This window comes from Macaca mulatta, chromosome 6 (assembly GCF_049350105.2).
Source record: "Macaca mulatta isolate MMU2019108-1 chromosome 6, T2T-MMU8v2.0, whole genome shotgun sequence".
In the NCBI taxonomy this organism is placed as follows: domain Eukaryota; kingdom Metazoa; phylum Chordata; class Mammalia; order Primates; family Cercopithecidae; genus Macaca; species Macaca mulatta.
This window is the reverse complement of record NC_133411.1, coordinates 7795676-7939854: the sequence shown is the minus strand read 5'-3', so window position 1 is coordinate 7939854 and position 144179 is coordinate 7795676. Positions and strand designations below refer to the sequence as shown.

General features: G+C 45.0%; 1 protein-coding gene and 1 long non-coding RNA gene across 3 annotated transcripts; one reads left to right on the top strand and one right to left on the bottom strand.

Annotated features, from left to right (window-relative positions):
- Nucleotides 1–73325: 73325 nt before the first annotated feature.
- On the bottom strand, nt 73326–116759 carry TENT4A (terminal nucleotidyltransferase 4A). 2 transcript variants are annotated; one of them, NM_001261299.1, is given in 13 exon segments: nt 73326–75618; nt 77337–77501; nt 79189–79347; nt 79832–80004; nt 80694–80794; nt 81832–81958; nt 83669–83882; nt 86257–86385; nt 87488–87595; nt 90300–90420; nt 91420–91466; nt 92513–92636; nt 115510–115578. In NM_001261299.1, coding segments are annotated over 12 exon segments (1629 nt in total). In that variant the 5' UTR covers nt 92603–92636; nt 115510–115578; the 3' UTR covers nt 73326–75423.
- A 465-nt stretch (nt 116760–117224) lies between these two features.
- Nucleotides 117225–120108, top strand: LOC106998645 (uncharacterized). The gene is made up of 2 exons (XR_003730217.2): nt 117225–118063; nt 119736–120108. It is a non-coding gene; the product is annotated as an uncharacterized LOC106998645 (long non-coding RNA).
- The last annotated feature ends 24071 nt before the right edge of the window (nt 120109–144179 follow it).

Below are 144179 nucleotides of genomic sequence, written 5' to 3'. Positions count from 1 at the left end.
GCAAGAACAGCTCAGGCAGGACCCGCAGGCTCCAAAGTTAGGGCTATACAGGCAGGAGGGTGTGGCCCCAACAGGCAGCCGCACCCCAGTAGGATGGGCATGGTGGGGAGGGCCTGGGGTCAGGAACTGGTTCAGTCTGGGTATGGATATGACCAAGTGGCCAGTGGGAAAAGCTGCTGAAAGCATTCATAGTTGGAACACATGATACTAAGAGCATAGCAATTCCAGGCTCACCGACGAGCAGGCTTGGGGCTGCAGGTCTTCTGCCTGCTCCACTGATTATGTCCAGAGCCTCCAAAGATGGATGCGGGTGCCAGCAGCTCCGAGTTCCACTCTGGGCATCACACTTCAAATGTGGTAAAAACGAATTCACAAGAAAGCCTTGGATCGACGATGCCGACGGAACAAGATATTACTCCTTCGCCTCGCTCTTCCCCAATTTCCTAGAAAAGACAAAGGTAAAACACCTTCAAAATCAGAGCAAATCCATTAGGGGCCTATGACATGAGAAAGAAATTGCTTCAATGATGAGATCTGTGCGTTGTTTGTGACATCAGCCTACGTTAATTACCCTAATAAGAACTTAGTGACTGGAAACAAGGTATTTGGTTTTTTAAAAAATAATAAAACCTAAACCACATAGCATTATTCTAGCAGCTGGATGTCAAGAGGTAAGAAAAATGATATTTAAGACTAGAAAATTGGATCAACACTATCTTGCAGCAAAATATTTAGTGAAACTCTTGCCTTTTATTTCTTGGAGCACAGGTCACACGCCAGAGGCTCTTGTCATTCCGGAGAAGAGCAGAGGTTAGTAGCGTGCGCTGTGAAAGCTCCACTTGGAAAACCATCACAGGAAAGAGATGCATTCAGAAAGGGAAGGCCAGCATGCAGGCAGCAATCTTAAGGAAGAGAGTCCAGACATTCTCCACTCTGCATGGTTGCCGTGGAAAGAACCGGAGTGCTAAGGCATTACTGAGAGGAAAGTGACCCAGCTTACAGCAACTTGTCCATCAGCAAGAAATAAAATTGCTAGGTGTTAAAGCACTGAAACTTTAAGACTGTTACAGCCACTCACATGAATTACACTGACTCAATTTTCTATATAGGTACTAGTCACAGCAAGTAGCAAGTACAATAGGGGGAAAAAAAGATTCCAGTCACAGTAACGAGAGGAACAGAAAGCCTAGACATGCATCTGACAAGAAATGTGCAAGAACTGTATTCAAATACCTGTGAAGGTTCCCAAGTTTCCCAAACTTGGTCTGCATATTCAATGCAATCCTCATCAAAATTACAACAGTATGTTTTTAGAACCTGACACACTGATTCCCACATTCATCCGGTGGAGTAAACAAATGCAAAAAAACTAATAAAATTCTGATTTAAAACACACAATTAAGGGAAATAGGCCAGATATCAAAACATATTGTCTTGTTATAGAAATTAACATAATGTGTTTATGGAGGAAAAGACAAATAAATCAATAGAACAGAACAGAAAATCTAGACATATCACTAAGGTGGCATTTTTAAATTAGTGTAGAAAAATGATTTCCTCCATGTATTCAACGGTTTTCAAGTAAACGGCCATCCATTAAGGAGAAACAAAATTAGATATACCATGGTCAAAAGTAAATTCTCAATGATTCTGAAAGAATGGAATAAAATATCAAAATGACTTCATAATCTTATGATGGGGAAGGATTCTCCCAGCTAGTCATAAAATTCAGAAGTCAAAGGAAACACTACCTGAACATTTAAAACACGCCTGTGACCAAAGAACACCATAAAAAAGGGGAAATTAGAAAAAATGAGAGAAAATATTTGCAACATATACCGTAGGCTAAAGATTGATATTCAGGGTATGTGTTTAAAAATCGCCAACTACTCAAGAAGATGAAAACAACCCAAGAGGGAAATAAGTAACATTACGAACCAGTGAAAAAGAACGAATTCTGATAGTAGGTTCTGATATGTTAAGATTTTGAAGATTGTTAGAAAAACCATGAAGGGCTGTGGAACATGTAAAGTAGAATCGTGTTTACATTTGACAGTTGTGTGTGTGAGTATGTATGGATGTGTTCGCGTGTCTGTGTGTGTGACAGCATGCGTGAGTGTGTGTGAGTGTGCGTGTAAGTGCACGTGAAGGCACAGAAAAGGATCTAGAGAGAAACAGGCAGGATTGTTAATAGTGGCTCCTTCTAGGGAGGAAACTGTGAGGGGTCACTTAAAGGAGAAAATGGCATTTATGGTTTATCCTAAAGTCTACACACACAAAAAAATATTGTTTTTAATTGCATAGAGAATTGTTGCATGCATATGTACATACTTTTAACAGACTTTATTTTTCAGAGCAGTTCTAGGTTTGCAGCACAATTGGGCAGAAGGTACAGAGAGTTCTCATATACCTGTACCCCGCACCCACCCAGCCTCTCCCAGTATCAGCACCTTGCACCAGATCGGTACAGTCGTGACAGCTGGTGGACCCACAGTGATGCATCCTAATCACCCAGATCCATAGTTTACACCAGGATTCACGATTGGAATTATACATGCTGTCGTTTGGACAAGTGCAGAATGACATGGATACACACGATTACAGTATCATACAGTTTCACTGTCCTGAAATTCCTCGGGGCTCTGCCCGTTCATCCCTCCCTCCCCTCAGGTCCTGGCAACCACTGATATCTTTTTTCCAGCTTCATAGTTTTGCCTTTTCCAGAATGTCATGTAGTTGGAATCATACAGTAGGTGGCATATATGTTTATTTTAAAGTCCTTAAAAACACAGAAATATAGCCGGAACTGTATAGGAGCTCAGGAACATCAACTCGCAGGGCCATTGGAAGCTGTTGAGGCTGGAGACGTTCAGGTGAGCTCCATGAAACAGAAAATCTAAAAAGAGCCGGGGCCAGATGACAGCAAGAAAAAGAGCTTTGTTTATGCCGAGAAGTTGCAGCACAGAGTGATACCACCCAGGATGTAAGCCCACGGTGCACAGAATAAAAGGAGAATCAACACTGGGGAGTTAACAGAATTAGTACTTCCTCAGACAAGCTGCATAAAATCACCCAGAATGCAGGAAACATTTCCTATCAGAGGAAAAAGATTTAGATTTATAAGATAAACAGAAAATAGACATAGGATGTCCAATAAATGGAAACTCTGGAATGCCTGAAAACAAAACCAGAATCAATGCAGCTCAAATGTGTTTAACCAACACCTCTCAAGGTATATAGAGGCTAATACATTAACTTTAATCATAAAACTCATTGCTTTTTTTTTTTCATGTACTACAAAGGGAGATTTCTAAACTAATCATATATTACACTGGCGTTAATCTTCAGATTGTAACCCAAAGTGTAAAAATGTATTCATTTTAAAAGAACCTAAGGACTTTTGGAGACACTTTGATTAGGTAAAACAAACTGTTGTCTAATCATCCACAACAAGGTACAGAAACAGTTCTCCACAACTCAGGAAGCCCTGATCCCCTGGGGGATAAGGATGCTGTCAGGACTGCGTTCCTTAGAGGAATGGAAACAGCCGCGAGGCTTAGGTGTCAGAATCACCTACTTCTGGAAGATAGAGGAATATTTGTGGACAAAATGGAATAGAAGAAAACGAAAGAGTCAGTGCAGGAAGGAGACAACTGTGTCCTTGAGGATCTGGCCAGGAAAACAGTTGGGCCACTTGAACAACAGAGAGAACTCCATACAGGAGATTGGTCATCCGTGATGGAGGGGGCGGAGCAGCAAACAGGGAGGGTGAGCAACCTCAGAAAGCCAGGACAAATGGAAGAGGTGCACGTGTCAGCCCTGTGGGAGGGGAAGCGGGAACCACAGCAGGTCTCCCGGAGGGACGCTTGGGTCACGGTGGTGCTGCCGCCGTGCGGGTGGAAAGCATCGGCTGAGCAGAGTCAAGGGAAAGGTTCCCAGGCCCCCCACTCTGGATCCCCCAAGGTCTAAGGCACCCGGAGACGGCTGACTGGGAGCCTTGGACTCGGAGCAGCGTGCACAGGGTGAGGGGCCTGCACAGGAGGGGCGGCCGAGCGGTGGAGTGTGTCCTGCCTCGGGTCCTCCCTCACCCAGGCCTCATGGACCCTGGTCAGGGATCCTCACAGAGGTTTGGTTTGGTTTGCTGGGATTTCTAGGGAAAGCAGCCGGGGCTTCATACCAGCCTGTGGGACGGGGAGCTGTGGGGGAAGAAGAAACTGCTTTGCAGACCCACTTTCAGAGTGACTGACAAAGTCAGAAGCAAGCTGGAGAACCGGCAGAGGTGATAGAGAGGAGCTGCCCAGGCAGGGAACTGGCTGAGCCAGCCACGCTGACGGAAACCTCCAGGGCAGTGACTCTCTGGCCAAGGGACACCTGGGTGACAGATGGAAGCCCCATTAGCTGTGGTCCGAAAAAGGGGTCCTCCAAAAAGCATAATGGAGGCCATTATTGTGCAGTTACGAATGAGAAAGTGGCTGAATTTTCTTCAGTGTGTTGACCTCCTACATGGTAAGTGCTAACAGCATAGTATGTCCTCAACACCAGACTAAGGGAATGAGTCCGTCACCAGGGTGCATTGTTCATCTTTGATTAGTTTCCAGCTCTTACAATTCACAGGTCCTTTTAAATATTAGAACGTATTTGGTGCTACAACTGAAAGCATTGAGCTGCATTTGTAATCACCACACTATTCACCTGGTCCTCCCTTGCTCTGCTGCTAGCGGAGGCAACTGTGAGAGGTTGGACTGTGCACCTCCACGCTGTGAAGTAGCAGCTCTCCTGTTTCAGAAACCACGGGTTCCACCGCCCAGCTCCTGGCTCTGCTCCCACCTAACAGACAGGGGTGGGAGCATCACTGTGGCCATTGCATCGTCGTGTGCAACAGATAGGATGCACAACTTCCCTCCAGAGCCTGGGTCAGTCCTCTTGCCTGTGGCGCCTTCACACCAAGCAGAGCAGTCTGCATTTTATGTCTTGAAACAAACGCAGCTGTGCTTATAGTGGTCACCATCCCCGTGTTAATGACAAGGTTGCAAGGCAGAAGTGGGGCACAGAGGAAAGTCCTGGCCCATTTTCCATCTCCAAGCCCCTTCCCCTTGATCTTACTGGAATCTTCCCAATGCATTCTACATCATGTTTTCCTCAGGCTGAGCTCTCCCCTGTGCAAGAAACAGTCTGAATCCTAATGAGATGTCTAAAAAGAGGCAAACAAGCAGCTCTAAATAATTATCCTGTGCTTTGAGGGACAAAGTGAATAAATGCTAAAACGTCATCTCTTTAGTTCTCAGGTTCTTAAAAACTTTGTAAAAAGCTGCTATTACCCCAGAAACACACTTTGAATGTTTTCCACTGTTTGGAAAAAGCAAAATACTTTAAAAATAGTGTGTGTATGCATATTCTATTTAACTCCATGATTTTTCAAGGAAATTTTGAAAAACAAAAAATTAATGAGGAGGTACTTAGCACCTACTATAGTTTCATGATGAGCAAGAAAATCGCCCAAAAGACTATTAACAAAATGTGCCTCTGGGAAGTCACCCAAGGAATAGTTCTGGTTACTTTATGGCTGTGTATAGTCTATAGAATTCAGGAAACTTAATATTGAGTTAAATCACATTAAACTTTGCTAGTTACACTTTTCTTTATTAAATATACTTCTAAAATGTTGCCATAAATAAATTATTCTAAATTGATGAAATGAAGTAGAATGCTTAGCATTTAAAGAAACCCTAATGGGAATTATTTTTTATATCATACAGTCACCTCCTGATTTGTTTTGTTTAACATGTACTTCTGCAAACATTTGGATTTTATTAAGAAATATCTAACTTTAGGAGAGAATTTTAACTGCATTCTCTAACATTAATTTTTAAAACTACATATAAAAATCACTTCCAGGATGCAAAAACAACTGAAGTTTCTTATGTTCTTTACACTGGAACAGGAGCCCCTACAGTCTTCCTCGCTGATCACGCACCGCTCAACCACCAAGCTGTCGTGGGATGGTGGCGACCTCTAGAGGCCACACTTAGGAATTTTCTGATTTAAAGTTCAACCTCTCCTGGCTCTTGCAAGAATCAGCAGTAAGAGCTTTTCCTCTAGGCTCTTAGAATCGTGAATACACAGAGCTTTTCCTTTCTCTCATGCATTGCTGCTCACAGCCCAGGTACTTCCACCTAAGGCAATCATTTTCTCACACTTTCATGATAAATGCCTCCCTTTTCCTTTCGGTCATTCTTTCCAAAAAATAGAAATTTTTCTATTTATGAGTGAAAATGTTTAAATGACTCTAGTTATGCTCAGAGCCTGTATGAAGGTAACAGAAAGGAAGACATTTGATGTGATTCAGTCAAACAATGCCACCAACTGCTAGCTCTTCATTCTCTCAAGAGGCCCCTTCACAGAAACTCCACAAATTCCATTTCCTAAGCATCAGGATTCCAACTTTTGAAGGGCTATTAAATTGTTAATTGCTTCTTTCAGTAATGCATTAGTTTATTTCTTAGTTATTGCAAATGTGGTAGTTTCTAGCATTTAAATGTTTTGTGTATTAATCAGAATGTGTTATGCTGCAGTAACAAACCAACCCTGAGATCTCACTGACTTTGCATAAAGCTCCATTTGACCCCCCACCCACCCCACCAGTCTCTGTGGTTTAAGCCACTATCTAAGGACTCTCAGCTTTGAGAAGCGACTTGGAGGCCCGGGTGAATTGCTCCTTATGGCTACATTTGGATTGCATGGTTTCCAGGTCACTGCATCAGTGAAGGGAGAACTAAAGGGCCATTCCCCTTTTCTTAAATGCTTTAGAAGTCCAACAGTCATGCTGAGGACCTTGTCCCACTCTCCAGAGCTTGCCAAATGGCCCTGCCTCGCCCCAAGGCTCTGGGAAATGTGGGTCTCACATGGATTTTCACTGAGCAATACATGTCTCTGTCACACAGTATATTTGAAAACTGTTTTAAGTTTGACATTCTTAAGAGAGGAATATAGATCTAACCCAAAATTTCAACCTCGCTTATACCACTCTCCGTCAGAAAATGCAATCTTTGTCAACTGTAAGCTGTCATAGTACCTGAATAAATGCAAAAAGGAAGGGGAAAAAAGCAGCTCCCTTCCAAATTAAATCATAGAAGAAAAGCGTTAGTCAGGCGCACTTCTGAGAGGAAGACATCAGCTAAGTCATTTGGAGCAAGGTGTGACTGGAAAGAACCCACAGTGATAACCTGCCAGGAAGAGCTGCGACAATTCTCCACAGACTGCAAGCCACGCAGCACACTTAGGAATACAGAGGAGCGAAGTTAAACAAAGCTCACAGCCCACTGCTCAGCCCCATTAGCCTCAGTGGAGAAATAGCACCTCCCAGTGATCCTTCCTCTTATCACCTTTTTTTCCCTGTTTTTTTTTGTTTGTTTGTTTGTTTTGTCTTTGGGTTTCTTGTTTGTTTGTTTGTTTTGTCTTTGGGTTGTTTTTTTGTTTGCTTGTTTTGTTTTATTTCTCATATAATCCTGCAGTTCCCACACAGGAAGTTCAGTTCTGGGCTTTATTGCAATGCTTGAGCCCTAATACATTTCTGGGCTTTAAATTGCTTCCAGAAAAACTGACGAGCCACGCCCTTATAGGACCATCCATCACAGATGATTCTTCAAGTAACTTTGGAACAAATCAGTGACTCTAAATAGAGATGCAGCAAAACAGCAAAACAGTCCATGCTGTTGAGATTATTCCACAAGGGGGCCGGCAACATCAGGCAGAAGAGGGAGGGAGGTGATGAGCGAATAAAGAAAACAAGATTTGTGAGGATGACTCAGAGGAAAATTGGCTCTGTCCAGAGCCGCCTGCCATTAAACAGCGATCAAATACAAGTGGAGTGGGGTGAGATGCGAAGTTTTACCTTCTGGTTGTTTACATGAGGCCTGAAACGAGTTCAACTTTCCTTTCCCCTTTCCGCTTCATAGACACGCATGTATGCACACAATCACACGTGCACACACAGACACATGGGGAGATGCAATCACAGGACCTTCCCTGCTTTCTGACAGCATCCAATCCACAGCAAACACGTGCTGCCTCTCACCCTCTCCCAATCACCCAACCAAAGCCCAAATCCTATACCTCCTTCTCCTACTGAGACGCCTCATTGTTCTTCACTGTGTGTGTTCTTTCTTGCCAAAATGAGTAATAAACACAGTTTGTTCACCTTCAGATATCCTCTTGGTGGCCTTCAGCTTGTGGCACTGACACAGAGTCAAGGACAAACACATGAGAAACCACTGGGTTCAGTAAGGAGGTCGCCAGGTGAGGAAGGAAGAAATCAAAGCAGCTCCTGACACTCACAGGGGGGTCAGGTTATTTTTCTCTTGGGCATAAACATTCTCACAGAACAGTCCCCCCGGCAAGCTTACTCCAAGAGCAGGAGTAAGTGAGACAAAGCAAGGCGCTTCATAATTTTGTCTAAGCACAGACAAAAACAAGGTCGCTGTACCACCCATGGAATACCAAACACCCTCCTGATTAGAGTGAGTGACAGCTGCTTCTTACCCCCTGCAGCCTTATCTTCACCGCAGCCTGCCCTCCCTACAGTTGAGACTAAGACACATGGGGAGACACAATTGTAGGATCTTCCCTGCTTTCTCACAGCATCCAATCCACAGCAAACACCTGTTGCCTTACATGCTCTCCCAATCACCCAACAAAGCCCAAATCCTATACCTCCTGCTCCTACTGAGACTCCTCGTTGTTCTTCACCGTGTGTGTTCCTTCTTGCCAAAACGAGTAATAAACCCAGCTTGTTAACCTTTGGATATCCTCTTGGTGGCCTTCAGCTTGTGGCACCGACACAAGCATGAGACCCTCCTAGTTAGAGAAAATTGACAAGAATTTGCAATGTGCTTTCCCTACACACCTCCCAACCCCACTAGAAGATTATACATAAAAACAGAGTGGATGGGGGAAGAAGAGAGTTGGGAGGGAACAAAATGAGCAAGACAGTTTGTTCCTTTTTGCCGTTGCTTCTAAACATCTCATTACTTTGTGTGATGCACAAACACACAAATAATGCACACACAGACACACAAATAGCTCAGGAGGATGGACATGGATTTGGAAATAAAGAACTGATTCTCACCTATGTCTGGAGGTCCCTGAGTGGCAGACTCTACAAACATACCCAGCAATGTCCAGGCGAGCTGAGGACAGCATGGAGGTGAGAAGAGGCGTAACTGGATGGGAGAGCACAGACTCCAATGAAGCCAAATCTGGCACAGCAAGAAACCTGTCCCAGTGTGTCATCGGAGGGCACCACAGAGAGCTGGAAAACGAGCCAGGATCCCAGCCACCCAGAGGCAGCAAAGCAAGTTGAGATTCCCCATTCTCAGAAGCAGCTTTCAGCTCGAGAAGCTGCTGCATCCACTGGGGTTCATCCATGCAAGGGGGCTGTGAGGAGCCACCTGGACCCCTAAAAAACAGGACTATTCCTTGGTACCGCTGGAGCCAAGAAAGGTGCGAGGTTGTTTAAGACTCTGAAAAAGAGCCCCGCAGAGATGACATGTGCTCTGTTAGCCCTGGTGCTCAGGCCATCTTGTGAGCTGACAGCCTCTCTCAGCTTGGCCCCGTGGCAACAGACATGGTCAAACTTTGTAGATGTACAAGAGGCAGAAGGGGAGAGAAAATCCTGTAGGAGAGAAAACTTTGAAAAGCATCTCAATTTAACCCAATGGATGCCAGAAGCGGCCAAGCAATGGACTAGACGTGGCTGGGATACCTGGAGCTCAATAGTAACAACAATGAAAAATTTAAGAAATTAAAAAGGTTCAGTAAACCTATTTGCTTAACATAAAAGAAGGTAGTAAAGGAGGCTCAGAGGACCAAAAACCAGATGAGACGTACAGAAAAAAACAACAGCAAAATGGTAGACAAAAGTACAACCACATCAATGGGTTAAATGCACCAACTAAAAGACAGAGATTGTCAGAAAGACAAGTAAGACCCAATTCAAATACTGTCTATGAGAGATTCAAGTTACATTTAAAGGTGCAAATAGGTTGAAAGTAAAGATAAAAAATTGTATATTGTGAGAACAGTGGCCATAAGACAGCTGGAGACGCTATAGTAATATCAAACAAAATAGATTTTAAGACAAGATAAATTAGTATATTATCCTATAGGCCAAAGAAAAAGAAATTACAGGGGAAACTGGAAATAACTTGAACTAGATGAAAATGAACATAGACGCAAAATTCCTTAACAAAATAGTAAAACCTAATTCAGCAACATATAAAGAGTACTATCCAGTATGACCACTATGACCCGTGAGGTTTATTTCAGGAACACAAGAAGAGTTGAACACCTGAAAATTGATGAATGTAACAAACTATAGTAAGAGAATTTTAAAAAATCACCTGATCATATCAATAGATGCTGAAAAATTGTTTGACAAAATTCAACACCATCCATGATACAAACTCTCAAAACACTTGGAATATAGGGGAGCCTTATCAATCCAATCAGGGAACCTACCAATGCTGACAGCTAGCATGATTCTTAATTATAAACGGCTGAATGCTTTCCCCCCAAGACCAAGAACAAGGCCAGGATGTTGGCTTTCACCGCCTGTATTCAGTATCTTGCTGGAGATTCTGGCCAGTCCAATATGGGGAGAAAAGGAATTACATGCAACCATATTGGAAAGGAAGGAGTAAAATTGTCTTTACACTCAGACAAGATGATCTTTTATGTAGGAAATTCCAAGAAATTTTCAAAACAAAAAAAAAGCTATTAGAATTAATAAGTGATTTTGGCCGGGTGCGGTGGCTCATGCCTGTAATCCCAGCACTTTGGGAGGCCGAGGCAGGTGGATCACGAGGTCAGGAGATCGAGACCATCCTGGCTAACACGATGAAACCTTGTCTCTACTAAAAATACAAAAAATTAGCCAGGCGTGGTGGCGGGCACCTGTAGTCCCAGCTACTTGGGAGGCTGAGGCAGGAGAATGGCATGAACCCGGGAGGCGGAGCTTGCAGTGAGCTGAGATCCGGCCACTGCACTCCAGCCTGGGCGACAGAGCGAGACTACGTCTCAAAAAAAAAAAAAAAAAAAGAATTAATAAGTGATTTTAGCAAGATCACAGGACATAAGAGTATATAAAAATCCATCATATTTATATCTGCTAGTCACAACAATCCAAAATGAAATTAAGAAAACAACTCCATTCAAAATAGCATTGAAAATAATAAAATACTTAGGAATAAATTTAACAAAAGAAGTGGAAGACCTGTACATTGAGAACTACAAAACATTGTGGAGGGAAATTAAACATATAAATAGATGAAGAAATAGATCATATTCATGGTTTAGAAGTCTCAATAGTGTTGTTATAGTAATATTCTCCAAAGTGGTTTATAAATGTGAAGCAATCCCTATTAAAATCCCACCAGGATTTTTTGTAGAACTAGAAAAAAAAGAAAATCATGTTGACCTTGAGTTAGGCAGAGTTTTCTCATATGACACCAAAGCATGACCTATAAAAGAAAAAAGTGATAAATTAGATTTTATCAAAATCAAAAGCATTTACTCTTCAAAATATATCAATAAGAAAATAAAAAGACTTTACTGAATTAAAAAATAGGTGTGAACTTGAGTGGATTTAAAAAAAAATTCACAAACTGGAAGAGAGTATTTGTAAATCACGTAATAAAGGACTTTTACCCAGAAGAGATAAAAAAAATTATAACTCAATTTCTTAAAGCAGTATTTATTAAATGGGCAAAAGATTTGAATAAACATTTTGCCAAAGATAATGCATGCCATTAGTCATTAGGGAAATCAAAACCACAATGACCACTACTATATACTATAAAAGAAAAATAAATCTTGGTACCCCAAAAGCACTAAGCCAAAGGGAGAAGTCAAGCTGGGAACTGCTTAGGGCGAACTTACCTCCCACTGTATTCCTAAAAACGATAGCTGCTAAGATAAAAGAAAAAAAAATGACATGCCTCCCTCACAAGGAATTTCCCTGTGGACAAAGGACAGACGGAACTCAAAGTTGTCCCTCTGCTCACTGAGATAAATGAATATCTGCTTGCCCCATTTGGAAAGGCAAATCAGAAACTCAAAAGAATGCAACTGTATGTCTCTTACCTACCTATGACCTGGAACCACCCCCACCACCCACCATCCCCCACCCTCCTACCCCCGTTTCAAGTTGTCACACTTTTCCAGACAGAACCAATGTACATCTTACACCTATTGATTGATGGCTCATGTCTCCCTAAAATATATAAAACCAAGCTGTGCCCCAATCACCTTGGGCACATGTCACCAGGACCTCCTGAGGCTGTGTCATGGGTGTGTGTCCTTAACTATGGCAAAATAAACTGCCTAAATAGACTGAGACCTGTCTCAGATATTTGGGGTTCACAATACCCACTAGAAAGACTATACTCAAAAAGACTAAAAAGGCTGGGCGCGGTGGCTCACGCCTGTAATCCCAACACTTGGGGAGGCCCAGGTGGGTGGATCACTTGAGGTCAGGAGTTCAAGACCAGCCTGGCCAACATGGTAAAACCCCACCTCTACTAAAAATGCAAAAATCAGTAGTACATGGTGGTACACACCTGTAGTCTCAGCTACTCGGGAGGCTGAGGCAGGAGAATCACTTGAACTTGGGAGACGGAGGTTGCCGTGAACCAAGATAGCACCACTGCACTCCAGCCTGGATGACAGAAGGAGACTCCATCTCAAAAAAAAAAAAAAAAAAAAAAAAAAAAATACCAAGTTCAGGATAAGGAGAACTTAGATCCCTTTTTCTCATGCCTGAGGGGATGTAACATGGGGCAGCCACTTTGAAAAACAATTTGGCAGTTTCTCAAAAGGTTAAACATACACTTACCACATAACCCAGCCATTCCACTCCTAGCTACCCAAGAGAAAGAAAACATATGTCTACAAAAAGAATTTTATAAAAATGTTCATAACAACAACATCCATGACAGCCCCAAAGTGGAAAGCATCCAAATCTCTATTGATAGGAAAATTAGCAAAATGTAGTACATTTGTGCCATGGAGTACTACCCAGCATAAAAGAGGCAAACTACAAATACAGGCAGCATCACGTATGAGCCTCACGGCATTATGCTAAGTGGAAGAAGCCAGCCACCAAACAGTAACATTGCATGATCCTATTTATATGAAAATTTCTAGAAAAGATTAAAAAATATAGACAGAAAGATGAGGCATTGTCTGTGGCTGTCGTGGCCCGTGGGAGCAGGATTGGCTGCAAATGAGTGAGCGGAAGTTTTTGGGGTGATGAAAATGTTCTGAAACTTGACGGTGGTGATAGTTGCACAAGTTTCTATTACTAAATATCATTGTACATTTAAAGTGAATGAATTGTATGGTATGAAAATTATAACTCAATAAAACCATAAAAAAAAGAAGAAGAAGAAATCCTGCAAGCAATGGTAATGTAGTCAATGGGGCATCATAAAAGGTGTTTTAAGCTCATTAGGGGATTCCTTCTTAAACTAATACATTTTACTGCTACATTCTGGTGTCAAAGAAAGGCAGAAGTGTCTGTATCTACGGGTAAATTCACTTCCCACAATGTCCCTGCATCCCAGACAGGCCCCCTTAGAGGAGGCTCCATTCATAGTCTGCTTAGCAGACAGCTTGTATCTACAGCTGCAGCTCCACCACCTAAAGAGATGGGAAGGTGCCTGGGCAGATCCTGTGCCTGACCCTCTATCTAAGATTATGTCAGCCTTATTTGCAAAACTCTTCTCATTAGGTATGAAAATATGTTTTCTTTGCATTGCCATTTGGACTGAAGAGCAGAGCAGCCGTGAAACACAAGATTAGGCATATGTATGGGTTCCCGGTATTGCCAGGTGGGGCATGCCAGTGCTAGCGCAGGGAACAGAGCAGCCTCCCCTGGCCCTCAGCCAAGGCGCCCAGCCAAGGCGCCCAGCCAAGGCGCCCAAGTGCACCTGATGACACTTGCTGATCACAACCACTTTCCTCAAAGAGATTTCAAGGTTTTACACATTAACGTGACAGCCTTCATATGGAAATTGGGCTTTCCAGATACTGGAAGTTAGAAACAGGGGTAGGCAGGTGAGTTTTCACAGTGGACCCCCCTGGGGATGAGAAGGATCTATTTTGCAGCTTTTGCCGATTGCCATGGTGTGAAGACTCTCGCCATGGCCGATTTTAAACGACTGACTTAATATTCACGAGTGTGAAGTAAGGAACAGAGGTCACAGCTGGCTCCAGCACCCCTGCACCTGGGGACAGAGGAGGAACAGGAGAACATGAGGCCCATACGTGACAATGACATACATGACATTAGGTACATACAATGTTTAATCAAGACTTAAAATGTCAGAGTAGAACCATGTCACTTTATTACTTGAACAGCTGAAATAAATTTAAAAGCATTTCAAATTTAACAAGCTGTTAATTACTATTCATATTGTTTTTCTCAATTTGGTTGTACCATCGGCAAATTTTCAGCAAGATCGTTTGCATAGATATGTATTATATATACACACATACATATATACACACATAGCATATATATATACGCACACACCACCCCACACAATACATATACATATGTTAGAGTCAATCCACACACATACACACATGCTAGAGTCTATAATCTTCTAGTTAGTTACAAGAAAATGGCTCATCATGATCCTTAAATAACAGAAAATAGATTCCCCTCCAATAATATGAATCCTCCTATGATTTCCCTGAAAATACTGGAAAATACTAATTAATTATACCTCGATCTCACAGCTTCGAACCTAATTGACAAATTCACCCAAGAGTCAGAACGGGCTGGAAACTGCAGCATTGTCATCAGTGAAGCCGAACGAGAGACAGAGGCTAAGCATTGAAGCCCAAATAGACCTTCGAGTCCTGCTTCCATCACTGTGTCCACCTGCAGAGCAGCTGGGCAGACACCAGCCAACCAGTTTGCTCAAATATGAAAATCTGATTTTATTTCGTGGCCTAAACCTCAGAAGAAGGTGAAAACCCTCTGATATTGGGATGCTAGTCTAAGGACCAACACAGGGCCAACCCACCATGATTGCAACAGATCAGGCCAAAGCATAGGTTCCGAGGGCCTGCAGCCAATTTCTGCTCACGTGTGTTTAGCCTACTAGCAGTAGCTCCCAATTGTGAGGCATACACCACACTAGGCTTTTCCAAAGCTTTATTATTAACCTGGATACAACCTGCCGGACATGTGAATTCCATTCTAGAGATACGAGTGTTCAGAGAGGTTAAGTAGCGTGCCTGAGGTCTCCCAGCTGCTAACAGGAAAATCGGGATTCTTGCTCGTAACTGTCTCACTCCATGGGTAATCTGTGTGCAGGCAAAGTCCTCATGCTTGGCCTGAAGCCAGGCAGGTAGTTGCTGAGATTCCAGGTATATAATCATCAGGCACAAAACCTGGCCAAAAGAGATCAAACAGAAGTCCCCTGGAAATAATCATCATCCGTGGAGCACATTTTCTGTTTGGGGCACATCTCGACGCCTTGCACACCTCATTTCAAGCAGGCCGTCCAATGCCTTCTAAAATACTTATCAACTTCACAGCCAAAAACCCGGGGCCTTAACCAAGGACACCAGCCTTATCTGGCATTGAGCTATTCTGCTTCCTTGCCTTTTGCAGACTGAACCCTGAAGAGGCTCAACACTGATTGCAAGTCTTGTGGCCTAGCCAAAGCTTCTTGCAGTTTCAAGGGTCTTTGGCTTGATCTCATTACCAGACAGAAATTCTGGTGTGAACGGGCTTCCCTCACTCACAATGGACCAGCTGGCCTTGCTGCCAGGAAGTCACCATTTTTCCAAGGATGGTGCTAGGATCCAGGTCCTCAGGAGGAACCATCTACAGATGGCAGGAGAAGACCACGTCTCATCTTGAGCAGAAACACATGAGTCCAGGGCTTGGCTGAAGCCAAGAGCAGGAGTAAACAGGCTGGGACTAACTTGAGGTCTTGCTGATACCCGGAGCCAGTATTCATCAGGTATTAAATTCCCGCCCCACAATACTTGTGGATGCTTATATAGTAAGAAGGAAAACAAACACTGTCCCTGTCTCATTAACGCCAAAACATCTACCTCCCTCTGTCAACGACTTTTTTCTTTTTCTTTTTTTTTTTTTTTTTTTTGAGATAGAGTCTCACTCTGTCACCCAGGATGGAGAGCAGTGGCACAATCTCAGCTCACTGCAACCTCCGCCTCCAGGGGTTCAAGCTATTCTCGTGTCTCAGCCTCCCGAGTAGCTGGGATTACAGGTGTGCACCACCATGCCTGGCTGATTTTTGTATTTTTAGTAGAGACAGGTCAGGCTGGTCTCAAACTCCTGACCTCAGGTGATCCACCCACCTCAGCCTCCCAGAGTGCTGGGATTACAGGTGTGAGCCACCGCGCCCAACCCCTCTATTAGCTTTTAAAAATGGCATTCTGAACAGAATGAAAGGGTCGTCATTTATCTCTGGCTCTAGTTGCTATTGTGCTACCTTTCTCTAGGGATCCAGTTACTGACCCAGGTCCTCATCTAAGTGAGGCTTCTCATCTCCAAGACATAGAGAACTTCAGCAAGGCTGGGCGTGGAGCCCCCTCCTCCACCAGAGGTGCTGTTTCCCAGGATGGCACCTCCACTTCCCCAGGTCCAGGCTCCTCTTGGCAGCCCCCGGCTTGGAGTCCTGGATCTGTGCACATGGTGGTAGGTGCAGACATCAGACCGGCACAAATCATGAACGTACTTTCTGTTCAACTTTCAGGATTGGTCAGTGACTAGCAATGAGAGACAGAGAGAGTCTTCGCAGAAATGACAGGCAGATAAAAGTTTCACAGCTGATACAGAACGTGAAAACTTGAGAACCTCGTCGTTCGGACTAAGACATGGGAGCAAAAGATAAAAACCTAGCCCTATCCTGTAAAAACACTTTTCAAATGCAAAAGATATCTGTAAGCTAGATTTTGAGTTTGAGATTTTCATAAAGCATAGTAAGAAAAACTCCCATCTTAAAATTACCATTGTCAGAGAGAGTTCACAAGGGGCAAGGTGAGCAGCAGCAATTAATAATTTAGCATTCATGTAATATCTGGCATTTGCAAATTGCTTTCCCATCATCTTTTCTTATTGCTGCTCACAAGCACTGCAGGTAGGGAGTCAGCGATAATTATTTCCTATGCTCAGAGAGGTGCTGGGTCAGTAACTGGATCCCTGGAGAAAGATAACATAATGGTAACTAGAGCCCGAGCTAAATGACGACCCTTTCATTCCGTTCAGAATGTGACTTTTAAAAGTTGTTAATACAGGGAGGTAAATGTGTCAGCTGCATTAATAAGAGAGGTGTGGTGTCTGTTTTCCTTCTTACTATGTAAGAGCCAGCTAATCAAAATACACATACAAAAATACCACTGACAGAAAGGGTCCAAAAGAGGTCATACGTTCATTCGTACTTTGGGACATGACTTTTGTTATTTAAAAGCAGACTTTAGAAATTTGTATGTGGGTATTTTCCATTTTGGAGAGACAGACTTTGAGACCACAAACCATAGTCAATATTAACTATGCTTTAACTCTTCTAAGATCAGAGCAAGCACGTCATCAGCCACATAGGGAGTGATCCAATCTTTTCCACTCTTGTGAATATGAGTGGCTAGCCAGTGGGAAGGGACCCTCATCTTTGCTGTATGAGTTGAGCCCCTGCCTTCTGCTGGGCACCATACACAGACATGGACAGCAAGCCCGGCCTGGCCCTGCCTTTGCTAGAGAGAAGGGGCATCCTCATCTGTCTATGCTAAGGCCTGTGGGAAGGGGCGTGATCCTGGGCAACAGAGAAGCATAGTGTGACAGGTCCGGAAAGGTGTTCTGAGAATGTGACATTGAGCTGACGTCTCAGGGTGCGTAGCTGTTAACTGGCAAAGAAGAGAAGAGGGAACACCACGTGCAAAGACCCAGAGGTGGAGGCTGCACAGGTCATTGGAGGGATTAAAATGAGGCCAAGAATCCAGAGCTCAGAGAGTGAAGGCGCGGGAACAGATGGAAACAGAGAGCCAGGGCTGAGAGACAATGGCCACACACAGAGGGCAGCACTCAGAAGCTTGGGCTCCAAGACTGAGCCTGACCTGCCACTTAGCAGCAGCCACCACTGACGAGTCACTTACTACCTCCATGTCCAGCTTCTTCACCCGTAACTGAGGGCCACGAGAGAATCTACCTTACAACATTCTTCAGAACAGTCAATGCTCCATAGAGTGCACATAACACACTCCAAAAGGGGGTCTGTTTTACAGCAGAGACGTAAGAATCTTCTTTTAACCTGTACTGTTCTCATCCTGACATTTTCTTACCTTTAGGCAAGAGTTTCCTACCCTATGTTCTATGGGACACTGTCCTGTAACATATTCTGAGAAAGGGTGCCTTAATTGAGTGTGAGAAACATTGCACATGGCACATTTAAGAATCTGAAAGTCCCATAGTTTAAAACAAAACAAAACTTTTTGTAATCAAGTGTGTGCCCTAACAAGTCAACTATCCCATGCCACTTCCTTTGTGCTGGAGGCGAAGTTGTCACCTGTTCATAATCTATGTGTCTGACTCCAAGAAAGTTCCATGCAGAGAATGTTGAGAGGCATCAGCCAACAATCATTCTAGACTGGCGCATGCATTTGCAGGCCTGCAGCAGAGCAGTTTCGCTGTTGTTATTTAGGAAATAAATTAGCTCCAAGTACCCATTTATGACACAAATGCTCAGGCAGTCCTCATTTCTCAGAGCTTTTGCCCGACCTATAGCTATAATTTTCCATTTATTCAGTGCATGACTTCCAGGGAACAAATCTGTGTTACTTGAACGATAAGACCTTATTAAATGTTATTTCATCTCTCAGTTTCAGGCTCCTCATCTGTAAATCACAGTGTCGGACTAGGCGGTCTAAAAGCCCTTCCAAAACTAGGATTATATGATTCTATGTTAAAATCTTTCCAGGTTGTGCATTTTATGTGCTTAGGTGGCCACTGAGATGGACCCAGTCTCGATATGAGCAGATGGACACACATCCATCACAAATGGAGGACAGATTTCTAGGCCTCCGTGTGCTTCCATTATTCCGTCCCTTTTAGCAGTGCTAAAGATTATTCGCCGAATGCATGATCATGATTACTTTTGTAATTTTCTGTGTGTCTATTTTTAAAAAAGCATTAAGTACAGGAAAAGACAAAACAATGTAAAAACAATAACATACAGGAAAAGTGCCCAAATGCTAACATTTGTTAAATCGTGAATATGTATGCTTCTGGGATTCTTCTTTGTGTTTTTAAATCTTTCGAAATTTAATAATGATAATCTTCAGTGAGTGATAAATTCTCTTAATGGCAATCTCTTCACAACTCTCTGAAGTCATCTTTTATACACGCTTCATCGTTTCCTTAACTGTGTCAAGGCTTAAATTTAGAAATAGAAATACACCCCTGCTTCTTGCCCTGCAAAGTTCATGTTTGGCGATTATCTCATAGACACGGCATTATTTGCATGAGACCAAAATTAAGCTCTCACTAATGGCAGCCAGGAGCTAAAACCACATCCAAACTGTAATTGCATTTCAAAATGACTTCTATGTCCTTACTGTCAGAGTCCTAGGGGGAGTTATTTTCCCATTAACTTTATCTGAAAGGAAAACATTTCATACTATCTCATCTAAATCACCTTGGGAAGGACCACAGCCAATATGCCATTTTATTTTTGTTGAAAATAAACATTTTTGTTGAAAATATTTTTTCATTTTATTGAAATGAAGTATTTTTCCATTTCGTTGAATAATTTTGTTGAAAAGAAATGTATGATACATGATAAAACATCTCCAACTCCATCCAAATTATTATAAATTTTGAATTAAGCCTAGATTTAGACTGATGTTCAATATGTTTACCTGTTTGAGAATAAAGGCTTTGTAGTACTCATTTATATACAAACAAGTGAATCTCTCCTTAGATAATTTTTAAATGTATTATTCGTATAGAATAGAGGAGTCTGATTCCTAACAAATGCTGAACTAACATGATGCCCGGCTTCTTTGGCCAAAATTAAGCTGGCGAACTCTGGAGGTAAAACCCCATGAAATGGAGGTAGGGGGCAATGCTATTTTAAACTCATGGGGAGGTGGATTCAGCCTGGGGCAAGAGCAACCTGGGACGTTATGCAAGGCACTGGGGGAGCTCAGCTTGCAATTTTCACTCATGTTCTTCATTCAGATCATGTCTGCACCCAAAACCGTGGCAACTCTGGCCCCTGGTCCACATGGCCACAGAAGGCACATCAGAGAGGTCCAGATTTTCTGTGCTCATGAAGAGCTGAAAAGATTAAGTAGAGACTGGTCACTTCAGGCGGTAGCTTGTGCATCTTCCCCGGGGCTGGTGAATTCCAATCTCACTGTGTTTCTCCCTAACGCTGCTGCTCCCAGCAGGGTAGTGGGTGAAGCCCCAAGCTGAGGAGTGGTTTTGTAGGGTGGGGACTAACCATGACTGTGTTTTCTGGTGCCAAGTCTCTGCTACAAAGTTCATCCACTCCATCCTTTGAGCTCACTGGGGCTGAGGTGGTGGAGTCAGGCCTTCCTCAATGTGCATGGTTGACAGAGTAGCCAATAACCCAGAAGGCAAGGCACTCTCAGGACAAAAAAAAGAAAAAAGAAAGATTGTTGATGGGCGTAACACTTTAAGAAGAAAAACCTTCAGATTACGGCCTCCATCAAAGCAGAAATATTCAACCAAGAATTCATAATTAGACTAATAAACATCTGAAAACAGATAAGGGGATATATTAGCAATATGAATCCAAAAGAATGCCATAGAAAACAGTCAAACATTTGGTATGAACAAGGTTATAGTTGACTAAAAAATGAAATGAATAGAATAAATATCAAATGGAAGCAGCTGAGGAGCACAATAGCAAACTGGAAGACCAGAGCATTGGAAGAATATCAATCCCAGAAAGAAGAAAAAAAAAATTAAAACTTTTGTAATTGATAAATACAAAAAAAAAAAAAAATGAAAACAACATGGAGGAATGAAATACATGCACTAAATCCAAATAAAAGGAGTTCCAGGAGGAAAAGAGGAAAATTAAAATGGGACTCATAAGTATTTGAAAAAATAAGATATAAATGTTCTAGAATTTTATATAAAATACGATAGTTTACATTGAAAAATCTCATACAGTACCAGAGAGGAGTGATAAGTTAAACACATTTTAATAAAGTTTTAAAATAGAAAATACTTTAAAAAGGAAAAATTGTAAAGCAGCCAGAAGTGAAGAACATATTATATGTAATAGGTCAAGTTCAAGTAACACCAGACTTTTCAATAGCAAGAATGGATGCAAAAATAAAAACTGGATTGGTGTTTGAAAATATTAAATAGCCCAGATTGTTAGATCTAGCCAAAACATCATTAAATAGGATGGTCACCAAACTTACAAGGCCTTAGAGATACTGTCACCCAGAGGCCCACATTGACAAAAGTTTGTAGATGAAGTGCTTAAATTGAAGAAACAGATCCAAGAGATGTTGCAAGTGATGATGGTGGTATGAAATAAAGATAATCAAATATATTGCAAAGTTTGTTGTTATCTTTATTTAGTCATTAGGACAAGGAAGAGATAAATATGCCCAAAATATACAGAATTAATAAGATAGATCTTCACTATCCAATATGGTAGTTACTAGCCTCATGTGGCTATTTACATTTAAATTTGAGTTAATTAAAATTAAATAAAACTCTAAAATGTGTTCCTTTGTCACACTAGCCACATTTTAAGGGTTTAATAGCCCTACATGGCTGCTATATTGAACAGCATAGCTATAGAACATTTCCATCATCACAGAAAGTTCCATTAGCCACCACCCCTAAGATAGAAAATATTAATAGGATGGCAATGTTTGTAGGGAAGATGACACCAGTGAATATGAGGGCACACAAAAGTTCTATCTTATTATCAAAGAAATAAAAAATCACAATTTTTTAAAATGTGGAAAGGTGAGCAAACAAAAATAATAAATTAATATGGTAGAATGGATCCCATTATACGAGTAATTACAGTAAATGTAAATGGGCTAAAGTCATAGTTAAAAGACAAAGATCGAAAGAAGGGTTTACATATTGTATACAAGAGACCCACTTAAAGCATAGGGGCGTTCAAAAGCAGTTTGATGGCATTGGTTCAGCTGTATGAAATTGCCATTTTTGTAGGACAAAAAAGGATGGATATTGCCAATTTTATATGGTTCAATGTTTTAAGAAATAAAAGACATAAATGGTTACCAACAAAAAGAAAGCTAATACAGCTGCATCGATACTAGATAAAAGAGACACTAAGACAATATGAAGAGTTAGGAATAGAGATTATCACTACATTAATTTGGAAAGATTCAGTTTATTGAAACGACAAAAAGAAATTTTGTCAAATGTATGGACCTAAGAAAACACTCACAAAATGTAGCAAAAAGAGTTAAAACTACAGAAAGAAGTTTGATAAATTCACCATCATATTGGATTGCTATGACAATTATTGATACATCAATCAGACAAAAAATTCAGCAAGAATAGTTGAACACCACAATTGACGAGTTTTCCCTAATGGATGGATACAGAGTTCTATATTCAAAAATTAAAGAATGCCCATTTTTGTCAAGGACACATTTATAGCAATGAATTACATTTAATAACTGATCAAGAAGCTCCAGTGTGCATCAAAGAACACCACTTAGGCTAGACAGCTCTATGTTTGCTTAGGCAGAGTCCTATAAACTCAAACACAAAGTCCTTGAGATCAAACCCAACCTCCACCTAAGAGGTGACTCTCCCAGAAACTTCCTTTAAAAGTTCTAAGAATGAAATCACTTCTCCACCAAGGTACCACCTGCTAAGACTCAAGGCTCAATAGAGTGCTATACTCCCGTGAGTTCAATGACTCTCACTTCTATTTACTCACACAAATAAACAGATTGTACTGAGCAGTACAGTGACCAGTTAAAGCCTGATGGAACAGGGTGTGAAATGGGACTTTTCCTGTTATTTAAGAATTTTGGCTAAAGCCACAGAACTTAGGTTGATGAGTGCATTATCATTCTAGAGAGAGAGGCATTGAACACTTTGTCACCCAACTTAATAAAAACATCACAGATGCAGCCCTGCTAATTAGGATCAAGCTCCATCACGCATCTCCAGCGTAAGTAAGAGATGACCTAGAAATGCACAAAGTGTTGCAGAGAACTAGCAGAGAAACTGGCGGCCTAATTTGGAGCAACGTGTCTTTCTTCTCCTCAAACCCACCCTTTAAAAAGTCTGGGAGGCTCCCAGGGAATCACTCTAAGAGGCTGGGACTGCCTGCAAGGTTCCATGGGCTTCCCCCTGGCTGGAGTTTGGCCAGCAGAGCTGCAGAAACTCCCAAGCCCATCTTGCTGTGCCCCCTTTGTAGACCACAGTGAGACAGCTCTCAGGGGAACTTGTCCATCTCAAAAAGGACAGACATCTCGGGTCCTCTTGAAAATTGAAGGATGCTTTAGAATTTCCAGATTCCTCAGGATGAAGCACCCACATGACACGCAATCCTGTTTCTTGGTTGTTTGGACCACACCCTATTGCACTACTTGTCTGCACTGCTATGCACAAAGCTCTGCACTCTCTCACCCATCTGGTCAAGAGCCCCTCCTGGGAAGAGGACAGAGAAAGAAGGAGGACATTGAAACCATCACACATTGGAGGGCTGGGCTATGGCTTCCCACCCAGTATTCTGTTCTCTGTGTAAAGCAGCCCATTCCTTCAACTGGTCCCTCTGCAAAATACTTTCTAATCATTGACTATCCTGGCTTCTCTACTCTGTCTTATTCCCTTTTGCCAGCATCACTGTTCAAGTACATTGCCCTGAAATTGCAATAATTCCACTGCAAAGTGGGACAAATAAGGGAGAATAAACACCATTTCCTTTAAATGTTCTAAAACCCAGGATTTTTACTTACTCACTAATACAGCAAGTCTGAGATTCCTAAGGTCTCACATCATCACAGAATTAGAGACCAAGTAATTTTAGCTGAGCCAGATCTCTTCCCCTCATACATCTGATTTTTTTTCTTTGTTTGATAAGTTGGATAAGTTATGAATATGGGGAAAATGCTGACAAAAGATTAAAAGTACAAATAGCTTTGCATAATTTTCCCCCCATAATATATAACTAAATCACAATAGTAATTAAAGCCTTGGCTTTCTTTTGTTTTTAATCCTTACCAATTTAAATATTTTTCCAGAACAATTTCATTGTCTCCAAAAATAGTCCTTCACAGGACAAAAAAAAATTAGCTAATAAATTCTTGCATAGAAAATTGCTCTGTATCTTATAAATATTTCACAAACATTTGCCAGTTTATTTGTTTTTCTAAATGGTTTCTTATTATTTCTTTGTTTAAAAGGTCCTGAGCCATGAATATATCATGTCCGGGGACTGCAAGATAACAAACTATTTTTTTCTCTAATCACATTGTTCTTTACAATTTGATTTACCTCACTGTATAAATTCATTTTCTTGGCATGAGAACAGCTGTCTCGTGGCTGTTGGGGGCAAAGCTGGAACCCTCAGGCAAACAGCCAGGCTCTCCCGTCTGGCCCGGTGTCACCACCATCCTTTAGGGCCTCTGCCTGAGACAACCCCCCACTGATGCGCAAACAACATCCCAGCCTTGTTTGTATCTGCAGCAGGATTCACAAGAGGGCTGACTCCTAGGAACCTGAGATGACCATTTGCACTGGTGGATCCTCACACAGGGCATGGAGCAGCAGGGATGGGTCCTATGGAGGTGGGACAGGAAGCCTGGGTTCCGGCTCTTCCCAGCCTTGCCCGCCAGCTGGAGCAGCATGTCACCACAGTGGCTTTTGGTTTTCAATCCCCATCCCAGGTCCTTACTGTGACTCGAAGCTCCTGGCCCCTTCTTTCTTTCCCTGTAGGTTCTCTCTGTGTTGTGCAGTTCTCGCAGTTATTTCAGGAAAGTTGAAACCCCTAGCCTCTTAGTGAGCACACACACTCTCAGACCTTCAGCCCTTACGCTGTCACAATTTATAGTTAAGACCTACGTGGACCCGAAAGCTTAATTATCATCTGCGAAGCCCTCTTTGATGCTGTTCCCTCCCACTGGCAATGCTCTTGGAGGCACCCTAACACCTGGTTTTTCTAAAGTAACTCTAAGTTTAGCCACTATGGTGCCCTTCGCTGCAAGGAAGACACGGTCTCTATCACCAAAGAGTTACAATCAAGTTCATACAATAGCGTTTATTTAAAGTGTAACACACTCTGTTTGTGTGTATTAGTTCAATTACACTAGTAGGAAATGTAGCAGCTAGCATTCGTGAGTACTCGGTGTACTCCAAGTGCTTTGTACATATTAATCATATTAAATGCAGTGACTTGTTTTATCCTCACAAAATGCACTGACATTGCTTTCAAGATCTAGTTCATTTCGCAGATGGGAAAAGTTAACTTTCCCTAGGTCCAGCAAGTAAAAGCAGAGACGGGGATTTGGGGCTAGGGAGGCTGGGTCCAGAGCCCATACTCATAACAACACGTTACCCTCTCCAAACTGTACCACCCGCGAGTACAGTTAACAGCTCATTCGGAACAACTAATATTCTCACGTGTTTCAGGAGCGCAAAGGTAGGCGAACTCGCTTCCAACTGAGCAGGGGATTTTAAGATGCGGGATCAGTTACACCAAGACAAGTATGTCAGAAGCAGAGAAATAATTCCCATCTGAGGAGTCTGTGCAAGCACAGAGGAAGCTTCCCAGGTGCCCTTCACCTGGTGCATCCCATTAGCATCCACCCTGACCTTTTTCTCCTCTCTTAGGGGAATCAGAGCTTCCCTAATTTCCAAAACAGGAGCCACTTCACTGTACCTTGCTGTAGCGGCCACACACCATCAAATGGGACTTGTCCCACTCCAACTGTCTTCTTCTCTTCCATCCTAAAAGAAGCTTCTACCCTCTTTCTCTTCTCTTCACTGACAACCTTCCTGAAAATGACGAGTTACATGTTCTCCTGGATTACATAACTAATCAAACAAGGCTTTCATTTGCCTGTGACACAGGTAATGAGAGCAGCTCTTCTTGACATCTAACTGAAACAGAAAAACCCTTTATTTATTTTTTTAACTGTTATTTGAAGTTCAGGGGTGCAAGTGCAGGTTTGTTACATAGGTAAACTGGTGTCATGGGGGTTTGTTGTACAGATTATTTCCTTACCCAGGTATTAAGCCTAGTAGCCATTAGTTATTTGTCCTGATCCTCTCCCTCCTCCCACCCTCCACCCTCTGACAGGCCCCAGTGTGTGTTGTTCCCCCCATGTGTCCATGTGTTCTCATCATTTAGCACCTACTTACAAGTGAGAAGATGCGGTATTTGGTTTTCTGTTCCTGCGTTAGTTTGCTAAGGATAATGGCTTCCAGCTCCAACCATGTCCTTACAAAGGACATAATCTCATTCTTTTTATGGTTGCATAGAATTCCATGTACCACATTTTTTTAATCCAATCTATCAGTGGAAACCAAAATTAAGAGTGTCATATGCTGGTGCCTCAACGATCCACCTGAAGACAGAAAAAAAAAATTAAAGGAAAAGAAAACTGGATCAACATAGAAAGATTGGATCAACATAGAAAGCTTGGGCAGACTTGGATCTGACTCCCTCTCCCTCTCTTCCTTCCCTAGCCTAATACTTAATCCCTCACCAATCTTAGTAGGTTACACACACCAAGAACCCAAAACTCCCAGTTGAAGCCCTCCTTCACCTTCATGCTTTAAAAGGAAAAAACTCGGCCAGGTGCGGTGGCTCAAGCCTGTAATCCCAGCACTTTGGGAGGCCGAGGCGGGCGGATCACGAGGTCAGGAGATCGAGACCATCCTGGCTAACATGGTGAAACCCCGTCTCTACTAAAAAATACAAAAAAAAAAAAAAAAAAACTAGCCGGGCGTGGTGGCGGCGCCTGAGTAGTCCCAGCTACTCAGGAGGCTGAGGCAGGAGAATGGCGTAAACCCGGTAGGCAGAGCTTGCAGTGAGCCGAGATCTGGCCACCGCACTCCAGCCTGGGCAACAGAGCGAGACTCCGTCTCAAAAAAAAAAAAAAAAAAAGGAAAAAACTCCTAAATGCCAGGAGTTGCAGTAATCAAAGGACACTGCCCTGATAGCATACTGTAGCCACACCATTACTTTACAATGGCATAGAGAATCTTTAAGAAATTATGTCCCAAATTTGAGCTATAAGTGTCCAAGAGTTTGAGAATTCCATCATAATTGCAACGAAGTTAGTTACACAGTTTCCATTATTTTAAGGACTACTCAGCTAAATGAGGAAATGTTCCAGCCTGGGGCCACTGAAGATGCCTCTGATGCAAAACGTCTAACGTTTGCAAGTAAAAGTGTTAAATCCCGAGTGATTCCATAGGGTAGCAGTCACCAGTCTTTTTGGAACCGGGGACCAGTTTTGTGGAAGATAATGTAACATGGACTGGGGGCAGGGGTGATGGTTTCGGGACGATTCAAGTGCATTACATTTATTGTGCATTTTATTTATATTATTATATTTAATATATAATAAAATAATTAGACAACTCACCATAATGTAGAATTCAGTGGGAGCCCTGAGCTTGTTTTCCTGCAGCTAGATGGTCCCATCTGGGGGTGATGGGAGGCAGTGACAGATCATCAGGCATTAGATTCTCATAAGGATCGCGCAGCCTAGATCCCTGGCATGCACAGTTCACAACAAGGTTCGAGCTCCTGTGAGAATCCAATGCTGCTGCTGATCTAACAGGAGGCAGAGCTTAGGTGGGAATGTGAGCAATGGGGAGTGGCTGTAAAGATGGATGAAGCTTTGCTTTCTCACTCACCTCTCGCCTCCTGCTGTGTGGCCCACGTTCTAACAGGCCACGGACCATACCAGACCAGTCCTTGGCCTTTGGGGACCCCTGCCATAGGGTACAGGGTGTACTGATGTCGAATCAAATCATCAAACTATGAAAAAGAAAGTCAAAACATGTGCCCCGAACTTCCACTTCTAAGTGGTAGGTCACAGCCAATGCTGCTGATCTCAGGAACTAAAACAAAACAAAAGAATAAAAAATCATTTTCAAAGCATTGGAGAGATGTGGAATCAACGAGGCCTAAATAAACTTTCAGAGAGAAAAGCCAGTAAGAGGGAGATGATGGTTGGTATCTATTTTTCCCTGGAAACATCTTCCTATACTGTTAAATAGGTAGAAGCCCAATGATCAGATTTGGGTCAGGTGGAAGATGCCGCTGGAAGAAGGAAAACCAGAAAAACTTTCAGTGGTGCCGTAGGGCTAGGGTGACAAATCATATCTCAGGCGAGGGCCCTGCAATGCATAGCTGATTTAACCCACAAGACATTTGCTGATTTTTTTTTTTTTTTTTTTTTAGCTGAGTAGTCAGGGGAGTGGAGGCCTTTAAAGAGCTAGGCCAAAAGTTCCTGAAAGGCAAAGTAAAATTTCTGTCAATATTTGTGACTAGTAAACAAAAAGCTTCCCAGGGAAGGGACCTGAAAAGAAATCCAGCACAAGCTGAAAGTGAATTCACACCAGGATCTGCAGTCACTCTTTAGGGGGCACCAGACAAATGTGGGTATCAAAGCTCAGCCACTGGCAAGAGGCTGCTGGTGCTGGAGACAGAAAATAAAGCAAAGACTTTAGTGTTTGTGAAGGACAAAATTTGCGTGTAGGGCATCCAACCCAACCATTCTCTCCATCAAGACCTTTGCCAAATTCTGAAGACGAGGTCAGGAGTGTGAGTGCTGAGCTTAAACTTCTCTAAGGCAAAGCTGAATCACCCACAATCATTCAGAACTCAGCATGCAAAGACTTTCCAAGCTCTCAGATGAAGCCCTGAGAACAGAGGTAGGCTGAGTCTGATCAAAACTACACCAATTCGTAATGGCTGGACCTTGGGAATCAACCTCCTCTGCCTCAGAGAAGAGACACAAAACACTTTCGTATGGACAATAATGTCATTGGAACCTCTACAGTCTTTTATACAAAATATTCAGCTTATAAGAAATTACTAGATCTGTGAAAAGATAAGACCATAGGCTCAATGTGCTTTAATGTTTTTAAAAGCAAACAACAGAATTAGTTCTCAAGTGACCCAAATTCTAGATACTACAGACAATTATTTTAAAGTAATTATGATTAACATATTCAAGAAAATAGAGGAAATGACAGGCAATAAAAATAATGGCAATTTGCAAATAAGAATTAGAATTATTTTTTAAATAAACTATAGAACTAAAATCATAATACCCAAATTAAGAATGCAATGTATAGTTTTAACAGTAGATTGGACATAAAACTGGTGAACTGGAAAGCAATGCAACAGAAAAACACCCAAACTGAATGAAAGAAACTAAAAAGAAAAAAATGATTTTAAGAAATTAAGAGAAATATGGGATATATTCAAAATGTCTAAACAATATATAATTGCATTACCAGGGAGGAGAGAGAATGAGAAGCAATATTCAAAGAGATCATGACTAAAAACATTCCAAACTGATGAAAGACATCAACCCACACATTCAAGAAGTTCAGCAAACTTCAAGCAAGATAAATATAAAGAAAATCACACCTAGATATATCATTGATGTCAGCTTTCTAAAAATCAAGGACAAGAAGAAAATATTAAAATCAGCCAAAGAAATAACATATTCCCTTCAAATGAGAAAAAAAAGAAAAAAAAATTAATAGCTGACTTCTCAAAAGAAATCTTAGAAGCAGAAAACAAGCCGGGCATGGTGGCTCATGCCTGTAATCCCAGCACTTTGAGAGGGCAAGACGGGCAGATCACTTGAGGTCAGGAGTTCAAGACCAGCCTGGCCAACATGATGAAACCCAGTCTTTACTAAAAATACAAAAATTAGCCAGCCATGGTGGCAGACACCTATAATCCCAGCTACTCAGGAGGCTGAGGCAGGAGAATTGCTTGAACCTTGGAGGCGGAGGCTGCAGTGAACCGAGATTGCATCACTGCATTCCAGCCTAGGCGACAGAGCAAGACTCCATCAAAAAAAGGAAAAGGAGGGGGAGGGGCAGGGGGAGGGGGAGGGGAAATCATGGAAAAAGAAAACAATGGGAAATTTGTAACTTTATATGCTTTATTAAAGAAAAAGGAAGAAAATTACAAATAAAGAACAGAGCAGAATTTCAGTAAATTTGTTTTAAATCTTTAAAAATCAACAAGATCAAAAGTTATGTTTTGAAATGATAAATCTCTAGTAAAATAGAACAAGAATAAAATGCAAACTACCTAATAAGAAAGAAAAAATGAACTATAACTACAGATCCTACAAACATTAAGAAGATAGAAGAATATTATGAACAAATTTACTCCATAAAATGTGGCAATCTGGATTACATCAACAAATTCCTCAAATACAATTTACCAATTCTAACAGAAGAATAAATAGAAAATGTGAATAGTCTGGTATACATTAAAGAAATTAAATTATTATATAATTTACAATAATTAATTATTCAGTTTATTCAGTAATTATTAAATTTATTATTAATATTTCCACAAAAAACGCCCAGGCACAGGTGGATTTTTCATTTATATTACACCATTAAAGGACTATAAGGAGAGTAAATACTTCCCAACTTTTATGGATGAATCTCTCTCAGAACGTATACTCAAAAATTATTTTAAAATATTAACATAGTAAGTTCAGTGATATATACAAAAGATACCATATCATGAAGACATAGGGTTTATTTCAGGACTGGAAGAACAGTTTTGCTTTTAAAGGCAATCAGTCTAATTCATCACATCATCAGAAAAAATACTGGGGAAAAATCATGCTTTTATGTTAATGCAAAACATTAGACAGAATTCAACACTCATTCATGATTTTTTATAAAAACTCAAACTAGCAATATGGACAATATATATGGAGATTCTTTGGGGGAAATGGCAAAGATCTATCTCTTGATATCAGTTATCACTGTGAGGGCTTCCATCTTGAAATAATTCGCTAAGCTATACATTTATTATGAGTGGGATTTTTCTGTGTCTATGATTTATTTTACAATAAAAATGTAAATAAAAAAGGAAGAAGTTGAAGAAGTTAGCAAGATAATCTGAATATCATGAATCCCATTAAGAACTTTTTTTTTTTCAAACTGTGATGAGTGTCTGCACCTGTGTTCACAACTGGAAATTCATTATGTCCCACATCATCTTTAAATTTAAGTGAAGCAACACTATGCAGTCTACTCTATTAAAATGACTTATTATCTTTAGATGCTTCATTTACAGGTTGAGTAAGGGAAAATGTGTTATATCCTTCAATTGCATGGCTAGAATGCTGAACAAATAGGATTCCAATATCATAAATTTATTTTTGACCTATCACAATGCAATGATATATTACCTTTAATGTTCTCACAGGCCTTGCAAATTTTTGATAGGGGAGTTTGCAATCATTTGAAGAGACACAAAGGACTGAGGGAGGGAAAGGGTGTGGAGTGTATTTGGGTGTGTATGTATAACGTGATTGTGTTTGTTTCTGGGTGATCTGTGTTATTATGTATGTGAGTGTGTATAATATGCATTTGGTGTGTGTGAGGGATATCTGTGCATATTTGTGTATATCTGTGTGTTGTGTATGTACTATACACTGTGTGTATTATGTATGTGTGGTGTGTGTGTACTATACACTGTGTGTATTATGTATGTGTGGTGTGTGTGTATTGTGTGGCACATGTGGCATTGTGTTTCATCGTATTGTACTGTGTGTATTATGTGGTGTGTTTGTAGCATGTGTATTCTTTGGTGTATATGTGGTAAGTGTCTGTGTTTCACTGTATGTGTGTTATATGAGTATGTGTCTGTGTTGCACTGTGTGTGTTATCTGTGTATGTGTCTGTGTTGCACTGTGTGTGTTATATGAGTATGTGTCTGTGTTGCACTGTGTGTGTTATCTGTGTATGTGTCTGTGTTGCACTGTGTGTGTGTTACATGTGTATGTGTCTGTGTTGCGCTGTATGTGTGTTATATGCGCACTGTGCAGTAAGTGAAAGATGTTTGTGCTTGCATTGTGTGTGTGATATGGTTAGAAGATTACACATTCATTAACAGAGTTATTTTGAAAAACTTGTAATCCATCCAGGAAAGGGCTACCCAGAAGGTTGAGTCTAGAAATCCTACCATGAAGGAATAGAAAGAGCAGGGAAAGATAAACTTGAATAGGAGACAATTTAGAAAATGAAAGCAAGATTTCTTTTTAACTGGCTGAAAATGTCCAAAAAGGAACTCATGAAAAGGGACAAGGCTTCTCCGTGTGGATACAGAAGGCAGAATGGAAGCTTGTTATTTGAAATGCAATTAGACATCTAAAAAAAAAGCAATTTACTCCTTGCTGAGTGGAGAATTTTCGGTCACAGTGGGTAGTATGCAAGTAGAGGTGAAATGCTGAGCTACTGGGGTTGGGCCGGATAACCTCAAGATGCTCTCAACTGCGAAAGGGTTAGAAAGAAGAATAAAGAGAGCACTAGACCATGCCCAGCCCTGCCCATCCCCATGCCCTTGCTGGCAGGTGCTCAACAGAACCATGCTCTTGGGAAGGCACAGTGAGATTATTGGTGGCTGCTCCTTGGATGGTTCCCAATGAACTTAATGCTGAGGGAATCCACTCTAATACCCTCTCCTTGAACTGGAGAGCTATTACTCAGATCAAGATACAGGCAATCTCATAATTAAAACCTAAGTGAAGAGGAAGGATCATAGATCAAGACCATCAGAAGCCAACACCATGGCATACAGCATTGTCCCAATGGGTGGTGATGGAAGTAATAAGAAGTATGGGGAGCAGAAGAAAATTTAGCTCTGCTCTTGCTTCTAACAAGGTTTCCACATATTTCCTGTGTTAAACAAGTAACTGATCTTAGATTATGGAGTCAAGGCCTATCTACTTTTCCCAACACAGCCAGAAGCCCGGAGAAACCTAGAAAATAATATAGTCATTAGCTTTAACTACGGGCTTTCAAAAATTATCTGTAAACACGCATGCTATTTTTTCAAAAGGCAAGATTTGGCCTGAGCAACAATACAATTGAGAGTCTCTGGCATCTCCTTTGTGTATTATGGAATACACATCCATAATCCATGCAATTTTTAGTAGTGGAATCTATCTTCTGCTTCATCCCATTTTACACATCACTTCTGGCTCCATCCCATTCATCTTCCAGGACCCGAGGACTGGGGATGAGACTTGGCAATGCCACAGTTGCTCCTGCCTGGTACAAATTAATTTTTAGGTAATTCAATAGTGGCCAAGCATATCTTTACAACCATCCAGCTCAATTCAATGTGAATGCAATGACCATGCATTCTTCAAATTGCATCAAAAACAAGCAGATATCTTGTAGGTCTATTTCCTGTACAATATTCCTAAATGTTCAAATCTGCATTTTAAAGTTCTGATGAAACAAATTCAAGTTAATATTACTTGCTAAAAATTAGAAATGATCACAAGAATTTCCTAGCAGCTTTAAAATACCCCCAAACTGGAAACAATCCAAATGTGTATCAATGAAGAGAAAGGATAAATCTCCTGTGCAATGGAGTATGACACAGTATCTAGGTCAGTTTAGGCTGCTATAACAGAATATCATAGACCAGGCAGATTATATAACAAATATTTATTTCTCACTGTCAGTTCTGGAGGCTGGGAAGTCCAAGATCAAGGTGCCAGCAGATTCACGTCTGAGGAGGGTTTCTCACCTGGTTTGGAGGTGGCCATCTTCTTGTATCCTCACATGGCAGAGAGAGAGAGAGAGCTCTGATCTCTTCATCCCCTTGTGTGAGTGCACTAATCCCATTCATAAAGGCTCCATTCTCATGACCTCCTGATACTATCACGTGAGGATTTAGGCTTCAAGACATGAATTTGAGAGGAACACAAATATTCAGTCCATAGCACACAGCAATGAAAAAGAATGAACTCCTGATGGCTGCAACAACATGAATTAGTTTCAGTGGCATAGCTAAGTGAAGGAAGCCACACACATCAAGAGCAGATGCTGTGTGATGCCATGTATGTAAAGTTCAAAACCAAGCAAAGCCAATCTATAGTGAGAAGGTGTATTGGTCCACTCTCAGGCTGCTATAAGGACATCCCCAAGACTGGGTAATTTATAAAGGAAAGAGGTTTAATTGACTCACAGGTCTACAGGGCTGAGGAGGCATCAGGAAATTTACAATCATGGTGGAAGGAGAAGCAAATACAACCTTCTTCACATGGCGACAGCAAGGAGAAGTGCCAAGCAAAAGAAGGAAAAGCTTCTTACAAAACCATCAGATGAGCCGGGTGCAGTGGCTCACACCTGTAATCCCAGCACTTTGGGAAGCCAAAGTGGGCGGATCACTTGAGGTCAAGAGTTCAAGACAAGCCTGGCCAACATGGTGAAGCCCCACCTCTACTAAAAGTACAAAAATTAGCCAGGCATCATGACACACACCTGTAGTCCCAGCTACTCGGGAGGCTAAGGCACGACAATCACTTGAACCTGGGAGGCAGAGGTTGCAGTGAGCTGAGATCATGCCACTGCACTCCAGCCTGGGTGACAGAGAGAGACTCCATCTCAAAAAAAAAAAAAAAAGAAAATCATCAGATCTCATGAGAACTTACTCATTATCACAAGAATAGCATGGGGGAACCACCCCCATAATTCAATTACCTCCCACCAGGTCCCTCCCATGACATGTGAGGATTATAGGAAGTATAAGATGGGATTTGGGTGGGGACACAACCAAACCATATCAGAGGGGTCAGGGTAAACATGATTCTGGGGGGCAGGGGATAGTGACGGAAAAGAAGTCCAAAGAGGTGTTCTGAGGTCTGGCAATATTGTGTGTCTTGCTCTAGCTGGCGGTTAGTTACATGGATGCATTTAGTATGTGAAAATTCATGGGGCTGTACATTTGATAAATAGACCCATGGAAACAATCGGTAAATGAGCTCAATAGGAATTTACAAATCTCCTGTAGGAGGATGCTAATGTAACACAGCCTAAATTATAATGCCATTTTGGGGAAGTTTTGTGGTCTCAAATACCGTTAGGAAACCCACAGGCAATGGGAAGACACTTGGCTCAAGGCATTGGAATATCAGAATCATGATCCTTTTTGGGACTAGAAGATCTTGGAAATCATATACACCAAGCCCCTCAGTTTACAGATTTGGAAATGAGGTTCCCAAGCTTCCGTTGTTGCAAATATTGTCTGGAAGACAATGCCTTCAATCAATGGAGCTCAGCTACACGACAAAACCACCCGGAGAGCTTTAAAACATATTGATATCCAGGCTCAGCCCCAGCCTAATTAATTTATAATCTCTGGAAATGAGGGTCCACATCAATACTTCTACCAGCTCCCCAGGTGAGTCTAATGACTGCATCGAATCATTACAGCACCCATATCTTGCTTAAATTTGTTTCGGATTACTCTGCCAGACCCTTTGCAAAGCCTAAAGCAATGGGCCCAGGAGTGGTGAGTTTTGTTCAGCACAGAGGGGATGTGGGAGGAGGAGAAGCCCAAAGAGAGGCTCAGTGAGGGTGAGGGGCCCCACCACCCGCTCCCCCCACCTTGCCTGTAGTTGCCAACACCACCTGCCTCGGAGCCAGGGAGAAATGCTCTTCCGTTCTCTCTACAAGATTTCCTGTCACTTCCTCCCAGCTCACATTCAGTGGTGCCAGTTGCATAACCCAAGGAGCTGTTTTCTTAAAGTTCAAAGTCAAAATGGATCTGGCACAGCAAGAAATTCAGGATAAATTTAGTCAAGATCTCTGTTCTGGCAGCAGAGACATGGCTTTGACTCGGCTGCGCCATGAGTCCCGATGCACAGGCTGGAGGTGCACACCCAGATCTTCAACTGCAGCCACAAATAATGTCAGGTAGCGTCTGGGCCTTTCCTGCCACTCCCAGGAAGTCATTATGCCCCATCTTCAGTTTCCTCTACCTGTAGGAAGAGCTCGACAACAATGCATTTGCCACTCTCACAGGTGTGGACCTCCCAGTGGGATGTGTCCAAGCAGGATCCGGGAGGCAACTGTCAAGTTAGGAAATGAGATTCCTTGGAGGTGGGCAGGCGAACACAAAGTAAGTGCCCACCAGTTACAGAACACTCAGCACTTTATATGCATGCCTTGTTTAAGTCCTTGCACATCACATGTGCAAGCCATTTGCTAATATTTTACCATCTAGAGACTAAAGGCTCAGCCCCACTGAGAAATCTCACAGAAGGTTAGAGAGAGCATCTGGGTTTGGACACAGGTCTTCCGGATTCCAGAGACCATGTGTGTTATTAACGACTCTGCTGCTTTCTAGATTGTCTTTCATTAAAATCGTAAGAGATGGAAAACTAAATAAAATATAGGTCTATTTTGCTCATTCACCCTTTCCTTTTTTCAGCCATATTTCAGTGAGGACCCACCATGTGTGAAGCACTAAATTGTTGGGGTTCATGAGAGCTCATCACACTCACTTTTACCCAGCCAGTTTGGAACTGAGAAAAAGGTGCTGGAGTCATGCGGATAAAGATGGAAGATCCCAGCCATGGTACTGGAAAAGCAGAGTGGGAGAAGACAGCTCAGGTAAGGGAGCAAAGGTGCAGCTCACCCCCTTTTCAGAAACAACTGACCCCCAGATCTGCAAGCCCATCCACTGGGGAAGCACCTGCCCTGTGAAAGTTCTCAGAATCCAAACAGAGTCGCTAATGTTAAGAAAACCCTCACAACTAGAGCCAGGGAAGACACGAAGAGCAGGTTCTAAAACCATATGCCTGACAACAACAACAACAACAACAACAAGAACAAACTCCAGAAAAACTACAACTTTGTTCAAAGACCATTGCAACCTTATGCAAAAAATAATAATAATAATAATAATTCTGCAAGGACATCTGTCCAGCAGCTGCCTGTCCAACCTCAGACTGGTATCACCCTTGCTGTTGATCTTTGTAGCCAAGGGTAATTATCTCAAAAGTAATAATTAAGTAATCCTCCTCATTTTTTTTCCAAAAAACCTTTGCCTTCCTTTATCTCCCTGAATACAGGCATAGTTTACTGCAATGTGCATATTCCCATTGCAATGCCCTCTTCTCAGATCATCATCTTTGCTTTCAGAGAGCCTCTCTCTGTTTCATGTAGGTGGACAACCCTTGCCTCATAGAAGAACAAGCAGATGGAGCAGGGTGCACCTGACCCATGCACCTTTCCTGCAGTTTCATGTCCCTGAGGTATCTAGAATAGGCGAAGCCAGAGATTGAAAGTAAATTAGAGGTTTCCAGGGACTGGGGAGAGGCAGCTGAAGGGGATTATTTAACGAGTTCAGAATTTCCGTTTGGGATGATTAAAAAGTTTTGGAAATACTAATGATGGGTACACAATATTGCGAAGGTACTTATTGTTAATAAATTTGTACACCTAAAAATAATTAAAATGGCAAATTTTATTTTACATGCATCTTCCCACACAAAAAAATAAATTCCAAATAGACTTCTGTTGATACTCCTTCTCCCCTCCAGCAACCATCCTGTCTCCTTTGAAAAGTGTTATTAGCTCTCAACGCCAGAAATTCATTCCTCCCCTCCTCTTTTCTTTTGAACCTACTTCAAGCAGCCTTTCTTCCTGCTGCTGCACCCACCTGGAGGAGGTGATGGGACAGTGTGGCCAGGGCTGCAGAGAGAAGTGGGGCAGTGATGCATGAATACCTCGCTGCTGCCAGAGTGGCAGGAAACATGGGCAGAATCTAGTCAGGGGTGCAGGGGCCAGGAAGGGTTGTTGGTTTTCCAATAAAAGACACGACCGCACGCGTGTGTGCTCCTGGGAAGGATCCAGAGGAGGGGATGAATGAGGCCCTGGGGCGCGAGAAGCAGCTGCAGGTGAGACCAGCACTTCCCCTAAGGGAGGGGAGGGATGAGGCACCACATCCTGCGGCTGGTGCGTTTGGCCCTGGAGCTGCGAGGATTCTATTCTGATTGCTCCTCCTCTCTTTGCAGCAGAGTTATCAGAGCAGAGAGATAGGGTTGTGGCTGCAGAGGTCCAGGGAGAAGGCTGGAAATAGCCATTACTGAGAATAAGTGAGAGGACTGACAATGGAGCAGCAACAAGGAAGGCCCGCCTGAAGATGGTACTCGCAGGTGAAGAATGCCAGTGTTGAAACGCAATCACAGAAATACACAAATAACAAAGTCGAAAATGAAAAATGCCTACTTTGGAGACTTCATTAGTTCCCTAGGGCTGCGTAACAAATTGCCAGTAACTGGGTGGCTTGAAGAACAGATACTTTTTCTATCACCATTCTGGAGACTGGAGTTGGAACTCAAGGTGGCAGCAGGGCTGGTTCCTTTCATGCGTTCTGGGGGACGCTGTGTCCCAGACCTCTCTCCAGCCTCTGGTGGCTGCCAGCAGGGCTTGGCGTCCCTTGACTGGAGACGCATCAATCTCTGCCTCCCTCTTCACATAGGGTTCTCCTCTCTGGGTCTCTGAGTCACTCTCCCCTCACTTGCCTTTTCAAAAGGATGCCAATCACTGGATTAGGGCCCACCCTCATCTTAACTTGATGGCATCTGCAAAGACCCTATTTCTAAAGTCACATTCATAGGCTCCAGGGCTAAGACATCAAAGTATCATTTAGAAGGACACAATTCCATGCATGAGAGGGGTACAGATGATATATCATGAGAGTGCACAGGAGAAAAACATGATTATTCCCAACGAGGGCATCAGAGAAATCTCAGAAGAGTTCTGAAGAGAAGGTGGGATTGGTGGCTGGGCGCGGTGGCTCATGCCTGTAATCCCAACACTTTGGGAGGCTGAGGCAGGCAGATCGCCTGAGGTTGGGAGTTCGAGAAGGTGAGATTGGGACATCTGAGGCTGTCTACAATCTTAGCACATTTTTGACACACAGGTGAGCATCATTCTTTAATGCCCATTAGTGGGCACACAAATAAATAGGAATCTGGGCAGGACAAACTTCCCTGCCTGCCTCAAATCCTCGTTCGTCTCTTACTCTGTGACTGGCAAGTTGCTGAATTTCCCGGTGCCTCAGTGCTTCTATTCATGAAATAGGTATTCATGAATAGGTCCTCATGAAAAGAACATTCTCTCGGGGGGAACTTCATAATGAATCTGCTATCAGTTGTGTGTCTTGGTAACTTAGATACAAGGAGTATGTCAAACACACCAAGCAAAGGGGGTGTCTCCACTTCTTTCTGTCACAGTGGAGAGCTGGCATTCACAACAGTGAAAGGGTGTGTTGAATTTCCAGGTCATTGTGCAGCTCCTAACCATGAAGACGCCTACATTTCTCACGTTATAAACAATCTTCCCTACCAGGACAGTGAGTTGGTAAGAAACCAGGTGCCAAGCTGTCCACCAATCAAAGTGGGCATCTTCATGAGTGTGATGCACTTCTTCGTATCTAAGCCAGGAAGCCCTAAAAGTGAGGATGGAAGGCACACATGGAAGCAAACCCTCAGGGAAGGTTACCAGCTATCAAGGAAATCCTCTTCCTTATGCCTCATTGTAATGACTCATTGCTGAAGATGACATCTGTGCATTACACAAAATGCGCAATTACATTACTGAGGCACACACTGTTCACTGCCTGCCCCAAAAACATTCTTAGGCTGTCTGTGCTACTATAACCAAATACATGATAGCTATAATTTATAAACAGAAATAGAAATGTATTGCTCACAGTTCTGGAGGCTGGGAAGTCCAAGGTCAAGGCACTAGCAGGCTGTGTCTGGTGATGAGAGGAGGGGTGAGCTGGGCTTCCTGGGTCGAGCAGGGGCTCAGAAAGCTGTGAAACTCACTCATTTCCTGCATCAGGACTTCGTTCAGTCCTGGATGAATAATATTGAAGATATATGCTTAAAATATTCCTAACACCCGCATTTGTGCATGTGTTTTCTTCCCCAAGAAAGCTATAAACAGAGAAAATTTTGCTGTAAGTTTCCCTGTGTCCTTTCTCCCTCTCTCCCTTCCTCTTCCCCCTGGAAACTAAAGTAAAAGGAATGTTAATTGCCCTTTTTTCTGTGACCAGTGGACCTTATCTATACTCCTAATTCCAGTTCCTTGTAAACATACTTTGTAAAGTCCTGTGAGATCCCGTCTCCTTTGCCATGCCGCTGCAAGGTCATAAAATAGATAAAACCTAAGTTGCAATTCCGGTTTTCCTCAAGATCTGAAACATGTCATAAATTTGTCTTTGTTTCTCACTCTGGAAACATCTTCTTTAAGGCATATTTCCTGCCTTAAAGAGTTTAAAAGGCATTCATATGATCTAACTCTGGCTACCCGTTCAGGACCCCTTCCACATCATGGAAGCTTTGTACTTTCACTCTGCTCAATAAAGCCTACAGCTTTTTCTCTCTATCGGTCTGTGTCTCTATCACTCGCCGCGGTCAGCCGCCACTCTAATTCTTTGGTGTGGCTAGGAAAGAACCTTAGATGTTACAGTGAGGGCTGCACCATCCGTCGCATCTCCCCATGGCAGCATCCTCACGTGGTGGAAGAGAGAAAATCCACTTTCTCAATCCTTGTATAAGTGCCCTCATCCCATCCATCAGGGATCTGCCTCATGACTTCATCACCTCCTAAAGGCCCCACCTCTTAATACTATTACATTGGCAATTAAATTGTAACATATGAATTTCAGAGGGGACACATTCAAACCATAGCTCATTTCCACCTCCTCCTTTAGCAACTGAACCCCAATGTGGTTCATCCACCAGACAGGGGTCTCTTAATGGCAGAGAAGGTGGGATCATCCCCAGACGAAGCAGAAACAGGTAAGCAATTCTAGCCAAGGAGACATAAGGGAATCTTCTAGGGGGAAGGTCTCTGAAATCATTTTTTCCTCTCCATAAAAGAGCTTGTCAAGAGAGACCCTTCTCCGACCAGCTAATTGTCATTTGCTTCTTTTCCTGTGGTCTGATTTCAGGGAGATCATTGATTTGATTGTCAAGTCACTTCAAGAATAGCAATTTCAGCCTGAAATGCAGAAGTAGAGGAGACATAGCAGAAAGGCATCTGCTCATCTGCAGAAAGACACAGCAGCAAGGCATCCTCAGAGGACCAAGGCTGGGCGGTTCTCCCCATCCTGACCCAGCAAACTCCACTGTGTGTGCATCCATTAGAAAAGCCAGGGCCTATTGGCTGCAGGGTGAATGTTAGAAATAGGCTCTTGCTGTTAAAGTTAAGGCATTTACCTCTTCAGAGGTCTTCTTCAAAACCTCCTGCTATCTTCTTTCCCCAACCACACTGTTTCCCTCTCTCCCATCCCCCCAAAATGGCCTTTCCTTCAGCCGAGGCCTTTGACTCCCCTCCCCCTCATCCCTCCTCTCAACAAGAGATACCCCTGAGGCCACTGTCCTTGGTTGGGAGTGATAAAAAAGGAAAAAAGAAACCTACTATTCCTGTAAAACTTGAGCTAAGAAAAATGACTGAACTGTTAAAAATCACATAACTACCTGATAAGGTGGTCCTAAATTACAAAACATCCAAAACATTGGCATCTGTTCTAATTTACCGGAAACTGGGAGATTATTCATTAAACTTTAAACTAAGCTGTTTCTATGCCTTTTGGAAAGCAAGCATTTACTGCCTGAAATTTAAGATGCTCAACACGTGCATCTCTAGGCCAACCTACATGTGAAAATACAAATTTATGCAAAATTGGGTTGCAATTATTGACTTTGTAGACTGATTCATATTCTAATTTATTTCCCGAGGGTTTGTGATTCCTACAGCAATTAAAAATACAGATTTTATGTACCTGCACAATGAGGCAACATAGCCTATATATAAGCTGATGAACAAGACCATATTAAAATTTCTTATATAGATGAAGCAACATCTTTATTCAAAAAAAAACTATAAATCGCTGATAAGATTATATTTAGGTCTATGTTTAAATGATGGAAATAAAAACTTTCCAGTAACCAATGCTACCAAATCAAATACTTTTATAATTATAAAAGGGAATTTGGCACGATAGTTGAGCTCTTTTCAAGGTGGATTTTTATGCAGATTACAAAATTGTCAGCCCTTCTTTTAATCCCATGAAACACCCATTACCTTCCAGAACATACTGGCTCCCCTGTACTCCCTCCCCACCCCACTCTGGTGAGTGTTTCTGTGTTTCTGTTGTATGTGAGCGCAGGAGTCATAACTACCTGCCAATTTTCAAATCCAGGGGCCCTTTCACACCCACAAGCCCAGTCCTTCTCTCTGAAGCCTTTGTCACTGCTGGGCACCATCCTCCACAAGGGATTCAAGGCTCCTTGCCTTCTCCCTCTCTCATCCTCCCTTTCCTGCATAAGAACAGCTCACCACACCATATTCCCCATAGCCAACTTTGATCTTTTTCTTTCTCCCTGAACATTTCTCCTCCTGTGTGTCCACAGCTTCCACCATTACCAAGCAAGGCTGTAGCTCTGGACCTCTGCCCCAGCTCAGACCATGCTCCTTCTTCCCCTGGGAACACCCGCCCAGCTCTCCCACACTCAGCATAGCCAAAACCATTCATTATGTCCCCAGAAAACTTGAAACTTGTTCTTCCTAGAGATTCCTCACTGTGATTACCGAACCTATCAACTTAATCGGTCTATCATATGTGCAACACACACACACACACCCAAGATAAAGACTTCCCTAAGCAGAGATTGGCAAACGTTTTTCTATAAAAGGCCAGATAGTCCATATGTTAAGCTTTGCAACCACACAGTCTCTCGACATTATATCTTGAAAACAGTATACAAAAAGTAATGAACATAGCTGAGTTCCAGTAACACTTTATAAAAACAGGCAACAGGTCAGATTTGGCCAACGGGCCATAGTTTACTAAGTCATGCCCTAAAATATACCAGTGCTTAACAGTGGTTTATCTGTCAATGTCAGGATTCCAGGTAGTTTTGATCCTCTTCTTTAAAATTGTTCTGTATGTTCCAACTGTGCTCTAATGAACATGTACATAATATTTATAATCAGAAACAGGATTCAAGCTAATGTTGGAAATTAATGGCTGATATCGTGATCAGCTGTACTGATTCAAGTTACTCCTCCATACAGAGAGCCATCCTTGAAAAACCAAAAAACTGTTGCTAAATAGCCAGTAAGTAAACAGTTAATATTTGGCTTGTTTGAAGCTCCAATGGAAAGATTTTTTCTTTCACATCTTTTCTGTAATCAGTGCAGGCACTTGCGTGCACGCGTGCACACACACACACACACAGACACACACACAGTGATTTTCTTGGGGAAGTGGATGAAATTCCTTTTTCCATTACATTTTCCTCAAATGACTTCCTTGTCTCACTGGCAGTATATAAGTCAAAGAAAAATTTTCTATTACTTCTTACAGTACAAACTTAGTGAGAATGGAAAAATGGGCTGAACTGAAATGTTTCTTCTCCTCCCACTTCAGTTTCTTGCACAAAGTGTGATGAAATCCTGCAGACAGGCAGAACTGGGCACACAGTAATACATGAGTTCCGGAGAGTCAGATCCCCACTCCAGCATTCTGCTCACATGTAGACAAAAGGCAATTTACCCTTTCTGTTGGATTTCTTGCTTTCACTTTCAACAAACTGATTCCTGCAATGTCTTGGTTTTCACATAAGAAGTTTACGCAAATCCTTTCCAAAATAATGGGTATTTTCCTTCAGAGAATTAAAATTCCAAAGGGGCTCAGGAGCCAGTTCCTAAGGGCCCCTTGAGGGGCGCCACTCCCTCCTCCTTGCTGCCAACTGTGCATCTGTGTCAGTGCAGAATCTCTCTGAGCCAGATTTCTCTGCTCTGCCAACCTTTCCTGATGGGCTCTGAGCACATCACCTGCAGCAGGTTAGGAAATCCTGAATTTGGCGGAATATCTAGAGCCCACCAACCACATTCAGTGTCACTGAACACTGGCCTGTGCTTTTTTGGACCACCTCATCTTTAATCACAAATGTCTGGTTTATTGCTCTAGATCAAGGTCTCTCAACTTGGGCACCACTGAGTTTCGGGGCCAGAGAAAAATTGTCTTTTATTGGGGGTGGGGGCTGTGCTGTACATTGCAGCGTGTTTAGCAGCATCCCCCAGTTCCACCCTGGCTGCCAGCAGTAGGCCCCCAGTTGTGACAATCAAAAATGTCTTCAGTATTACCAAGTGTTCCCCCACTGAGATCACTAAGTGTGTTGGTCATGCCTACAAACCTGAGGGTATGACAGCTCTTGTATTTAGGAAGTGTATTTCGTAAGGTCTTAGGGAATCAACTGTTTCCCTGGGAGGGGTCAGTACAGCCTGAGCCATCGGCTTCCTTGGGAGTTCACCCAGTGGTAGGTGAGCGCGTGCAGAAACGCTGGGTCATGGTGCACCTGTGAAGATGACCATTCGTCCACCAGAGACTGAACTGGAGTGGCGATGGGGATCTTCACCATCCCTGTCCTCTCACAGTCAACCCCTTGACTCTGATGGTTCAAATTCGTAAGATCCCTGAGGCCAAACCAAGAGTAAACTGTGGTAAATGGGAAACCTGGGGCCAAGGCTGAACTGCTCAGGGTCTGTGAATTGTTTAAGTAGTTGCTAACATTTAAATATTAGAAAAGGTCACTTGAAAATCCAGTCTGGCCACTCTTGCCATGCATTCATACATAGGAACAATGAACTGGAGCTGGGTGGCTGCTGCCCTTCACCTCGGGCATGCCCTTTGCCACAGCCCCCACCCTGCCCTGCAGCCCCCCAAGGCAGGTTCCTCTCCTGCTTCGCTCATTTCCATCGGCTGCCCAGGGACATTGAGGTTGCAGTCCTGGTCTATGGCCTCATTTCACCATTTCTAAACCTGTAATACACATTCTCTTTTGCTCAAATAAGAAAATAAGCAGATTTCCCAGTGGAATTCAAGCTGCAAAAGAAATTTAGAAGAAATATTTGTATTGAGGACATAAAACTACCTTACCCAACTGCCCAACTCCCAAACATGCTCAAAATATAAAATCCAGTTTAATGGTCCAGTGGCCAGGTGAGTGTCCTGCTGAGGCCAGAACGGCAGGGAGGCCAAGAGACCCTGGACATAGATTTACTTGGTGCTGACTGGCGTGTGACCCATGGCATGTCCTCTGTCTGCCCTGAGCTTAGCTTCCTCCTCTATCAAATAAAAGGGCTAGAATATAGGGACCCCAAGGTTTTTTTTTAGATTGAAAAAAAATCCAGTGATTCTCTAAATCATAGATCAACAAGCTTTCCTATGAAGGGCCAAAAGGGAAACATTTGAGGCTTTGCCAGCATCACAACTACTCAGCTCGACTACCAGAGTGAAAAGCAGCCATGAACAATATGCAAATGAACGAGCACGGCCCTGTTCCGAGACTTTATTCGCAAAAGCCAGGGGCCAGCTGGATTTGGAGCTCAGGCCACAGTCTGTGGACCCCTGCTCTAAATTAAAATGTTCACAAATTTACACGTGATGAAATGACATGTCATTTCTTTGTATATCCATAATAATTAAAAAGAAAAAAGAATTTTAAGAGAAAAAATGGCATAAAACCATACACACACTGTATCAATGTTAGTTTCCTGGTTTTGACATTGCAGTGTAGTTATGTAAAATGTAATCATCAGGGAAACTGAGTAAACAGCACAGGGTGCTTTTCCGCAACTTCCTGTGAATTTATATTCATGTACCTCACACACACTCACACATCAACCCAACACACCCACACACACCATGCTCCACCCTCATTCAGCCCTCCCCAGGGAGCCCAACCTCTCCCCCAGTTGAGGGTTGGAGGAGTAGCGGGTTGGGGGTTGCAAAGGGAAAAGGAAGTGTAGGCCATGGGGGACCCCTGGCCTCCCTTAACCCGCTCGCCCCCACCAATCTGGTTTTCTAAGCTGCCCTATCACAAGCCAACTCACTTTCATGCAGCTGATATGTAGGCAAATTGTACATAGATTTCATTCTTTCTAACTTCATTCACACTAAACGCCGCACACACCGAGTGCTTTATTTCATCTTCCTGCCTTTACCACCACAAGTCAGATGCGCCAAGCAGTCATTCTTTGCAACAGAAGGGTTTCCTTGAATAATGTGTCACACCTGTTTCATCTTTCAATTTAATATGTTAACTTAAGAACCCACTTGCAAATTGTCAAAGATAATGCAAATTAAACCAGTATTTGTTAATTTCAAGTTACCTGGGAAGCTTGTTAAAAAGAAAGCTCAGAGCTTTGCCCCCAGACTCTCAGCATCATAATCTTTAGGATCAAAAGAGTGAAACCACGTTTTTAGAAAACATTCCAGGGAATTCTTAGCACTCAGCAGAGGTTGAGCAGCCCAGCCTTAAACCCCAATTCCGATGATTGCACGTCACATCCATTGCGATCCCTCTCTAGCTTCCAGCTGTCCTGGGTCAGCAGATTTGCCCTTTCTCAGCCTGGCTCCCTCCTTCTCTAAAGGGACTGGCAACACTGGTCAGTTCTGCTTCTTAGTTCCTCTGGAACCTTAGCCAGACACAGCCACCAACTTGAGGGCTTCCAGATTCCAGAACAGTTGGAAGGAACAGCCCCAATGTCATCTCCATTCTGTCTCCACATTCCTCTTTTGGAGGAAACCTGGACCTCCCTGCTCACACGCCCCTGGTTCTCCCCACTGCTGCCTCCTCCCCTGAGGCCAGGTAGCCACGGCACAGTTGGCTAGCCTGGGGGAGCATTTCATTCCAGCTCTTTCCCAGGGATAAGCAATTTCTGGCTGCTTCTGACATTCACTCTGCAACTTTGTGCAACACTCTTCACTGCATGGACACGCATGATGTTCTGAGTTCAGACTGTGTATTAATCAGGGTTCTCCAGAGAAACAGAATCAGTAAGATATATAACATATGTGGGAGAGAGAGAGTTTGAGAGAGAGAGAGAGAGATTTTTTACAGGAATTGGCTCACGTGATTATGGGGGCCCAGAAGTCAGACTGTCTGCAATCTACAAGCCAGGGAACCAGGAAAGCTGGTGATGTGATTCAGTCTCTGAGTCCAAAGGCCTGAGAAGTGAGGTAGGGAAAAGGGAGGGAGCCAGGAGGTCTGATACCAGAGGGCAGGAGAAGATGGATGTTCCAGCTCAAGCAGAGAACGAATTCCCCCTTTCTCAGCCTTTTCATTCTACTTGGGCCCTCTGTGAATTGCACAATGCCTGCCCACATGGGGGAGGGGCGTCTTCATTTGGCTACAGATTCCAATGCTAATCGCTTCCAGAAATACCCCTACAGACACATCCAGAATACTGTCTTACCAGCTATCTGGGCATTCTTTGTCCCAGTTAGGTTAACATATAAAATGAACCACTGCGACTGCCTCTTAAAAATCTACACAACTGTCTTTAGAAAATAGCACTTAAACAAACTGTCATATTTTAAACACCAGCTATGAACAGTGTGCTAGACAAGATATATACATATTTCTTAGCTTTGTTTTGTTTTGTTTTGTTTTTGAGACAGTCTCACTCTGTCACCCAGGCTGAAGTACAATGGCGTGATCTCGGCTCACTGCAAACTCTGCCTCCTGGGTTCAAGTGATTCTCCTGCCTCAGCGTCCCAAGTAGCTGGGATTACAGGCACCTGACACCATGGCCGGATAATTTTGTATTTTTAGTAGAGACAGGGTTTCACCATGTTGGTCAGGCTGGTCTCGAACTCCTGACCTCAGGCGATCTACCCACCTCAACCTCCCAAAGTGCTGAGATTACAGGCATGAGCCATGGTGCCCAGCCAAGATCAATATCTTTAAAACCATTAACTTTCCTATACATCTATCTGAAAGAACCAATTAGAAATGCATAGAAAAATCTCATGTGTAATAAAAAACCTATAATAAACCAAGAAAGAAACTTCACAATAAATGTTCAAGATTACAGAGAAAACTATAAAACCTTACTGACAAACACGTTTACAAGACCAGACTATGTTGTGGGAGTTATTGTATTCACAAATGAAAAGATTCAGCAGTGCAAAGATTTTAATGGAACTAGACAAGTTGAGTCTCAGAGTAATATGGAAGAGGAACTGTGTAACAATAGTCAGAACCTATAAAAGAAAAGAATAAAGAGGGATGGTTGTGCACCCTACCAGACTTCCTAAAAGGTACAGAGACGTGCTGATTCAGGAAGGGGTGACACCATCTGTGGAGGAGATAAAGCCTAGAAACTCATTTATTTGTTCATTCAAGAATAAATAACAATTGTTGCCAGGCATGGTGGCTCACGCCCGTAATCCCAGTACTTTGGGAGGCCGAGGCGAGTGGATCACAAGGTCAGGAGATCGAGACCATCTAAATATACAAAAAATTAGCTGGGCGTGGTGGCGGGTGCCCGTAGTCCCAGCTACTCAGGAGGCTGAGGCAGGAGAATGGCGTGAACACAGGAAGCGGAGCTTGCAGTGAGCTGAGATCACGTCACTGCACTCCAGCCTGGGCGACAGAGCGAGATTCTGTCTCAAAAAAAAAAAAAATTGTTAAACTGACCAGCTATGTTTTGGGCATTGGAAGTTTGGCATTGGCAAGTTAAATCCCTACCAGTACAGCATTCACCACAAAATATGTTTCATCTCAATTAAAGTCCTAAATACAAAAAAAAAAAAAAAAAAAAAAATGCCAATAAGGGAAAAAACAAAAAAGAGAATGTTGAGATAGAAAAGACATTCTAAATATGGTATAGGCTGGGTGTGGTGGCTCACGCCTGTAATCCCAGTACTTTGGAGGCCAGGGTGGGTAGATCACTTGAGGTCAGTAGTTTGAGACCAGCCTAACCAACATGGTGAAACCCTGTCTCTATGAAAAATACAAAAAAAATTAGCCAGGCGTGGTGGTGAATGCCTGTAATCCCAGCTACTTGGGAGGCTGAGGCAGGGAAATTGGTTGAACTCGGGAGGTGGCGGTTGCAGTGAGCCTAGATCTTGCCATGGCACTCCAGCCTGGGCAACAAGAGCGAACCTCCATCTGAAAATAAAATAAAATAAAAATAAGTAAAATAATATATAAAGGAGGAGAAGACATCTCAACTTGTCTACTTTGAAATTTAAATAACAAACAAAGTGGGGGGCGGAGCAAGATGGCCGAATAGGAACAGCTCCAGTCGCCAACTCCCAGCGCGAGCGACACAGAAGACCGGTGATTTCTGCATTTTCAACTGAGGTACTGGGTTCATCTCACTGGGGAGTGCCGGACGATGGTGCTGGTCAGCTGCTGCAACCCGACCAGCGAGAGCTGAAGCAGGGCGAGGCATTGCCTCACCTGGGAAGCGCAAGGGGGAAGGGAATCCCTTTTCCTAGCCAGGGGAACTGAGACACACAACACCTGGAAAATCGGGTAACTCCCACCCCAATACTGCGCTTTAAGCAAACAGGCACACCAGGAGATCATATCCCACACCTGGCCGGGAGGGTCCCACACCCACGGAGCCTCCCTCATTGCTAGCACCGGCAAGGCAGCAGCCAGGCTGGGGGAGGGGCGCCCGCCATTGCTGAGGCTTAAGTAGGTAAACAAAGACGCTGGGAAGCTCGAACTGGGAGGAGCTCACAGCAGCTCAAGGAAATCTGCCTGTCTCTGTAGACTCCACCTCTGGGGACAGGGCACAGTAAAATAACAAACGCAGCAGAAAACTCTGCAGACGCAAATGACTCTGTCTGACAGCTTTGAAGAGAGCAGTGGATCTCCCAACACGGAGGCTGAGATCTGAGAAGGGACAGACTCCCTGCTCAAGTGGGTCCCTGACCCCTGAGCAGCCTAACTGGGAGACATCCCCCACTAGGGGCAGTCTGAAACCCCACACCTCACAGGGTGGAGTACACCCCTGAGAGGAAGCTTCCAAAGCAAGAATCAGACAGGTACACTCGCTGTTCAGAAATATTCTATCTTCTGCAGCCTCTGCTGCTGATACCCAGGCAAACAGGGTCTGGAGTGGACCTCAAGCAATCTCCAACAGACCTACAGCTGAGGGTCCTGACTGTTAGAAGGAAAACTATCAAACTCCAGGAAGGACACCTACACCAAAACCCCATCAGTACATCACCATCATCAAAGACCAGAGGCAGATAAAACCACAAAGATGGGGAAAAAGCAGGGCAGAAAAGCTGGAAATTCAAAAAAAAGGAGCGCATCTCCCCCGGCAAAGGAGCGCAGCTCATCGCCAGCAACGGATCAAAGCTGGACGGAGAATGACTTTGACGAGATGAGAGAAGAAGGCTTCAGTCCATCAAATTTCTCAGAGCTAAAGGAGGAATTATGTACCCAGCGCAAAGAAACTAAAAATCTTGAAAAAAAAGTGGAAGAATTGATGGCTAGAGTAATTAATGCAGAGAAGGTCCTAAACGAAATGAAAGAGATGAAAACCATGACACGAGAAATACGTGACAAATGCACAAGCTTCAGTAACCGACTCGATCAACTGGAAGAAAGAGTATCGGCGATTGAGGATCAAATGAATGAAATGAAGCGAGAAGAGAAACCAAAAGAAAAAAGAAGAAAAAGAAATGAACAAAGCCTGCAAGAAGTATGGGATTATGTAAAAAGACCAAATCTACGTCTGATCGGGGTGCCTGAAAGTGAGGGGGAAAATGGAACCAAGTTGGAAAACACTCTTCAGGATATCATCCAGAAGAACTTCCCCAACCTAGTAGGGCAGGCCAACATTCAAATCCAGGAAATACAGAGAACGCCACAAAGATACTCCTCGAGAAGAGCAACTCCAAGACACATAATTGCCAGATTCACCAAAGTTGAAATGAAGGAAAAAATCTTCAGGGCAGCCAGAGAGAAAGGTCGGGTTACCCACAAAGGGAAGCCCATCAGACTAACAGCAGATCTCTCGGCAGAAACTCTACAAGCCAGAAGAGAGTGGGGGCCAATATTCAACATTCTTAAAGAAAAGAATTTTAAACCCAGAATTTCATATCCAGCCAAACTAAGTTTCATAAGTGAAGGAGAAATAAAATCCTTTACAGATAAGCAAATGCTTAGAGATTTTGTCACCACTAGGCCTGCCTTACAAGAGACCCTGAAGGAAGCACTAAACATGGAAAGGAACAACCGGTACCAGCCATTGCAAAAACATGCCAAAATGTAAAGACCATCGAGGCTAGGAAGAAACTGCATCAACTAACGAGCAAAATAACCACTTAATATCATAATGGTAGGATCAAGTTCACACATAACAATCTTAACCTTAAATGTAAATGGACTAAATGCTCCAATTAAAAGACACAGACTGGCAAACTGGATAAAGAGTCAAGACCCATCAGTCTGCTGTATTCAGGAGACCCATCTCACACGCAGAGACATACATAGGCTCAAAATAAAGGGATGGAGGAAGATTTACCAAGCAAATAGAGAACAAAAAAAAGCGGGGGTTGCAATACTAGTCTCTGATAAAACAGACTTTAAACCATCAAAGATCAAAAGAGACAAAGAAGGCCATTACATAATGGTAAAGGGATCAATTCAACAGGAAGAGCTAACTATCCTAAATATATATGCACCCAATACAGGAGCACCCAGATTCATCAAGCAAGTCCTTAGAGACTTACAAAGAGACTTAGACTCCCATACAATAATAATGGGAGACTTCAACACTCCACTGTCAACATTAGACAGATCAACGAGACAGAAAGTTAACAAGGATATCCAGGAATTGAACTCATCTCTGCAGCAAGCAGACCTAATAGACATCTATAGAACTCTCCACCCCAAATCAACAGAATATACATTCTTCTCAGCACCACATCGTACTTACTCCAAAATCGACCACGTAATTGGAAGTAAAGCACTCCTCAGCAAATATACAAGAACAGAAATTATAACAAACTGTCTCTCAGACCACAGTGCAATCAAACTAGAACTCAGGACTAAGAAACTCAATCAAAACCGCTCAACTACATGGAAACTGAACAACCTGCTCCTGAATGACTACTGGGCACATAACGAAATGAAGGCAGAAATAAAGATGTTCTTTGAAACCAATGAGAACAAAGATACAACATACCAGAATCTCTGGGACACATTTAAAGCAGTGTGTAGAGGGAAATTTATAGCACTAAATGCCCACAAGAGAAAGCAGGAAAGATCTAAAATTGACACTCTAACATCGCAATTAAAAGAACTAGAGAAGCAAGAGCAAACACATTCGAAAGATAGCAGAAGGCAAGAAATAACTAAGATCAGAGCAGAACTGAAGGAGATAGAGACACAAAAAACCCTCCAAAAAATCAATGAATCCAGGAGTTGGTTTTTTGAAAAGATCAACAAAATTGACAGACCACTAGCAAGACTAATAAAGAAGAAAAGAGAGAAGAATCAAATCGACGCAATTAAAAATGATAAAGGGGATATCACCACCGACCCCACAGAAATACAAACTACCATCAGAGAATACTATAAACACCTCTACGCAAATAAACTGGAAAATCTAGAAGAAATGGATAATTTCCTGGACACTTACACTCTTCCAAGACTAAACCAGGAAGAAGTTGAATCCCTGAATAGACCAATAGCAGGCTCTGAAATTGAGGCAATAATTAATAGCCTACCAACCAAAAAAAGTCCAGGACCAGATGGATTCACAGCTGAATTCTACCAGAGATACAAGGAGGAGTTGGTACCATTCCTTCTGAAACTATTCCAATCAATAGAAAAAGAGGCAATCCTCCCTAACTCATTTTATGAGGCCAACATCATCCTGATACCAAAGCCTGGCAGAGACACAACAAAAAAAGAGAATTTTAGACCAATATCCCTGATGAACATCGATGCAAAAATCCTCAATAAAGTACTGGCAAACCGGATTCAGCAACACATCAAAAAGCTTATCCACCATGATCAAGTGGGCTTCATCCCTGGGATGCAAGGCTGGTTCAACATTCGCAAATCAATAAACATAATCCAGCATATAAACAGAACCAAAGACAAGAACCACATGATTATCTCAATAGATGCAGAAAAGGCTTTTGACAAAATTCAACAGCCCTTCATGCAAAAAACGCTCAATAAATTCGGTATTGATGGAACGTACCTCAAAATAATAAGAGCTATTTATGACAAACCCACAGCCAATATCATACTGAATGGGCAAAAACTGGAAAAATTCCCTTTGGAAACTGGCACAAGACAGGGATGCCCTCTCTCACCACTCCTATTCAACATAGTGTTGGAAGTTCTGGCTAGGGCAATTAGGCAAGAGAAAGAAATCAAGGGTATTCAGTTAGGAAAAGAAGAAGTCAAATTGTCCCTCTTTGCAGATGACATGATTGTATATTTAGAAAACCCCATTGTCTCAGCCCAAAATCTCCTTAAGCTGATAAGCAACTTCAGCAAAGTCTCAGGATACAAAATTAATGTGCAAAAATCACAAGCATTCTTATACACCAGTAACAGACAAACAGAGAGCCAAATCAGGAATGAACTTCCATTCACAATTGCTTCAAAGAGAATCAAATACCTAGGAATCCAACTTACAAGGGATGTAAAGGACCTCTTCAAGGAGAACTACAAACCACTGCTCAGTGAAATCAAAGAGGACACAAACAAATGGAAGAACATACCATGCTCATGGATAGGAAGAATCAATATCGTGAAAATGGCCATACTGACCAAGGTAATTTATAGATTCAATGCCATCCCCATCAAGCTACCAATGAGTTTCTTCACAGAATTGGAAAAAACTGCTTTAAAGTTCATATGGAACCAAAAAAGAGCCCGCATCTCCAAGACAATCCTAAGTCAAAAGAACAAAGCTGGAGGCATCACGCTACCTGACTTCAAACTATACTACAAGGCTACAGTAACAAAAACAGCATGGTACTGGTACCAAAACAGAGATATAGACCAATGGAACAGAACAGAGTCCTCAGAAATAATACCACACATCTACAGCCATCTGATCTTTGACAAACCTGAGAGAAACAAGAAATGGGGAAAGGATTCCCTATTTAATAAATGGTGTTGGGAAAATTGGCTAGCCATAAGTAGAAAGCTGAAACTGGATCCTTTCCTTACTCCTTATACGAAAATTAATTCAAGATGGATTAGAGACTTAAATGTTAGACCTAATACCATAAAAATCCTAGAGGAAAACCTAGGTAGTACCATTCAGGACATAGGCATGGGCAAAGACTTCATGTCTAAAACACCAAAAGCAACGGCAGCAAAAGCCAAAATTGACAAATGGGATCTCATTAAACTAAAGAGCTTCTGCACAGCAAAAGAAACTACCATCAGAGTGAACAGGCAACCTACAGAATGGGAGAAAATTTTTGCAATCTACTCATCTGACAAAGGGCTAATATCCAGAACCTACAAAGAACTCAAACAAATTTACAAGAAAAAAACAAATAACCCCATCAAAAAGTGGGCAAAGGATATGAACAGACATTTCTCAAAAGAAGACATTCATACAGCCAACAGACACATGAAAAAATGCTCATCATCACTGGCCATCAGAGAAATGCAAATCAAAACCACAATGAGATACCATCTCATACCAATTAGAATGGCGATCATTAAAAAGTCAGGAAACAAGAGGTGCTGGAGAGGATGTGGAGAAATAGGAACACTTTTACACTGTTGGTGGGATTGTAAACTAGTTCAACCATTATGGAAAACAGTATGGCGATTCCTCAAGGATCTAGAACTAGATGTACCATATGACCCAGCCATCCCATTACTGGGTATATACCCAAAGGATTATAAATCTTGCTGCTATAAAGACACATGCACACGTATGTTTATTGCGGCACTATTCACAATAGCAAAGACTTGGAATCAACCCAAATGTCCATCAGTGACAGATTGGATTAAGAAAATGTGGCACATATACACCATGGAATACTATGCAGCCATCAAAAAGGATGAGTTTGTGTCCTTTGTAGGGACATGGATGCAGCTGGAAACCATCATTCTTAGCAAACTATCACAAGAACAGAAAACCAAACACCGCATGTTCTCACTCATAGGTGGGAACTGAACAATGAGATCACTTGGACTCAGGAAGGGGAACATCACACACCGGGGCCTATCATGGGGAAGGGGGAGGGGGAGGGGGGAGGGATTGCATTGGGAGTTATACCTGATGTAAATGACGAGTTGATGGGTGCAGCACACCAACAAGGCACAAGTATACATATGTAACAAACCTGCACGTTATGCACATGTACCCTACAACTTAAAGTATAATAATAATAAATAAATTAAAAAAAAAAAAAAGAAAAGAAAAGGAACTGGGCACATAAAAAAAAAAAACCAAAAAAAAAAACAAAGCTTTAAGACATTGGACTAATCAGAGATAGTATGTGTGATTCCTATCACAGGCAAGAGGCTAATTTCCATAGTAAATAAAGAACAGCAACAAATCCACACGGCAGATGTTCTTTCACCGCACCCAGGACTCCTGTGTTGGTGTAAACAGCTGGTGTCCATCCTATCGGGGCAGGTGTTTGGGCATTTGAAGATCCAATGCCCTCGTGGTTGCCAAATATTTTGGACATTTTCTCTGAACATCAATAAGAATAGACAAATAGACAAAGACACTGAATAGGTAACTCATACTAAATGAAATTCAAATGACTAATAAACATGGAAGACATTTAGGTAATAATTAAGAAAATCAAACCTAAAACTAAATGAGATGCCCTGTCTCAGCCATCAGCATGGCCGGTAAGTATGGTGATGGTGTGAGAAATGTCTATCTGACATTGCCTCCTGGAATGTGGAATGTGCCCAGCCCCTGAATGACTGTTCAGCATGTGTATTACACTCAACATGCATTCCCTTTGTCTTTGTCCCTTTTCTGTTATTTATAACAGAATACCTGAAACTGGGATATTCATAAGAAAATACATTTATTTCTTGCAGTTCTGAAGGCTGAAGCGTTCAAGGTCAAGGAGCCACATCTGGTGAGGAGCCTTCTTGCTGACGAAGAACTCTCTGCAGAGTCCTGAGCTGGCCGAGGAGACCACATGGCGAGGGGCTGGGTGTACAAGTTCAAGTTCTCTTCTTCTTCTTATAACTCCATGATAATCTATTAGTTCATTAACCCATTAATCCATGAATGAATTATTCCAATCACCTCTTAAAGGCCCCACCTCTCAATACTGACACTGGAAACTAAATTTCGACAGGAGTTTGGGAGAGGATGAATATTCAAACCATAGCACCTTTTGACTCATAAATCTCACTTTTGACTCATAAATCGCACAGTGGCTCATGCCTGTAATCACAGCACTTTGGGAGGCTGAGGCAGGAGGACTGTTTGAGGCCAGGAGTTTGAGACCAGCCTGGGCAACATAGCAAGATGCCATCTCTATAAAAAATAAAAAAAGAATAGCCGGGCATGGTGGTGTACGCCTGTGGTCCCAGCTACTGGGGAGGCTGAGGTGGGCGGATCACTTGAGCCCAGGAGGTTGAAGCTGCAGTGAGCTGTGATCATGCCGCTGCAATCCAGTCTAGATGATGACAAATTGAGACCCTGTCTTAAAAAACAAACAAACAAACAGACCAAAAAAAAAAAAAAAAAAAAAAAAAAAAAAACGCCTCACTTCTTTCATCTATCCCAGTGGTTCGGAACAGTCGGGAAGGCCAGTTTTTCCCCCAGGGGATATTTGACACCATGTGGGGACATTTTTGGTCGTGACAAGTAGTGCACACTACTGACATGTAGTGGGTGGAGGCCAGGGATGCTGCTAAATGCTGCTAAGCATTCTACAGCACACAGGACAGCACCCCCCAACACTAAAGAATTATCTGGCCCAATGTGTGGACAGTGTTCAAGGTGGAGACCTGATTCTGAAAAAATCCTCACACGTACACAAGAAGCCACAGCTAAGGATGGTCACTGAAGCATTGTTTGTGGTGGTAGAAAACTGGAAACAATCTAAACATCCATCAGTGATGGAAGAAGGAGGTACAGAAATGGATGCGGGCACACTGTAGAACTCCGTAGCGTTCGGGAGAGAAGGCACACTACCCAGGCTTGGAAAGGTTCAGTAACTACAAACCCAGCCTTCCATGTAATCAAGCATCAGAATGCTTACAATAGAGAAATTATGCCAGTGACTGCCCTCCAGTAGCCCAAAGGGGTGAGCTTCCACCCTAAGGAGGACTCATCACCACTCCTACCACCCTCTGAAATGTTGATGCCCCCTTAAAGGGTCAGAATGGGCATCTTGCCCCCACACACCATGAACTGAGATTTCTAGACACTCTGTTGAATGTAGAGTGACCTTTCTGCAGTTGTAGGCATTGACCACTAGGTCAGCTACGTCCATAGCGGCTCTGCCGCAAGCCACAGGTACCTCAGAGCTGAGAAGAGGACCGCGAGACCAGTTCTGAGGCCCCCTCCAGCTTCCTCAGGCACAGATTCTTAAATTGTAGTCTGGAAAAGACTGTTGATTTAGAGAACAGATGTGACTGTGCTATTGTGCTCTTGCCCATTTTCATTAGCCCCAGCACCTGCAACCACAGTCCCCAGCCAGAATCCTGGGCAACACAGCAAGACGCCATCTGTACAAAAAATTTTTAAAAATAGCCAGGCATGGTGGCACGCATCTGTGGTCCCAGCTACTAAACCAGAGTTCCACAAAATAACCTTCTCTCAGGCCTTGGAGGGGGTGCCTCCAATCTAGCTATTAATGTCTTCATTAAGATCCAAGGGCTTCTGTAACAAAATACCACACTCTGAGTGGCTCGAAACAACAGAAATTTATTCTCTCACAGTTCTGAAGGCCACACGTCCAAAGTCAAAGTGTCAGCAGGGTTGGATCCTTTTGGGGGCTCTAGTGGGAATCTGTTCCAGGCCCCTCCTCCAGCTCTGGTGATTGCTGGCAATGCTTGGTGGTCCTTGGCTTGCAGACATACACATTGCCCCAAATCGCTCCAATCTCTGCCTCCATCTTCACATAGCATTTCCCTCTGTGTTTCTCAGTACAAATTTCCCTTTTCATTAAAGAGGTCAGTTATTGAATTACAGACCACTTTAATCCAATATGACCTCATCTTAACTTGATTATATCTGCAAAGACCCATTTTCAAATAAGGTCGCAGTCACAGATTCTGGGGGTTAGGACTTCAATATCTTTTGAAGGGAATAAATTCAATCCTTAAGAGTCCTTGACCTGCACACCAGCTAAACTGAACTAGGAACCTGGCTAACAGGATGCAACGTTACCAACCTGGTTCCTACCTCACAGACAAGAGGAGCTGCCCCAGCCATACCCAATGGGTTGATGTCAGGTTGACCAGTGTCATTCATATAGGGAGCCCATCAGTCTTAAGAGACAGGGGAAGACCAGCCCTAATGGTAGAATCTCCCTCTTAGCTCCATTCTCTGGGCCCAGAAGGATCCTGAAGAAACTGGAAGAGACACAATCTATGTTCTGTGTCTTAGTCCATTTGGGCTGGTATAACAAAATGCCACAGACTGAATGACTTATCACATAACAGAAATTTATTACTCAGAGTTCTGGAGGCTGGGAAGTTCAAGGTCAAGCTGCAGGCCGATTCAGTGTCTGGTGAGTGCCCATTTCCTGGTTCAGGGATGGGACCTTCCCACTGTGTCCTCATACGGCAAAAGTGGCCAGGAGTCTCTCTCAGGCCTCTTTAAAACACTCATCCCATTCAAGGTCAGGTGCGGTGGCTCACGTCTGTAATCTCAGCACTCTGGGAGGCCAAGACAGGCAGATCACGAGGTCAAGAGATCGAGACCATCCTGGCCAACAGGGTGAAACCCCGTCTCTACTAAAAATAAAAAAATTAGCTGGGTATGATGGCATGTGCCTGTAGTCCCAGCTACTCAGGAGACTGAGGCAGGAGACTCGCTTGAACCTGGGAGGCAGAGATTGCAGTGAGCTGAGATCACATCGCTGCACTCCAGCCTGGCAACAGAGCAAGACTCTGTTTCACAACAAACAAACAAAAACAAAACACTAATCCCATTCATGAGGACTCCACCCTCATGAGCTAATCACCTCCCAAAGGCTGCACTTCCAAACACGCTCATATTGGCGATTAGGTTTCAACATACTAGTTTGGGGAAGACACAAACATTCAGTCTGATCATTCTGTCCCAGCTTGAGACTGCAGCCAACAGGACAGTGTGAGGGCACACTGAGTGGCAGACCTCCATCTAAAAAGATGTCTAGGGAGCTCTAGCAGACACCAGGAACTCCGGGCCCCCAGGTTCCTGATTATCAGCCTGGGGTATTGCTCTGGTTCTTACATCTGAGTAGCCAATCAGAGGATTGGGGCAGGCTTTTAGAACTGCCAACCAGCCCCATCCTCTGAACTCTGTCAGTGAGGCCAGCAACTGCCATTCCAGGCAGGCAGCTGAGCTGAGGAGTGTGAAGCCACTTCAGGGGCAGGGATCTATATAAGTATGGGAAGCTAATTGTCTTGGATGAGGACAAAGTCTTGACAACTTCCAATGGACAGAATCCTTGACAGACTTTCTTAGGTTGCCATGAGGACAGGATTGGCCCCAAAGTTGGGAATCTGACTTAACTCAATCCTGTGGACTGAGCTGTCATCTAAGAAACTAGTTACAAATAAAGGCAACCATCCAGATCTTTCTAATGGAGCCCATTTGATGAGCTGTTGGTACTCCCCTCACCCTACACATGCATGGGAAGACTTCAAATAGTAGCTACTGTGACACCCTTAGGGGTTTGAAGCAGGGATTTAAGACAGGTTCACTGTGTTGGGGCCACCATCATCAGCTCAAAGGCATTTTCCTGCTAGTTACAACATGTGGTCTAAAATAGTATTAAGTTGCTTACGTTCTTCCAAATGGCAGAGTGGAGAAAGGAAGTGAATAAAAATCAACTGCAGACTCTTTCCCTCCAGCATCTTTTAACCCTGTCATGTTCTGAAGGGTCAGTGTCTTCTGACTTTCACGGTTATGGTCCATCTCACGTGAATGGGCACAGGCGAGGAGAAGGCGCACCTGAGCTGCATCTGCACCAGAAAAAGCAGAAGGAGGAAGAGCTCAGGATGAATTTCATCCTTCACACCCCAGTTGGGCCAAATCAGGAGTCTGTGACATGTTTCAGAGCAATTTTCCCAGCTTGTCCATGTACGAATCGTTTTGGCAAACAGCGAGATTTTTACCTCCTCATTTAAAAAAATACTTCCTAATTTAAAAAAGCACCTAAAGAATGGTTTGATGCATTACTTCCCATGATCACCTGAGCAACCCTTGCAGCAATTCTCTCAGCAGAATCCTTGTCCTTCACACTGTGCATTTCATCTGCTCTGTTTCCTGTGGAGGATAAGAATTTTTAATCCAAAGCAGCAGAAAGAGCTTTGTCCAAGTCACAGCCTCAGGAGTAAAATGAAGGGTACCCGGCGATGCCATGGGATGACAGAATACAACTGCCTTTGATCCCAGCATTCTTGCTGTGTGCCCAATTTGTACAATGAGCCAGTCTCTCTCAATAGTAAAGATTAGTGGAAGCGGACAGCTCTGCCAGCTTCCTGGATGCTCTCCTACTGCCTTTTCCTCCAGGGAGGATGTTTCCTCACCTGCCTGCCGGCACCTCCCCACCATCCCACCATCTCTGAAACACACGAGAGCATCGACGCTCACTGTGGTGCCAACAAGCGCTATCACCACAGAGCAGCATGACTGTTAACCGTCTGAACACGGTGCACCACCGAGGCCACCAACGCTGCTGCCCAGAATTCAAAAATATGGACTCAGGGCCTCCAGCCTCCCCGGTTTGTTTTCACATACAAGAAGCTGGGACAGAGGGAGAAGGATGGAGCTGCATCCTCTGAACTCAGTCAAGGAGGCCAGCAACAGCAGGGGAGCTGAACTGAGGAGTGAGGTGTTCCAAGTTGAGGGAGCCCCACCTTAAAGGGGCCGGGGTTCCCTCTAAGTATGAGTATGGGAAACTAATTGTCTTGGATGAAGACAACTCCCAGTGAAAAGAGTCCTGGATTGGGTTTCTTGGGTTGCCATGGGGGATAGATTGGTCCCAAAGCTGGAAATTTGACTTAACACCATCATGCGGATTAACTAACCACCTAAGACACCACATGGCTGCAAATCCAGGCGACCATCTGGATCCTTCTGAACAAGTGTTGTCATAACCCGACACTGGAGAAAATAATCTTGTCCTGTGTAGTTGCACTGGGACAGGCTCTTGGGAGCTTGCGCCCAGATCCCCGGACTCCGCCCCACGTGCTTTTCCCCTGCTGGCTTGCTCTGTATCCTTTTATAGTAATGAACCATGCTGTGAGGATAGCACCGCATGATGAGGGCTGTGAGTTCTCCTGGGAAAATCACCAACACTGGGGGTGGTCTTCAGGACCCTTGACACAAGCCCCAGGGCCAACAACTTCAAAAACATCCACAAACTGAAAGCCACTGTAAAGGAGAAAGTGCCAGGCTCCAGGAGCCTTCCCTACACAGACTCTGGGGTAATTCAAGCTCACTCCCCATGGGGCTTTGGGGCAGACAGACCCCATTCTGCCCTCTGGTGTCCACGGAGTCCCCGATGAGCTGAACACCAAATGCTCGGAGGCCCCAGCCACAGGGATCAGTGTCCATCAGCACCCTGGTCCATCCACGGTGGACGCTCTGACCAACGGGTGGGGTGAGAAGCCTTAAAAGCAGCACACCTCAGGCCAGGGCAGGCCACACCCCCACACCCTGACACAGCCTCAGGACTTGGAACCTCCGCTTTTCCAATACCCAACATGAAGGAAAAGCCCGCCTCTGTCTGCCCGTTCTGTGTTTTCTTTGATTCTGCGTGTCTGTTTGACATCCACAAGGCCAACTGTTGGCCAAAGAGATTCCCTCCTGCTACGAGGCAGCTTGGTGAGCCCCACTGTATTAGTCCTTCATATTGCTGCAAAGAAATACCTGAGACTGGGTAATCCGTAAAGAAAAGAGGTTTCTTTGGCTTGCAGTTCTGCAGGCTGCACAGGAAGCATGGCACCAACATCTGCATCTGGTGAGGCCTTGGGAAGCTTCACTCATGGCAGGAGGCAAAGGGGGAACAGGCACCTCACCTGGCGAAAGAAGGAGCCCGAGAGAGGGAGGAGGTGCCAGGCTCTTTAAACAACCAGAACTTGTGTGAACTCATAGTGGGAGCTCATTACCATGAGGACAGCAGCAACCACTGCAGAGGCATCAGCCTTCACGACCCAAACACCTCCCAGCAGGCCCACCTCCAGCACTGGCGGCCACATTTCAACATATTTGGAGGGGACAAAACATCCCAACCCTATGACACCCCCACCTCCATATCTGACACATCCAGCAGCACTCCCCGTACCCAAGTCACTCCAGGGCCAGGAAGCAGGCAACTAGAGCCCCGCTGCAGCCCGAAGCCCACCGAATGATTGGTGCTGGCGGATGCTAAGCTGCTCGCCTCCCTGCAGAGGACACCCCCCATGCGGGCTGAGGCCTAACCTCTCCCTGGCCCCCACCTCCTGTCTCCTGGCCACCCTGACACGCCGGCTAGAGAAGAGGGCTACTGTGTAATGACGAATCAGAGCAACTTGGGGACCAAGTTGCTGCCTCGTCCCCCAGCACCAATGCGGAGGCCTCGTGGGAAGGGTAGCCATGGAGCCAGCCCAGCCTGGAAGACACAAGGCGAGTCCCACCTGTCCAGCCCGCTGGTACCTCCGCCTGCAGGATGTGAAATCACAGCAAAAAGGAGACAAAGATTACTCTAAAGAGTGGAGAGAGAGAGGGCCCGGCGTGGTGGCTCACGCCTGTAATCCTAGCACTTTGGGGAGGCCAAGGTGAGCAGATCATGAGGTCAGGAGTTCGAGAACAGTCTGGCTGACATGGTGAAACCCTGTCTAAAGATACAAAAAATCAGTCAGGCGTGGTGGTGCACGTCTGTCATCCCAGCCACTCGGGAGGCTGAGGCAGGAGAATCGATTGAACCCGGGAGGCGGGGATGCAGTGAGTCGAGATGGTGTCATTGCAATCCAGCCTGGGCGACAGGGTAAGACTTCTCTCAAAAAAATTAAAAAAAGAGTGGAGAGAGAGAAAAGACAGTTTTGTGTTCTTCTGTGCTGATAAAATAAGAAATATTTATTATCCGCCAATGTAGGTTTTGAGTGTCTACTTATAGGTCATTCACCAAAATTGCTGTTCTCTTAATATAGCCATAAACCTAACAACCAAAATAAGCCAGCTCCTAGGACCCATGGCTGGCTAGTTGGCCACCCACTCCCAACCTCTCCCATGTCCGGGAGGGATCCTCCTTGTCACCAGGCATGGCCCTGGCTTCCCGGCCTCACTCGCTCTACCCCACACAGTGCACTGGTTCCCTGAGGGAGAAGTGGTCTCGGGGTGGGGCTCCTGTAGAGTTCAGTGGCTGTTTTGCCCCCAGGGCTTCCGAGGCAGGTGCCTGGGACATTTCCCTGAGGCCTGCATGGCACCCAGCTGCTCCTCTGCATCTGCCCTGGACTCCAGCCTCCAGGGCCAGTCAGAGCCTCGGTCACCTCCTCAGCCCTTGGCGGTGACAGGGAAATGTCTGCTGGCAGTGAGCCAGGGGCCCTCCAGCAAGTCAGTGCCCAGGCAGCCAGACAGAGAGTGCCAGGGAGGGGAGAGGGAGGGAGGGAGCAGCAGAGGAGCAGGAGGTCCTAAAGGCTGCGGGCTTGGAGGGTAAGGAGAGGCATCGGCGAAGCACCAGGCAGTTTGCAAAGTGTCCTGCGCCAAGGCCTGCATCTGGGCCCCACCGCTCCAGGCAGTAAGTCTCATTCTCCACCCAGGCAGAGGTCACAGAATGCCACTGCCTCAGCTCACAAGCTCATTGAGGAGTGAGATGGAAACTGGACCCAGGACCCTGCATAGGCGGCTCTCTGCTCCTGTTTCCATTCCTGAGGTTTTGAGGCTGAGCCACAGGCAGATTCCAGGGAAGAACAGACCAGTATCCTCAGGGGGCCCAGCCCCTCCACTCATCAAGCTCATGTCCCCCTCCCAGCACATTGGGGATCCTAATGGCAAAGCGGACACCAATCCCCTGCCCACACCAGAATGTGGCCCCAGAACTTGGTGCAAGTTCTGTTGGGTGAGTACAAGTCTGATTTCAGCAATTCTAGCAGCTCCTCTGTGGGAACCGGTAGACTCCCCTGGGGAGCAGAAGGGACCCCAAGATCCCCAAGGTGCAGCATCTGTAGCTTCAACCTCATTGTCACTGTTAAAATTCTACAGGTTTTTCTTTTTTTCAATGGAGTGAAAAATTGCAGCCTCATGTCCCTGGGCCTTTTTTAAACCTGAATAGCTGGGGCTTTAAAAAATATTAATTCACAGTCTACCTTAGCCGGGGCTCGCCTGCTTCATGGAGTGACGTGCTGCCGGCTGCAGCAGGCGGCTGGCAGGGTGGTTTGACCACAGAGAAACTCTGCAAGGCTGAGGCAACAGCGCCCCCTTCTTCTCGAGGGTGAGACTGCGCAGCACAGCCAGAACTCCAAGGGCCTGCACCCAAGCACCAGGCCTGGAAGGCGGGAGGGAGCCCTCAGCCAGACTCCACGTGGAGGGGGTGAGGGGCACAACATGCCCACCCCGGACCCTGGGTCACCGTGCAATGTTCCCTGCTGTGCAGGAGTGGATGGAGGCCTGGCTCACCTGAGAGGCAAGACAGACTCATCAGTAAGTGTCCTATCCAGGAACTTAAGAACTGAAATGAAACAGAACATTGGCAATCACCTGTCTCATTGTGGCTCCAAGTTGCCTTTCTCCTGTGCTGATGAGCTAGGAGGTACTTTTAAAAAATCAAAGAGGGGCCGGGAATGGTGGCTCATGACACTTTGGGAGGCTGAGGAAGGAGGGTCACTTGAGCCCAAGAGTTTGAGACTACCTTGGGCAACATGGCAAAACCCCGTCGCTACAAAAAATAATAATAATAAACTGGGCATGGTGGAACATGCCAGTAGTCCCAGCTACTCTGGAGGCTGAGATGAGAAGATTGCTTGAGCCTATGAGTACGAGGTTGCCATGAGCTGTGATCATACCACTGCACTCCAGACAAAGCAAGCCTATCTTTAAAAGAAAAAAAAAAATCAAAGAAAATCATCCAGGATGGCAACACTTGAGTGACTTATGTTACAATTAAATGAAGGACCTTAGCATTGTATTAAATTCTATTACAGACAGTGCTTGACTTAATGATTTTTCAACTTTATGATGGTGTGGAAACTGCATGTGTTTTGGAGAAACCATACTTAAGAGTACCCATATGACCATTCTGTTTTTATTTCAGTAAACCATACACTATGTGAGATTGTGTACCCACTGATCAACCTCTCTTCATCCCCCTACTCCCAATCCCTCCCAACCCGTAGTAACACCAGTCTACTCTCTATCTTCAGAAGATCCACTTTAACTCCCTCATATGAGAACAGGCAATATTTACCTTTCTGCTTGGCTTGTTTCACTTAACATAATGGCCTCCAGTTCTATCTGTGTTGCAAATGGCTGAAGAGTATTCCACTGTGTATTCATACCACATTTTCTGTATCCATCCATCCACTGATGGCCGCTTAGGTTGATTCCACATCTTGGCTATTGTCAATAGTGCTGCAATAAACATGGAGTGCAGATATCTCTTCAATAATTTTTTCTTTTGGATATATACCCAACAGTGAGATTTCTGGATCACATGGTAGTTCTAGATCAGTAGGGACACTGAAGTTCACAACAGTCTATTGTATATTTCAAAATAGATAGAATAATTCCAATGTTTTTAGCATAAAGAAATATTTAAGGTGATGGATCTCCCAATTACTCTGATTTGACCTGTATACATTATATGAACATATTAAACTATCATATGTACTAAAATATGTACATATATTACATCAATTTTAATATTAATAAAATCGGCTTGTGTTAGATGATTTTGCCCGACTGTATGCTAATATAAGTGCTCTAAGCACATGTAAGATAGACATTCGGTAGGTTAGGTGTATTAAACGCATTTTTGACTTACAATGGGTTTACTAAGACCTAACCATAAGTCAAAGAGCATCTGTAGGTACCTAGATTTCAATTTTCCTTAATAAAGGAAACTTGAGTCTTAACTCTCCTTCCTGCTGCCTTTTTCAAGGTAAAATATTGTTCTTATTCACTAAAGCTCTGCTATTTGCTTGCTACTGACTTTCTTTGGCATAGAAGCACAGAGAAGCATGACTGCCTCTCCACAAGCCAGTGAAACTACATCAAGCAATTTCTACATGCCTGGCAGTGGTGATCCCATAAGGAACAGACATCCACGCTCACAATATATTGAGTAAAGAAGATAAATTTGAAAAGTTAAATAATGACCCAAGAGAAACATGTTCATATAATGAATAGGTAATTAACTGACAGATATGGGAGCCAACACTAGAGAAGAGAAAAGGAGTCCTCGAGGCTCTCCGGGATGCAGAGCCGCACTGCACGTGGAAGGGGTGGCTACCAGAGCAGGTGGACAGAGGTGAAGGAGGAGGGAGTTACCCGGAGGACAGACGGTCCCCATTCACAGAGGACACTCGGAACAACAGGCAGGGGGCTGTCCTGTCCCTGGGGACATACAACGGGAGACAGAAGCCTCAGTGCCTCCCTACATGTAGGCACGACCCCTTCTGTGCCAGACCAGCCTTGGGTCTTTGACCACTTTGAACAAGCTAGAAATTCAGGACACGTAGAGGGGGAGACCAGACAAGAAATGTCCCAGCCGCCCTTTGTTCTGCACCCAAAACAGTGTTAAGCAGCACGTGGACCTTATCCCTGTGGTGTCACCTTTGGCCAGAGGATGTCTCCTTATCAAAGAGTCAAGCACTGTGGATCCCGTCCTGCCATTGCCTTTGAAAAAGAGTTCTGGGGCCCCCACCGGAAGGAGCCATGCTCTGCCCAGTTCTGAAGTCCCGTTCCAGGCAGGATCGTGGCCATCCCTATCCGTGCTTTGGTGCATGTCTCACGTGACAGGTCCTGTCCATGAGTGGTGGTGAAAAAAATTTCGTGAGTGAGGCCACCAGCATTTTAAAAAAATTAAATAGAACACGAAAGACAAGAGTGACTGTAGCAAGGGAGGTCATGACTTGATAAACATGAACAGTTACACAGTGGCAAAGTAAGATGAGCTCCTCTGGCAAGGCAGCCCTGGCCACGTGAACAGCGATGGCTCCCAACCTGGCCACACGGGAGACTCGCCCGGTGCTCAGAGCTCTCCGGTGTGCAGGCTCCCTCCTGACCGTTTAATTCAGTCTCTGGAGGTGAGCCCCGGCATCCATGGCTCCTGGAAGAGGTGGCACCCAGGTCTCAGCACTTCTTTCTTAAAAGCAGGGCCCTGATGTGTGCCTCCACGCGTTGTCCACAAGAAACAGCCATTGTGTACTAGGGGCTGTCCTGGGCCATTGGGGGTACACTGGCCGAAGAGGACTAAAGGATCAATGGTCCCCTGGGCGGGCCGTGGGAGAAACGGGTGCGGCTGGTGAGGTGAGTGGGAGCAGGCCTGGGTGCCGCTCAGGGAGGGAGCTTTTGGGTCCTGGAAGCACAGCCCCGGGTGCAGTTGGTGAGTGTGGCCTACGGGTGGGCACCGAGGGGCTCCTGCAAGGATAGTTCCAGGTCTTTGAATCCAATAGCAAAACAGTGTGGGCTTTTATTTTGTATGTTTTCAGATTTTTTCTTTTTCCATCTCATTTTTCTTCAGTCATTCATTTTTGCCACATTTTACATAACTACTGATACATGACTGACTATTAAAAAATAGTAACAAGCCACTCAGGACAGATCAATAGGGAGGCAAGCATTCCGAGGGCAGAATGTCTCGGAAGACCTCGAATACCAGGTCCAGGGGCCAAGACTTCCACCCGCAGGGGAGCCACAGCCCGCAGCAGGCATCTGTGCACAACCAGTCCAGCCATGCTGCCCTGGGGCTATGGCTGCAGGCTGAGCTGTAAGCTCACCCGATACCTGTCTGTGACAAAGACTTTGGTAACAAAGTGGTGAAACCAGCACCCAGGTGGGGCCAGCGTTCCTAAGGGCACAGGGAAGGGACTCCCCTGAGATCTCCAGCCTGTGCCTTAGCTGGATTAGGACAAATGACCTGAGTGGAGCAGGCTCCCTTCCTGTTTCCTGACGGGCCCTTTCCGCCGTGCACAGCAACCAGGGTGGGAGTTGCAGGGCTCTGGGGGAAGCTCCCGACTCCAGGTATGGGATCCAGGGCTCTGATCAGTCCAGCAGGCATCTATGCAAACCACAGGACACCCTCCTCAACCCCTGCCCAAAAGAGTTGAGAAAATAAAAATGAGAATAAGAGTGGGAAAGAATGGGTGGTTTCCTGGCTTAAAGATGTGTTCCATGGAAAGTGAGGGGTTCCACAGGGCATCCCCCAAAATCTGGGAGAAGGGAAAGGGAGTGGAGCCCAAATTCAAGCAATGAAGCGATGTCCCCTTTTTCCTCCCTACCAGACTGCTTTAACCAGAACCACCCATATGGAGTTTCACATGAGATTGTTTGAAATATGCGTTTCCTGTATATATCAGTTAAAATTGTATTCAGCTGAGAGCCCTGAATATCAGTGGCATAAACAGATGCGGGTGTCTTCTTCATGCAAATGTTATATATGAACATATAAAGAAGGCCCAAAGCCTCACGACTCTGGGTCCTTTCCAGCTTCCTGCTCTGTCAGCCTTACTACACAGCTAGCCGCTTCATGATTACAACATGGCTGCTGTGTCACCAGGCATTGCACTTGAATTCCAGCCAGAATCCAAGGAGGGAAGCAAAGTACTTTATCCCAGAAAAGTTTCATTCCAAAGGAAAGCACTCTGTTGCAACCACCCCTAGCTGCAAGGATGTTATACAAGTTATCTTTTCAGCTGTGCACCCTGCTGTCTAAACAAAGTTGAGCCAGATAAAATACAGGACACCCAGTTAAATTGCCCATGCAATATTGGAACATCCACCAAAAAAGTATTCATTGTCTACTTAAATTCAAATTTAACTTGGAGTTTTGCGTTTTCATTTTCTAAACCTGGCAATCCTGCAAGTAATAAAGGAAAATGGATATTGGGTAAGTAACTAGCAGTATCTACCTACCATGCTGCCCTAAAATAGTAACCAGAGCGTCAAATGACAGCATTTATTAAATGACACTACTTTTTCTTTCAAAATGTTCGAAGCTCCAGAGCAAGAATCTTAAATACCAAATAAGCAACATTATAAATTCAAAGGCAAGAAAAAGGGAAAAGGAAAATAGGAAGCCATGTATTACAATATTTTCCCTTTTTGCCTGTCATTAAAAATGAGTTCTTCCTGCCACTCCCCTTTAAATTGACAGGCTTGGTTCCCTGCGCCGGGCCTACCAGGACTAATCACGAGTCGATGCGGCCCAAATGCTCACATCGGGCCTGGCACGGCTCCAGGTGCTTTATGTGCGTTTACTCGTTTAGTCTGTACAATGGCCCATTGCGAGGCTGAGGAAACTGGAGCACAGGAGTTGAGTGACATGCCCAGGGACACACAGCCAGGAAGCAACAGAAGCGAGACTTGAAGCCAGTGACAGTCCCTGGAGATCCACCCTCCCTTCTGCTCTGTGAACTGCCTGCTCACTGGTCCCCTTCCGGAGAAGGCTGCCTCTCTTATACCCGACTATTGATGACGATGATTTTTCTTTCACATTTGGAGACACTGAGAGGGAAATACCTATTTTCTAGCAGAAATAACTGCCGAGCGGCAAGATTGGAAAGGGAGGCAAAGGCAAGATCCTGGAAAGCTTTTTAAATCAAATTAAAGATTTGGGGTTTGATTTCCCAAAACAGAGAAGCTGTACTGATTATGTTAGCTGCTTTCAGCGGACACTTGAACCAGCAAGGAAAAGCCTGAAGCACAGAGTGAGGCTGTTACTCCCTTCTCCCCTGCCCTGCCAAATCCTTCCAGGGCTCTGCGCACCCCAGCTCCTAACTCCAGCCGTTTGGCCCTAGGCCCGGGCTCTCCGCTGGCAGGATCCTATCAATATTGGCCACAAAAAGTCCAACTGGAAGCCTCCCACGTTTCATGAGCCCACGTAGTTCCACCATAACCATTTCAACACACAGGGCCAGGCTGGTGATGCCGCTGTCCCTGAAAGGCTCCCACAGACGTGAGCCATGGGCACAAGATGCATCTTCAGAACCTGGTGAGACTCAATTATAGCGTAAGCACCAGTGTTCTGCGTAAACTCACAGCAATTTCTCTACACGTCGTCAGACAACCAAAAGGGGCCACAGGCCTTTGCAAAGAGCAGCGGCGTGGGAGCCAGGCCCAGCACGCTCTCGGGGGCCTGGCGGATGTGCCACGTAACCTTTAGAAGCCCTTCCCATCACAGGACTTCAGTTTCTCATTTTTGGGGCTGAGCTGCTCTAGCTGATTCTTAAGATTCCTCCCAACTTGAAAATTCCAACAGTGACATGGCAGGATGTGCGGAGGTCTCCTGTCTGTTGAGGAGACCTGGATTCGGTCACAGCCACCTGCACTCATTACCACAAACCTCGCTCAGGACTTGATGAAATACAAGCAGGAATGACAGGAATCTGCCTCGAGTCACATACCTCTCAACCAAGTGTGAGTGACCCCACAGCACCTATGACGACCTGAGCATTGGCTGAGCTCCAAGCGTTCCATCTCAAGAGGCCTGGGCAGAGGACGCCATATCCACACTGGCAGGAAGGAACCCTGGGCAAGCTCACCCCACAGCCACGTGGCTTCCTAGGAGACAGGACTCGACCTCCCAGTGCGACTGGTCCACACCCCCTTCCTTTACCTAAGAACCCATGAAAAGCCTTGGTTTCTTGCCCTTGCCTGGAACTCACTCCAAGACCTCTGAAGTCCTTAGCTGGCCTTCTCTAGGATCAAGTCATGGGGTAAGCAAATCTCACCATGAATGACACCAGGCGGTTTACCCTTGCAACCCAGGGCTAGCGGGACCCGGCCCTCCCAAGCTACCCCTCCCACACAGGCCCTGGAGACACAGTGCAGGCAACATATTTTGGGGCCATTCTTAAACAACAGGCATAGCCCCCGGCGTGGTGTCTGGGATGTGTGTGTGTTTAACAGGAGCCACCGTCCATTCTAGGCAATTACCTTGGACCAAAGGTAGTCAAAGTCACCTAAGGCTTGGCAAGAATCTCACAAGTTAGACAGCAAGAGGATAATGGCACACACATGACAAGTTCTCAAGGCTTAGGGCATCACAGGTGACCCAGTCACAACGAAACCGTATCTCGATAACAAATGTCGCCACCTCCCCTGCGTACGGTTCATGCCCAGGCCGAGGCATGCTGGGCACAGCATTTACAGAGATCTCTGGGTATCTCACGGGGTAAAGAGGTGGCACTCGAGACCCCGGACAAATCAAAAGGCATGTACAAAAGCTGGTCATGAGGGGGTTACCTGTTACCATGAAATCCAGTCCACGGGGTCCCGAGATGACGTGGTGGGCTTACTGATGTTCACGCAGCGGCCTGGACAGGTTCACTCTGCCCCCAGAAAGCCCTTACCTTCCAGTACTCCCAGCTTCCGAGGAGAGCGGGACCCAAATCTGACACCTCAGATGCCTCTGTGGGGCCTCAGGCTCCCTGGTAACGTGGCTGCTCCAGTGGCTGCTCCTGGAAGCCTCCTAAAGACAGCTCTCCTACAGGCACCAGTGGCTCAGTAGGCAGCATCACCACCCATGGGGAAATCCGGGGCAGGCCGAGAGTGCCCCCCCACAACACCCACCAGTCCCGCCTCCAACAGAGGCTAACTCAGCCACATCTCCCCACTCCAGTGCCCTGTACCTCAGCACTGTCGTGGGCTCCTCCTCCAGATGCCCCTGGCTACAAGCCCTCCAGTTCCCTCGGAGGCCCAGCTCAGCTCCTGCCAGCCCCACGCTGGCCATGGCAGCTCATGCAGACCCTGCACAGGGCTCGGCCCCCTGGAGAGGCTTTCGAGTCCCACCCAGCTGCCTGCCATCTTCCCCACAGCACCACTGGGCAGTGCTGTGAGCAGCTTCTGCACCCTCTCAGGAACCAGGTGCCAAGAGGACAGGGCTACTCTGTTCTTTGGGTGGAAGGAATGTGTTTTACCCACAACACCCACCTTGACAACTGGAAGAACTCTAGAGTTGATAGTTCTACAACATGCACTCAGTTGACAGTTCTACAGCTGCACAGGCTGGGACATGCAGTTCTGTCACTTACTGGCCTAGAAGAATTCTTATACCTTTCCTTATAAATTCTAAATGTCGGCAGCGCATGGTGGCTCACACCTGTAATCCCAGCACTTTGGGAGGCCGAGGTGGGCAGATCACCTGAGGTCAGGAGTTCAAGACCAGCCTGGCCGACATGGTGAAACCCCATCTCTACTAAAAATACAAAAATCAGCCAGGCATGGTGGTGGGTGCCTCTAATCCCAGCTACTCGGCAGGCTGAGGCAGAAGCATCATTTGAACCTGGAAGGCAGAGCCTGCAGTGAGCCGAGATTGCACCACTGTATTCCGGCCTGGGCAACAGAGCGAGACTCCGAGACTCTGTCTCAAATAAATCCCAAACGTCAGTTCTCAAATAAATCCCAAATGTCCGTTGCATTTTAAGCTACACTATGATTGTTTGGTTTGTAATGTCTTGTTTGCAAGTGATGCAATGTTGACCTAAAAGAAATGAAGAAAGTAAAATGTTGCCCCTGGGCAGTCTAAGTACACAATATCACATAGCAGCTTGCCAGAAACTGCATGTAAGAACCATTTAAACAGTTTTACTGAATTTGTTAGCATCAGAATGTGAGGACAGAGAGCACGTTTCTGTTACTGTTATATAGGCCTTGTGCAAAGCCTAGAACCTCCACCCACTTTTTGTTTTTTGTTTTGGAGAAAGGGTCTCACTGTGTCGCCCAGGCTGGAGTGCAGTAGCACGGTCTCGATTGACTGCAATCTCTGCCTCCCGGGTTCAAGCATTTCTCATGCCTCACCCTCCCGAGTAGCTGGGATTACAGCTACTCAGTGAGTCACCATGCCCGGCTAATTTTTGTATTTTCACCTCCTCCTACTTTAATGGACCAGTGACAACATAATCTCCCTGCCGCAACTTGCTTTATAGGACTGGGATCATCTGCCTTCTTTTGAATCTTATTTAGAATAACTGGTTAAAGTATTGCCCTAATTTAGAAATTCAAAACTGAAAATGTGGAAGCCGCTCTTACCCTTGAAAGCATACACTTGAACACAAACACAAAACTGGTTTCCAAAGTTTATTAAAAATCAAAGAATAGAAAAACTTTACATAAAAATATGTCAATTTTAGCTTCCATATTGTTGTCCACACACAAAAAAATCGAAACATGATATCTTTTGTCAAACCTGTAGCACACAACCACAGTGGTAGCCAGGCCAATTCATCTGCTTCACCATGACGGAAATGGAACATGGTACCTGTGTCTATGAATCGAGCTTTAAAATGCACACCCCACGGGACACTCACTGCCGGCCCCGTAGTGGTTTCCTTAATGTGGGTTTACAGTCAATATTGCTAATGCGTAGAGATTAGTACAGGCCTACAGATCAGTTTTTATAAATATTCTTTATCAATAGGTTCACAATTTAAATATTTTAAATATTTTTGATAACTTTCGGTCATCGAGAACTGCAGACACAGTGTGCTACTCTATTCTGGAATGCCTCCTAGAGAACCTGCAGTCGCAGCCGACAGCTCCCAATGACAGAGTGAGCCAGTCCTGCTTCAAAAGGGCAGACCGCAGACATTTTAAAGCTTGTCCTTGCTGGGCGTCCATCACATTCAGAGATCAATCTAGAACTCCCCACTGCTGCACATCCATCAGATGTCATGGTAATAAGTATCTTGTCTCGACATTCTCCACTAGTGGACTTCAAAGACCAACCTACCTGTAGTGTTTAGCAAGACCAGACCCCTGTTTTAACAACAGGAAGTCAGATGGCCTACAAGATGCAACCAACTCCCAGGACAACTGTGGTGCTCCAAAAACTCAGGGTTAGGCAGGATGGATATATTCTTGTTCAAAAAAAGGTAACAAAGACAGTGGTTGTTGTGGCAGAATACACTTGCATAGTATACCTGTATGCTTCCGACGTCGGGCGCCAGCGGTCCCGGCCCCAACGCTGGGCTGTGCTCTCCTGCGACATGATCCATTAAAACACTCCCCACGGCGCACTGGGCAGCTGAAGCACTTCTCCTAGATTTGCTCTTAACAGAACGAATGCATACGCTACAGATTCCTCAATGGAATCAACAGAATTCCTTTCTCCACATTCCTAAAACTGGGTACCACGGTCCGCAATAATAGTCACCAGACCCATCATCACAGGCTATGTCACTAAAACTGACTGAAACATTTTCCAGTTCACATTTTCCTAAAGATTTTATAACGTGACAACCCTTCTCTCCTTAGAAAGTTATACTTCTGGCACTTGAAATGCTGGATTTGTTGTCCAGTTTAAAAGAACTGAAAACCAAAACATTAAAACTCTGTGGTCAGAGCAAGACAACGGCCTGGGGCCCGACAGCAGGGCCACGGGCAGTCCGTCAGGTGGCTCTGGAGCCGAGCCCTCTGGAAAACTGTCAGGGCGACCTGACTCCTTCACTCACTCCGACCAAAAGAAAAGACATCAAAATAAAACCCCAAACCCCTCATCATGGTGTTTGTAACGATGCTCGTCAGACAACCAGCCGACACGATGACCCAACTTAGAAAATGCAGCTCGGGAAAGGACCTAAGCTTGTTTAAAAAAAATTCCCTCCTCCCTTAAATATAACTTATGTGAAAATAGGAAATTAAATAAAAAATATCTGAGTTATTGCACAAATCATAGGTTTTCAATATTTACATAGAAAAACAGTTCTGAAATTTCAAACAAAATGTGAGGGCAGTAAAACAATGACCTCCCAAGCCTATCCATGGAGGAAAGACACACGAACGGGGTTTGATCTCCTCTGCTGCTTTGACAAACAGGAAATGAAAATAGCAAACCGCGAAGGAACAGACACGGCTACCGCAAACCGCAAGCGCATGTTCACGTCCCTGCAGTTCCTGAGCCTGACCTGCCTCAGCACTGAAGGAAGAATCCTGGGAAGGCAGAAAACAACGTCCACGTTTAATAAGGCTTCACAGATGAGCACAACGAGCTGTTCTTGAAGATGGACGCGACCACCACACAAAGAAACATGCAGAGTGATCAGCGGCGGGCGTGCCGTGAGCCCGGCTGACGTGCGGGGTGCTGGTCTCGGTTCCCCTGCCGGTGGCCGAGGCCGCGGGGCAGTCTGCGGAGGGGTGGGGGAGGCCGACGCAGCCAGGAGCCATTATCTGCTGAGGCTCACGGGCAGACTGTCCCGCGTGTGTGTGTGTTTTTTCCTCCTCCATCCGGTGCGGTTATACTGGTGGTGTCCCCTGTTGCCCACAGGGGGCCGCACACCTCCGCTACCCACAGAGCTGTAGCCGCCGCCTTGGGTGTGGCCATGAGAGCCCTTCATGGACAGTTTCATGCCGTTGTGCTGCTGGAGAAAGAGAGAGACAGCAATGTTGGAGCCAGACAACAGGCACAATGCCCACGTCCTCCGGCAGTGACCACACTAAGCGCCGACGTGATGTTACGTAGGGAGGAGGGATGGACACCTGCCCTCTGGGACTTTCCAACTCTTCCATTTGACAGAAAAGTATTCTTCCCATTCCGTGACTGACTGAAGGCAACAACCATATACCAGGATCAAACCACACAAATTCAGCAGAACCTCACTTCTAACTTGTTCTACTTATCCATAGAAATAAGAAGGTCCCTGGCCAGGTGCCAGTGCCTTGCGCCTGTAATTCCAGCACTTTGGGAGGCTGAGGCAGGCAGCTCACTTGAGGTCAGGAGCTCGAGACCAGCCTGACCAACATGGTGAAACCCCGTCTCTACTAAAAATACAAAAATTGGCTGGGTGTGGCGGCACACACCTATAATTCCAGCTACTCGAGAGGCTGAGGCACAAGAATTGCTTGAACCCGGGAGGCGGAGGTTGCAGTGAGCTGAGATCACACCACTGCACTCCAGCCTGGGGGATGGAGTGAGATTCTGTCCCAAAAAAAAAGAAATAAGAAGGTCCCGGTCATGTTCTTCCCCCAACTGTGACCTTCTAGAAACAAGCGAGTCACACGTGCCAGGGCCTGGTACTCTCGCCCTCAGCAGCCTGTCGATCCCGGCATGCAGCAGCCTGGATCGGGCTGCACCCAAAGCACATTCTCTGCACTGCAAGGTCCCGGCCAAGCAGACTGAGAGGAAACACACGCCGGCTTTAGGGAAGTCTCAGAGCAGGACAAACAGCAGGAGGAGGCTGGGAAAGCAAAGCCAAAATGCAACGAAGGAGCTGCTGTGCGAAGTTGTTCTTTCACCCTGAATGTGTCTATGGGGGATGCATAAATCCAAGAGGAAATGTTCTATGACTTAACTCCTAAAAACAACCATCATACAACACAGGGCCAAAGACGCAAGCCTCAAGAATAAAACTTCCTGGCAAAGTAGGATTAGACAAGCAAAGGAGGAGTGGAGTAGAGTAAGAGGTGTGGACACCGATGAAAGTACCGAGCATCCGCACAGCCCAAGGGAACATCATGCATGATAGAGGCTGACCTGGAAGATCCTCGTCATGGCTCTCCCAATCATTCAGGTACTTCAAGAACATAGGAACCTAACGTGACCTGTTTTTTCCGTGCACACAGCTGCACTTGTGAGGAGCCACACGGGCAGGCATGCCAGGATCCTGCTGAGGCCCAGCACACAGCTCTGCCCACCCTGATGCTTGCTCCTACCCCAGGTGGGGATCAGGCAACGTGGGAATGACAGCAGCATACATGGGACATCATGGCAAGATCTGCTCTTGGTTTTATCATTTGCTTCTTAGAAACCGAGGTATTTAGCATATAAATGAATTATATAAATGGGAAAAGAAAAGTCTTCATTTTGAGCCTTATTTCAACTTTTAGTTTTATGCTAATCAGTTCAACAGAGGAATTAAGAGATGTTTGTGGCAACCAATTAAACTGTATCTTACATCTTAAAATAGTTTAACTTTTTAAAGTTTTGTTTGGAAAGACAAGCAAACATGAGGCTGAATGACAAGAAAGCAAATTCCGTTTTCAAATGATCTCTCTGGAATTCTCTTTGGAGGAGAAAACATTCAGCACCACCTCTCACATGGCAGCTTGAACAGGTGAACGCACCAGGAAAGAGCTATACCTTATGATACAGATGAGGGCTCGAGAGCGGGTTGGGGGACGCTGAGGGAATGGCCGGGGAAGACATGTGGTGGACGGCCTTCAAAGACGCAGTTCCTTCTACACCAGCTTGTCTGCAAGGAACAGGAGCAACCCCTAGGGTCGGTGGAGGTATAGTAAACCTGGTCTAGGAAGAAAACGACAGAGACGGCCATGGGTACCAAATCAATCACAGGAAAACCATCCGGCTTCTAAAGCTCAGCACCGCCACAGGGCAGCTCATAAATGGCACAGTTGCATGTGGGCTCCATAAAGCAGTTTGTTTCACTATAACCTAACAATATTGTGCTTTGAATTAGAAATACCTCATATTCTGAAACAGCAATTAGAATATAAAGTATGCCCAATAATCCAAGTCATAAAGTTTAAAACTCATTGAAGATCAAATGACTCAAAACATTAGCATCATCAGAATAACAACTGTCACCCCCGTGATGAATCCACGACTCACACACTGAACTCGGGGTCAGAGACCGAGACTGGCCCGACTGGTGGCCCAAGGGGCCGTGGGACGGCCGGCAGATCCATCCTTGCCTGCTGTCCAGGTCCCGGGCTGCTTCTACGTCAGCATCACCCATTACTGTCAGCAGCAGAAGCACACTAACAAGAACCCCTTTTCTCAGACTTGCAACACTGACCTCGTTGCATCTTGGCATCCCATGCATTTACCCCAACCACCTCTGGAGATCGACTGTGGACAAGAGTCTTCTTAGATAAGAACCTAGAAACCCTCAGCGTCCCTAGACTTCACGCTCGAACCACACAAGCAGCCGCAGAGTGTGGCTCTGGAGCTCAGCAGCCGCACTGGGCTCTCAAGGGCCCCAAGGCTTGTGGGTGGTTAAAACAAACACCTTTGTGACACATGGCCCAGGACGTCAGGGCCAGTGTGATGACCATAAAAAGGCAACCAAGTTTATCTGTGGTATAATTCATTTTAAGAGTGTAAATAATTGCCTCAGAATTTTACATTTATGCAGTAATTAGACACGTTATGGTGTCTGGCTGGGCCATGGCTCTGCTCATCAACTCTGTGGGTCATTACAGAGCCAGCATTCCAGAAGCTCTGCCAGAATCAGGGTGGATCCTGTGAGCATGTCTTCCCCAGAGCAGAGTGCAAAACTCCAAGTAATGAGTCAAGATACTTTTGCATATACCTACATAGTTTTATGCTCAAATTACACCCCACATTTCAGAAAATGGTTTTAAGTCAATTAACATGTTGGGTTTTATACCCATATTCCAGTGATGTATAATCGGAAGTAGATACAAAATTTAGTATTTATAAAATTCTCCTTTAGATTTCTAATTTTATCTAAATTTTAAAAACAGACAGTACATTCTAACAGAAAAAGCCTTAGAAAGTATGCCTAATTTGAAACATGAAAAAAGTCCAATAAGTTCACATTAAAACTTTTAAAAAGTCTCAACACTGAGATTCTGAGAGGAAGTAGGGACAAGTGTCTGGCGCTGCCTGGTGCCCAGCTAAGTGGGTCGCGACTGAGTCGCTCTCTCAAGATGATCCTCGACAGCAGTCTCATGCTGGGGCAGTGAGGAAACTTATAGAAGGCAGTCGACCTGGCCCCCGTGAAAAGCCACGGCAGCACTCGAGAACCACAGTCTCCTCACTGCTGAAACTCTACATGGTGGGCCTCAACACCACAAAAAAGACAGGATTTCCTAGAATAAGACAGCAATGGCCAAAGACTCAAAAAGTTACTCTTCGAATTCAAAGGACCATGAATCTCTAGCGCATATCACAGCTCAGATGCCCTTCCCGGGGCCACCACCAGGAAGGGCACCAGAGGGCCACGTACCTGGCTGTTGGTTGTCATGATCAGTGTTCTGGAAGTGGTGGGCTGAGGTTTGCCACTGGGCATTGGCAAGGCGGTGGGTAAGCCGGCCATGAGAGGAGCTGGCGCTTGCAGACTGAACTGGTAAACACTAGGCGTTGTGCAGGGCGGTGTGTCTGAATCCTTGAACCCGGTACAAAAAACAACAAGGACAGCTGTACCACAAAGGTGCACTACTACTTCCTTCAAGCTATGAAAAGAAACGCCTGCCTCCAGGCTGGCTATGAAAGGTTATTTGAATTAAGTCTAACTTCTGAACGGGCAGCCCAAATCTACCCAGGCTTCCTTCAAGTAATTTCATCAAAACTGAAAAAGAATGTTAAAGGAAATACAGAAGAGATACTTGGATTTAATTTTTTTTTTTAAATCTGTGAAGAGGATTACTGCCCTCGACAGCCGCATGAGCCAGACAGGTTCAGAAGGTTCACAGTGGGGGAAAGGAAGCCTGGTGCCGACATCACAGGGCTGCCCTCCCACCCACTCCACACACATAAAAGGAAACAAAACCTGAGCAAACCTAAGGGGGAGATTTTAAGCTCACAGCTATGGACATTTACCAGAGACACAAACTGTCCAACAGACACACGGAGGAGGGGAGGGCACTCACAACGTCACTCCCAGAAAGTGAAGACACAGATGAGGCTGAGGAGCCTGAAGACAGGAGCTGGGGGCTGGACAGCGACAAAGTCAAGCGCTGGCCGTAGGGAGACTCGGGCTCTCGGTTCTGCGTCTGCTCCCCATTGCATGTGGCTATTCGCTCTTTAATCTTGATCCTGTTGTCTGTGGAGGGAAAAAGTCTTGGTTAATAACTCCTGAGAACTGTGGCGTGGAGCCGCCCCGGCAGCATCAGTCATGGGTTCTGCTGAGCCGGGAACGATGCTAATGTGACTGACAAACCCAACATTAGGTTTTGCTTAATTTTAAAAATTATAGTCAATTAGTTATTGGAAAACATTAAACATGCTTGTAACAACTTGGGTATGCAAATCATCTTCAAATGTGAACTTTCTAAAATCTAAATATAGATCAAGTATTTTTTATGAAAATTTGGCACCCATATAAGGATGTACTGTAAGTACAAATAAATACACACTGGATTTCAAAGACTTAGTACAAAAAATGGCTATAAAATATCTCAATCATTTTTATGTTGATTACATGTTGAAATGTTAATATTTTGACTTCAGTTGAATAAAATCTACCAAAATTATTTCACCTGTTTCTTTTCACATTTGACACGGCCCTAGAAACTTTGAAATTCTATGTGTGGCATGCATTTGAAATTCTATGTGTGGCATTGTTTCTACTGGACAGTGCTGCTCTAGATCTTACTGTGTTTTTAATTAATGCTCATCAGAAAAACTAGCTATCTTCTTAATTTGACCAATTTACCACAAAGGAATAGAGACACTTCTGCATGAACACGCCAGCCAGTGGTTAGGATGAACACAAATGAATTAATCTCTCACCCATCCCCGGCGACGGGTGGGCTTTGCTGCCCCACTTCTCTTTGATCCACCTCCGGTAGTCAATTACCTCCTGAGTTACTTTGATGATTCTTCCTAAAGTACTGCAAAGGGACATTGTTGGAGATCAACAGAGTACAACAGGTATCAGGGAGTTAGAACCCCTCTTGAGCAATTACCTTATACCCCTAACAGATCATCTCACTAGGTGAAGGACAGTAGGAAGGGAGCTAAAATACATTTACAAATATATATGACTTCTAATGATTCAGCTCCAGCACACCCTGGATCGCAGTACATCTACCTACAGAAGACCACTGTGAAAGGCAGCTCCAAGTAGGGGAGCGTGGCCTTCCCACCCTCAATGGTCACACAGTGCTGACATTTCACCTCCCACTGCACAGGCGAGAATGGAGATGGTACTGAGATGAGTGCCCTACACGGGGCCCAGAGCTCCGCCTGAAAACACCAAGCAGACAGCGGCTCAGGAACACACAGAGCTCCAGCACCACCAGCGCCTGCAGCAGCTGCTGAGCCAGGCCTCGAAACCTGTTTATTCCATCATCCACCATGGAACAGATTTATCAAACTGTTTCAAATTCCACTCTTAACGACCACGTTACTCTTCCTTCCCATTCCTATCTCATCTCCCACCCCCTCCAATCCCACCACTACCACCACCACAGCATCATCTGGGTCAGAAGTAAATACATCTGACTACATTTTGGGACTGTAAAAATGGCCCAAAATGTAGAACAAGGGACGAGTGTACATAAGAGAAGATGGTAGGGATTGGGTGATCAGATACATTCACTTAGAAAGTGAATGTTTATGCTTTCAAGGCTGGAGAAAAAGCATCATGTTCCAAAGTTTTGAAAGCTAGAAATCACCTCTCCAAAACAAAAGACCCTGAAGAAAATGTCAAATCTCCAAGAAAGAAATTTTCAACTCTCAACCATGGATGAATCCCATACAGCCATCCCACATTCCTAGAAGGCCTTCCTTCACCAACATATCCAAATTCTACTGAAATACGACAGAACATCCCTTCATAAATTTCATGGAGGTAAATGACACAGGAAAGGGGTAACTACCATCCCACAGGCATGCTGAGCCCAGACACAGACACGCAACCCATTACCTTTCGGCGTCTCTGTTTGGATAGGACCTGGCCAGCGGTGACACGGCATGGCTGAGCACTATGTAGGCATAGTCGAAGACCTGCTTCACCTGCATGGCGCCATAGGAGCTCCGGCCAACATCATTCCCTGCAGCAAAAAGGCTATGTCAGACTCTCCCCACACGCACACCATCGTCCACATTTCAGATCTTGTCATACAAGTGACTCTGAAGCAGGCCCTCACCAGCAAAGCCCAGACAGGCGAACACAATGGGCACGCATGGCAGTCGGCACTAGCAAAGGCCCTGTCAATCACCATACACAGGGCACGGTCTGTGAGTGCCGAGGGGCCTGGTCTGCATCATCATTGCCCACGTGCTCACGGCCCACCTCATGAAGGCAGCTGCCATTCACAGACGGAGCAACAGCTCACAAAAAGCCCGCTCTCCAGGTGGCAGACACACAAGGAAGCCAAAAGCTACCATTGTGCAGACCGGAGCACCGACCCAGTGTGATAGCCGATCTGACAATCAGGAGGCCTCACAAGGCAGTCAGAAGGGCAGCTAGCCCAAAGTGCACCCCAACTCAGTCAACACTAACGGAACCTGCAGGAAGTGAATCCTTTAGAATGGAATGTGAATTCTCATGTGTGAAAAACTGGGACAGCAAATCAAAGAAATCTGTCACAGAAGTCACCAAGGAAGTCAGTCAAGAGGACCTTACTTTTCATCAGAAAAGCACTGTTTCGAATTTTAATCTACATACAACTCATTCTTCACAATCAGGTTAAGTGTAGATTTTTTTTAAAGGACATATATTCTAAGTACCGGAATTTTATCTTTTCTAGGTTTATATTATATATCTCAATGATTATGTGGGTCTTTGTTTTTTTGAGTACATTTCAGTAGACACTTGAAGACAATGGCAATGTCTCCAATGTGACTGATCCAACAGACAAAAAGATGGATGATACACTGCCACACCGTGCTACCAAAAAAACCACTCAAGAGCCTGCATAAATCACGCCATCTACAAGCAACAACAAAACACATCAGCCAATGTGTTTTCCCTGAGATGATCTTTAGGAAATAAAGTCAAAAGCCAAGTGACTAACAGGTTTGCGTTGTGGGATGTGTTCAACAAGATAACAATAATAAACATTAATATCCATATACGAAAAAAGTGGAGAAATACATGTCCAAATAAAGGGATTATGGCATCTACTGTTTTTCTATATTACATACTTCTGGGAAACAAATGATTTAGGATGAATACGGAATACTTCTATAATCAGAAAAAAAAGATTTTCCTTAATTCTGCTTTATTATAGAATGTAAACAGTTGGAAAGACAAAAGTTAATTAGAAGCATTAAATAAGGATTTCTCAAAGTGTCATTAACTGGTTAGTATAAGAGAAACCTGTGGCTGGGCATGGTGGCTCACGCCTGTAATCCCAGCACTCTGGGAGGCCGAGGCAGGTAGATCACAAGGTCAGGAGATCGAGACCATCCTGGCTAACATGGTGAAACCCCATCTCTACTAAAAATACAAAAAATTAGCTGGGAGTGGTGGTGGGTGCCTGTAGTCCCAGCTACTCAGGAGGCTGAGGCAGGAGAATGGCGTGAACCCGGGAGGCGGAGCTTGCAGTGAGCCGAGATCACGCCACTGCACTCCAACCTGGGCGACAGAACGAGACTGTCTCAAAAAAAAAAAAAAAAAAAAAAAAAAAGAGAGAAACCTGCATCAAGAGCAAATGAATTGCCCGAGGCTTTCAGAGCCCCAACATAGCCCCCACACCTCCCCCCCCACCCCCCAAAGCTGGCCTAGCTCCCAGCAGTGGAGGTCGGGGAGCCCTTACCTGGCAGCAGGGGGTCCTCAATGCACAGCATCGACGGTCTGTACCCGCTGGTCATGGCTTTCATGATCTCCTCTTTGGCAATATAGGCACCTCCTTCTTTGATTCTAATACCGGTTTTCAAGTAATTAAAATTTCTCCCATAGAGTTCAAAAAATTCTACAAGAAGCATTCCAAGGTTTTCATCAGCTCTCCGGGCATCAATTCTTGGATGCAACTGTAAAAGCAATGCATCCACAATTTGTATGGATTCAGGGCATGTTCTAAAGAAAATAGGATGCAACGAAGTCTGCCGTCCAGCAGCCTCTTCAAGGCAATACCAGTGAGAGGCACTCGCTCACTCACCAGCACCACGAGGAAGCCTGAACAGCAGCCTCTTCAATGAGGAGTGTTCAAAAGGAATACAATGTACTAATCTCAATTTTATTGTCGTTTAATTTTTGGAATTGTTAATCCATACAGCAAACTTCCTGCAAACACAGATACCTGATTAACCAAATACTGGCAAATAAGTTGACTATATTCTGCATAACTTAGTTGTGTGGATGGTAGATGAAATTTCAGATTCTCACCGTCCTAATTTCGTTATGCTGAAGTACAACCAACAGGGGTCAGTGTTAGACTGAACAGTATGGCGGTCTCACATAAAACCAGAAAGTGAAATGACTGATTTCAGCTGAGTATAGGCCATCAGTATTGCATCATAATATCTATAGCAAGCTTCCATCCTGCTTGCACACAGATGAGCACCACTCTCAGTTCAGTGCCATATCGTCTTCAAAAGCAGGCATTGGGCTTGTTCTGAACTAAACCACTGTCCACCACACCTCCTGACGGTCATAATTCTCAGCTGTCCAGACCTGCATTGCCCACATGTCTATTTAAATGAACTAAAACAAATTAATTAAAAATCCAGCTTGTTGCTCTCACCAGCCACACTGCAATACTCAGTAGCCACATGTGGCACCAAGCCCCTTGCCGGACCATGCAGAAGTGGCCATCACCATCACAGAGAATTCTATCGGACAGTGCCAACTAGAAAGGGATGGACAAGGGCACATGAGAGAAATCCCTCAGAGAAGCACGGTGCTTGAAACTATTTATAACACAGAGTGCCAGGAGGAGCTGCAGCTCGAAAGCATACAAATGTTTTTAAGGTTCAGAAGAATCCCGGAGTTCTCTGCGTATTTCCACCACACAAGAGGAGGATTCCAATTCTGGCCTCACCTTTATTCCCTTCCTTATTCCTTGTCTTTTAGCCAAAATCACATATCCAAGAGCCTGGCCAGTGGCAGGGTGGGCCTCCTCCCCTCACTCAGTCAAGAAACTCAAATGTTGCCACAGTCACACCGCTGAGGCAGGACAAGCTCTGGGCACTGGACAGGCACAGGGATGTGGCAGTGAACCCAGGAATCCGACTCATGCTATGGTGGCCTCCTGTGGGGTCACAGGATCACTGAAAGGACCCCCTGAGGGGGTGGCAGGAGGCCCTGGGCCCAGGCACACATGGCACATGCATGATCAAAGTATTAAGTAGCTGTTGTTACTACAAGGCCATGAAAATAGTGCAAGTCAGGAGTATATTAGTAAAGAACAGAGGCCCATGTTTAGTTCAAAATAATGTCCAAAAACTATGGAAGAAAGGCTATACACTAACGGCCACATCTCAGAGGGGAAAGTGAAAACAGGACAGTGTGACTTGAACTGTAAGAAAACAGACATGGAATTCCATTTTCACTACTCTTAAAGCATCTCTGCAGAGACAGACCAAGGAAGCTGCGATCATCACAGGTGGTTACCCAGTGGTTCTACTATCATAGCATTCGTGACAGTGAGAACATTACCAAATCATGAACAGAAACGGCTCACTCAGCACAATCACAAGTACAACATTAATGGTAAACATGGACAAATCCAGTTGTGCAGCTAAATTATACAGGCAAGATTCTGTAAAGAACAGAATTCTTCACTCAAGAAAATATAAACACAATACTGTTTCAATTAGAGATGATTTTAAATGTTTAAAAAGTGTAAGTACAGTTTATCAATACATCACAGCATTTAACAATATTTTTTAAAACACATCTGTTTTCTACTGATAGATTTTCCATGTTACTCAACAAAATAAGGACCACATATAATTTCAGACAAAATAATGAGGTTTCATCAATTGAGAAAGCAATCTTGTAAATCCTTTTCTCATATGTGGTACCAAACTTTATTCTGAGACAATTTTTTTTCAATATAAATCACAGGCAAGCACCAACAAATGTTTATTGTTTACCATGAAATGGACATTTCTGAATATAGAGAACTCCTTGAGCTTGCACTGATGTGCACTGGACCCACAGAACCAGATGGGCACCCCGCACTAACCGTTACACCCAGTACAAAATGAGCTACAAAGGAGCCTCCAGAAAGGTGCGTTGATCAAGAGGGTTTTAATATAAGAATCAGAAATCAGCCTCTAACAAATTGAAACAATATAGTAAAAGGAGAGCAAAGGCTGCTGGAACCTACAGGACAACTGGTTGGAAAAGTCTACTCTTACACATGTCTCAACAGAAACGGTCGCAAGAAAGCATACGTACCTGTAGAAAGCTAATGGCCATTAAAATTAGGCTGTATGAGCTAATTCCACCTGTAAAAACTTCATTCAGGTCCCTCTGCAGAAGGAACTGTTTCAATACTAAAATCAAGTAAGGCAGCAATGAATATTTCTGTAAATTCCAAAAGAAAAAGATTTATTGAGTAATTACCATACTTTCAAAGAGATTTCACATAGCAAATTACACAAGACAGAAAGGAACGTTTCCTCCATCCTCTTGCCCATCTGAAGACTCTCAGTAAGTCTCAAACTTTGGTTGGGAGACGCTAAGAATTAATTTCCTGAGGGGCTTGTGAAAATCGAGACTGTGGAGCTCTCCCTCAGTTATGACTCAGCAGGGGTGCACCCCCACCATGAAGAGTCCACAGGCACAAAGGAACTCAAGGAGAGACCAGTGCGTTCGCTGGAGTGTTTATGTGCTTGCTACGCAGGCCGTGAGGACAGTGGGGGCCTCCGGAGCAGGACAGCAGAGTGAGGGTGGCAAGGAAGGCAGAGCGGCAGGAGATGACAGGAGGGAGGGAAAGCCTGGCTGCTGCTGTCCGTGTTGTGCTGGGGGCAGACGTGCTCCTTCAGACCAGATGACAAGGGGGAAGGGGGAACCTGAAGGGCAAGGCCCTTGAAAATGGAACAAGACGGGACCAGATTGCAGGGGTGGATTTGCCCCTGCTAAGGACTACAATGGCCTCTACTGTAACAGGATTTGCCCCTGCTAAGGACTGCACAGTCTCTACAGTAACAGGAAGGAAGTCACGACCACCCGGGGGTCGTGAACATGGTCAGAGTCCCAAATACATCAGCTCAACCAAATCTCTCTGCCCATCCTCAGGCACTGAGACCACCCAAAGTGAGTATATCTAAGACACCTCATGATTTATCAACTTCCACTGGACCCCTGCGCAAAACCTGCCAATGAGGCACGCTGAGCTAGAAGCAGTCTCTTTGTAATAACTGGAAACAACATTTTAACAAAGCCCTCTAAAATAGTTGTCAACTTCATAAAATGGTTACTCAAGAAAAGCAAATTTTAACAACAGCTATGTAATTTCAAAGTATCTCTAGAAATAGTATTGTAGGAGAAATAATGTAAGTGTAGTCTGTATTACAAAAGACCCCTGTGTGCAGCTGACAGCTGTAAACATCTGTAGGAGAAATGCCGCCGAGCATAAGCACTCCAGTCCTGCACTTTCGCTGCGCGAGGTCACCAAGCACAGTACCTTCATGTAATTCTTGATGAACTCCGCTGCCCGGACACCCGTCTCCATGTTAAAGCTGATGTCAACTTTCACTTCAGTCTCCTGATCTGTGAGCTTTATTATTGGTACCTGTAAAGATTTCATTTTAAGAACTGCTTTAATATGCAGGACTCTCCACAGCCAGGCATCAAAATGCTGCCAAAGCTGTACAGAGGTTTGGTGTTTTTTCTTAGTAATGAAAGGGGGTCAGAGAACATTGTCAGCATCAGTAGTCCCTGAATCCAGGACAACTCCCAGGCCCCAGCCCCTCACAGCAAGGCCCACGTTCTGTCCCGCCCCTGCAGCCCTGGATCAGCACCGGAGGTGACCAAGCATCAAAGAGGACTGAGGGGAGGGAGCCAACAGGGAACATGATGAGTTAGTCTCTGCCACGCCCACCCTACGTGCTGGGATGGGGAGAGGTGCCTGGCCCCCAACTTCTATTTGGTCGAATTTTTGAAATAATTTAATGTAACTTCAAAGCCATTTTTTAAATTGTACGTTATACTGATACTGTTTCTCCAAACAATACTGGTATTGTTTATCTACTTTGGGTTTTCACTCTTTAAGATAATTTTACCAAAAAAACCTTTCCCCTAAAAGATTCAGCAAATAAAGGGCTATTTTAGAAATACTCTCCCCAACAAGAACTGTCACCAAATGGCACTCAAAACCTGCCTGAGCAACTGTCCAGGCCACACTCACGCCCCACCGCCCACCCCACCAGTGAAACTGTGTTCTTCCAGGAAAAAAGGCAATGTTTGGTTTCCTTCAGCCGTGAAGCATTAAAAACGGAGTTCCTTTAACCAAAACAATCAGGGTCTGATGAAAGGTTTAAACACCAGTGAAAGGCAACACAGGGACGAGGCATTCAGTACACACCTATTCTGGGCTTTAATGTCTACACTTGAGGGCAAACCACCAAGGACTCAGCGTGTGAGGACAGGCCAGTGGGGCCAGAGTCACCTGGACGCCACTGCAACCACCAGACAGGGTAAGCTCTGGGGGCCAGCACATTCTAAGAAGGCAGAGAAACAAAACACTTTCCCAAAGAACTCATCGGAAACTGCTTTGGAAGAAGTCAACACTCGATGGCTATGCCTTCCCCGACACCCAGAGTTCAGGAAGCAGCTTCCTTTCCATCTCATGGACTCCTCCCCACAGTCACTCCTGGCCCTCTCCTGCCCTACTCTTGCACACACTCACTCACCGCAGCAACCCCAAATCCTGAGGTGAGGAGTAACACTGGAACATTCAGTTTTGGGTTGTCCTTCCAAACAGACAAGCTTTCACCTTAAACTCAGCCCTCGCCCCGGGGCTCTTGTGCCCATGACAGACCGGCTGCATGGTGAGGACGGTCCCTGGAAAGGAGCAGTGGCAGGCTCCAGGCTCTCCCTGCAGTCTACACTGGCCTTCAGGCAACAGAGGAAGAGGTACTTAGTAGCCAATATGCGACAGTAATGAGGTCACTGGGACGAAGCAGTTACTGCAACAACTGCTCAACCTACTGTGTGTCCTCAGGACAACCGCACCTTAGTTCTCTACTCCAAAGGTGGTCGCCTGGTCAGGATTCCCATCCACCTCCCCGCTGCCCCTTGGCACACACAGAGGAGCAGCAGACAACAGCGGCCTGGGCTAAACGCAGGTGCTGCCTCGCACTGCCGCCAGCCCACCTTGGGCTTACTACCTCACCTCTCTGCACCTGTTTCCTCACCTGTAAAATGAGAAGAGCAACAGTGTCTGCTGGTGAGAGTGGCTGGGAGAGCTAAGTGCAATAAGGCCCATAAGCATTTGAGAAAGTGGCCAGCCAGGGCTCGTCTCATGCTCATGAGAAGAGCCAACAGCCCCTTTTGGAACCTGGGCCTGGAGGGAGCCTCTGGTGCTGCCTGCTGTCTCTGGTCCACATGACAATGATGTGAGCACGTGTACTTCGTTAACTTTCACCAAGAGGTGCACCTGGTACATGTGCACTTTTCAGTGCATATATCACGTTTTAAAATTTGCCCCCAGTCCCAATCAAAAGCACCTGACAAGGAATCACCTGAGAAGCATGTGAATGCCCCCTCCCCTACCACCGCACAGGCAGGAGGAAGCTCCCGCCTTAACTGACGCTCTGCTAAACACTAGGAGGATGTGAATCACACACTACATAAGTTGACAGACAAATTTAAAAATGAAATGCTAGCCAGTCGCACAGGTGAGCTAAGAACTGTCATACGACAGGCAAGTACCTCCCAGTCACTGGGGGCTTAGAATCTTGAACTGACATAAACTTTAACAAGTACACACCAGAAACAGTCTCATCTCCACACTTCCCCCAAAGAGAAGAGGCTTTTCATATATGTATATATTTTGGAACAACGAAGGAACAGCTAAGCTGTTCCTCTTGAATTTAACGTAGCAAATGGTAATCATAAAAACCATGGTTTAATCATTGAGCCAAACACTCCAAAATGGGCAGCACCTGAACGTCAGTGTCCGCTTTCAGATATGACTCTCCTTTCCTATTCATCCTAACATGAGTAGACACAATCATATATTTTCATTCCAAGAACAGTTTAATGGGCTCACAAATCCCAAAAGTTCAGACTCACTAAACACGTTCTCAGTTGGTGATCATGACTATAAAACAAAAACATAAAACACTTGTCTATACCAGAAGCAGATTAATCATCGAAACCGTGGCCAATAACTGTGTAAAATACCACGAGCTCGTGACACAGGCGTATCCTGTAACCACCTGGGATGTGACGAGGCTCCTGCCCAGTCAGAGGGGCCAAAGCCAGGCACTCACCGTAGCCTTGTCAAGGACTTTGATGGAACACGGCTCAGCCACATTGTGCTTCCGCAGGGCTTGCTCCAGCAGCTGTAAAGGAGGACGCTCCCATTTCCCGAAGACCACCAGGTCTATGTCGCTGACAGAAGAAAATGCACGTCAGCCACTGCTCCCCTTACCACAGCCTACACACTCGTGTGGGCAGGATAAGCACCACCGCACATGTGCCTGCGTCTCCCACAAAGGCCAAGACACAATCCCACTAGGCTATGGCCCCTAAGGAAGTGAAATGCAGTTCATAAACTATAGCAAATCCTCGCTGAACTGAAGGGAAGACTTCCATAAGATGGAAAGCAAAGGTTAAATGATTCTCCCAACAGCACTAGGTATGTGAGGGGATTCAGATGAAAACGCCTGCCCCCAAAGCAGGCTGAGGCCCCGCTCTCCCAGCACCTACTCCAGCACTACCTACACTGGATCACTCCTGCAGACTCAGGGATTTCTGGATACCCGAACCTGTTCAATTACCCATTGGCCCTGCTAACATCAACCCCCAAATCCTGAGATTAGAGCCTCTTCAGCCTCCAAATGCTAACTAGCAGTGGGTTAATAGAAGGTAAACTTTTAATGAGATAGTGCACGGAAATTTATTTTGATATCAAGAATCCTTAATGAGAAAATACCAGTTTACATTTTAGAATGCAAACTTGTTTGACATTTTCTTATCAGGTAAAAACCCTTAGAAAATACTATTTAAAGAGAATTTTGCTTGAATCTTCATTAAAACATAAGATCAATTTTTCAAACACATGTTCTAAAGTATCAGCAGAATGTTTTCTATTGCGTTTACTTCCCACAGTCCTCCCACCTGTCTTCTTCACGTTTCCAGCACCCAGCATTTTTGCACCCCAACAAATTAAGTGTGAGGCAAAATGCAAAGCAATGAATTCATCATAACACTAAATTAAATCTTTCTGCCAATTTCCTTCTGTAACCACAGTCTTTTCCTTCAGCTGGCCTTTTTCGCCTTAGACTCAATTACAAAGAATCTATTTGTAGCCCTTAATATCGCCCAGACACCATCCCAGCCTCTAAATAAGCACAGACACTAGCCCATGCCATGCAGTCTGGTACTCACCTAGTTGGAAGATAGAGACCTGTACTAAAGCTGCCAAATATCTGTACCTGAAAGAAAGGGAGGTTGCTTTAAAATGTATACCACAGACCAAGCAGCCACACTACCATTACTTCTTACTCCAAGAAAGCCCTCACTATACCCTTGGGTAAAAAATAAAACTACCTTGGAAACTGATGGAGGGGACTGTGTAACAATTAACCAGAAAATTCCCTATAAGTTAAAGACGTGCCCCAAAAAGGAATGTTTAAAAACTCTAAGTTAAGAAGTGAAACAAGTTTTGTCTTCACCCTACAACCCTTCAAAGCTGAGGACTTTCCAGAGCTAGCTTTGAACCCTTCAACCTCTTCTTAAACCCACAGCTAAGGCACTGGGGCAGGGCTTTGTCCTAGGGCTCTGAAGTTTAAAGCCAAAAATATGTATCATTTTTAAAGAGGAGCAGAAAACTGGGTCGTCCTTGCCCACCGCCCACCAAGAGCACACATGCCCCTCACAGCTAGAGCACGGCCAGCCCTGCCGGTCCCCTGAGCCCAGCCAGCAGCAGGGAAGGCTGCTGAGCAGAGCCAGCCAGGGGCAGGCTTCACACCGCCTGCACCAAGCATTCCAGAAGGCCCCTCTCCACATGTCAAAAACACTTGTTCCTTCACCACAAGAGTGGTGTGTGATGAGGGAACACTTCCAAGTTTTACAAAAATGAACACATTATATGCTACCATGTGTGGTGGTGGGGAAGCAGGGGTGGGTGACAGGGTGAAATTTCTAAATTTAAGGTGAACTTAAGAGAAACAATCACATCATTCTCCCCGCTCCAAAAAAAAAAAAAATCCCTCAGCCAATGGTCCTCGCACTTGAGTGTGCGCCAGTGTCACACAGACCCGTGGCCACCGCAGGTGTCGAAGGCATCAGGTGCAGGTGGGCCGGGGGCCGTGCATTCCTAGCATTGCAGGCGACCTGGCCCTCTCAAAGCACACTTGGAGAACTGCTTTCTCGGGCAAATGGGAAAAGGTCTGTGTGGATCCAGCCGACCCATCACCACAGGGCGTTTAAATTTACTCGCACATGACTTGCGGCACAGAACCCCAAAGAACATACTCACATCAGCCGTCGGCCAAAGGTCTTTAACAACAGTTTCGATCCGTTTCACCACCTCTCTTCTCATAGCTGCTTCTTCAGGACAAGGGGACATGAAGTTATAAAAGTCAATTATTTCCTCATGTAGTCTAATGGACAAAAGAGAAAACATACTAGAGTTACAATGAAACGTCACCACGCTTTCTGTTCTGTTCTTACATTAGGATGACACTCAAACATATTTCTGGCCATGAAATTCAGTTTCATTTCTCCTCTGAAAGTATAAAATGAAAACTCTGTGTTCAACAAACTTACACAGTATGACTTAGCAACACTAAACAAGTGAATTTTGTCAATTCCAAGTATCAATAAATTTACAACTGGCCTTTAAAGATTTATCCAAAAAAAATCATCTCAGTGATTCTGCACTGAAAAAAATGAGAGAATTCCATCCAGGAAGTGTGAAAGCAGCTTTCCAATGAATGTGGCACAGTCGGGCACAGGTCTGAGGGTGGGACCCAGCTCCAGTGCATGTCCCAAGGCCCCATCAGCACCTCCCTGAGTGCTTCAGCTAAGGAGGATGGGAGGGACTGAGAATGGGCCAAGGTGTGGGGAAGGAACACATGAACAGGAAAAAAGATATGTGAGTCCTCAGGGGCCCAGCGGCCCAGGTCGCCCAAGCTACCTGGTGACCATCCACTAAATCCAGGTTCCATCTGCCAGTCTCAGCAGAGAGAAACAGGGTCCCTGGAGGCAGAAAAGTTGATCTAATTCAATACTCAAGTATTCTCTCCTTAAGAGGCCAACAAGGAGGTCAACAGCCAGATGCCTGTGGGATAGGAGTAAGTAGGGCCTCTGTCTCTCTTAACAAAAAACTAAAGCAGTGTTTTCAAGCACTAGGAGCAAGGCCTGGAAGACGCCTCATGCCGCCACCTCAAAGGTGCTGATGTCCTGTCACCCCATGGGCTCCAAGAGCTGAGGTCAGCCCTGTGGTCAGTGGCACCAGCCTATGTCATGAGTTAAGGCTGAAGCCTACACCGATGACTGCAGGAAAAGTGCTGTCGTCCTCCTTTCCTTTAAGAGATTAATTAAAGATGGAGAGAGGAGAAAGCAAATTATCCAGTCCCCGGAATTATAACAAATCAAACTCATCTGCTTCCTTAATGCTAGAACTCCTAGGAATTATAACAAATCAAACTTGCCTGTTTCCATTCTAAGTTTCACTAATAAAGCAAAGAGCAGAAGACAAAACAGGGTCAACGAACAGCTGGCAAAGTGGAAGCATATAGCACCTCTTACAGGACCCGCCAGGGGTGAGTCCAAAGGTGAGTGGCCCCACGTCAGCCTACAGTTTGGCTCTTGTGTAAAGTTAATTTCAACTGTCTCTCACCTGAAGTATCGCCACTTCCCACCCTGCCAAAAAAGTCATTTGGAGGAAGTATTCCAAACCGCCCACAGAGGGTTTAAGGCTAGGCTGCAAGCACACATGAGACTCCAGTAGCAGCAAATAAATGCTGGGCACCCTTGCTCATGAAGCACCTGCAAATCAGGCCATCCCTGCAGCCTAATTTTATCTATCACATTTAATTTAAAAAAACATGTGTCTGGATGCGGTGGCTCACGCCTGTAATCCCAGCACTTTGGGTGGCTGAGGTGGGTGGATCACGAGTTCAGGAAATCAAGACCATCCTGGCTAAAATGGTGAAACCCCATCTCTAGTAAAAATAGAAAAAAAATTAGCTAGGCATGGTGGCACGAGCTTGTAGTCCCAGCTACCCGGGAGACTGAGGCAGGAGAATCACTTGAACCCGGGAGGCAGAAGCTGCAGTGGGCCGAGATTCTGCCACTGCACTCCAGCCTGGGCAACAGAGCAAGACTGTCTCACCCAAAAAAAAAAAAAAAGTAAGAAAACACGTCACCCTAACCATGGTCCCAATTCAGACAGCCACCAGTCCAGCTGTTAATACATCCCAACATTAAAATATTTTTTCCAAACTGAACAAACTACAAGAGCTTTGAAGTAAAGCTTCTATCTTTTCAACAATTACTGAGCACCAACTACATACTAGGCATTTAACTATCTTTTCTACCCGCTCAGTAGGCCACTTTAAAGTCTGAGATGTTACCTAAAATTTCCTACCACTTAGTAATGTAAGCAGGACTAGATACGGCACGTTAGCAGGTTAATATCCACCCCAGGGAAGAGCCACAGGCCAGCCTCTCTCCATCAGCAAGAGCGTCTGGGTGGACCCCTTTACCTTCACCAGTCACTATCACTGTCACTGCAGAGCTAGGCACAGGCCTGGGCTCTCCATGAGAACAGCACTGGGAAGTCTGTCCACCTAAACCACTACACCACGTGGCCTCCTGTACCTCACAGTCCCGTTCTGAGGATAACAACAGGAGAAACTTAGAGAGATTCTAACAAAGATGCAGGCTTGGAATTATTAAATAATTGGCCCAAAGTCATGGAAGAATACCAAGGCTAGGATGCTAAAATTCTATCCACATCCCCCAGATTTAACTCATTAAAGCATACTATAAACAGGGCATTCCAATTTGTCAAAATGCCACTCCAGGTTTCTGCCTGCAGAGTAGAATGTACTGTCAACTTTAAGGTCTACCTGAAGTAACAGCAACATCAAATAGCTTTCAGGCCCTGTGCAGCCACATTCACCACCCTACGGGGCATCCCCTACTATCAGGACATGCTCAACACTCCAGGAAAGGAAGAGTATGGAGATAACACCTGCTGCAATCTGCCTCAGACAAACAAAATTAGCGTTAACATGGCATCCGTTTTTGTCAAATGTCTGTTCCCTTGCACAGAGAGAAGAGGGGGTGGCCTGGTATTCCTCCCCTAAAACAGGAGAGATTAATGGCGAGGCGTGGCCTGCCCGTGCTCCTAGCAGAAAGGGGGCTCAGGGGAACACAGGGCCTCCTGACATTGGCATTGTGTCCAAACAATGAGGGGCACTAATAACCACACCTGTCTGAAATCTGTAATAAAATGGACTTAAAAGTGAGCAACTGTTGTAACAAATATTAGATAATAAGAGCCAAGAACAATTTTGTTTTGCCTTTTCAGAACAGAAAGGACACAGCCGGCGGCCCTGCCATCCATGCCTCTTGGATAAGGGAGTCAGACAAGAAGGCTCTGGCGAAGCGCCCCACTGGGCCCTTCCTTCCAGGAGAGCAGGGACCAGCGAGGTGCCGCACGACGCCAGGACTGCGCACGAGGCAGAGCGTGAGACTGATGGTGGCCGCGGGACAGTACCAACCATCATCATGAAGCCTCTGGGCTGACCTGCAAAGTCCCCAGCCTGCCTTCCGCTTGGCTCTTTGTGAGGCCCTCAGAAGGCGAGGGGTGGGGGCCAGGCAGCGAGGTGGAACACCGACCAAACTGAGAAACAGTGCGCAGTAAGAGCAGCCCAACAAAACCCACATGAGGGCACTGCCCAGCCGTGCCCACCCAGCGGCCTCCCTGCAACCGCACGATCCTGGAGGCCATCTGTGGATGGACGCAATGGCTCACTGCTCCATCTCCGGTGCCCAGAACAGTGCTTGCCTGTGCATGGAATGAATCAATCAAGTTTTGCTAAGATATTTTGCTGACCTTGTCATTGCTCATATACATTCTCTATAAAATGACATCTAAAATTAACATTCTGAAAATATTTTACCTCTGCACTGAATAATTTGATCTGTTAGCAGAAACCATTTAAATGGCCAACTATCCCTTTAAAAATGTAAACAGTCACTAAGTGTTTTGGATTATCTCAATACTAACATTGCCAGGACTTTTCACTGCCTTAGAAAGCTGTGCACATACCTTCACAGAAAAGCCTTGCTGACCACAGGCCATGCCACCAGTGCCAACTACGACATACCTCCTTTATTCATCTATGACTTCAAATACTGAATATACCCACTGCTTCAATTCTCCAAAAGTCTGTTACAGAAGTACATCAATGAAAAGTTTTAATCATTTCTTCTCAACAAAACAGAAATAAGTTTAGTCTTATGTTCGCACATACCAAACCTCCAGGGAATTTACAACTGGCAGGATGTCCGCATAAAAACCACACTAAAGTCTGCTATCCACAGACCAGTCATCAAAATCTTTTAAGAGCTCAATTTCAGTTCTGCTCACTAGTGTTCAGTCTCTAAATCGAAGAAATTTCTATGCATTGACCATAATAGAATATATCTCTCTACAGTGGATCACAGAGGTGGCATCTCAGAACCAGTAGGACACACTGACAGCCCGAGGCAGCCCCAAGGCCCTGCTGCCCCCCAAGCATGCCATCATCCCCGTCCCCATGAGAAAGGCTGGCGGCACGTCGGGAAGCAGTGCCAGCGGAGAGGCGGCCTGAGCACCCTCAGGCGGCCAGTGAGACCTGGGAAGTGCCTGGGAGGGCTTTCCCAGGAGGCTTCTTAGGGAAGGAGCTGGCACATAGCCCTCTGGCCTCGCCCCCTACTCCTGACACATTAGGCTGGCACTCTCCAGCTGGGGGCTGCGAGTGGCCCAGGAAACTCCTTTATGATACAAATCTCATTCTCAGTGGAGGAGCTGAATGGACAAACTGAGGTGGGGCCGAAGGACACAACTCCAGGAACACTGCCCCCAGAACCGGGGGCAGAGCTTCCAACTGCTCTGCGGTGACTTCCAGCCTCGTCTTAGATTTTGTCACCATTTTGAGTTGGCTGTGGTGTAGAAAAGAAGTAGGATCTATAAATGAAGCAAGCCTCTGATGCTTGTCTCCGCGAAGTGAAATCCTGGGACATCAGCAAGCCTCCTGCCCCACACACAGCAGGGGCAGCTTCCTGACCCATCACCATGGAGCAAACCCTGAATGATTCATTTCCTGGTTATCTTAAGAAAAAAGGAAACGGTGACAGCAGAGTTTTTTTTTTTTAGTGAATTTTCATTTTAATCAAGAAACTACTAGAAAACAGAATTCTGAAGCATTATTTCCTAGTGTGCTTTACTAAAAATTAGAGAATAAAGTTCATTGAAAAACAACAAAAGATCACTCTTGTTTACAATCACTACCTTGCAAGAGTCCAAACCCATCAAAAGGTAACGACTGACTTCTCCATTTAGTAAATTCCCGATTTTCTGCTTTTAGTACTAAAAAGCAAGATCAGCAATGTTTTCGTATTTATCTGGTATATGCTTGCTGCATGTATTTATGAGACCCAACTTACTGAGCTATTTTAAGAGCAAAAGAAGGATCCTACAGTTAGAGAACAAAACTATATTATTCCATAGCTAATAAAGCTATTGATGAAAACAGATGACCCATTTCAGGGCATGATTTTCGGCTTTAGAAGCTGAGCTAATGGGATTAACTGGTTTTCCAGTTTGTCCAAACTTGAATTAAAGCCAAAGCCAGGGAGGACTGGCTCGTTTTGAAGCTGGGGCCAAAGAGGTGAAGCAACTCCACCCGTCCCCTGCCTCACGCGCTTCGTATCCCTCCCAGGGCAGAGCTGGCTCCTCCTCCATCTCAGCCCCAAGGCTCTGCCCTGCCTTCCCCACAAGGCACAATTTCTAAGTTGTTCAAAAGTGACTTCTTTGTAGTCTACCGAAGAACAGGCAGCTGCACTGCAGTAGGTAAAGGACAAAGGTACTAAGGGGCACAAAGGCAGAGGTGACAACCCTGAAGCCAGGATAGCCTATGTAAAATGAAACACTTTAGAAAGAACAGTGGGGCCAGAAGAAGCACACCAAACACTTTATAATCCAGGTCTCTGGGTGGGGAACATACAGGAACATACTATGGGTTTGCTTGTCCAGGACGTTCTCCTAGACTTTAAATCCAGTAGCTTCTTTTAAGCAAAGTGATGGTCAAAGGTCTGATATTATTCAATGTTTAAGGGAAAGGAAAGGTCACAAAAACAAACACGCCCTCCTCCAATCTGGATACAAGTTGTTTCAAGCCAGGAGTGTTGGCCCAGGTCTGCAGTCCCAGCTAGTCAGGAGGCTGATGTGGGAGGATAGGCTGAGCCCAGGATTCAAAGCTACAGTGAGTGGTGATTGCACCACTGCACTCCAGTCTGGGCACCAGTGCAAGACCCCATTTCAAAAAAAAAAAAAAAAAAAGGCTTCAGCACCTTAAACCCACTGAACATGAGGAGATGCACTCTGAAGAATGGGCGCTTCCAGTCTCCCAACTCACTGAAATCTCACAGCTCTCGACACTCAGGTATACAGTTCTGTCCATGTTAATTATGTGCCTCAGTTTACCTTTAACACCCCGTTAAATCTCATCAATCCTGAATGCTAGGGAAAAAGTGATTTTACAAACTGCATGTGAGTTCAGTTCCCAGTTTTTTCCACTAAAACGTAAAATGCGACAGAAAATACTGGAAACTCACTGTTAATTTATTCTCTCCCTCTTCTCCTCCAACTCTTCCTTCAAAACCCTTAAAACGGGTGGTTTCTCAGAAATCGAAGTTCCTCACCTCAGCTCCACAATGTTCACTATGCATTTTTGCCCAAAAAAATAATGTCTCAGTGAAATATTTGGAGTTAACCACTACAATTTTGTAGATTTTATAACATGCTTTGATGCTATTACACCAAAACCACAACTGATTCAGACACTACTACGTTGCACTGATAGGGTCTGGATTAATATTTAACTTTAGGAAGAGTGGGTTGCTAGAGCAAATCTCAAGTACAGCATAATGAGGGAACGACTGCATTGCTTCTGTTTTGAGGGATCAATGATCCTCTTTAAAGCATCCATTTACTGATACAGTTAATGAGCTAATTATAAATCATTTTTATTTATTTTTAATTACATTACAAGGCAACTAATACCTGCACAAATTAGAAAATCCAGAAGCAGGATTTCAAGGCTTTTTTTTTTCCTTTCTTTTTTAAATCAAGGCTCGAAAGAAGGAAAAGGACTGAAACTATAAATGAAACCCTTCGTGTTTCTAGGGCTGCCAGTCAGCTGCTTTTAGTGTCTGCCTCAGTTCCACCCACTCTGGGCAGGGAGGGACCTATCGATGTGCCTGTCTTTCTACACAGCGGCTGTGAATGAAGCTGCAGGCTCACGTGTAAGGAGAAGGCCAGGCAAGGACCCAGGAGAATCTGCTGCGGAGGGAAGGGGCGCCTGACAGCTACCGACAGAGGAGGAGGGCGCACTCCCCTGGAGGAGGAGCAGGAGCTGTGAGCCTCCTGAGACAGCCAATGTTAACTTGGTTAAAAAGGTTAAGACTGACTACCATTCACAAAACAGCCAGGGCAGAAGGGTTCTGCAGCTTAGGAATCAATGTGGAACTCAGACCTACAGGAATTCCACTCGACAAGTGTAAGCCTTTTTTCCCCTTCCCTCTCCCACATCTCTCCTGGGATGAGCCACAGAGGATCCTGGAGCAGGTGATGTCCCAGGGCCAGTCAGAACCTCACCGGAGGGTGAGCAGAGGTGCCTTTGTGAGTGCTGGGGGGCATGATACTCTTTCACCCCAGTAGAGCAAACCCAAGCACACGGCAAATGCCATGCAAAGGTCCTGGGGCCACTCGGAGTGGGGAGAAACACCATAATCTCCTCTTCCCCTCGGAACAGAAAGTAAGAAAGGGCTTAGGTACCAGAAACTTGTAATAATTAAGCCACAGGAAAAATACTTAACTTGGGAATCTGCATTGGTTCTAAGCCCACTGCTAAAGAAGAAAATGAGGCACCAGACCAGGATGAAGCTCCACATCTCACAAACTGAGTCGGCAGATACCCCAGCAGTGGGGCCAGAACTACTCAGAACCACCCCACACTACAGGAACCACCAGGAGCAAACCCAGGGGAGGCACCCCACCTGCTTAACATGTCCTCAACCCAGCTCAGCACACACACACACACACACACACAAAAACCCAAGGGGTTCAATCTCCTAATACTGGAGTCTGAAGCAACCCACAGCGCAATCAAGAACCCACAGACTCTGAAAGAGATTAAGGAGAGGCGAAGAAGACGGCACTTCCTGAGCCACATCTGCTCTGGTCCACCTGCCACCCCGTCTGGCAGTGCAGCCACAGCATCACTGCTGATGACCACAGAGCACCTCTGGGTGCTCCGAGGGAACCGCGCCTGCTGTGAAACTGCATAACTGCGCCTGGAAGCTAGCTTGCTTGCTAGCTCAAGCAGCTGATCACTTTTGAAATGAAAGCAGCTATACTTTGTCTTTCCAGATATCCTTACACTGGATGAAAAATAAGAAGCGAACGTCATCTTTTGGGGCAACAATACAGAGTAAGAGCCAAGAGGCTAAAAACATTAATATTCTGGGACACTACACAATATCCGCATTACCAACATTCACACTAGATCCTCCCAAATAGTCTTTGAGGCAAGTACTGCTATTTTCATTTTACAGATGACAAAACTAAGTATTCATCAGACATATGGTAACTGGCCCAAGACTATACAGAACCAGGACTCAAGTCTCCATCTTGAAGTCCGAGCCACTGAGCTGGAAAGCACACTCAGGAAGGAACCCAACACAGAAGTAGGCCAGTCCTTTCCTAAAGTGTGACAAGATGTAAATATAACTCCAATTATTGAGAAAATTGTGTACATCTATCTATACAATATTTTAAAGTTGTTTAAAAGAGCTTTTTAAAGACAGGAGGAAATGCTAGCAGCATTTTTTTTTTAATGCAAAATGATACATTTGCTACATATTTAAAGCAGCATTAAAAGTGACAAGAAATATGCTCAAATGTTAACAATAGAAAAATTATAGGTAGTTTCTGTATTTTCCACATTTTCTTCAATAAGTACATTATTGTTTTCATAATCCTAATAAATGAAGCGTAATCATTTCAGTTTTACTAATTCATACTGCAAAAGTCAAAGAGCAGACATCACTGTGCCCGTCTTAAGTCTTCTGTAAGAATTTGGGATCCCGCAGCCTTTACACTAAAGTCACACCAGCAGGGGCTCCCTCCGGGCTCTGCCACCCAGCACCACAGGACCTCGTGCTGCTGACCCTGTGTCAGCTCCTAGCCCCGCATGGCTAAGAGGCCCCTTCAGCCGTCAAGTTCTGGGTCTGGTTTAGAAAGTTATCCCATACCCCAGATTGCAGCAGTACACGTCCCTGCCCTGCCAAAGGGAAGGCCCCTGAAAAAGCTATCCCACAATCGCGAAAAACCTCCAGATGCAAAGACTAAACACCGGAAGAGCTATGTGAGGAAGGAGTTCTCTCAAGTACCCCAACCACACTAGTAAGGCCAACCAGGGTCTCTCGACCATGCCAGCTCTCAAAGGCACTGCTGCCAGGGGGCTGTGCTGAGTGGGATTCCGAGGCTACATTACATAGCCTTAGTAGAAAAAATTGTTACTATTCATTGGTGATGAATACTCATTAGCTGACATTCCTCATCTGCCTGCTGTGACCAGGCGCTCACTGTATGACACGCTTCACTGAGTCTGATGAAACCACCGTCACCCCATTCTACAGATGGCTCAGAGGCAAAGCACCTGCCTATACTTCGCAGGCGCCATGAGAGCCCAGGCAGCAGCTGCAGCTCTGCAGCCCCTGCCCTCCACACAGTCAACCCCCTGAGGCCCCGCCAAGATGACAGAAAACAACTATTCAAGAAAGGACTATACAAAAGGCTGGAAATCACCAATTACACAAAGTAAGTATGACTGAGCGAGAGAGAGGGAGAGAGAAAAGAACTCACTGGATCCAAAGATGTAAGCCAATATTAAAGCACAGCAAGTAGATGGGATTCGTGGTCTGCAGTTATTTACCATGAGCCTCTGCATAGCGCACCCGGTTGATACAGACAGTAGAGCTGTGGGCAGGATGATGATGCGGTCCCTACTCACTGAGTTTATATGGGAGGGACAGGGGGCATGATGGGGGAGATAAGTAGCCAAAATAAACCAAAAAGGTGCTAGGCAGAAATTTAAACGGGTAACCACAGCTGTGAACTTTAGGTTGGGTGCTCAAGGAGAGCCTCCCTGATACCAAGGGGCTGGAACTGAGTCTGAGATGGGAAAGGCAATGAGCAGCCAGTTGTGGAAAGACAAGAGGACAGCACTCTGGCACAAGGGACAGCAGGATGGGGCCCCCAGGTGGGACGGACTAAGAGGACACCAAGGGCACCGGCACAGCCCAAGTAGTGGAGTCTAAGACCAGGCCTGAGTGTACCTGTTCCCATGGGCCAGCTACAGAGCAGAGAGTCCAAAAGCCTGGAGGAGATTCAAGATGGACCAAAAGGACTAAGCCCTCAGAAAGTCAGGATGCAGAGCCCAGCTGCCAGCAAAGGCCCCACTGCCTCCCGCTGAGCCTCGGCACTCCTGAGATGCCAGGCCCTCAGCCTGCCTGCAGCCTGGAAGGGGAGAAGGTCCCGGGGGCAAGGTGGGAGGTGTTTGGTGAGCAACACTAGGAAGGGCTTGGGTGAGCGACATCCGTGGCATGCCAGCTGTGTGAGGGCAACACAGCAGAAAACGGAAAGGAAGAGGGAGCCCAGCAGGGAAGAGCACAGGAGCCAGGGATCAGAGAGGAAGCCCAGGATGCCCTGCTCCACAGAAAACACCGAGTAAGGACACATCAATAAAGCACAGGGTGGACAGAGACAAGGAGCGGAACAAGAGCGAAGCAGCAACTGCACTAGGGTGGCAAGCTGGGGACCAAGGCGGGCAGAGCCCATATACTAAGAGAGCTAAGGTCACCGCTGGGAGGCTGGGCCAGGCGGAACGCTCCCACTCACAGGAAGATGGGACCAGTAGCAAAGTATCCAAGGCTCAAGAGAAACCCCCTGCCACATTAAGGCCGACCTCAGTCTACATCCGGATCCTCAAGCAAGCAACCGAGGCAGCAGCTGGGCGCGGAAGCGAGGGCGCTCAGGACAGCTGGGCAATCAAAGGCAACCGCCCATCCCTGGGGACTGGGTCTCACCTTTGATTCCACACAACCCTCCAAGCCAGAGAGGACAGGCAACATGTGTGAGTTCTGAAGCAAAGAGTGGTCCAGGCACATGGCAGATTCAAGGAGAATGACCCCAATCAGCTCTTATTTGGGACCCTGACCATTCAACACACATGACAAAAGGCACCAACAGTGGCTCCCACCTGCAAACGCAGTGGAGGACAGTGGATGCCAGGTCAAGGTGGCGCGGCACGAGTCACAGCCAGAGGACACTGCAGGATGCCACGCGGGACCACAGGGCTGAGCTGACCAGAGGCAATGCTGGGTATGTCGCCTCAAAGAAACTCACCAGAAGCATGAACCACGTTAGGAACTTAGAAACCTCAGACAGCAGTCCCAGGAAGCCTCCTGGTGATAAGCATGAGGTCTGTGGAATATGCTGCAAATCGTGGTTTCCCAGGCAGAGGCGAGACTGCAGACCCTTTAGGAGCCCGAAGTGACTGGGGTCAGATCGCGTCCCAAGTACGACATAGGGACGCAGCTGCCCCCACATGGTGCTGTTATGAGGACTTAATGAATCCACACTGGGAAGTGCTTAGCACAGGCCCTGGCCCTCAGTAAGGGCTAGGTGCAGTAGTGGTCATAACTACAAACTACAGATGCTGAAAATTCATGGACACAGAAACACCACCACTGGGCACCACAGGAGGGAGAAACAAAGGCTGAGCCTCCAACCTACACAGCCCAAGCAAACCAAGACTTCATCAAAGATTTTACTCTGATGTTTCTGCACTTAGCCACTTACGGTTTTCATGTTTTATGTTCTTAGCCTCAGCACTATCTCTCAGAAACCAGTATTTCCAACTGAAGTTAGACATCTTTCCCTTTCAAGCAAAATTAATAATTTGGCAAATTTATGTAAAGATAAGACTTTTAATGTAAGTATTTCTACTGACCAATCCATGTGTCCATCTACACGAGCCTAGAGAGGTCCTATAGTGACAGTCACCTAATTGTCCTTCTGGGTGGTGGGACTGAGTGACTTCAGAGCTTTCTGCTTCAAAAAACAAACCATGAATCAGTTTTATAAAAACAATGTCGTCATTTTTTAGTTAGCACGAAGTACTCTTAGAAACAACCTCTAGCTCTAAAGCGATCAGCAAATGGCAGTGTAAGACGGCACACACAGCAGGTGGTCCCCAGCCTCACAAAACAGCCTCTCTCCAACTGGTGATGACAGCACCAGGTCCTCCTGTTGGGTTGAGAGAAGTCACCCTCAGAATCCTCTTGGGAAAATTAGGGCACTAACTGTCCATCCCTGGAGTGTCTGAATCATTCGGAGACTGGGCAGGCCCTCAGACAGCACCAGCATCTCTCCTGAGAAGTCAGATATCACTTCTCTGGACCCAGAGATTACTGGAACTCAGCATAATTGTTTTCCTTTTTTTTTTTTTTTTTTTTTTTGAGATGGAGTCTCACTCTGTCACCCAGGCTGGAGTGCAGTTGCGTGATCCTGGCTCACTGCAACCTCCGCCTCCTGAGTTCAAGGGATTCTCCTGCCTCAGCCTCCCAAGTAACTGGGACTACAAGTGCGTGCCATCACACCCAGAGAATTGGCCAGAATGGTCTCGATCTCCTGAACTCGTGATCCACCCCTCTCGGCGTCCCAAAGTGCTGGGATTACAGGCATGAGCCACTGCACCCAGCCTGTTTTCCTCTTTATTAGCTTACCTCTTTGGACAATTCTTGCTTTGCTCTACATCTGCGGTGGCTAAAGAGGCAGGCTATGGAGTGAGACTACCTGGACTCCGACGCCAGCTTTACACCTACCAGCTGTGTGACCCCAGGCCAGCTATGCTGAGAACAGCCTCTCCCAGGAGGGTGGCAGGAGACACTGCATAAAGGGTGAGGGCTCAGTCAGGCCAGTAGAGATTACTACTGTGGCTAGGACTGTACACCACTCACTTGATGGCAGCAAAGGAAAAGCTGAGGTCCCCACCTGTTAAGGGAGGCTCTGTGAACAGCAAGTCATCTTCCCCAACCACAGGCCTTATTATTTTATTCTAAAACCAATCCTAAAAGGCTCTTTCTACTCAACAAGTCCGCAAGCTTCAGTTCATTCCATGCTTTCATCTCCCTGGACAGTTCCCATAGGTTCCCATCTTTAGAGTGTGGTCTTGGCGCTCTATCCTTCCACCCATCACACTTGTCCTTCAGCATGAACATCAGTCTCTTGTGAGTCAGAACCACAAACTCTAGATAGATTCACCTTTTGCTTTCTTCCATGAGGTAACTCGTAATGACACTTTAGAATTTCTTTGCATTTCACAGGACATGCAAGGTATCCTTTTCTATGTTTTTGGCCATCATTTCATCGTTGTCCTTCCATTTTTTATAATGTTTTACATAAGTTTAGAGACAATGCCCACAACCAAAATACATTTTACTGTGTTGCGCCACGGGCCCATCTCTGCCCATTCACAGAGGTCTTGCGTGGCTCTTCACTCCAACATACCAGTGCCCTCTCTGAGGGGGTGTGGGAAGGAGCCCAGGTTTGCACACCATGCAGACCTGCACCTGGGCACCAGCACCTTTATTTTCTAGTAGCGGCTTGGGCAAGACGCTTCAATCACTTAATGTTTAATTTTTCTTTCTTGAAAATGAGTTATTGCCCAGGATTGCGAGACTGCAGGTCAAGCCCCCAACGCAGCAGTGCTGACTGAGGCGGCTGCGCTGCCAGTCCTGCTTTGTCTTTCAACTGCCGTCAGATACAACAGCGAGTAAACAGCTCATCAGATGCTCCACTTTTCATAGAATGCAACTTCTAAGAATACTCCAGGTGACAGAAATCCCGCTGCCGCACTGCAGCCTCCCTCCAGGCCAGTTCTGGAACACCTCGAGAAAGCACGAACCCAGAGCGCACTACTGCACAGGACTGGCTTCCCTCCGAAATCCTCAACACTCCCCAACCCCAGAGCTGTCAACTTTGTCCTGCGGTGGCTGTCAAAGCACTCCGCCACATCTGAATCTAATCTCTTTAGGAAAACAAAGCAAAAGGCCCTGTACCAACATATTTGAACCATACTTGTAGAATGAGTTGCTAGGTTCCATCCCCCGCATGTTAGCAACGTCTTGTTCACTGAACAGTTAGGAGTAAAGTGTCCAGATGTCAGCCGTGAATTGACATTTCCAAGTGCAGCACCTTTTGCCAGGTCATGTCAGCCTGTCAAGGCTTCAGTTTTCTATCTACAAAACAGGAGTAATATCACTCATTTCATGGGTCAGCTCTGGGAACTCAAGGAGCAAACTCACGTAGAGAGCTAAGCCAAAAGAGCCTCACACACATGAGCCACAGTGGTGCTGGTGACCAGGAAGGCTGTTCAGAGAAGGAAGTGACCGTCTGCACCATCATTAACCTGTGTGCAAAAACGCTGAGAGACCTATCACCTGCATGCTGGACTGGAGACACTCCAGGTCACAATAGTTTCTCCGTGTTGCTCTGTGTTGCGCTGCTATGCACCTATTTTATGCTTCATGTGCTATTAAAACAGCGGCTGTTTGAAAAGGATTTGCATTGGAAATTCAAACAATTTCTAGAGCTTTCACAGTGGTAACTTGCTGAGTAACACAGTTTTTACTGTTGTATGAGTTTCAATTTATTTCAGCAACAGTTACTGAATCAAACGCTGTTTCAAATAGAGTCTAAAGTTACTGCAGTTCAGAGCTGTCTAAATATATGGCCATTTAAATTTTAATTAAAAGTAAATAAAATTAAAATTCAGCTCCTCAGTTGCATTTGTCACATTTCAAGTGCTCAAAAGTCACATATGGCCAGTGGCTACTGTATTAGTGCAAAACTAGAATTATTCCATCTCCACAGGAAGCTCTACTGGACAGTGCTGTTCTAGTTGCCTTCTTAATGTTCCCTGGCCCTTAATTTTGTTTTCTTTCGCTATACACAGAATACTATGTTAAAAGCTGGAAGAGTTCAGAAAACACTTCATTCACTCCTTCTACTATGTGCACAAAATAAAAAAAACCTTAACCAACTTTAAACGAGTTACACAGAGCAGCACATTCACCCCTGACCAAATACATCGAGAGTACCCTTGCCTCTAGGGAGATGAGATTCTTATTTAAAGCTGTAGAACAGTGCTGATGTACCTTCAGAACAGTTAAAAAAAAAAAAAAAAAAAAAAAACTAAAACACAAAACTAGAACAGATATTATTAAGGCATTGTTTAAATGTTTTAAAAATAGAAAAGTATCTTTCAATTCATAACACCCCTCCAGCCCCCCACTCCCACAACTCAGAACATTCAGTCTTTAGCAGTTTTCACTTTGATCTGAAAGTGAAAGCTGTATTTTCAAAAAACCAAGAAAAAGGCTTTTCCTGTCCAGCTGGCAAGAAGGAGGACTTAATTTTTGGTTTCAATTTCCTTAAAGAGAGGAGAAAAGGGCAGTGGTGGCCTTTTTAATCTCTTGCATGACAACTCACAGAGTGCTTCCAAGTCTTTTTTTTTTTTTTTTTTTTTGAGACGGAGTCTCGCTCTGTCACCCAGGCTGGAGTGCAGTGGCGCGATCTCCACTCACTGCAAGCTCCGCCTCCCGGGTTCAAGCCATTCTCCTGCCTCAGCCTCCCGTGTAGCTGGGACTACTGGCGCCCGCCACCGTGCCCGGCTAATTTTTGTATTTTTTTAGTAGAGATGGGGTTTCACCGTGTTAGCCAGGATGGTCTCGATCTCCTGACCTCCAAAGTGCTGGGATTACAGGCTACCCGGCCTCTTCCAAGTCTTTCATGTGCTCTAAGGTGGGTGCCACAGGCTCCGCTTCACAGTTGGGGAAACTGAGGCTCAAGTTAGAAACCGTGGCGAAACCAGGCAAAGCCAGACCTGTGAGTGTGTGACATGGGCTGATTGAGCTAGGCTCTCAAGAGCCAAGCACGTGGCTCCCAGTGCTCAGAAATGGACTCCACCCAGCAGGTTTAAAGCAGAAACATCAAAATAATTCAACTTTTCATTTCCCTTAAACTACTACATTCTACCATTCCTTCAGATCAACAGGATTCTAGAAATGTTACACTGATCTGAAACCTCTTTCAAACGGAAAGATAGAAACCACCTAACACCCACATCCTAGCATTGGGAAACCAATTCCAATCTTAAGCCACGGGAGAGCCTAACTGGTTATGCACAGCAGCTGATTTAGGAAAGAAAAAGATCACAAGCCCACAACAAAAAGGCATGTCATTGATAATCAAAAACATTCTCTGCCAATAGGGACCCTCAGAGCTGCTCCTATCTAGCCCACCCTGTCAGCCGAGAGATAAACTTCTGCAGAGATCCACCCGGCCCAGGCCCGGATGTGGTCCACTCCCTGGCTCACTGCCAGCAAATGCAGTGCACATCACCAGAGTACAGGACACCAGGGACAGGCTCACAGTGCACTCTCTAGGTGGCCCAATGGTGGACAACTCATCTCCATACTTCTCCAGGCTTTCTAACTTTTCATAGTTAGGTATTAATTTTTATAATAAGAGCGAGCAGTTAAAACTAAATGGTGATGTTTTTCAAATACAGTATAGAATTTTCCTGAATGTTTTCTGCTCTCGCATTCTATATTGTAAAAGAGAACATTAGTTTAGCCACTCTCCAGGAAGGAAAGCAGATAAACTGCAACAGACTTTATTTTTTAAAATTCTAAGACAACCAACAAAAGTTTCCCTTAGCATTTGGTTTATGAACACTCCGCAGACTTGCCATCCCCCACCTGCCCTCCTGAGCTGGCAGATCCTCTTTCTGCTCTTCTTTCTTGGGAGATACATACTTAGTGGCTACCGTGTGCTTGGCACTAAGAATGCAGGCTACAATACAGCTCCTCCTTCCCTGAGGAGACTCAGGAGGGCAGTCGGGTCAGCTTTGTTATAGCAGCAGTAACTCCACAAGAGCCAAACACTCAGAGGGGCTCAGGAAGGGACAGAGGGAAGAACCATATGGGAGTTTTCTTGTCCCTCCTAAAGGAGGCACGGTGCTCTGCGGCCAAGGGTCTGGGGAAGCTAACATTCCTACGAACCTGGGCTTGCAGGACAAGTGTCCCCCACACCTTCTGCAAAGATGGACTGCTATGAACATACGAGAATGTTCCAGAGGTGACTCTTGGGTAAGTCATCGACCCCCACCTGCATAGGAATGACCCCTTTCCTAATCCAGCCAATGCAGGACACCTCACAAACAGGACTTTTCAATCACCGTAGTTTCATATATTCACACGGCTTTCCTGCAAACTTTTCTTAAACGACATATTTTAAAGAATGTCCATCTGACTGCAGCACAGAAAGGTTCTCCTGGTTATGGTGGCTGCCTGAGTTCAGCAGTAACCACCAAGCCAGAGGACAGAACCGGCAATCTGCAAGAGTCATTGCGATGGGCTGGAGTCCAGTCAGGGGAAAAGTGTTGGACAAGAAGAACCACAACTTCCTCATCAACCGATTCCACGCCAGGGGAAGTCTACCCACAGAAGAACCTCCTCCCCTCAAGGTCCTACACCCTACTCCTTGGAACCTGTGGCTCTGATGAGGTTATCACACCATGATCATGTTGTATTACTACATGACCTTCAGGTAGGGAGGTTATTTGCAGGAGCCTGACTCAATCACACAAGCCCATAGAAGCAGGGGGCTTCCATGGGCTTCTAAGCAGCTGGCGGGAAACGTCAGAGAAATTCAAAGTACCTTGCTTTGCAGATGGAATGCAGGTGGCCTTAAGAAGCTGAGAGAGCCCTACCCAATTCCCCTGCTGGCAGCTAGCAAGCAATCAAGGACTTCGATCCTGCAAGGAGCTGAATTCTAACAATAACAGGAATGCGCTGGTAAGAGGACCCTGAGTGCCAGCTGAGAACACAGCTGGCCAACACCCTTCAGCTTTGCAAAAGCCTGAGCAGAGAACCCAGCCCAGCCATCCCTGATTTGACACACAGAATCCACAAGACCATAAATGAGTGTTCTTCTACGCCTCTGAGTTTACGCTAATTTGCTACACAGCAACAGAGAACTACCACAACATAGAAATCTCAAAAATAGGATGTTGCATGAGTGTACATCCCCAGTGTTGGGAGAAAAGGCATCCTGGCCACCTCACTCAGGCACATGTTCACAACAGGTCAGGTAATTTGGGCACCTGTCAGCGCTGACCGAGGCCACCTCTCTGCCCTCCCTGAGATGCTCTCAAGGCAGGCTCAGAGTGGCACCTTTCAAAGAGGGCGAGGCTTGCCATCCAATTCACTGCAGAGAAGAGAAAGCACTGACAAGCCAGCCACACCTCCTAGAAAGGGCCTCTCCACAGGAGCACTGCAGCTTCTTCAATCTTCTGCGAGTCTGGGTGGTCTGACTCCGCCAGCCCTCTCCACCGTTAGTCCAAATTCTGGTTGCATCCTCAAAAATCAAGTTTCTGAATTTGAATATCAAGGTTTTTTGTTTTTTTTTTCTTAAACAACCTTTTTTACTCCACAACTACAAAATCAGATCCTAAACCATATGACCTAACTGAGGCATAAAAAGTTCTTATTTTCCAAGGATAACCATTAACTCTTCTCCCACAGGACACTTACATGAATCCATTTAAAATGAAGACAAAATCTCATATTAGTGACCAAAGACAGTTTGAGACTTTACCTGGAGACACAAAAATCTTAGAACTTTTTACTTTAAAATATTTATTTGAAATTACTTAAAAAAATTATGTCACAAACATGCATTAAGTATTTCTGAGAAAAAGCAAATGACACTGTTGTTCCATCACACGCTCATAGCAGCAAGACAGACAGAACTCACTTTGCTTCACTCTGACTTCCACCGCATGAGCATTAAGCCTTTTTTTTTTTTTTTTTTTTGGAGAAAAGATTAGAGGCCTCTCATTCCCAGCCAGTTTAATACTCCAACCCTCCTTTTCCAGAGTCTGTCATGCCCCCCCGGGCAGCCCCTTCTCCCAGTGTCAGCTGTCCTGACCTGGCCAGTCCTCATCTATCAGTGACCAGACACGTGGTGCAAGCAGTTCTCCAGCAAAACTTTCCTCAACTCCAACACAGCCTGTGTCTTGCACTCTATTTTCAATTTCACCTTGGGGAGCTTGGCAATGGAACAAAAGACAGGAACAAGTGATGCTATTACTAAACAGGAGGAGTGTTGGAAGAGTTGATTTATGAAATTATGAAATTAATCCCTCCTCCTCCTCCAACAGTGCAGGAGCAAGTATCTGCTTAGTGTGATCATGTACACTTCTCTCCACAAGCTTATACCTCTGGGACTCAGACAGTGAAACTCAGAAAGCAAGGTCCACACGTGCCACCGCCATCCTTTACGGCAGGTCTCACGACAGCCTTTCTATGTATCCTGGACACTCACAGGAAGGTATGGGAGGGAAAGGCCCCTAGAGTGATGCCTCCCGTGCTCTGCAGCAGGCCCTGCTGAGCATCACAAGGACGTTCCAGACAGGTCACACCTGCTCAACTTTATGTCAGTGAGGCCAGGCTAGAGGGAGAGGAGGGGATCCTGGTTGCGCCTCCAAGCTCTGACTCCTTTGCAAGAAAGAATCGAAAAAAACATGCACCAAGTTGGAAACGACTCTCACCAGAGGCCTTGTGAGATACGGCTGACCATGTCCTATGCTGACAGTGGTCAGTCTCTCTCATACGTCAAACTAAGAATTTCCTTTGAGTTAACAGAAGATATTAAAAGATGAAATTAAATATCAAGAAACCTGCAGAGAGGAAGCTGCAAACACCTGCTGCACACTGCAGGCACACCTGAGATGGCACAGCCTTCGCAAGGCCAAACTCTGAATAGAAGCTGTTCAAGGCCCGGGACACCTGCACATGTCTTCGTTCAACTACACTCTTCCTGGGTCTCTGTAACACACCAGGAAGGATGTGGCCAAATATCTGAAGGCCATGCTCCCACTCTCACTTACGCAAGACTTTTAACCTGGAGAGGTTTCCAAAGCTGCTAGAATGACCATGGCAAAGTAACAACAGCTCAAAGCCCCGCTGGGTCAGGGCATGAGAGCACGTGCAAGTAACAGCAGCCAGAGGCTGGGATGCAACGGGCCCAGGGCCTGTCCACACACCTGCCCAACATCTCAAGGTCAGAAGCCCAGGTCAACAGCAGAGTTCACGCTAAGCACACCATTCCCAAAACAAAGGCTTGGGATTTCAATCAAACAATGGAGTAAGAACCAGAGTCAAAAGGAGCATTTCACCTCCTCTCCTCTGAAGGTTCTTGCACCAATCCCTGTCCTCTTTCACCTGCTTTTTCTTCATCCTACTTGAGCAGAAGGCAGACTGGCAGTCTCACAAGGCCAAGCCACCAGGCAAAGTGTCCAAGGACAGAAAACTCCTCCCCAGAAAAGGACAAATAGTGCAGGTTGCCACATGGGCTACCAGGCAAAGACCCAACTGGGTTCAGCCAGTGCTCCGCAGCAGGCTCATCCTCCCATGAGGAACGCACACTGCATTTTCAGAAGTGCACGTCCTGGGACTATATCACAACCCCAAGCAGCTTCCCAGCAACAAGATCCTTTACTATTGGTCAGCTCAGGTGTGCCTTTAAAACTCAGTTATTTCCTTCTCTAAGGCACAACTGAAAGACTTTTTGGTGGCCTTTCTCAACACTCTGGGTAAGCTGATGGCCAGAAGAAAGTTCTAGACGGAACTATTTCTTGACACGAAAAGGTTAGTTCATGTAGGACCAACGGGCCATGTGGAAATGATCACTGGGGGGACCTTACCTCCTCTAGTCATAGGCCCAACTCTACCACCGCTTAGGTTTACTTCTGAAAGAGCAGCTTGAGTAGCAGCCCAAGCAGAGGTCAACGTGCCCTTCTAGGCTCATAGCAGGTAGTCCTCACGGGCCCCTTTGGGCAGAGACAGCAGGAAGTGGATGCACCCAGGGCCATACTGGAGGCATGGTACACACCACCTGGAGACAGGCAAGGAGAGGTCTCCAGCAAAGGTGAAAAGGAAGGTTCCAAGAGCATGACTGTAGCATCAAACCAGACCTCCTGACGGGCTTCAGAGCCCTCTCTTATGCCCTACACCATACTGCCTTACAGCTGGGTTCTAACAGGTTGGCAAGGGGTGGGGCGTGGGGCCAGGGGCCAGGACCCAGGGTCATCTGAGTAGCAGAACCCTGGAGGTGTTGCTGAGTTTTAGGCTTTAGACTTTAATGTGGGGGATTGGAGATGGAGGAGGTGACATCAGAGGGTGAAGGGGAACCTGACCAGACCTGCCGGCAGAGAAGATCACCCCATTAGCAGTGATGGGAAAGGACTCAAGCAGGACGAGAGTGCATCGAAGGCACCTCCGGCTGCTTGAGCGATCTCCACAGAGGTAACAAGAGACTGCCTGAGGATGAGGTGTGGAGAGATTAAAAGGGCCAAACGAACAGCATCTGATGATTGATTGGGCGTGGGTGACGAAGAGCGTGAGAGGGGACCTGCACAACTGAGCAGGGTACTCTTGTGCTCTAGGCAGGGGGCACTTGTAGGCAGGTTTCAGGGTGGGTCAAGATCATGAGATTGTCTCCATATCGTCTCTGCACCAGATCCCCAGATCCCAACACAGCACCTGACCCTAGTGGGCTCATTCACTAACAAAAGCAACACGACCTACTGAGGCTTACTAGTTACCAGGAGGAAACAGCTTGGGGAGTCCAAGTGAGATGCGTGGGGCCTGATGCGCTACTGCTAAGAGCAGAGGTACAACCCAAGACTTGCAGAGACGACGTGTCTGTTTTTTCTAGTGCTAAGAGACACGGAGCCCATGCCAGTTCCATAACAGGCTGGAAACCTAAAGGTCCTCCCAAGCGAGCCCTGAGGTATACATTACTATACATCAAGAAGAAACCGCTTCCAACCACCTGCTCTCAGAAAGTTCTACAGGTAAGAACTGGAGGGAGAGGAGTCTGCCCTCCCGCCAGTGTCTGCAATGCATGTTTACACCTTCAGGGAATTTAGAAGGCATCACTTGTAGCCCAAGCCAGGTGAAAAAAGTTACACAACATGCGGCTATTACAGTGTATCACACGCTTTAAAGAAGTATCAACTCTGTTTCCCAACATACTTCACATGAGAAACAGAGTTACAAGAAAAAGTGCACTGTAACAACTCCCAACGCCTAGCAATTGTGGTTATTCGTAGGACTCTACTGCATGTAACAACCCTCATACCCCGGCAAATCCTTCTTTTTTAAATTGGGGGGAAAAAAATCGTGCAAGGAAAATTTATCGTTTAAGTCTTAAAATACTGACATACAACCCACACATAAATTATTTCCAGACGCTCAGAAAAGCCCAAAATGGCCAAAGAGCTGCGTCAACAGCATCACACCTGAACAGCCTCACCTGGGGCAATTCCAACCCCACACACACCACCTTTGCTTTCATTCCTTGCCGTCTGTAGGTGCACTAAAAATAAGTAGAGCCTCTAATTCCCTCCAGGCGGATGTGGAAGTATTTAAAATAATAATGGCATCTTCCAAAGAATAGATATATATGACATATCTGTTTTTTTCTTTGAATTAAGCCAATATGTATATACTATACTTATGTTAACTGCAGCACGAAATTAAAGCACACAACCCCCCCCCAAATGAATCACCTCTAAATTGACAGTTAAATTTTTGTTTTAAATGAAATAAAAACGGTTAATATTTACCTTCGACGTGATCTGAGTTCCTGGTAATGCTAAATTATTCTGCAACTTAACTTAATGAAACTCCACACTTATCTACGCCCCACTTTAACAAGGGGTTCCTCACTTGCCCGGAGGCGGGGTGCAGGGGGAGAGTCGATTTCCCTTTCCAGTCTCAAGAGTAAAAAAGACAAATACCTACAGGTCCTATTCAGCAGCCCCTTTCTTGCATTGTTACTTGCAGGATCTGGGCAAGTCACTCCATTATAAAGGAGTTTCATATTAGCAAGAAAAAAAAAAAAAACAAAAAAACTTTCAGAGCAGAGTCGGGCCTTGGCCTTCAACATGCATCCTCCAAAAGAAGCCAGGGCGCCTGTAACTGGTGTCTGCAACGCGGGCGCCGGCCAGGACCATGGTCCCCGCCCCCCCCCCCGCGGCCGCCCCGTGCACTCACCCCTGGATGCCGGGGCTGTACGCGCGGCTCTTCCACGGGGTGCCCGGCCGCGGCGCCTGGGCCCCGGGGCCGCCCCCTCCGCTGAGAGCAGCCGCGCGGCTGCCGGACAGCAGGTAGTTGAGGCCGTAGGTGCTGGCCTTGTTCTCGCGTTTCCGGCGACCCGGGTGGAACTGGTGCTGCGACGCGGAGCCAGCGGGCGCGGGGCCGCGCGGCCCGGGGTGCCCGTTGGCTGTGCCGGGGGCGCTGGGCGCGCCGTCGGCGAAGTTGAAGAAGGAACCGCCGCGGCCGCCGCCCGGCCGGCCCAGCGAGGCGCTGCTGGAGGACGACGACGAGCAGCCGGGGCTCTCGGTGCCCGACTCCGCGTTGGACGAGGACGACGACGAGGACGACAGCGACGGAGACTTGTGCAGGCGCCGCGCGCCCTCGGCCGCGGGCCCCAGCGCCGTCAGCAACGCGGGGGGCAGCGCGGCGGGCGCGGCGGGGCCAGGAGGCGGGGGCGACGCGGCGGGCAGCGCGGGGCCCAGGCCGCCACCGCCCCGCCCGGCCGCCCCCGCCGCGGCCGCCGTGTCCAGCGCCGGCGAGTTGAGGCAGAAGTAGGACGCGAAGCCCGAGCCGCCGCGGCCCACGCCCTGCGAGGTCTCCCAGATCTGCATCCACAGGGCATTGGCCGGCCCCTTCTGCTCGGGCTGGATCCAGGCCACGCGCGGATCCATCCACGCGCCGCCCCCGCGGGGCCCGCGTGCCCGCCCGCCCCGACGCGGCCCCGCCCCCGCCGCGCCCCGAGGCCCGGCCGCGCGCGCACGGACGGACGGACGGACGGACGGGCCTGGGCTGGCGGCGGCGGGCGGGCCGAGCCCCCGGCCTCCTGCTCGAGCCGCGCTCCCGTCGGGCTCCGGCGTGGGGCGGCGGCGGCGGTGATGGGCCCGGGCAGGCCGCGGCGGGCGGCTCCGGCGCTTGGCGCGTCCCAGCGGGCGGCTGCGGTCTCGGGGCTCCCGCTTCACGCGGCGCGGGGCGGGCGCGGGGGCCGCGGCGGCGGCGGCGTTCCACTCGGGCCGCGGGGAGAGGCCATCGGAGAGGGGCGGGCGGCGGGGCCGAGGGGGCGGGCCCAGGCGCCGCGCGGCTGAGGGACCCGCGGGAGGCGCCGCCGCCCGTGCGCCCAGCCCTCAGTCACGCTCGCGCCGCTGGCTCCGCGTTCCTGCGGCGGCGGCGGCGGTGAAAAGACACTCTCGGCGGCGACAGCGCGGGGGAAGGAGGGGGCCGCCGCCGCCTCCGCTCCAATGAGGGGCGGGGGAGGGGGCGGGGACGGGGGCGGCAGGAGGAAGCGCGGCCTCGGTCGCCGGGCCGCGTCGCCAGTGCGCACGCGCGGCCGATTTCAAATACTCACTAGACACCGCCGCCGTGGTTACCGCGCCTGCGCGTTGGGGTCCTTCGGCCGCGGGCGGGGTGAGGTCGGCGTCAGAAGCTACGCGACTGGGAGGGGCTGGAGGGAGCAGCGGCGGCGTTGAGCCCTTTCAGACTAGGCCGGGGTTGGGAGGAACAGGCAGCCGCTGGAAGGCCCGCACGCCGCCCTTGGCCCGCCGCGGCGTGCAGACCTGGGCGTGCAGACATGCGCGCTAGGGCTGGTGTCTCCGGGCTGCCGCCAGTGCTGCGCTGCGCGTGCGCAGGGGCGCATGGCGGTCACCGCCAGCGGTGGAAGTTTCCGCGCAGCCAGGCGAGGGCCGCGGACGACACCGCTAGGCGCCTCCCCCAGCCGGCGGGCCCTGTCTCCTGACGCAAGGGCCGGCCTGGGTCACAGATCCCGCCGCAGGCTTCTCATTTGAGGGGCCGTGCAGCAGTTCACGCTGCGCTCTCCGGGGTCCGCGCGCCGGCCCACGTGCTCCCTGCACCTCGCTGGGTGAGCGGCCCACGTGCAGTGCCCGGTGACTGGCTCCGCCGCTCCGGAGCCGGGAAGGACGGGCGGCGGAGTTCTGCTCTCTAGCGGGTCTGCTTACAGGCGTTTGGTTTTCTTTTTTAAATGATTTTTTGTGTGAAAAGTGAAGTGAAAACGTCCAAGTTAATTCCCTGGGCAAAATGGGCAGTGCTAGCCGAGGAATGGCTCGTGGGCGGCGCGTCCGGCCCCCGGCTTCGATTTTTCCAGCTGCACGGAGCAGACAGGAGTCGGTAGGAAACCGCCCGCCATCCACAGCCTGCTGTTTGTCATCCCGGTGTTCCGAGCGCGATGGAAGCCGAGTTGACAATGGCACTGGAATACAGCGTCAACCACACATCCTGTGAGGTCCAAAGCAAACGCCAGTGTCGTTGATCATCGCGGTGCCCCGCGAGCCTGGGCGACGTGAGGCCCCGCGGCTGCCGCCCTGTCTTCAGGGGGAGTCTCCGCAAATGCACTCCCGGGCCAGGGCCCTGAAACCGCCTTAGCCCAGTGGCGCCCGGGCTCCAAGCCTTTTAAGTAGAACCATACTACCGGCGTGTTGTAAATGCTACCCCCTCGTCTCCAGCACAGATCAGTAGACATTACTAAGCACTTGACCCTCCAAACATCGCTCCAACAGGAAAGGTACGTGTGTTGCATACAAAGGCTTTGGGGCAAGTGGGGGTGTTTAATAATAAAAATGAATGTTTCAGACGTTTTCAAGTACCTGCGTATTGTACATGTAGAAATCATGGCGAAGGATTAGAACGTGCATTCAGTAAACTACAGAAAATCACAGACAAGTCAAACACCCGTTATTCGGGAGCTCTTTGCTTCCCAATGGCTCAGTCCAAAATCCTTGGTCATGCCTGGCTCCTCTCGCTGTCCACAATGAACACATACTCTTGGCTCCACTGCCAGAAACATCCAGAACCCGACTGCTACCCCTCCTCCTCCCTCCACCCCTCTTTACGCCCTTTCCCAGCACCTGTCCAATTTAAAGCAGTGCCTTCTAGCTGGTTTCCCACTTTCTGCCCAGCTGCTTGTGTGATCCTTTTTTAAAAAAAAAAAGATGTTACTATTAAAAATCAGGTCATGCTACTCTTAGAATACTATGCAGCCGTAAAAAGGAATGAGATCATGTCCTTTGCTGGGACATGGATGAAGCTGGAAGCCACTATTCTCAGCAAACTAACACAGAAACAGAAAAACCAAACACCGCATGTTCTCAGTAATACGTGGGAGCTGAACAATGAGAACACATGGACACAGGGAAGGGAACAACACACCCTGGGACCTGTGGGGGGTTGGGGGAAGGAAGAGTATCAGGGTAAATAGTTAATGCATGTAGGGCTTATTGCCTAGGTAAGGGGTTGACAATTGCAGCAAACCACCATGGCACACATTTACCTGTATAGCAAACCTGCATGTCTTGCATGTGTATCCCAGAACTTAAAATTTTTAAAAAATCACTTCATGCCACTCTGCTGCTCAAAACCCTCCAGTGGCTTTCTTTCTCACTCAGCAAAATGGAACAACCTTGCTATGACCTGCAAGTCCCTTATCCCCCGGTCCTTCCCCTCTTCCCCCGACCTCACCTCCCAGCACTTTCCCTAACCCAAACTATAGCAGCCAAAATCACAGCTGGCACCCTCCTGCCTCAGGGCCTTTGCACTTACTGTTCCATCTGCCTGGCGTGCTTTCCCCCCTCCCCATCTTAGGACGTCCGAATGGCTCTTTAGTCTAAAATGTAAACATAACCCTCAGCAGCCCCTGTTCCCCATTCGCTTTTTCTCCATTAGTTTCCTGGAGCTGTGTAACAAAATATCACAGACTGGGTGGCTTAAAACAAGTGCATCATGCTCTCACAGTCCTAGAGGCTGAACGTCCAAAATCAAGTTTGAGGCCGTGTGTCCTCCGAAGGTTGTAAGGGAGTCTGCCCCATGCTCTCCTCTCAGCTTCTCGTGTTGCTGGCAAACCATGGCATTCCTTGGCTTGTTGGTGCGTCACCCAACTCTCTGACATGTCATCACATGATGTTTCCGTGTGTCATTGGCTTGTAGATGCATCACTCTGTCATCATCATCGCATGGCATTTTCCCTGTGTCCGTGTCTCTTCTAGAAAGACACCAGTGGCATTGGATTAGGGTACCCCTTGTGTCTTCCTCCTAACCTAATTACATCTGCAAAGAGTTTCCAAATAAGGTCATATTCGCAAGCACCCAGGGTTAGGACTTGAACATATCTTTTTGGGGGATACTATACCACCTCGTTTATATTTTATCGCATTTATCATCTGTGTCCCCCACCCCATTAGAATGCATGCTCCATGAAGAGAGGATAGGAATGGCCTGTCCCTGCTGTGCACCAGCTCAAGGATTGTCTGACACATCAGTCCTCGGTGAACATTGGCAGAATGACTGGCAGCTGATTGATTGGCCCAGCAGGAATGGACACGTGCAGTTGCCCTTGTCCAGCTTCCAGGATCTGTTACACAGGTTGTCATTGTTTAGGTACTTTAAGTTTTTCTTGATTGCCTCATACTCTGTCTTAGCAGTTTGCCTCTAGCTAATCCTCCTTAATTTGGTTCAGCAGCCACCAAACAACATTTTGTAATTAAAGCCGAGGTTTTGTTATTTATATGATTATAAATATTTTTATGTAAATTAAAAACAGTATACACACACATATATATATATTTAGAAAGAAAGAGAGAGAGAGACTCACTCTGTCACCCAGGATCAAGTGCAGTAATGCAATCCTGGCTCACTGCAACTTTCGCCTCCAGAGTTCAAGCGATTCTCGTGCCTCAGCCTCCTGAGTAGCTGGGGTTACAGGTGTGTGCCACCGCAGCTGGCTAATGTTTGTGTTTTTAGTAGAGATGGGGTTTCACCGTGTTGGCCAGGCTAGTCTTCAACCCCTGACCTCCAGTGATCCACCCCCCTCAGCCTCCCAAAATTCTGGGATTACAGGCATAAGCCACTGTGCCCGGCTGCAGTATATTTCTTAATGCAATCAAGAAACAATACTGAATGTAAAATGCAGTTTTTGAGATGCTGGGCGAGGGAGATCTTTCTCTTTATCAATTTCTACAGATAAGTGCAGCCCATTCTCCTTTTGGGCCGAAACCCTCTCCTCGCTCTCTTCTGGTATTGGAGGAGGAATAATATTAGAAATTACACAATGGTTTTATTGATTTGTTCCCATGAAAAAAATGGTTTACAAAGTGTATTCCATGGACTACCCATGCCAGAATTAGCAATGCTGGTCAAAATGCAGATACCTGGAGCTCACCCAATCTACTGACACTATCTAGGAGCAAGCCCAGGAATCTCTATTTTAAGTAAATTTTCTGAGTAATTCTAAAACACAGTGAAGTTTGAAAACCTCTACCTAAACCAGGGAGCCCAAATTCAATTGCTCACAGGTGCCAAATAACTGAAAGTGTGTAGGTATTAATCAGCTACCGCTGGGTAAGAAACCACCCCAAGCTTAGTGGCTTAAAATAAGTGTTTGGTATTGCTCACAAGGCTACAAATCAACTAAGTGGTTTTGCTGCTCTGGGTCAAACACAGCTGATCTTGCTCCACTCAGCTGGCCGATCAGCTGAAGACTGGCTGAGCTAGAGTAGCCTGGCTGGCAGCTGGGACACCAGAGTTGACAGAGTTGACAAGGACCATCAGTCTCTTGTTATCCAGCAGGCTGACTCAGGCTTGTTCTCAGGTGGCTGAACAGGGTTTCAGGAATGCAAATAGACATGCATGAGGCTCAGAACTGGCATGCCATCATTTCCTTACCATTCTGTGAGCCAAAGCAAGTGGCAAGGCCTTGACAAGTCAACGAGTGGGAAAGAAGCCTCCACCTCTTGGTGGAAGGAGCTGCATCACATTGCAAGGGGCGTGGGGCACTGGAAGGGGGAGAATGAGGAGGCTGAATTATGCTAACCTCTACGTTATCACATGACATCCTCCCCTGTGTATCTCTCTATGCCTTCTCTTCTTGTAAGGACATCAGTTATTGGATTTGGGACCCACTCTAAATTCAGGATGATTTCATCTGAAGATTCTTAACTAATTATACCTCCAAAGACCCTATTTCCAAATAAGGTCTTGTTCTGACATTCTGAGGACACTAGGAGGTTGCATAGTGTCCTCCCAAAATTCACCCAGAATTTTGGGAAGACCACTGTGCAATCTACTCCAGAGACTTAAATAAAACAAGAAAGTTATTTTGCTCCCGTAATAAGAAATCCAGCAAGAGAGGGCCATTGGCATGGTGGCCCAGTGCCCCAGGATGTCTGAGCTGACCTGTCTGACATTTCCCTGGGCCTTTACCTGATGGCTGCTCTGGCTCCAGCTCTCATGTCCAGAGGAAGGAGGTAGGGGAAGAAGGACAGTGTCTGCTGTCTATGACCCTTTGTATCAGAAAAGCAAACTTTTTCCAAGAAACCTCATGTTAGATTTGTCCTCAAATCTTGTTGATTAGAGCTGGTTATAAGGCCACCCAGACTGCAAGAGAGTCTGAGAAATTGAGACACAGGATGAGACACAGAATGATCATGAATGACCTAAACCAGTCATGAGTATTGTTCATGCTGGACTTATGACCATGTTGAAAGAAACTGGGTCTGTTAGTAGAGAAGCAGGAAGTGGGTCTCATATCAAGCCAATGTCTGCCACCCACAATCTCATCTGAATTCAGTCCATACAAGTCTGTTTCTGAGAGCCTGCAAAGACCCTGTTTCCAAATAAGGTCTTGTTCTGAGGTTCTGGGTGAATGTGAATTTTGGGAGGACACTTTTTGGCCTACTACAGAGACTTGAATGTTCTGATGAAATCCAGTTTTCAACCTTGAATAGAACAGCCCCACCAAGAGAATACAACCCACAAGAAATGCCTCTTCTTCCCAACTACTCTAGAGCAGGATTGTCAACCAGAGCTGACTGTGTCTCCCAGGGGACATGTGGCCATGTCTGGAGACAACTTCGGATTGTCACGACTGGGGTAGTTGCTGGGCCCTGGCGTCAAGCACACACAGATGACAAATTCCATCTCTGAGTGAGGGCCCAAAGAAGCTCCCAGCTCAACAAACGGAGATGTGTGTGATGTACACGTGTGTGCAGGGTACCAGTGGGAGACAGGGCAAGGGAACCCAGAGGTGTTGCCGGACTGATCCTAGAAGATGCAGAGTATTAGCCTAACAGAGGAAGGACATTCCAGGATGAGAAATGGCCAGAGACACAGCCCTGAGGACAGAAATTCCCCAGGGCTCTCAGTGGCCAGGGCCCGAGCATGGCAGCAGAAATCCAATGTGAGGCTGTTGGCCAAGGCCAGGCACAGGAAGGGTGTGCCATGTGAGAGCCCTTTTGGGGGTACCATTAAAAGATGTACCCTAAAGAGGGGTATGGTCTGACATGCATTTTAAGAAAAATTCACTTTGTCTTAACAGATGGAATTATGAGAGGGCACGATTGAAGATGGAGGTAAAGGTTAGGGGGATGGCCTATTGAGAGAAATAGAAAATCAGTAATGGGCACAGTATTAGGTATGGAAAGGATTGTTTAGGAGAAAATAAATTAGGGTCAGTCATTGTTGCTGTAAGAAACGATCTCAAATCAGGGTGGCATGACATGTTAAGAGTTTATCAGAGTGGTATGACATGTTAAGAGTTTATTTCTTATTCACTTCCCAGTCCACCACATGGAGCCTGGGGTATGGGGAAAGAGAACTCTGCTCCACACAGTCATTCAGGGATCCTAGCTCTTTCATGCAGAAGTTCTGCTGTTCCCTTGGGCCCTGGAGTTTTCAGCTAGTTCTCTGCAGAGGGCCAGCAAAGGGGTGAGAGGAAGAAATAGGATGGAACATACTGCAGGAGGTTTAGGGTCCAGGTCTGGGGGTGGCCAGCACATCACTCACACGCATGTCTTGGTGGTCAGAACTCAGATATGTGGCCCCATCTAACTTGAGGGAGGCTGGAATATATAGTCCAGCTGAGAGCCCCAAACACAAAGGAACTGGGTCTGGCAAACACACCACACTGACTTTGCCATAACATGTATAGGAGGTAAAATCTTTGGGGTTCTGTAGTTGATTCAATGTGGAGGAAGGAGAGAGGAAAGATCAGAGAGCTTCCAGGTTTCCACCAAGGAGGTCGGAACAGGATGCCTTAGATGTGAACACAGGAGCCACTGCCGGAGCAAGTAAGATGGTGCGTTCGTTTTAAAATCACTGTGTAGCTTAACACTCACTGCCTGTTTTAATATGTGTCCTGCATTCCAGTTACTGGAGAAATGTTTCCTTTTCTTTATTTTTTTAAATGAATATAATTTACAATGTAAAAGGTCAAATAACATGAAAGTGAAACAGAAAAACCCTCACTTTTCAATATTCCTTTCTCATCTAATGAAGACCCCTTCCCTTCTCTATTTCTCCTGGCTCCCTGCCTTGGGCCTAAAGCAGCAACAAGAAGCTTTCCTGGGTGTTTACATTACAACACACCAGACTGCAGGCACCGCCACCGCAGACACTGCCTGCAGCTAAAGTCACCAAGTTTTCCACGTCCCCTAACTGAGGTCACTGGCAGCCCAGCACCAAGCCTCACTGTCACCAAGGGCAATGGGTTAGTAAGCATGGCTCCGCACAGGTAAGCAGTTCTAGGAAATGGAAAGAAACCCAGACCATCCGTCTCAGGGGAAGTTTGCTGGATTTTCTCTCTGTTTTAAGAGTCTTTCAACAGGGCATATTCTCAAATTTAGATTTCTGTTTTTGTTAAGAACAGTGGCTGTGGAACCAATTCACCTGACTGCCGTCATTCTGCCATTTCCTAGCTGTGTGGCCTCAGGCAAACTGATTAAACTTGCTGGCCTCAGAATGGGGAAAATTGTTGTAACTCATGCTTGGGATTATGTGAAGATGAAAGGCAGGCATGGCCATGAAGTGCTTACAAGAGTGACCGGTGCGGTGTACCTATTCTGTGCGTCCTACCTGTCCGCTGTTACTTCTCCGTGATTCTTAAAGGAGCTGGAGTTTTCTTTCAGTCTTCTGCTTCTCCCATTGCTTCCTCTAACTGAAGAAAGACTCAGTCCGTGGCTCTGCTCCATGCCTTCTGCTCTTGGTTCGGGCTCCAACTTCCCCATTAATGGAAGAGAATGGCTCTCCTGCTCCCGCTCTAATGAGCTAATTAATTTTTCTATTTCTCTAATCATTCTCTATTCCCTGCCAAACCCTCTGGGTGTCTGTTTTGTTCTATTGTTCAAGCCCGGACTTTGAGGGTAGGCTAGGGGCATCGCTAGTCCCCATAATTGCTAATCCAGGCACTTGAGTCATTATCTTCTACACATGACACTTAACAACCAGAGGGAAGCGCAGCCTCGTGGGCCTCAGAAAGGAAACCACCCACAGACTTGTGCGCCTTCATCGCAGGCCGGGCCTTCCTTCCCCCATGGTAAGAAAGTGAAGACTTGGAGATTTGTGAGTCAAGCGATCAAGGTCAAATTGACATACTCTAGAAGATTACATGCCATGTGGAACAGTACCGGGCAGGGGACCCATTGGGACAGGGGCTCAGTTAGGAGGCTATGGCAGTCCCGCAGGAGATTCTGGAGGTGGGGGTTGAATGGGGAGCAGCATGGATTTGAATGCAGCATGGATTTTGAAGTAGAGCCAGCCATGGGGACTGAGTGGGGAGGGAGGCGAAGAGTGAACAAAGCATCCGTTTGGGTCGGTGGCCTCAGCCATGGATGAAAGTCTTATTTCCTGAGATGGGGGCCAGTGGGTGGAGCAGGAAGCATCCCTCTTTAGGAAACGCTAGGTTGGAGACGTCCCTCCTACATCCCCAGAAGACAGTTGGACACAGAGGCTTGCATTTAGAAGAGAAGCCAGTCTGGAAAGGTCCGTCAGGGAGCAAGCCCTGCCTGGCTGGCACGTAGCAGAGCTGCATGGGGTGAGCTCACCAGGGCGGGGATGGGTGTGGCAAGCACAGAGAAGCAGGGTAGGAGCAGCCTGAGGGCGTGGGGGGAGGTGGATGGGTTAGTGGGCTTGTCATTTGTCTTTGAGAATTCTCTACATGGCATTTTAAACCTGTTTAAATTTCTGAGTAGGTTTGAGGTGTGTGTTGTAAGTTTTCAAGGCCCTATTCAATAAAATATCTGGGTAATTACTACACTCAGGAAACTGGCGCAAGTCCACTGAGGCCTAAAAATAGCAAGTTTACAGACCTGTGGATTCTTTTCTCATGACAGTGAAGCCTCACGGGCCCTGCCAGGCAGCCCGGGAGGCGCAGGCCCCCCTTAGAGACACAGACAGAGGCTGGACGCAGAGCCTGGCTGGCCGAGACCTTTCCAGTGAATTCTGTGCCACCAGAAGGACAGGCGTAGGCAATGGCTGGTGCCCTCACTAGGTCACCAGTGGTCTGTTTGTTGAGAAAAATGCTGCTTGTAATTTTACTTTCCTTCTGAATTTTAGCCATTTTCTTCTGAATTTTAGCCATTACACAGATAATGGGCACAGCAGCACAAAGGCCATGGGCAAGGGTGGGGAGAAGCATGGGACAGCAACATTCTAAACTTGGTGGCATCCTTGAAAATGAGTGAGTGACTGAGGGAATCCATTTCCAAGGTTTTAATCACATACATTATCACTGGTTGTGAAAAAGTGTTTCAGCACCAGCAAAGACATGACCACAAAACCAATGTTTAGGGAAAAATACAAGAGAGGACATTATTTATGGCTGTTGCCCATTCATTTACTTCCTTTAATTGGAAGAGTGGTTTTAGCTGTGAAATGCCTCCAAGCAGCTGGGAGAACGGGGTCTCTTCCATGGGAGTATTTGAGGATCTCAACCCTAGGTCCGGACTCTGGTTTACAGTTGTAGTTCAAGATGTTCATATTGGAAGGAGGGGCCAGGAGAACAAATCCTCCTACACGAAGGGGCTTGCAGTAGGTGTGTTACTGCCAGGGGGCTGTCCACAGTGTACTTAACTTCTCCTTGAAGACACCTTGAGAAAGGACAGCACATACTGGTGGTGGTCTTGGCAACCTGTCTTGGGCCAGGCACAGAGGCTGAGATGGAGGGTCACTTTTTTCTTTTTTTGTTTTGTTTTTGTTTTTTTGAGACAGAGTCACACTCTGTCACCCAGGCTAGAGTGCAGTGGCACAATCTCGGCTCACTGCAACCCCCACCTCCTGGGTTCAAGTGATTCTCCTGCCTCAGCCTCCTGAGTGGCTGGGATTACAGGTGTGTGCCACCACTCCTGACTAATTTTTTTGTATTTTCAGTAGAGGTGGGGTTTCACCATGATGGCCAGGCTGGTCTCAAACTCCTGGCCTCAGGTGATCTGCCCGCCTCAGCCTCCCAAAGTGCTGGGATTACAGGCATGAGCCACCACGCCTGACCTCTTTTTTCTTTTCTTTTCTTTCTTTTTTTTTTTTTTTTTTTTTTTTAATAGAGACAGGGTCTTCCTATGCTTTCCAGGAGTTGGAGACCAGCCTGGACAACGTAGGAAGACCCCGTCTCTATAAAAAAAAGAAAAAATATTAGGTGTGGTGGTGCACACCTATGATCCCAGGATCAGGAGGCTGCAGTGGGAGAATCATTTGGGCCCGGGAGGTTAAGGCTGTGGTGAGTTATGATGGCGCCACTGCACTGCAGCCTGGGCAACAGAGCAAGGCCCTGTCTGGAAAAAGAGAAGGGGGGGAAGGGGAGGGGAGGGGGAAGGGAGGGGGAGGGGAGTGAGGGAGGGAAAGGAAAGGGGAAAGGAAAGGAAAGGAAAAAGGAAAGGAAAGGGGCAGCCTGCCTAGCATTGCGGAAGATCCCATGCACCTCTCTGGAAGGTGGGAAGTGGTCATGATGTGTGAAAGAGCATGCTGGCCCAGGGCGTGCTTTGTTTGGCCCACTGTACGTTTTTTTAAATGTTTAAATGTTAATCTCTTTATTAGTTAGCTCTTGCTCATTTATGCTGCAGTAACAGACATCCCCATGACCTCAGTGGCTCATAGGAACAACATGACACACATTGGTGGTGGCTCTCCTCCCAGGCACTACCCCACATCTTACCTTCCGTGTTTGGGCACCCAGGCAAGAGTAGCAACCCATCTCAGTCAATGGCAAAGGAAGGTGAGACATGGTGAAACTACACATTTGCCCTCAAGATTCTGCTGGATATAGCAGTGTCATGCCAAATTCCATTTCATTGGCCAAGGCAATGTCAGGGAGCCCTTCAAGCCACATGGTGAGGGTGGGATGTATGGACCTCTGACTAAGAGGACAGACAGAACACTTGAGAATAAATGGGAGGCTCTATTTTTCTTTTTTTTTTGACGTCTTCATGCAGCAGGAATGGGAGGTTCTAATACCATCTCATGCATCCTTTGGACCAAGGACGCCTCTCCCATGCCCCATGCCCCATGCCTCTCTCTCACCATGGCCCAGTGCACACAGGGAGGTCCCAGCTGGTGCTCAGGTTCGCAGCCCCACATTAATAAATGGAGTGCTGTTTACCGCCCTCAGTCTGGCTAGCTTTAAACACAGCCACTAATAAGGTGATTGCTTTTTATCATAAAAATGCTTAAAGAGCATTGGATATTCTGACTTCAAGATGTCCAGAAACGAGGAAAAAAACTTTTCAACACTGTCAAAAATTTTTCCCTGTCTTTGTGGCCAGCTCCCTCGGTTCTTAGATGGTTAAGTGCATCTCCTCGTGCATTTAATATTCAGGTATTCAGTGACTCTACCTGTGGTTCTCCCCATGTAGTGGGTGCAGGGTGCATGGCCAGCAATGGATGGCAGGAATCCAGCCCTAGTGCGCTTCCCATCACGGGTTCAGAATCAGGACTCATGGTCACACTCCCCGACAGCCCCAGTGTTATTCCTGTACCTGAGAGCAGGCACAAAAGCAAGGTTTTCAGGGCAGGTGTTCAATATTCTGTGTAAAAAATGTCAGTGTTACTAACAGAGTGAGCAGTGGGGAGAAGGTGAGTCACCTCGGAGGGATGCTGGTTTTGTGTTCTTCTCAACTGTTCTGTAATAAAAGAGTTTCTAGAGACTGGAAACAGCGGAAAAGATGCACCGTCGACACAAATTGTCATGTGCATTGCACAAACACAGTTTCTCATTCAGGGACATTGTCTTTTTTTTTTTTTTTAATTATACTTTAAGTTCTAGGGTACTTGTGCACAACGTGCAGGTTTGTTACACACGTATACATGTGCCATGTTGGTGTGCTGCACCCATTAACTCGTCATTTACATTAGGTATATCTCCTAATGCTGTCCCTCCCCCTACCGCCACCCCATGACAGGCCCGGTGTGTGATGTTCCCCACCCTGTGTCCAAGTGATCTCATTGTTCAGTTCCCACCTATGAGTGAGAACATGCAGTGTTTGGTTTTCTGTTCTTGCGATAGTTTGCTGAGAATGATGGTTTCCAGCTGCATCCATGTCCCTACAAAGGACATGAACTCATCCTTTTTTATGGCTGCATAGTATTCCATGGTGTATATGTGCCACATTTTCTTAATCCAGTCTGTCATTGATGGACATTTGGATTGGTTCCAAGTCTTTGCTATTGTGAATAGTGCCACAATAAACATACATGTGCATGTGTCTTTATAGCAGCATGATTTATAATCCTTTGGGTATATCCCCAGTAATGGGATGGTTGGGTCAAATGGTATTTCTAGTTCTAGGTCCTTGAGGAATCGCCACACTGTCTTCCACAATGGTTGAACTAGTTTACAGTCCCACCAACAGTGTAAAAGCATTCCTATTTCTCCACATCCTCTCCAGCACCAAGGGCATTTTCCACAGCCCCTACCTCACCATCAGTGGTCCAGCCCCTGCCTGGACACCTCTGTTGGGTCCATTTGTTATGATTTCACTCTCTCCTCCCTCTCTAGGTTCTAGTATTGTCATCACCTTGCTGGCGCTCTTCCCTTGGCCACCCCGAACCCCTTCAGACCCTCGGCTGCAGCCTGCTTCCACGCTGCAGAGCCTGAGCACTGCCCTCTCTGTCTGGGAAAGCTGTCCATGAGCCGCTGAAGCCCCCTCCCCCCACACACTTTCTGTCACCCCTGGAATCTGGCTCAGCTGTCCTTGGGGAGGCCCTCTCTTGTGTCTCTAGTCCTTTGACACATGGTCAGCTCATTGCAGGTTTACTCACTTATATCCCTTCATTAGCTGCCTGTACCTGGGGACAGCAACGATGCCAACTCTGTCCACTCTTGTACGGAAAAGCCCAGCAAAGGGCCTGGCAGACAGCTGTGTCCAATGCATAGTTGTTGACTGAATAAAAACAAAGCTGCTGACCCTCCCTAATCTTAGACCCTCATCTCCAGACCAGCCTGATTTTTAGCCACTCACCTACTTGCTGAAGCCTGGAACCTACCAGAGCTGGTTTGCCCAGAGGCCCTGTGCAAGCCTCGGGCTGCCTTGTCTCTGACCTGTGCCTCAGGGCGCACTGTTTCCTGGACACTCCCCTAACATCACCTTTGCCTCTCCCAGCGCAGCGCCAGCCTTCCAGGCTCAGGTCCAACCAAAACCTCTGTAAAGCTTTCCTGACCACATCGGCCTTAAAGTAATGAAATTAGGAGAGAGAAATTTGTAACAATTGTGAAAATTACTGTGGCGATTGTGAAAATGAATGATAGGGCTTTTCTTATTGCCTTGAATTAAGTTAGCTCTTCCACTTTTTAATTTCCACCCTTTTGCTCAGCATCCCCAGTGGACTATAGGCTTTGTCCCAGCAGGAGCCTTGCCCCCCAGAATCTGAGCCCTTCACTGGACCCAGCTCCACGGCCTGCAGGCAGGAAGCCCTCAGTGAACACAAGCTGGCGTGGTGTGAATTCACCCACCTGCCTCTCCACTCCTTCATGCTTCCCAGGAGGGGCAATGCAACGGGCATTGCAGCAGGCACCCCCAGCATCACAGGGCAGAAACTCTCCGCAAAAGTCTCAGACGAAACTGAGAGAGACATTATTCACTTCCAAATGCTCCAAACAGCAAAAGAGTAAGGCTGAGGACAAGAAAAGTATTGAGGACTGTAAATATTTAAGGAGTAACCAAGTCAATGCCAAGGATGCTGGGCTCTGAGCCAAACCACATTCAGGAAGAGATCAACACAGAGCACAAAAGACGTAGGTTTTCACATTTACTTGAAAATGTAAGCAGTTACTAAGTAAAAATTAAAAGATTGGCTAGGTGTGGTGGCTCATTCCAGCACTTTGAGAGGCCAAAGCGGGAGGATCACTTGAGGACAGGAAGTTGAGACAACCTAAGCAATATAGCAAAACCCTGTCTCTACAAAAATTTTTTAAAAATTAGCCAGGCATGTTAGTGTGCACCTGTAATCTTAGCTACTGGGGAGGATCACCTGAGCCCAGGAGGGAAAGGCCGCAGTGAGCTGCGTTTGCACCACTGCACTCCAGTCTGGGTGATAGAGCAAGACCTTATTTCAAAAGGAAAAAAAAAAAAAAAAAAATTGAAATGGGTTGCTTGATTAGGAAAGTCATATTCATGGTCCTAAAACTTTCAGAGAAACTGTCACATATGGTATGGGAAGAGATATTCAATTTGCTTTGTCTTCCTCTTCAGATCAATCACATAATCTTTGTAAAATTCACTTCCATTCCTTTTGAATGGGACTTGTGCTTCTCATCTGGAATGATACTTCTCATCGTAAAGTTAGAAAGGGATCTTGGCTGATGTTTTTTCCAGAGAAGCTGACTGTTTTCGGGACAAAGCACTCAGCATATTTTAGAGACACAGATCATAGCACGTGTTTTCCAGAAGGCACACAGCTATTGGAGGGAGATGGGAGAAATTTCACCTCTTCCTTTTACACTGATTCTAAGCAAGAGTTTGTGAAGTTTGGAGTGTCATAAGAAATACATGCATAAGTGCTGCAATTATATTATTAGTTAAAGGCTTGATTAGTAAGACAGATGAATCCATTTCAAGTCTAAACAGTAAAATGACAAACCATAAAGGTGATTCTCAAATTATTTCATGGGGGAGATAGAAAGCTGTGTTTTAAAAGTATTGTGTTTGCAAAATGCCTGAAGCAAACAAAACATGCTGCCGAGGGAAAGGCATTTCCAGAATTCAAATTTTTGAAAGAGCTATGAACAGTTATTGCCAACACCAGCACATTATTTATATCCTGCTAGCTTAGAAGTTTTTAAAAACTAGATAAGTTTAATTTCAAATTGTAACTTCTTAGGACTGAAAGTCTCCTGATGTCTAAAATGTGACTTATAATTTCATGGAAGAAAAAAATGGTATTTATGGTAAATGTAAGCCCATTATTGGATAAATCTTCTAAATATATAAGTTTTTTTATGAGAGAAAGATATGAAGACAAAAAAAAGTTTCCAACTAGCAGATCATGAAACATAAAACAGTGGTTCAGTGGGTTAGTATAATATTTTAAGAATAATGACCAACCACTGTGAAGGGGAAAAATATTCATAGAGTACTTTTTCTGACTGTGAGTCATGCTTAGAATTTCCTCACCCAATCAAATACATATATTCATCATCTGCCTTTAAAATTCACATTTAAAACATTAATGCAGTCTGGGTGCAGTGGCTCATGCCTGTAATCTCAGCACTTTGGGAAGCTGAAGCAGGAGGATCACTTGAGTTCAGGAGTTCAAGACCAGCCTGGGCAACATAGGTGAGACTGCATCTTTACAAAATAAAAATTAAAAAATTAACCAGATGTGATGGCATGTGCTTTGTAGTTCCAGCTGTTCCAGAGGCTGAGGTGGGAGATTGCTTGAGGAGTCTGAGACTGCAGTGAACTATGATTACACTGCTGTACTCCAGCCTGGGCAACAGAGCGAGACCTTGTCTCCAGAGAAAAAACAAAACAAAACAAAACTTTAATGCATTTTGAATTTATTTTGTGTAAGACATGAGATAGAAAATTTATTTTTTTCTAAATGATAATTCATTCCAATATACTATTTCTCCAATTACTGAGATAATGATATCATAAATTCTTACAGAAACTTGAATACGTTTCTAAAGTTTCTATTGAGTTCCAGTGATTGGTCTATTAATTTATTGACCAAAAAAATACTGTTTTGATTATTAGACTGTAAATTGATATGTTTACTACCTAGTAAGAGGATACTTCTCCTCAAAAATTTAATGTTATTTTACTGAAAAAGTTTTGTATATTCAAACAAATGTATTATTCTAGATAAATCAGGATAATTTTGGTAAGTTCAAGAACAAAACCCCAATGGAGTTCTATAAATTTAAATCTATTATATTACATTTTTAAATTCTATAAATGGATTTTATCAACTTGGGCTAACTACGCATAAGAATTAATACAGGAAGTCCTAGCCAGAGCAATCAGGCAAAAGAAAGAAAAAAGACATTCAAACTGGAAAAGAGGAAGTCAGAACTGTTTATTCATGATATGATTATGTACCTAGAAAACCCTAAAGACTCCCAGATCTCATAAATAAACTCAGTAAACTCTCAGGTTAGAAAATCAGTGTAGGCAAATCCATAGCAATGCTATACAACAACAATGACCAAGCTGAGAATGAAATCGAGAACTCAGTTCCTTTTACAATAACCACAAAATAGCTAGGAGTATGCTTAACCACAGAGGTGAAATATGTCTACGAGGAGAACTACAAAATGCTGCTGAAAGAAATAATAGATGATACAAATAAATAGAAGTACATTGCATGCTTATAGATTGGAAAAATCAATATTGTGAAAATGACCATACTGCCCAAAGCAATCTACAGATTCAATGCAATTCCTGCTAATATACCAGCATCATTTTTCATAGAATTAGAAAAACAATCCTAAAATTCACAAGAAACTAAAAAAGAGCCTGAATTGCCAAAACAATGCTAAATGAAAAGAACAAATTTGGAGGCATTGTATTACCTGACTTCAAGTTATACGACAAGGTCTATAGTAACCAAAACAGCTTGTTATTGGTATAAAAGTAGATGCATAGACCCATGGAACAGAATAAAGAACCATAAATAAAGCCAGATACTTACAATCAATTGATCTCTGACAAAGCACACAAAAACATAAACTGGTGAAAGGACACCCTATTCAATAGACGATGCTGGGAAAATCGGATAGCCACATATAGAAGAATGAAGCTCGAGCTCTGCCTCTCACCATATACAAAAATTAACTCTAAATGGATTGAAGACTTAAATCTAAGACCTGAAACCATAAAAAAGTTCTAGAAGAAAACCTAGAAAAAAACTCTTCTGGACATTGGCCTAAGCAAAGAATTTAAGACTAAGATCCCAAAAGCAAATGCAACAAAAACAAAAATAAATAAATGGGATGTAATTAAACTAAAAGGCTTCTCCACAACAAAAGAAATAATCAACAAAGTAAACAGACAACCTACACAATGGGAGAAAATATTTGCAAAGTATTCCTCTGACAAAACTAATATCCAGAATCTACAGGAACTCAAACAAATCAGCAAGAAAAAATATAATCTTGTTAAGAAGTGAACAAGTGAACAAGTGCCATTAGACAATTCTCAAAAGAAGACATACATGCAACCAACAAATATATGAAAAAATGTTCAACCTCACTAATCATCAGGGAAATACAAATTCAAACTACAGTGAGATACTACCTTACCCCAACCAGAATGGCCATTATTAAAAAGTCAAAAAACAATAGATGTTGGCATGGATGTGATGAAAAGTGAACATTCATGCATTGCTAGTGGGGATGTAAATTAACACATTCTCTATGGAAAACAGTTTGGAGATTTCTCAAAGAACTAAAAGTAAGTCTACCATTCAACACAGCCATCCCTCTATTGTGTATCTACCCAAAGGAAAAGAAGTCATAAAATCAGAAAGACAGCTGGACAAGTATGTTTATCGAAGCACAATTCACCATTGCAAAGATATGGAGTCAACCTAAGTGCCCGTCAAACAATGAGTGGATACAGAAAATATGAGAGAGAGATATATATATGTAAATACTACTCAGCCATAAAAAAAATGAAATAATGTCTTTTTCAACAACTTGGATTGAACTACAGGCCATTATCCAATGTGAAGTAACTCAGGATTGGAATGGAAAACCAAATATCGCATGTTCTCACTTATAAGTGGAAGCTGAGCTATGGGTATGCAAAGGCGTACAGAGTGGTATAGTGGACACTGAAGACTTAGAAGTGGGGAGGGTGGATGAGCATGAGGGATAAAGATCTACCTATAAGGTACAACATACACTACTTGGGTGATGGGTACAATGAAATCTCAGACTTCACCACTGTACAATTCATCAGTGTAACCCCAAACCACTTGGACTCTTAAAGCTATTGAAATTAAAAATTTAAAGTTAAAATTAAAACATAAAATTCAAAAAATAAACATAGGTTTGGTACCTATAATATGTAAGTAGCTTTAATAAATTAAAAGATTATAAACAATGCATTAGAAAGGAAAATATGTAAATAAATCATGCATATCCATACTATGAAATCCTATGTAGGAGTTAAAAATGAGATATAACTATACAACCGTAAAAAGAATTCCTAAATGTGTTCTTGAATGGAAAGCAACCTGGGGAATAACATGTTCAGTATGATTCTATTTTTATGAAAGCTATATGTTTGTGTTTAGATGTAAATGTACCACTAAAAGTATGTGAAGTTGCCGATGAGTGTGAGCATGAGAGAGGCTTAAAATTATATTTTATTACGTAAATTTGTGGTTCTATCATTCAAAAAAAGTAATTAATACAAGTCTCGAATCCAGAAGAATGCTGTCTTATTCAAAACTTTTCTGTCTTGAAGTAAAGTGTTAATTACTTTGCAATAACTGCATATTTTTTAGGTTTATTGCTAGTATTTATATATTTTTTAAGAAAAATATGTAGTTTTTTTAGCTTTTCAAGTTATTGGTGCTATGTTGGAAAAATACTGATTTCTGTGTCTTGGATAGCTAACCAACCATCCAATTAGAATTTATTATCAATTAAAGTAGTGTTAATCAATTGATTCCCTTGGATTTTCCAGATAGCCAATCAAATCATCTGTAAAGACAGAAAATATCATTGCCTACTTTGCAGTATGCAACTTCATATTTTTCTCACTGCATTGTCTAAAATCATTAGACAATGCAAATCAATGATGAACCATATGAGTAATAGTAGGCATTTTCTCTTGTTCTTGATTTTAATGAAAATAATTATATTCTGTAATTGTTAAATATTCTTTAGTTGCTGGTTCCAGTAGGTTATTACATTATTAAGAAAATGATATTCTATCCCTAGTTCTAGAAGCTTTTTATTTTTTTATTTTTTTATTTTTTTTTTTTTTTTGAGACGGAGTCTCGCTCTGTCGCCCAGGCTGGAGTGCAGTGGCCGGATCTCAGCTCACTGCAAGCTCCGCCTCCCGGGTTTACGCCATTCTCCTTTCTCAGCCTCCCGAGTAGCTGGGACTACAGGCGCCCGCCACCTCGCCCGGCTAGCTTTTTGTATTTTTTAGTAGAGACAGGGTTTCACCGTGTTAGCCAGGATGGTCTCGATCTCCTGACCTTGTGATCCGCCCGTCTCAGCCTCCCAAAGTGCTGGGATTACAGGCTTGAGCCACCGCGCCCGGCTTAGAAGCTTTTTAAAATTCAGAAAGAAATACTCTCAAATACCTTTTTTATATTTACGAAAATATCCTATGGTCTTTCTTGACCTTTTTATTCATTCAAGAATTATAGAGAGGCTTCATTTATGTTAAATCACATTCACGTTCAAGCAATAAAATCTGTTTAGGTTTGTTATATTATTACCAGACTATACCACTAGACAATATACACTAATATTTTATTAAAGGTTTTACTTCTGTGATACTCTGTAGTTTAAATCATGGCATTTGTTTCTTAAAGATATCATCATGATTATTTGTAAGAATTATCTGGCCATCCCAACATTGAAGACAGATTTTTGATAAATTTTAAATTTTCAAGAGCCGTTTCTGGTGTTCTATTTCTTAACAAATTCATTTGAATTATTTGCACCTTCATAACAAAATATCTATTTAATCAGAGAGTTCAAGTTTATATAGCAGCTAGCATGTTAGCTTAGGGAAAATAAATGATACAGATATTTGATTAATGTAAAAGAAGTCATGAAAGGAGGATAAAGGAACACAAAGCAGGTGGATCAAAATAGTAACATGGTAGATACAAACATAACTATATCAGTAATTGTGTTAAACATAAATTGTCTAAATGCTCCAAGAAAAAGATTTAAGATTGTCAGTTGAGGCTATTAAAACCCAGCTATATGCTGTTTCCGAGAGATAATGATTTAAATATCAGGATACAAAAAGATTGAATGTAAAATGATGAGAAAAGATATGCCAGGAAAACCAAATCAAAGCTAGTATAAATATACATTTTATATATATATATATGCTTTTTTTTTTTTTTTTTTTTGAGATAAGGTCTTACTCTGTCATCCAGGCTGGAGTGCAGTGGTGCAATCTCAGGTCCCTGCAACCTCTGCCTCCCAGGCTTACGCAGTCCTCCAACCTCAGCCTCTCGAGTAGCTGGGTCACAGGCATGCACCACCACACTCGGCTAATTTTTTGTATTTTTGGTAGAAAAGGGGTTTCACCATGTTGTCCAGGCTGGTGTAGAACTCCTGGAATCAAGTGATCCACCCACCTTGGCCTCTCAAAGCACTGGGATTATAGGCGTAGAAAGCTAGTATATTTATACTAATATCAGACAGAATTGACTTTAAGGCAAGAAGTGTTACTAACAATAAACATTTGAAAATGATAATGGGGTCAATTCACTAAGAAGATATCATAAATTTTAATCTGCATGAATCCAATAACAGAACTTGAAAATATATGTAGAGCAAAACTAACAAAATATGAAGAACAAGTAAATAAATTCACAACCATAATGGTAGATTTTAACACAAATATTTCAAAGCAGATAATTTGAATAACACAATTAGCAAGTTTGGCCTAATTATGATTTATAGAATACTGCACTCTAAATCCATAGTATACACATTCTTTTTAATTGCACATGAAACATTTACCAGAATTGATTATAGCTGGTCAGTAAATCAAGCTCCCAAAATTTCAAAAAGTTTAAATAACGAAGATCATTTTCTCTGGCCACAGAGAAAGTTAGCTTGGGAAAAAATAAACTGGAAAATCCCCACTTGTGTGAAAATTAAGCTCTACAGTTCTAATAAGCTATGGGTGAGAGAAGATATCAGAAGGAATATTAGAGACTATTTCAAACTGAGTGATAAAGACTGTTGACATAGCAAAACCTGGCAAAGATTTTAAGCCACTGATATGGTTTGGCTGTGTCCCCACCCAAATCTCATCTTGAGTTGTAGTTCCCATAATCCTCACTGTTGTGGGAGGTACTTAGCGGGAGGTAATTGAATCCTACTGTTCTCATGATAGTGAGGGACTCTCATGAGATGTGATGGTTTTATAAGCTTCTGGCATTTCCCCTGCTGGCACTCATTTCTCTCTCCTGCTACCCTATGAAGAGGTGCTTTCTGCCATGATTGTAAGTTTCCTGAGGCCTCCCCAGCCATGCAGAACTGTGAGTCAATTAAACTTCTTTTCTTTATAAATTACTCAGTCTCAAATATTTCTTCATAGCAGTGTGAGAATGGACTAAAACAGCCATTCTTAAAATAAAAATGCGCAACCTGAATTCATATATTACAATGGAAAAAAAAAAAAGACTGAAAAGTCAATTTTTAGTTTTCATTATAACCTCGAGAAACTGGAAAAAAAATAACAAATTTTTAAAAATAGAAGAGGCCGGGCGTGGTGGCACATGCCTGTAATCCCAGCACTTAGGGAGGCCAAGGCGGGTGAATCACAAGGTCAGGAGTTCGAGACCAGCCTGGTCATAGTGAAACTCCATCTTTACTAAAAAAAATAAAATAAAAAAATACCTAAGCATGGTGGCGGGCGCCTGTAATCCCAGCTACCTGGAGGCTGAGGCATGAGAATCGCTTGAACCTGGGAGGCGGAGATTGCAGTGAACCAAGATCCAGTCACTGCACTCCAGCCCGGGTGACAGTGCAAGACTCTGTCTCAAATAAATAAATAAATACATATAGAAGAAAGAATGCAATAAAAAACAAGGGCAGAAATCAATTAAATAGACGGCAAATATGCAACAGAGATAATCAACAAAGAAAAAATGCTCATTCTTTGAAAATGTTAATAAAATTGATCAAGAAAAAGAAAAAAGGAAAACTATATATAACCAACATCAGGAATAGAGAAAGGGAAATTACTATACATCCTACAGCCACCAATCTTACACAAAGTCTTTCAGAGAATGAAGAAGAAGATGCAGTTTTCAAGTCACATTTGAAGCCAGTGTAACCTTGAACCAAAATCTGTCAATTATGTTACAAGAAAGGAAAATTATGGGCCAGTGTCTTTAAGGACTATAGATGCAAAAATCCTAAATAAAATATAAGCTAAATCTAGCGATATATAAAAATAATGATACATCAGGTCTAATGTGAGTTTATGACAATATAAGATGGGTTTAATATTTGAAAGTCAATCTATGTAATTTCTACATTAACATAAAAAGGAGAAAAAATATCATCTAGGTAGATACAAAAAAAATTTTTAAATAAGATTTAACACCTATTTGTGATTAAAAAGAAAACACAAAAAACTAATGGAAATCAGAAATAGAATGGCAAATTTGTAGTTTAATTTAAAAATTAACAGAAAACTAAAGTAAACCTGTTAATGATAAAATATTAAAACTTTTTCTCATGAAATTAGAAATGAGACACAGATATCCATTATCACACTTCTATTTGCCCTTATATTGGAGGTCCTATCCAGTGTGATAAGCCAAGAAAAATGAGTAAAGGCAAAAGAATTATAAAGAAATAAATAAAACTCATTATTTGCTGATAACTAATTGTATACATAGATAATCCAAAGAAATCTACACAGTATTCAAATCAATAAGCAAATTTATAAAGGGTACACAATACAAAGTCAGTACACAAAACAATCAATTGTATTTCCATATACCAACAATAAATAAGTAGAACATGGATTTTTAAAAATATATTATTTACATTATCATAAAAATAAAATACAAATAGATATATCAAAAGATATATAGGACTTTTACGCTGAAAACTGCAAAACTCTTCAGAGAAATTAAAGAATATTTATGTAAATGGAGGAAGACGTCATCTCCATGGATTGGAAAAACCAGTATTGCAATCTGTCGCCCAGGCTGGAGTGCAGTGACGCAGTCTCGGCTCACTGCAACCTCTGCCTCCTGGGTTCAAGAGATTCTCCTGCCTCAGCTTCCTGAGTACCTGGCATTACAGGTGCCACAATTCCCTCAAATTGATCTGTGGGTTAAATGCAGTCCTAAGTAAAACTCCCACATTATTATTGTGGAAATTAGCAAGCTGATTCTAAAATGCATATAGAAATGCAAAATGCTAAGATTAGCCAAGAGAATCTTGAATTAAAAGAACAAAATTGTAGACCTCTGTTCCCAGTATCTTCCTTCAACTTCCAGCCCGTTAGTATCAGATTTTATAGGCATAACTCATAAATGGCACTTGCCTGCGTGTGTGTGTGTGTGTGGTGCTTTTTGTTTGTTTGTTTTTTGTAGAGATGGGTCTTGCCATGTTACCCAGACCAGTCTCAAACTCCTGGACTCAAGCAATCCCCCTGCCTCAACCTCCCCAAATGCTGGGATTACAGGCATGAGCCACTGCTCCCAGCCAGTTGCTTGTGCTTTGTTTTAAGGAACTTTCTGAAAGTTTTCTTTCTTACATGGATACTTGTACCATCTATTTTTTTAAAATCTTATTGATAAATTTTTGCTTACTTCTATTATCTTGTTCTTTGGATTTATCTTCCATTTTCTTATTGTTTCATCCTTTGTCTTTTAATTAATTTTTTGCTGTTGTTGAGGAGGCATTTTATATTCTCTACTACTTTGAAGTTGTATATCTTGGCTTTTAATTCTAGAAATGGTTATATTGGTGATTTTTAAATATAAGTGCCTTCCTTAATTTTCAGAGTTAAAATTCAAATGCTTTTTAAAATTTACCACCCAGTGCCCCAATCCACCCGATTTGCTGTTGTATAACTGCACGCACACACACATACTCCACAAAGATTTTAATTGTCTTCTCCTTGCCACTTCTCCACACGATTAACTGAATCTGGTATCTCATATGCAGTTTTTTAATTGCACTGTTATTTTATTTGACATTCCAAATCTTCTCTTTTGAGAATAATTTTGTTCTTTGTATTCTAACAGTCTTGTGCTCACTCCCAGCCTTGTCTATAACTTTATCTTTCTTGGTGCTGGCTTTGCTTTGTCTCAACCGGCAGGAGCACATTTTCATGTAACTCCTTCTGCTGAAAACTTGAGTATTCATTACACATAGGCAGAGTCTGTTATGGGTTGTTTTGGCTACCTCCATTGACTAAAAATTAAAGTGAAATAAACTAAAAACATAAAATAATATAATAACTGTATTAAAACATTCAAAAAGTTTTAAAAGTAAAAAAAGAAAAATAATTAGGGAAGAGTTTACCTTCTAGAGATCCAAAAATACTGTAAGAATGTTGTATTCCCAGAATCTTATATCTAGTAAATTATTATTATTATTATCATTATTATTTTGAGATGGAGTTTTTCTCTTATTGCCCAGACTGGAGTGCAATGGCACAGTCTCAGCTCACTGCAATGTCCACTTCCCGGGTTCAAGCGCTTTTCCACCCTAGCCTTCTGAGTAGCTGGGATTACAGGCACGTGCCACCATGCCCAGCTAATCTGTATTTTTAGTAGAGATGAGGTTTCACCATGTTGGACAGTCTGGTCTCGAACTCCTGACCTTAGGTGATCCACCCGCCTCAGCCTACCTAAGTGCTGCGATTACAGTAATGAGCCACCGTGCCTGGCTTCATATATAGTAAATTAATAAGCACAAAGAGAACACTAAAACAGACCCAGATAGCTGTGGAACCTAGTAAATGAAAAGAGGTAGTATTTCAAATATCTGAGGAAAATACAAATGATTAGCTTTTCTTTAAGGAAAAAAAAAAAAAAAAAAAAGGTTGTATCTCTGTTTCCCAATGCACACACAAATTTCAGATGTATTAGAGATTAAGATATTTTAAAGTGAAACTACAAAGTTTAGATGTAATTATAGGAGGGTATTTATTAGAAAATCTTTTTCTGATAGACTTTTGGGTTTAAAAAAGCCTTTTTCCTACTTCTAAGACATAAAAACTGAGCACATTTTCTTGCCGAAAGGAAAAAGTTAAAAGACAAACACAAAGAAGGAAAATATTTGCAACTTATCCAACATATAAGTAATATATTTAGTATATAAAGATCGATATCAAATCAATAAGAAAAAATGAACATTTCCAATAGAAAAAAGTGGGCAAAGGATGATGTTTTCTATTGTTGCTAAGATGTGGGTAAGTGGCCACTCTTGTGCTGCAGTGAGTGTGAAGTGCATTCAACAGTGTCTATCAAACTTAGACATCCTTCTACCACTGGGGATCTATCCTATAGAAACACAGCCGTATGTGGCCAAAGTGACATGGATATGAGTATTCATTGATCATTTCTAATAGTGGAAATGCAAAGAAAATAAGTATGCATATATTGATAGTAGACTAAATGTAATATGTTCACCCATACAAAGGATTACCAAAAAACTCTTAAAAAAGATAATGTTACAGGAATTGGTATCTTTTTTTTTTTTTTTTTTTTTTTTTTTTGATGGAGTCTTGCTCTGTCGCCCAGGCTGGAGTGCAGTGGTGTGATCTGAGCTCACTGTAAGCTTTGCCTCCCGGCTTCATGCCATTCTCCTTCCTCAGCCTCCTGATCAAATTTTTAAAAATACATACTTTACATAATTTCATTTGGCCAAAAAAGTGGAGTATACACACACACACAGAGTATAGAAAACATTTGGTGTATTAATTTTCTATTGCTGCTGTAACAAATTACCACAAACTTAGTGACTTAAAATCACATAAACTTGTTATAAGTTCTGGAGGTCAGAAGTCCCGAATGAGTTTCACTGGGCTAAAGTCAAAGTGTTGGTAGGGTTGCTTTCTTCTGAAGGTTCTAAGGAGAGAGTCCCTTTCCTTGTCTTTTTCAGCTTCCAATGTGGCCTGTATTCCTTGGCTTGTGGCCTGTTCCTCCCTCTTTACAGCGCAACACTTAGTCCTCTGCGTCCAGCATCACGTGGCCTTCTCCTCTCTGACCTGCCTGCCTCCCTCTTAAAGGACACTTAAGATGACACTGGGTCCTCCTGGAAAATCCAAAGTAATCCTCAATCTCGAGATCCTTAATTTAATCATAGCTGCAAAATTTCTTTTGCCATGTAAGGTCACAATCACAGGTGCCAGAGATTAGGACAATGACATATTTGGGGCCATTTTTCAGTTGACCACAGTTAATAACTACATAAACAAACCAGCAACTATCTCAGAGGTGAGAGATTTGAAGTCAGGAGAAGTATTTAAAACCCTCCCTTAAGTCTTTCTCTCTCTCTCTCTCTCTCCCTGTCCCCTCCTCAGCTGCAATGAGCACATGTCATGTTTCTAATAAAAATCATAAAACTAAAAAAAATAGAAGAAATAGAAAATGAATAATATAATAATGTGGTCTAGAGGCAGAGGTCTCTCACATTTTCCACACATCAATGCCTGAAGCTCTGAGCATAATACCTGAGATGTGGGAGAGCTAGAGGGGCATCTCAAATTCATCTGAGCCTGCTGTGGGTGTGTGAGGGTGCATGAGTGAATGTGTGCATGCGTGTATGCAGGAATATGTGCGTGGGGAGTGTGAGAGTGTGCAGGTGGGTGTGGCTGGGTGTGAGTGATAGTGAGTATAGATATGAGTGTGTGAATGCTTGTGAATGTGATCGAGTGCATGTGCGAATGTGTGCAGGTGGGTGTGTTTTTGTTTGTATTTTGGGTGTGGAGAGAAGGAGGAAATAGCTCCACTGAAGAAGCATCATATTTTTTAAAAAGCTTTAATGAAAGTGGTGAAGGGAAACCTGATTGCGTATTTAAGTAGTCCTAAAACCAAGGGCAGCTTTCTGCTAAGGCCTTTACATGTCAAGCTTCCAATCTTCGGAAACTCCCGCTGGAGCATCCACATTTCACAGGCAAGAGGAGCAAGGTTCAGGGGGTTAAATACCCGTCCCAGCGTTTTGGATACAGGCGGTGGGAGCCTAAAGCCCGCCCCTCACAGCTTTGCAGCGCTGGCTCCTTGCTGCCTCTGCCCCGGCGCTGTCCTAGAGGTTAGCTGTTCCGCTGTGCTGAGCGTATAGATGAATGCTATCAGTAGAAATGGGCATTTAAATGTTAACGGATGCACTTTCATCTTTTCTGTACATTTCAGTTGTTAGAGTGTGTGATCTATTTTTAAGTGTATTCACATATAATAGTTATTCTCTTGAATGTGGTGTTTCTGAGCCTGTTTTGCTGAAATGCTTTCTAGAACCCGGAAGGCCGTTTTATTAGGCCGGTCAAAGAACCAGGGGCGCTGTCCATGGTGTTAAAACACCTCGCTCAATACCTCAGAAAGTTTTTCTGCTTTTCAGAGGGGCTGTGTGTGAGCAGTAGGGAACAACTTTCAGCTTATCATTTGGGACTCACAGGAAAGAGAAGAAAATGTCTACTCTCCTAAGAGAAATCTGATCATTTGCCAGCATAAATGTTGGTTGA

Excerpts from the sequence above, each read along its gene's own strand:
- TENT4A (XM_028849270.2), bottom strand. The coding sequence starts at position 116,222 with ATGGATCCGCGCGTGGCCTGGATCCAGCCCGAGCAGAAGGGGCCGGCC. Across the intron at positions 80,005-80,693 it reads CCACCCGTCGCCGGGGATGG|ACAACAGGATCAAGATTAAA; the intron begins GTGAGAGATTAA and ends TTCCCTCCACAG. Across the intron at positions 79,348-79,831 it reads CACTTTCTGGGAGTGACGTT|GATTCAGACACACCGCCCTG; the intron begins GTGAGTGCCCTC and ends ACCGGGTTCAAG.